The sequence below is a fragment of the Dipodomys spectabilis genome, unplaced genomic scaffold, assembly GCF_019054845.1.
Source record: "Dipodomys spectabilis isolate Male_0828 unplaced genomic scaffold, ASM1905484v1 ptg000187l, whole genome shotgun sequence".
NCBI lineage: Eukaryota > Metazoa > Chordata > Mammalia > Rodentia > Heteromyidae > Dipodomys > Dipodomys spectabilis.
The window spans coordinates 6,413,825-6,558,003 of NW_024870864.1; the positions used below are offsets into that span (position 1 = coordinate 6,413,825).

A 144,179-nucleotide genomic window follows, 5' to 3' on the forward strand; every position below is an offset into this window, starting at 1 on the left:
TGCCTGAAAAGCCAAAGTGTATGCTTTATGCTGAGGTTCTTTGTCAGTAAGGCAGTGCTGTCAATTGGTGATGCTGGGTGTGGAAGTTCTCCAGGTAGTGAAGAACGGCCTGCTGCCAGATGACCTTGAGCAGGTCATTCCTATTGGACACTCTCCTCCAGCACAGAACAATGGGAAAAAATGATTGAGGCATTATTTTGCATTAGCTGAATTTAATAAGGCATGTAGTGGTGTGGCTTGAACAGCCCCAGTGGTCCCCTCACCTCCAGCCTACCTCCTTTGCTTACACCTGTTAGTGCTTCCCACATCACAGACTGCAAGCCCACCAGAATGACTTATTCAGGCTTACGGTTTACTCTCTCTTCAAGCCCCTCTAACATGAGAACATGCATAGTCCAGCCTGCTGGAGGGTGTGGAAGCCACGTGAAGGGCAGTTTAGTTATTCCACTCAAAGCAATCCTGTACAAGCTAGCCCTCAGGTAACCTGTCAGTTCTATGACTGAGAAAGCCTGGTTGAGATTTGGCAAATCCAAGCACCTGTGGACCTGTGATGAATAAGGGCTGTTTGTCCTTAAGGATTGGTTTGTGATACTGTGATAGTAAACCAATCTACAGTACAAGCAGAAAACAATCTTTGTACCTGCTCCTGCACACTCTTTCTCCCTCCCTTTCCCTCTCCCTCTCTGTCTCCCTCCCTCCTCCCTCCCTCTCTCCTTCTCAAATTTCTGGGATTTTATATGGAAACTGGGAACCTGAGAAAACCCCCCACCCTTTATTCAGTGATATTTTTAAACATAACATATGCAGAAATAGTAAAATCAGCGAACATGAACATACTACACTGTCTACCCCCCAGACCAAGAACTAGAACCTCATGAGAATCCTTGTTGTACAGTTAATAGAGTTGCTGATTGGGTGTTCATTTTTGTGGTGCTGAGGCTCGAACCCCAGCACCTTGCACGTGCTAACCAGGCATTCTACCTCTGAGCGAAACCCTGGTCTCCTGATTAAATATTATCCCATTGTCTGTCTTGGTTAAAACATCTTTCCTCCATATGATGTTTTTGATATAGCCTGCTTATACCTCATCTCAGTGACCCCAAACCCAGCCTACCATTATAAAAACCTGCTGGTCAACATCAGAGTCACGTGAATGGCTTATGTTTTTCTTAAATTAGCCAGTCCATAACACGGTGAGGCAGTACATGGACTGCTGTCTGTAGGCCTCAATGGCAGCTCAGTACCACAGGCTCCATTTTGTCTCTCACTTGAGCTCTTTCTCTCCCTTTCCTTCTCTCCCTCCCTCCCTTCCTTCCTCCCTTCCTTCCTTCCTTCCTTCCTTCCTTCCTTCCTTCCTTCCTTCCTTCCTTCCTTCCTTCCTTCCTTCCTTCTTCCTTCCTTTCCTCCCCTTCCTCCTCTCCCTTCCCCTTCTCTCCTGTGTCCCCTCCTTCCCCTTCCTTTTGTTCTTTTTCTTATTTTAAGACAGGGTCTTTCTATGTAGTCCTCTATGTGTCCTGGTACTCATGACCCTCCTGTCTCAGCTTCTGAGTGCTGGGATTAAAATAGGCACAGCTAAAGACAAATAATTCTTAAATCATAGATGCATTTGGTCCCTAAGTTTCTTTAAAATTTCTAAGCATCTAGGGAAATTCATTTTGTAGGTGACAGTAACTAATTTTATATGTGATACTAAATGAAATTTAGCTCATTCCATATGTAATGTTAGGGCAATAAATCTCTGTTCTTTCCACTTATAGAAGAGATTATCTTTTTTGGGGGGGGGGAAGTTGGTCATGGGGCTTGAACTCTAGGCCTGGGCGCTGTCCCTCAGCTCTTCAGCTCAAGGTTAGCACTCTACCACTTGAGCCACACACCACTTCCAGATTTTCTGCTTATGTGGTGCTGAGGAATTGAACCCAGGGCCTCATGCATGCAAGGCAAGCACTCTACCACTGAGCCACCTTCCCAGCTCTAGAAAAGATGATCTTAAACATAAAAAAATTAAAATTTCTTTTAAATACCATAATAAGTTTCATTAAAAATGGAACTGGTGTAATAAGGATCTATTTTTAGTTTCCACATTTTTAGAGTTTTGCTTTAAAAGATAGAAATCAGAAGAGATTCAAAGCAGGACATCAACATTTGTTGTGGATGTCTTTTTTCCATTTAAACTTCTATTTCACTTTAAAACCAAGGTGGTGAACAATAGGTATTTAATGTGCCGGCAAGTAAGGATCACAGGGACATTGAACATTTCTCAGTTCCTTCCTCGCTGCTTCAGAAGATTTTTCTACAAATGTGATTTTCCCCCAGTCATTGTCAAGATGAAGAAAAATTAGCTTATATTCCTTAAACATTTTATCTGAAGACAACTATTTCCCCCCAAAGAGATTTCTCAAGTTCTCTTCAATTGCATCCCCAAATAGAAATAAATACCTGGAAAGATTCACAAGTAAAGTCACAGAGGCAAAAAACAGTTGTTTTCCAAATTAGTTTATAGTTTGATCAAAACAAACTCTTCAACAAAAAACCCCACTTCATTATATCTATTATATACACAAAATCTTTCATATTCATACAAAAGCGTTAGTATTTCATATGTTTTTAAGAATATAAGTCTGTTTCATTGTGTCTATTCCAATAAACCATCTTGCATATTGGCATTACTTCCTTGCAAATAGGTATTTTCGGAGCTTGGAGTAACATCAGATATATGGATCACAAATCTTTGTCCATCTCTTAAGGTGATGAGGGCTTCTTGCCCCACCGGAAGGCTGAGCTTAGCTATGGTCTCAGTGGTGCTGTCTCTCAACAATACTTGGATGAGCTGCCAGGAGAAAAGGTTTAAAAGAAAGAAAAAACCCAAACATTACATAGAATTCCTTGTGACAGGAAACTACCATTCAAAATTCATCTACTACATCCTTTTTTTTTTTTTCTGGTCCTGGGGCTTGAACTCGGGGCCTGGGTGCTGGCCCTGAGCTGCTTTTGCTCAAGGCTAGCATTCTACCACTTGAGCCACAGCACCACTTCCAGCCTTTTCTGTTTATGTGGTGCTGAGGAATCGAACCCAGGGCCTCATATATGCGATGTAAGCACTCTACCATGGAGCCACCTTCCCAGTCCTACTGCATCCTTTCTGCCACCCAGGGACCTAAACAGGAAGTTTGTCCATGAATCCCCATCAGCGGAGATCATAATTTCTCAGAGCAGTGCTCCAGTTCTAGTGAGGATCTCATGGGAGGACTCTCAATCCAGGGATTATGTGAGAAGAGAGGGAGTCGGGAATAGTAGGATCCCTTTAATAAAGGAAACTGGGGGCTGTGGCAGTCTTTATATAATAGAGTAAACCCTAACACTCCTACAGGCACAGCCGGGCACAGAGATTTGTGAGCATCAGGAAAAGCCTGTGAGCTGTCCTGTGAATGCAGTGGTCTTGTGTGGCTGCAATGCCTGTGATTGGCTTCCTTCCAGAAGGACACCAGTCCCTGCACTCTTGTTAGTCCTTGGAGCCAACATGGCCCACTCAAGACCCTCCCTCTACCACCCATCCCATAGACCCTTACATGAGACAGGCCTTGAAAACAGTCACCTGATACCAGTTGAATGAACACTAGGCTAGATCCTAATAGAGTCCAGAGTTTTGCCAGTTCTGATTTAGCTCAGGAGCCCCATGTCACTTAGCCTGCATGAACATGGTCTCCCATCAGAGGGGCAGGGATACTGTGTCATGCTTCCCTTAGTTCCAGGGGAATCTGGAAGATGTGCAAAGTTTTGCACATGATTACTTTAGAGCCGACAGAAATGAATTTTCTGCTAACATATTCTGACCAAGATGTGAATAATATTTGGATGCAAGATTCACTTAAAATATATGTTTGTCTTTCTCCAAATCCAACAACAACCAAACAAAGCTGTTTTCTCTTATTTCTGGAGGAGAATGATAGATGGAATGACATTGATCAAGATGCAGTCAGCATTTAAACTGACGTGTTGAATTGAAACCCCTTTGTGTAACAACTTAAAGATAATAATAAACATTTAAAAACCCATGGTTTTCACGTTAACCTAAGGGATGGAGTGTCTCTCAATGTTTCTCTGTCTCTGTATCTGTCTCTCATTGTCTGTCTCTTCCTTCCTTTTCCCCTCTTTTTTTCCTACCATCTCCTTTCTTTGCTCTAACCACCTTTCTTTGCCTTAACCCTGAGCACATGGCCTAAAGTAAAAGACATGCTGCCATCATTTTAAGGGAATATTCATTATTTAATATCATTAAAAAGTTATTTTAGTCAGCTGGGCATTGGTGGCTCAGGCCTGTAATCCTAGCTACTTTAATCTGAGAATTACAGTTCAAAGCCAGCCCAGGCAGGGAAGTCTGAGAGACCTGTATCTCCAATAAACTACCAAAGAGTTGGAAGTGGAGCCGTGGTTCATGTGGTAGAGTGCTACAGCACTCAGGCCTTGAGTTCAAGCCCCAGGACTGACAACACAATTTAAAAAAAATTAAAAATTAATTTAGCCTTAGATGTGTCTTGGCAGCTTTTTATTTTGAACGTTACACAAGTGACAGATGGAAGTGACAGTCTGGATGCTGATATGTGGTTGTTTTTCTAGGTGCAGGGTAATGCTAATTTGTTTCAAGAGTGAGGCTGGTACAGATATGCAGTGCATGGGGTGTTGACTCATGGCAGACAAATGCAGATGGGACACAGAGGGTGTGGTTTTGTTGCTGCTGCTGCTGAGCACACATGTTCAATAATGAAGGCAATGAAAATTAGACAAGCAGAACTTTTTGGTGTTAGCTTGTTTAAGTCATTATAGCTAATTCAGCAGGCGTGAAGGAACAGAAGTGGGCTTAATTAATCTCTAATGCATATTACCTTGGATAATCTGTCACTCCTCTGCGTATATTGCTTTATTATGTAGTTCAATTAAGCATTTAATATTTCCTCTATTGTTTTCACCAATTAAATATAGGGCAGCCCTTGTTGTAATGCACTTCAGAGGAGCTAAGGAACTGGGTGGAGAGTGGTAAGGGAAAATGCTGAGATTGGGAGCTTTTGTTGGAGAAAAATAAACATGACTAATGGTTTTTGGAGATTTTCTTTTTGGTTGGTTGTGGGGCTTGAACTCAGGGTCTGGGTGCTTTCTCTGAACTTCTTTGTGCTGAAAGCTAGCACTCTACCACGTGAGCTACAGCACCACTTCTGGTTTTCTGGTAGTTAATTGGAGATAAGAGTCTCTCAGACTTTCCTGCCCGGGCTGGCTTTGAACCGTGATCCTCAGATCTCAGCCTCCTGAGTAGCTAGGATTACAGGCATGCAGCACTGATGCCTGATGGTAAGAAATTTTCTGTGCATTTTACAACAATTTGTGTGTGTGTGTGTGTGTGTGTGTGTGTGTGTGTGTGTGTGTATGTGTGTGTGTGTGTGCTGGTTCTGGGGCTTGAACTCAGGAAGCTGTCCCTTAGCTTTTTTTGCTCAAGGCCAGTACTCTACCTCTTGAGCCACAGCTCCATTTCTGACTTTTTTGAAAGTTCATGGACTTTCCTCTCAGGGCTGAGTAGGCATGAGTACCAGAGCCAGCTCAATTAATTGACTTTAACCTCCAGTCCTATAGAATTAGGTAGCATTATTCCTATAACTTAAGCAACATAAGTGGAAGAGCTGGAATTTGAACCCAGCAATTTACCAAACTCAAAGATAGTTTTAATTGACTCTCCAGTCACTGGCTTTGGAATTAAAGCACATAATAGAATATTCTCTGGAAAGAGAGAAGACAGACTTGAAAGATTTATGGGGTGTGAATCAATGATCTTCTAGTTATGAAGGAGACCTTGGAAAATCCTCATAATCCCACTGTAAGTCTCAGTTCTGCCACCTGTGAAATGGGAGTGATGACATCCTCTTTCTCTCTCTGAGGTACATGGTGCATTTAAGTAGACTATACCTGCTCTCTAGCCCTCTTCTAACTATGGCTGAAAAGCTCAAGGTTTACTCCTGGCTGAAGGAGTGCACAAACATTGACAAAGATTCTGTGCTTAACCAAACTTGAGTCAGGCTTTGGAACCTTCTAGGCCCATCTGTGCACTTTCTTATAAAATCTGGTATTAGCAAAGAGCCCTGATGAGTTCAGTAAGAACCCCCTACGTTGGATGTCTAGTCACCATAGTTGATAACCAGTTCCTCAGTCCCCCAGTATAGCCCACCATCTCCAGGAGATGTTAGCCTGGCTTGTCTTTGGTGAGAATCTTGTCAGGCCAGTTTAACCAGAATTCTCCTGACTTTAACTCTTTGACCCCACTCTTGGTCTTATATAAAGTCTCCCTTAACTATTTTTTTTTTTTTAGCATACCAAGTCTGTGCTCTACTACTTAAACCACAGTTCTACTTCTGGCTCTCTCTCTCTCTCTTTCTCTCTCTCTCTCTCTCTCTCTCTCTCTCTCTCACGCTTTCTCTCTGCTCTTTTCTCTTTTATTTTGTTTTTAGGAGATAAGAGTCTTACAGACTTTTCTTCCTTGGGTTGGCTTTGAACCATCATTTCAGATCTCAGCCTCCTAAGTTGGTAGGAGTACAGGTGTGAACTACTGGTTCCCTCATTGCACTTTAACAGATGTCATTGAATGATTCTTTTTCTTTGGGGGGTCCGGTCGTGGGGCCTGAACTCTGGGCCTGGGCGCTGTCCCTCAGCTCTTCAGCTCAATACTAGCGCTCTACCACTTGAACCACAGCGCGGCTTTTTTTTCCTTTTTGCTTATGTGGTGCTGGGGAATTGAACCCAGGGCCTCATGCATTGCAAGGCAAGCGCTCTACCACTGAGCCATCTTCCCAGCCCCATGAAGCTGTTTTTTTTTGGGGGGGGGGCGGTTGTGGGGCCTGAACTCTGGGCTGGGCACTGTCCCTCAGCTCTTCAGCTCAAGGCTAGCGCTCTACCACTTGAGCCACAGCACCACTTCCAGCTTTTTTCTTTTTGTGATTCTTTTTCTTTAACAAATTGTTATGTGGTAGTCTATATTCCTGCCCCAGCCAGTGAGCTGAGGAAACTGTTCATGGGGAGCTGAGCATGATGGCCAAGCACTAAAGCAAAAGCAAGTCCTCTTCATTTCTCTCACCTGAAGACTCGGGTGAGCTGCCCCTAGCCAGTTCTTGAAGGGCTCTGTGCCAGGCCTGAGTCCATTCTCCAGTGTGACAGGAAGAAAGGACAATTGTTCTCCCAGCCCAGTCTGGACAAGAGTCCCTTCTTCCAACAACATTAAGCATCTTTCCTGCCCACAGCTCTGAGTACTGGTTCCCTGAGTCTCCCCAGCGATTTCCCCACTGGAGACCCAAGTCCCACCTGTACATGCAGTCCCTGACTTCCATGAATATTTCAGTAGTTGATTTTTCATGTCTGCCTCACATACCTACAGAAGGAGTGAGATCTCCTTCACAAATGCACAGGGCAACAGGATGCTCCTTTGGTGATTCCTTGGCAATATTACTACCTTTTCCCTTTCACAAGGGTTTTTATCCCTCCTCAGTCTAATTCCATCTACTTTTTGGTCTTGGCATTGTAATTCTAAAAAGAACCCCCCCTAAATGGGGCAGGTGTTAGCTGTTAAATTTGTCTTCAGGTAGAACAGATTCACAGAACCCAGAGCAGCTGGTGAACATCAGGAGATATAAAAACACTCCCTCATCTTTCATTCTTTGCATCAACAACACTGATGAGAGCTTTAACGTGAAGAAAAGCAATGTATGTTGAAAAAGCAACACAGGAGCTGGCCGCAGGAGGCTGAGGGCTACAGCAATATTCTGACAAAGATGAAAGAAAGCATATACTCTGGATGATAAAGACCCCACTCAGCACAGACTTCCTGACCGAATCCCCCTTTCCTTCCTATAAAATGCCCTCAGGTCCTCCAAGATGGAGCTTTGAGGGCAATAGCCTTCTGTCTTCTCAAGATGAATACATCTTGATCCCTTACCATCAACTCTCATTTCCTGAATATTGGCCCTTCACACAGTAAAGAGCCAGACTCCTTCCAGTAACCTCGCAATCTACTGCACAGAGGCCATTCCAAGATGGAAAAAAGCAAAGACCAAATACAGGCAGACAGAAGAGAATTTGCTAACCCAGTAGTACTTCCATATACTGTTTTTATATAGCAGGCTGTGTCCTCTGAGCAGTGTTCAACACTTTGCACAAGATCTCTGTGCTCTGGGGAACTCGAGATGAGGGTTTATTTGGGAAGAAAAGAGGCTGTAGGGTGTGAACTGTTTTAGCCTGAGACACATTTCCATGGCCAAGACCACTGAGCAATGCACTTGCGCAACTCATCTGTGAGGGTTAAAGGAAAAGGATATTTAGTGGCTGAACAGCTAAATGGGTATAGAAGTTTGAGAAATTATATCAAGTAAATTACTGTCACCATTTTTTTTTTGCCAGTCCTGGGGCTTGAACTCAGGGCCTGGACATTGGCCCTGAGATTTTGTTGTTGTTGTTCAAGGCTAGTGCTCTACCACTTGAGCCACAACTCTACTTCTTGCTCTTTGGTGATTAATTGGAGATAAGAATCTCATTGATTTTCCTGCCCTGGCTGGTTTCAAACTGTGATCCTCAGATCTCAGCCTCCTCAGTAGCTACAATTACAGGCATAAGCCACTGGCACCCAGATGTCTCCAGTTTATAAAAACAGCCTATGTCTCTACCCCTTACTGGAGAGGATTCAGTTGTTTCCATGCCAGTATAGCATTTCTTGCTGGCAATTGAGGGTCTATCTCTGACTGTAACTCATATCCTGCTCTTCTCAGAGCATAAACTGCTCGCCTCCAATCCAGCATTGTGTGCTAAGAATGGACTTGAGATCATACAGATCTATTCTCTGTGCCCACTTCCTTGCATTGGCTTGTGTGTTACTTTATGCAAATCACTTAAATTCTCTGGGCCCCAGTTTTCTCCTCTGTCACATGACTGTGATAAGAACAGGTACTCTATGGGGCAGATTTATAGAGGGCATTGAGGAGGTATCAGAGAAATAGCAACCCTTATTTTTATATCTTTTACAGGGTACCCCACTTCAATTTCTTCAAAATCCCTGCTATTTAATGTTCCTTTTGTTGAATGATAGTAGCATGTCTAGTATACAACACTCAGTTTAGGAGTAAGTGGCATTCTACTGCTCAATTAGTCTGGTCTTACCAGGTAAACTCTGGGAAGGTGACTCACCAACCAGCTTCTGTCCATGTATCATTGTAGTACATACTGTGTTGACTAGCGATGGACAGATTAGCTGCCATAAACACCTCTAGCAAAATGGCCTCGGGTAAAGAGGATGCTAGAATCCATTGTAGTTTGGGCCACAGGATCTTTCTGGGTTTTCAATCCTTTCTGTAGTTTTCTTATTCCCCTTGAAACATCTCTGTGTGCATCGTGGGGGACAAAAAGGAGCAGAGAGGGCCCTGGTGTCTCTACCTTATTTCCTGTGGCAGTGTCCACCAGGAAGCCCAGGACTTGGAGAACCATGCTGCTCATACCCACAGGACTGTGGCTAGGGCTCATGCATTTCAGTGTCACCCTGGGTGACTCCACATTTAGGCTTGTATACTCCTGAGTTGGTGGAGGATCTAGAAGGTGAAAAAAGGATTGGTCTGGCTGGACAAGAGATGGGTCATCTGACAGAAAGTCCTTCAGACTCCCCAATTCCTCCTCTTCCTCCTCTTCTTCATCCTCCTCCATGCAGGACTGGATGATGTGAATCACATATTCCAAAAACAGCAAGTGAAACAGATGCCAGGATCCTGTGTTTCAACAACAACCAGAAGTGAGTACATGTGAAGCAGACAAGAAGGCAATATAAAAGGTACTTGCTTTTTTTTTTTTTTTGCTGAAAAAGCACTGATTCCTTTGGCCTACCAATTAACTAAAAAGTAGAATGGAGGCTTTGCATCTCAGCCTCATCTTGTACTTATCTTTTCTCTAAGCCATTCTCTCTACAATCATTAAAAAAAGTTTGCAATCACCTTCGAATACTCGGAGGTCAGGATTTACCTAGAACAAGGAGGGATGGAGGAAACTGCTCCTAAGGAAAGGAACATCAAACCTTCTCAAGCCAGAGCACCCACCAGTCAGGCAACCAAGATTTGTTTATCCTGACCAGTGATGTCAGGGATTATTTACAACTTTTCTGGAACCTTCTTAAAACAAGGACAAAAATAATGATCAACCAGGCCATATTTTGACCAAGTCTGTTGAATCATTATGTATACCTCATGCTCTCTGCCAAAATTCTATGTCTATTTAAACCTAAAGCTCATGTCTATATTACAAAGATGACTGAAGATTCGATTAAGTGCTTCTTTGCTTCTTCCTCTGGGATGGCTGTTCCATGTAATAAATCTCCTTCCTCTGTCCTTCATCACTATCTACCTCTTTACCTGTGGTGTTGACCAAATGGCCAGACTTCACATGTAGAATCCCAGAGTATGGAGCTAAGACCTAAAACTCCAGTTGCACCAATATGTAAATCACTGTAAAACTAACTTTTCTGGGATGTTTTAAAAACTCCTTTGCACCAGACCTAAGGAGTGAGGTGGCTGAATGCTGGGTGACCATTGCTCCAGCAGATGCCCACACACTTGGAACTCCTGGTTATGTGAATAGCTTGTGAACAGAGATGACAGAGAGCTAATAGCCTGCATCTCAACAGAGAATTTACATTCCACCCAGTGGAAAATGGAGGAAAAGAAAACCTACAGAGAGCTCTTGTAGAAACAAGATCATCCTTAATGTTTGCCTGAGAATCAGGAATAGATTTAGGCAGAGAGAGAGAGAGGGAAAGAGAGAGAGAGACAGAGACAGAGAGAGACAGAGAGAGAAAGAGACAGAGAGACAGAGAGAGACAGAGAGAGAGAGAGAGAGAGAGAGAGAGAGAGAGAGAGAGAGAGAGAGAGAGAGAGAGTCTGTCTGTTCATTTGTCCTGGGCAAAAAAGCTCAGAGATGGTGCCCAGGTCCTAAGTTAAAGCTCCAGGACAGGCACCAAAAAAAAAAAGAAAGGACCAAAGGGAAAAATCAAGATGCTAAACACAGAGGCAATGAGTAAGGGTGATAGTACCTTACAAACATGCCAGTTACATCTATCCTTTGGGCAGTAAACAATTGTATCTACTGGACATAAGTAATTTGCATTTTTGTAAATGAGAATCATTTGTGTTGTTACTAGCTTGCTCTAATTTACAGCAGTAAGAGAACACAGACCAAGAAAGGTAGAGCATATCCAGAGCATGTACTCAAACCTTTTCAATGGAGATTTATAATAATAATTATTATTATATATTATATAATAATTACATTATTGTTGTTATTATTATTATTATTATTATTTTGCTGGGCTTGAACTTAGGACCTGAGTGCTATCCTTGAGTTGATTTTGCTCAAGGCTAGCATTCTACCACTTAAGCCACAGTGCCACGTCCCAATTTTTTCTGAGTGGTGTATTGGACTTTCCTGCCTAGGCAGGCTTCAAACTGCAATCCTCACATCTCAGCCTCCTGAGTAGCTAGGATTTCAGGCATGAGATACCAGTGCAGCTTCAACAGATTTTTATCTATTTCAAGTAATCTTTCTGTCCATTTGAAAGCTTTCATGATTTTCTCCTAGGCAATGTTTATTATTGCATGATGAATGGCCTGGTCTGGAGTATTCCTGATTAACAGTGCCTAGCCTATTTAACCTTGTGAAAACCACAGTCTTAAGGAAGAGGTATATCATTGTGCAACCTTTGACCACAGAAAGGAAAATGGGAAAGGCATAGACAGCAACAGGGCTGGATTTTCTTCTGTGATTCCTTGTGAACTTGACTCTATGCTCGGGAAGGGCATCAGCATCAAGCAAACTCAGTTTGGACTGAGTTAAAGGGGAGGACATCATTACAAATGGTGTCATTTATGTGGTTACTTCCAGTGGCAACCCTCAAAAGAGCTCCAACAAGTCTTGCCTTCTTCTTGCTCTGTTTAATAGCAGTGAGGGCATCTGGCAGCCTCCTGGGGCGAGGATGACTGGTTCTGACTAGTGTATAAACATGGGAGGGGAGACTGTCTTTCTGCTGCTATCTATCGAGTGCCCAGGAAGGTGCTGGGACATCATAGGGAAAAAGAAAACTATCTTCTGAATGCAAGGTTCATCTCAGGAAGTTGTAAATGTTTCCCTTCCTGGAACCCTTTTTATGCCATACCTTTGGCAAAGACATGACTTTCCCCCGTAGAAGAGGATCCATTGTTGACCACAACATTTGTGAAATGCAAAAGGTGGTGGTACTTTCCATCAGCTGCAAGCAAAGGCAACTTATCTTGGGAAGTTAAATATGCATCCTCCAAAGAATACATTTTTTTCCCTTCCACTTCTGTTGTCTGTCTTGGTGCTTTTTTGGAAAAGACACCATGCTTATAATTTCACAAGGGCAGGCTTCCTATAGGTCCAACTCCACTGGGATGAGAAAGTACCACATAGTCCATTTGTTGGGGACCATCTCCTTGCCATTAATATAAAGATGACTACAGTATTCTGTATCTAAGTTGCACCTTACATAAAAAAGGTTAAAAGAGGCTGGACATGGGTGGTTCACACCTTTAACTACCTATTCAGGAAGCTGTGATATGAGGAATTGTGGTTCAAAGCCCGCCTGGGCTGGAAAGTCTGTAAGACTCTTATCTCCAATTAATCATGCCCCAAAAAAGGCAGAAGTCAAGCTGTGGAGAAAGTGATAGAGCACTGATCTTTCGTGAAAAAGCTAAGGCACAGTGCCTAGGCCCTGAGTTCAAATCATAGTACAGATAAAAAAAAAAAAGCAAAAAAGATTAAAAACAAATCTTCAAAGCAATATCCCCAATACTTATGCTATACTAAGTTTATTTGTTATTTATTTACTTATTTAGGGGTGTTAGGGGTGGAATTCAGGCCTTGTGCATTCTAGGCAAGCATCCTACCCTGGTGTGACATCTCCCTCCTCTGCCCTTTAGTAACAGATTGAAAAGGTAGAACATTTAAAAATCTAGGTATTGTTTGACTTACCAAAACTATCTCTGTGACAGAGGGTCATGGCTTTGCTCACAGCAGTGAGAATGAAGTTCCATCTTAGCTGGAAGCCTGCAGCCAGTTTGATAAACTCCTCTTTGCTTCTGCTTGGCTATTATTTTTTTGTGAGGAAAAAAATACTAGGGTTTATTATAAGAATAGTGTGTTTCACCACTTTGGAAAGCAGTCTGGAGGTTCCTCAAAAGACTCCACTTAGAGCTCCCCTATGACCCAGCAATCCCACTTTTGGGTATTTACCCAAATGATAACAAACAAGACCATACTAAAGCTACCAGCACAACTATTTTTTTTTTATTGCAGCATTATTTACCATAGATAAGATATGGAACCAACCCAGATGCCCCTCAGTAGATGAATGGATCAAGAAAATGTGGTATATATACACAATGGAATTCTATGCTTCCATCAGAAAGAATGACATTGCCTCATTTGTTAGGAAATGGAAAGATTTGGAAAAATGATATTAAGTGAAGTAAGCCAGGCCCAAAGAAACATAGGTCCGATGGTTTCTCTTATTTGCAATAGCTAGTATATGTCTGAGACAAGCAGAAATGGTCAGATAAGTTGATGTTAGGCAAAATGACCCCCAAGATAAGAACACGAGTGTTTTTTTTTGTCTTGCTAATGTTTCTAACATATTTATAAGATGATTTCTTTGTTACTTTGTAAGTCCCTACCCCATGGTATAACCCCTGTTTTCACTGTATTTGATGTTGGTATAATTTGTGGAGGGGAAGGGGAAAAAACAAATTGTTTTAATAGGGATACAGGTGGACACATTGCAACAATGAGATGTACAAGCCATTATGTCGAAAAATGAACTTTACAACTTTGGCAAGGGGTGCAGGGGGGAGGGCAGCTATGGTAAGGGGAAACAAAGGAGGAGGCAACAATGCTTGATAAGAAATGTAATTGTAACCTTGCTCATGTAATTGTAACCCCTCTGCATGGTATTTTCACAATAAAAAAAACTTACTAATTTTTTTTTTAAAAAGTAGAGACTGCCCCCAAGTACAACTTTTATATCACTGTCAAAGTCCTACCTGACCAGTTCTGACACAGTGGTCACCCAGACCATGAATTGAAGAAGGCTAAATAATTCTGTATGTTCGCCTACTCCCAGCCCCTGTGTTCCTTCTCTATTATAATCATTACCTAAAAGACAGAGCTGAGGAGGCTAGTCCCCTTGCTTTTCTAGTATGGCTGCACTGATTCAGCTCCTAACCTGCTTTTCACCATTACCTTTTCTATTTAGCTTTTGGAGCAATTGTTCATACATGGTTTTTTGGGTGCCCTAGTCCCTTATGACTCAGGCAATGTGCTCATCCTCCTGTGGAGATGGTTTTAGTACAGAGACTTGAAGTATGTAGAGACAAGCAGGAAGATAGGAAATTGGCCTACCTTTTTTTCCCCCCTCCAATCCCCACACAACTTGTAAAGTGACCTCATTGTATTTAATACAATTTGTAAGAGGCTATTGATTTGGACTGATTTCCTGTATTGGATTCTAACAGACCAAAACAAAATAGAGCAACTCATGCTAAAATTTTATGTAGCCAAACTGAAACCATGGTGTTTAACTGGCCTTTTTTTTTTTTCAGGAGAAAGAGAGAGAGAGAGAGAGAGAGAGAGAGAGAGAGAGAGAGAGAGAGAGAGAGGTGCAGACAGAGAGACTGAGACAGAGACAAGAAACAAATACAGAAAGACACAAAGAGAGACAAAGAAAAAGAGAAAAAGGCACATAGAAAGGCATACAAACAGAGAAATACATGCAAAGACAGACAGACAGACAGACAGAAGAGATAAAGAGACAGAATGAATAGCCCCATCCCCAGGCTGGCCAGCTTATGATAGGATGATATAAAAGCCCTCTCTGATTCAGTCTTTATAAACAGTGTCTCCCCCACCCCCAAAGGCTTATGTATTGAAGGGTTGGTCACAGCATGTGGTGCTATTTTGGAAGGTTCTGGAAACTATAGTCCTTGCAGGTTGTATCTTGTCCCATGCTACTTTCTATCCCTTTTCATGGTTTCCTGTCTGCCATGAGAGAAGTAATCTCAGCCGCCTGTTCTTGCCACCAGGTTGCTCTGCCTCACTTTGGACTCAGAATCAATGAAACCAAGGACTATGGATAGAAACCTCTGAAACATGAAGCATCATGATCCTTCCTCCCTCTATGCATTTTGTTCCAGAATAAGGCAGCCTAGCATTCAGGCTGTGGCACCATTATGATGATCTTCTTTTACCAAGATGATACGAAGAACTGACAGCAAAAAGCAGAGCCGAAAGATGTGAAAAATTGCTGATCAGAAAAGAAACACGTTTAAAGTTGTGGACAAGGGGGGCTCTGGCGTCAAAGAGGGAGGCTTGCTTTTTGGCCAGTAGTGCTACTTGGAGTTTGAAGTTTGTTTGAAGTTGCTGGGATGGCATTCCACCACTTGAACCCTGCATCCAGTTTCAGCGTTTTTTTTTCTGTCTGCCCAGGCAGATCCTTAGATCTCAGCCTTCTGAGCAGCTAGGATTATAGTGTCCAGCTCCTCCCTTAAGGTGTATGTGTGAGTGTGTGTGTGTGTGTGTGTGTGTGTGTGTGTGTTTCCCAGATATTTTATTACAATAAGGAGAAAGGCTGTCATAAAGGAACTTTGAAATGACCAATATTTCCTATTTCTGCCTTCTCTTCATTTATCTCTGAACTATGGTTCAGCTAGGCACCAATGGTGGCTCATAATCCTGTAATCCTAGCTATTCAGGAGGCTGAGGCTGAGTATTGCAAGCCAAACTCAGCCCCCACAGAAAAGTCTGTGAGATTCTGATCTCTAATTAACCAACAAAAAGCCAGATATGGCACAAGTAGTAAAGTACCAGTCTTGAGAGAACAAGCTAAGGGATCTGAGTTCAAGCTCCAACACTCACCTTCTACCCAGCATACACAATTTGTTTTGAGGGTGACCAGTTCATTCATTGTTCTTGACTCAAAGAAACAAGGTTAAATTTATTTTCCTAGCAGGTTATCAAGTGCCACAGAGACACTATGGGAGCAGCTCCACTGCGAATTGGCAGTGTAGGTCAGAGGCATTTTAGACAAAGGGAAAAAGGGAATAGAATCCATAACACTGAGAAGACAAGAAGGTGAGATCTGAGGATCACGGTTCAAAGCCATCTTGGGCAAGAAAGTCCTTGACGCTCTTATCTCCAATTAACCACCAGAAAACCAGAAGTGCCACTGAGGCTCAAGTGGTAGAGAGCCTGCCTTGAGCTGAAGAGCTCAGGGACAGCACCCAGGCCCCGAGTTCAAGCCCCATGACCGACCAAAAAAAAAGAAATTCTGTTTGATGGAGAGCCACACTTGAAGTGATCTAAACAGAGTCATGTAAATTACAGATGCATATGTCCATAAGTCTCCCAAGGCCTCTTTCAAGTCCCAATCATATGCTATATGAGTACATTGTCTGGCTACCTCATGTCTTTGAGGAAGTGATGGAGAGGCTGGATAGAAAGGATGACATACCTTTCTAGTTATTGCTTTTATTCTCTTAGCCATAAAAGAAATGCAAATCAAAACAACATTGAGATACCACCTCACCCCAGTTAGAATGGGGTGAGAACTCTAACAACAACAGATGCTGGAGGGGATGTGGACAGAAAGGAACCTTACTTCATTGTTGGTGGGAGTGTAAACTTGTTCAACCACTTTGGAAAGCAGTATGGAGGTTCCTCAAAAGACTTCACATAGAACTCCCCTATGACCCAGCAATCCCACTTTTGGGCATTTACCCAAATGTTTACAAACAAGACCACACTAAAGCTACCAGCACAACTATGTTTATTGCAGCATTATTTTCCATAGCTAAGATATGGAACCAACCCAGATGCCCCTCAGTAGATGAATGGATCAAGAAAATGTGGTATATATACACAATGGAATTCTATGCCTCCATCAGAAAGAATGACATTGCCCCATTTGTTAGGAAATGAAAAGACTTGGAAAAAATTATATTAAGTGAAGTAAGCCAGGCCCAAAGAAACATAGGTCCCATGGTTTCCCTTATTTGCAATATCTAGTATAGGTATGAGTCAAGCGGAAAAGGTCAGATAATGTGATGTTAGGAAAACGAACCCTTAAATATGTATGTTAATGTTTTTTTTTTCATGCGTGTGTTTCTAATGCATTTATAAGATTATTTCTTTGTTGCTTTGTATGTCCCTCCCCCACAGTGTAACCCCCGCTTTCACTATATTTGATGTCAGTATAACTTGTGGAGGAGATGGGGACAAACAAGTCGTTTAAGGATTCAGGTGGACCTGTTGCAACAATGAGAAGTACAAAATGTCATGTCAAAAACGAGCTTTACAATGTCGGTGTGGGGGGGAGGGGGGGAAGGATTGGGTGGGGGGAGGGGGGAGGCTGGGAAGGGAGGTGAAGGGTAAACAAAGGAGGAGGCTGCAATGCTTGGTAAGAAATGTATGCATTATGCTTGGTAAGAAATGTATGCATTATCCTGCCCATGTAATTGTAACCCCTCTGTACAGTATGTTCTCAAATAAAATAAAATTAAATTAAAAAAAAAAAAAAAAAGAAATGTATGCATTATCCTGCCCATGTAATTGTAACCCCTCTGTACAGTATGTTCTCAAATAAAATAAAATTAAATTAAATTAAAAAAAAAGATCTAAAAATCACAACAAATCAAAGAAAAACTGGATAAATGGCATTGCATCAAACTGAAGAGTTTCTGAATGGAAAAGGACATAGCTAGCAAGATAAGTAGATAGCCCACAGAATGGGAGAAGATTTTTTACCAACTACACATCATCAGACAAGGACCTCATATTGAAAATATACTTAAAGCTCAAAAAATTAACCCGCCCAAATAAAACTTCAATGAAACAATAACCCAATTAATAAATGGGCTAAAGACTTAAAGAGAGACTTTTCAGAAGAAGAAATAAGAATGGCCAATAGATACATGAAGAAATACTCACCATCTCTGACCATAAAAGAAATGCAAATCAAAACAACATGGAGATTCCACTTCATCCCAGTTAGAATGGCCATTATCAAGAAAAATAACAGTAACAAATGATGGCAGGGATGTGACCAAAAGGGAACCCTGCTACACTGTTGGTAGAATGTAAACCAGTAATGATCAACCATTCTGGAAAGCAGTATGGAGGTTTCTCAAAAGAGCAAACATAAAGCTCCCCTATGATCCAGCAATTCCACTCATGGGCATTTATCCAGTAGACCACAAACAAGGCCACACTAAAGCTACCAACACAGCCATGTTCATTGCAGCAGTATTGTTTACCATAGCTAAGATACGGAATTAATCCAGATGCCCCTCAGTGGATGAATGGATTGAGAAAATGTGGCATATATACACAATGAAATTCTAATCATCCATCAAAAAAATATTGTACAATTTGTAAGGAAATGGAAAAATTATATTAAGCAAATTAAGCCAGACTCAAAGAAACATAGGTTGCATGTTTTCTCTCACTTGTGGTAGCTAAAATGTGCCTATAAATCTATAAGTAAACACACTGGATGGTAAAAAAAAAAATACATTGGGGACATGATACATTATACAGGTGTCTAAGCATTCACACATAATAATACCAAAGGATGATATTCTTATAAGAAGAACACAAAAAAAAAAAAAAAAGAAGAACACAAAGGCACAATACCTATGTGCATCTGATCATTAAAAAATGATATTTATCGAGATAAACTTCAGGAAATAGAAACAAGAGGTTTTTTTTTCCTTTGTTGCTGTTTTTGTTTTCTCTTACTTTTGTTTGCTCATTTTTCTGTTTTGGGTGGGGGTAAGGGAGGGAAATGGAGGGAAAAAGGGTGAACAAATGCAGCAGTGGTACTCGCTAGACACTATGTTGAAAATTAACTGTACAACTTGGGGACAGGAGGGAAAAACTGGGAGAGAGGGAGGGAAGGGGTGATATTATTAAAAAAAAGAAATGTACTCTTTCTCTGACTTATGTGACTGTATTTAAAATGCATAAAAAGAAAATATTTTCTAGCTCCTTCCTGAGGAATTTTCTGGTCCATTTCTAGGAGACTGAAGACCCCAAAGTCCTCTGCAGAATTTGTGAATACAGATGTTATTTCACCCTCTCTCCTTGATTGAGAGGTTGGGGATCTGGATGAGGTTAGGCTGTATGGGACAGAAACCCAGAAGTGTGCCCTGGGTCTTGGCACTGAGTGTGTGTTCCTCCTTTCCTAAATAGACACACCATTTCTTGTGTGCTGACTTCTGTGTATGCGTCTCTCCTGAATGCTGCGCTCCCTCTCTCAGCTCATGTTAGTCCTACTCATTCCAGTTCAAGGCTTTCCTTGGCCTTAGGGAGAATACTATCACAGGAGGCCCAACAGCCTGAGGTGTGTGTGCATCCCTGTGTGTGCAAGCCGCCTTGCTTCCACCTAAGCTTTCGTTCATAGTCCTGAGGTTCCAAGCCACTAGGGGCGCACTGGAGCAGGTTCTCTCAAGGCAGTCACAGCAAGTCAAGGTTGACTGTCATGCAGATGGTGAACAGCCAGGCAAACACATCCACATCCACAACCAAGTCATCTTTGACGGTTCTGTTTCATTTTTTTTCCCAGTCCCAGAGATCAGATACAGGGTCTCACACATGTTAGGCAAATTATTTCTACCACTGATCTATACAGCCCCAGCCCAAATTTGAGTTTTTGAACTCTTTATTGGGACATGTCTGTAAAATACCCAGATGGATGTTATTCTTCCAAACAACAAACAGTTCCCTCCTTTCTCATTGTCCCATACCTTCATCACAATATGCACACTATATACCACGTGATGGTATATATTATATATATATGTATATCATATACCAATATGGTACACACATATACACACACAGAGGTAAGATGTACCCCTCCCCTGTTCTCTGCTTTGTCAAAGAAGTGAGGCCACTTTCCTGTCCTCAAACCCACAGCAGCCTCAACACACTGCTGCTGATGGATCTTAAGAACGTCTTTCCCATGGCCCCCAATATGAGCAATAGCTCGGAGGGGCTCCTCAGGCCTGGCACTCATGGCACACACACAGAGTGAGCACCAAGGCTGGGTTTGCCACCTCTGCGGTCATCTGGTTCAGAGTCATGGGCACTTGAGTCAGGTCATAGACACCTGAGGCTATTATTCAGAACTATAATTTGGAATGATAAACGTCTACTTATTTTTTCTTGTTAAAAAAAAAACCAAACCAAACACACCACAGTTTTATACCTGGAAGACAAATGTCTGGAGACTTGAAGACACACAATTCAGGAACACACTGAGGTCTGTCGAGGTTCCCAGCAAAGAAATTAAACAGTTCAAACCTACAGACAAACGAAGAAAAGCAGATTGTGTGCACCCTTGCAGAATTTCTGCAGAGAAACCCCTGTCCTGCATAACCTCGGGGTGACACCCGCACAATAGTTCAAAGGGTTCTTCAGGGCCTCCCACTCATTTGGAAGACAAGAGACAAGCTGTCAGACTGCATGTGTCACTCTGCAGTCATCGAGCTTTGAGTCATTTGGTCATTCCTCTGCCACTTGTTGAAATGGGAAGAAATGGTTTGAAACCTAAGTCCACCTTGTAATTACACAGATCTTGTCTTCAGATGAGCTCATCGCAAAACGCAGACGTGACTTCACCTATCCTTGACATTTTTCACAAAAGGGCTGGTTTATTAATGCCATAGAGTGATGGGGACATCAAAGCAGTAAGGGCCCCTTGCCTGGGGTTGTACACCCAAGCCAGGTGGAGCCCAGTCATTGTGGGTGACGTCAGGTCTAGGGTCCTCCACCTGCATAGGTAGCATGGAGCAAGAGCAGAATGCCTTTGGCATTCCTACCTTTCTAAGTGCCCCTGCAAATCAAATAGTTCAGAAAAGCAGTAGGCAGCGGTGGCTCCAGCAAGGTTCACTGGACCTTGTTGGCAGGTGTCTGCCTGGTGCTAGCAGTGACTGTTATCTATGTGGGCCTTCCCGGCTGGATTCTGTGTCATCTCTGAGAGACACAGGCTGCCGGTCTCTGAGCCGTCTGGGGGGACATCCTGACAATTTGGGGGCATCCTAGGATTTCTGGGGGAGCCAGTGCCCTGGAAAGGGCATCTTCTGGGCATCTGTGACTCAAAACTGCTTCCTGGAGCTCTGAAGCCTATTGGGTTAGTGTTATCTTTTGTTTCAGAGATGGAAGGAAGAGGAGCACTGTAAGGGTGGACCTAAATTGAGGCAGGAGACATAAACAAAGCATGTAAATTGAAAGGTAGTTGGTAGGGAACCCAAAAGTACAGATTCGGTTCAGTAGTTTTTTTTTTGATAGTGTTGGGGTTTGAGCTCAGGCCCTTGAGCTCCCTCACACTTTTCTACTCTGTTGGCTTACTATCACTTGCACCGTGGTTTCAGCTCTGCTTTTTGCTGGGGATAGAGTCTAACAGATTCCCTGGGCTAGTTTTGGATTTCAATCTCCTGACTGTCCATGATTACAAGCCATGGGAATCTTGCTTTAGTATTTTGAATCACTGATACACTGTTACCATAGTCAACCCTGCTTCATGATAGAAGAGAATGGAGTTATGCTAGGGTGATGCTTCTGTGTGATGCTGTGCCCAGATGCTGTGCATCTGGTTATGAAAGACTCCTGTGCTGGGTGGCTCAAAATGAATACAGCAGACATGCTAAAGGAGCTCACAGGGACTGGGCAGGCAGCATTGCACACATGGAATGGGCTGGAAAAGGGTTACACTCATGGAGAGGAGTAGTCGGCAGACACAAATAGAGAGACTAACACCCAACACTTCCTATAACTGTTTTCAGAGAGCCTTGAGCTTGGTCCATGATAAAAAAAATATGGGGAGGAGTCAGAACCATTTACAGCTTCTATAATGTCCCAGGACACCCCCCACCCCAACCCAAACACACCTGAATCTGAAGAGTTCCTTTTCTAGCACCACTCTTGTACCAGTATATGAGAAACAACACACTGGCTGACAGCATTTTTGTCACCCAGTAATGCAAGCTCTTTACAGAAAGGATTTTCTTGCACAATAAATATCATCATCAGATAGGAAATGACAAGAATGTCCAGGTGCTTTACCAGGTTTGCTTTTAAAGTAGTGCAAAGTGGTAAAAAGCCCCATGGCGAGGCTATATGTTGTTGAAAATGAGGGCTGGGAAGATGGCTTAGTGGTAGAATGCTTGCCTTCCATGCATGAGGCCTTAGCACCACATAAACAGAAAAAGTCAGAAGTGGAGCTATGGTGCAAGTGGTAGAGCGCTAGCCTTAAGCTGAAGAGCTGAGGGACAGCACCCAGGCCCAGTGTTCAAGCCCCATGACCGACAAAAAAAAAAAAAAAAAGAAGAAGAAAGAAAGAAAATGATACTTGATGCTGCTAACAGAGGTTACAATGAAGAAGTGGAGCTGACACATTCAAATTTGGTCATGTTGGACGAGACACTTTGAACCATGCTGAACACTCAGTACTGAACACTCACCTGCCTATGTATTTGCTCAGCCAATGTATATTGGCCCTAATGCCCACTCTGACACTTGGGATGGCATGGAAATACACAGCCACAGGGTGTTCCCTAGAATGTCTAGTGCCCCCTTCAGGAAAACATATGAAAGAACATGTACATCAACACACGAGTTCAAAATTAAAAATCACTCAACACTCCCATAAAGCACACTCTACAAGAAGGTTACATTTCATCTCTGTGTAGCTCTCCAGGTCTCCCACATCGTTCTGGTCATCTGCCAGGACTTTCTTAGAAATATCCAAAGCACCTTGACTGATGACAGTGTACAGATCTGACTTCAAGATCCTGATCCTTCTGTTATTTTTCAACACCATACTCATGGTCTAAAGATAAAGAGAAGGCAAAAACCTTCATTAGATTGTGACATTTTACGTTCACCAAGGCTCCCTCCACATGACCAAGGTTTTGCTGTTGTGGAGGAAAAAAAAAAAACCCAGGAACTTGTATATTATCTTGTGAACTCTGAATCATGCATACTATTTTACATGGAATCTTCTTGTTTGCCTCCCACCTCCTGTACTCAACAAGTACTTGTATATAGGCTGTGCATCTTTCCATATACTTTAAAACATACTTAGATGACTTGTAACACCTAATACAATGTAAGCGCTATATGTATAGTTATACAATATTATCAGGAAAATGTCTGCACATGCTCAGAAGAGACACAACTTTGACAGGCCTTTATATATGCGGGGGGTGGGAGGTCCCAGGGGCTCATGCTCTCATTTGACTTCCTAGCTCATAGCTAGTGCTCTACTACTTGAGCCATGACACCAACCTAACCTTTTTTTTGGTAGTTAATTGGAGGTGAAATCTCTCAGACTTGTCTGCCTGGGTTGGCTTTGAATCCCAATTCTCCAGGTCTCAGCCTCATGAGTAGCTAAGATTACAAGGTGTGCAAAGACAGCCAAGGAAGTTGGAGCCTTTACATTCAGGGAAAAGGGGTCGGTTTCTCACTGAGCATCATGTGGCTCCTAAGTGCCAGTGGCTATATCGCCTTCCTGTCTGCCCTCTGCCATGCACGGTAGAAACTGCTACCTTCAGGTAGCAACCACTGCTCTCAGGGAGACCTGTGGCTTTTATTCTACACTCTAGCAAACTTCTTTCTTTCAACCTACCTTGGCCATGTTGGACAGGTAGGTCTTTCTTCGTAGTCTTTTCACAAACACAGTGACTTCTGTTAAGAACATACAGGACCATTATTGATGTCAGGTGCATGGGATCCTCCATAGCATAGAGGGGAAGGGGAAGAGAGAGGACAGGAGGGGAGGAGAGAAGTCCAGGGTTGAGCAGGACTCACACTACCTGAGCTCTGTCTCCATCTTCCCCTCTGCTGGCTCCCTCCCACAGGATGGTAATTTTTCCAGTAGCAACTTATGTATCCCCATGTGCCAGGAAGAGTGCAACCCCTGTACCAACAAAGTTTATGTCTCCCTCACTCCTGCCAGGCATCGAGCAATGATGGCCTTAGGAGGTGAGGCCTTGGTGGGGTAATTAGGTCGTGAGAGTGGGTCCCTCCTGCAGGGATTAGTGCCCTCTTGTCTTCTCCACTATGTGAGGGCAAAGCATAAAGACAGCTATCGATGCACTTGGAAGCAGCTCTCGGAGTCTGCCAGGGCCTTGATGTTGAGTTTCAGTCTCCAGAACTGTGAGAAGCAAGTGTCTTGTTTATAAGACAGCTAGCACGTGGTACTTTTGTTATAGCACTCTAAGATAAAAAAAAAAATCTGGGGCTCCCAGGAGATTAAGAATTTGCCCATCTCTTCAGAAAATGATCAAAGGAAAGGGTAAAAAGAGAAACCATCACGAGGCAGGGCCGTTCCTCTTGAATGCATTCATTTATTCCTTAAGGACTCTCACGTGGTGTTTGTTCAATAAATGTTCACTGATTTGATGATTAAAGGATAGCTACTATCTTCAATACCTTCAGCATTTGGAGGATGGGTTTTCCTATCCAAAAGGCTCCCCTTGAAACATGGGAGCATGGGGGGAAGAAGGTAGGGGTCTAAGAAAAGGAGATTTTTCCTGATTTTAGAAGGTACCCATCAGGGAAGGCTTCACTGAGGTGGTGATATTTAATCTGGGTCTTGATAGGAATTATTCAAGAAAATGGGAGAAGGGAAAAGCAGAACAGTACAAAGAGTAACAGAACAAGGACCTTTTGGGGCACTGCTGGTCTGGGTGTGGGTGTTGGGGAGCCCTCCTGGGTAATGAGGATGCCTAGGGAGATGGAGGCAGAGGATAAACAGTAAGAAAGTTTGACTGAAAATGAAAGAGTAGATCAGCTCAGTTGGGCATAGGGCCATGATCAGATTATACTTTTAGGATAACCACTAGGAAAGGAGGGGAATATGGCTGAGGGGCTTGGGAGACTGGAGGCAAGATAATTAAGTAGGAGGTAGGAGAGAGGGAGAGGGAAAGACAGGGAGAGAAAAAGGGAGGGGGGGAGGGTCTCAACTAGGTGTGAGAAGACATGAGAAGACAGGACAGGGCTTCTGCTCAGCCTCTTGTCTCTCTTGCTTTTCCTCCACTGTGATAGAGGACAAAGGCCCAGACTTCCCTCGTGGGTGAAGTGTGTTGAGGGTAATGACCCAGGATCCCATTCTGTACACACTCCCAAAAGACAGGACCTTAGGAAACAATGGCAAAGAAAGTGGGGCTCAGAAATGTGAGGAGAGGGTCAGCCAGAACTAGCCTAAGAAGAGCGAGCAGGCAGTGGGGAGGACCACAGGCAGTGTCGAGGAAAGGCGCCAGGGAGAAAGCGGGTACTTCTCATCAGCTGTACTTGAAGGCAGTAATGGGCTATGGAGTGAAGAGGGACAGGCCTATGGGGGGGGGGGGGTAGAGAGGTGGCCTTGAGGGAGCTGAACAGGTGTTTTCCTTATCCAAGAGCTTGGTACCAAGCATGTTTCAGATTCTAGTATCTTCAGATTTTGGAATATTTGCACATACATCCTGGGATATGTTGAGGATGTAATCCAGGAATAAATATGAAGTTCATGTATGTTTTATGTACACCTTAGACTCTGGCTCTGCTTGCTAACGCATGGCTGGTACTCTACTACTTGAGCCAAGCCTCCAGCCAAACTTTTTGCTAGACATGTGGGAGATGGAATCTCTTGGACTTTTCTGCCGAGGCTAGCCTGGAACCTCAATCCTCTGCATCTCAGACCCTTGAATAGCTAAGATTACAAGAGTGAACCACTGGCACCTGACCTGAAGATCATTTTTTGCTGCTTTTAAATTTATTTAATTTATTTTTTTTATAAATCTGCATGTCCACTGTGATTGCTCATGTGAGGTCAGAGTGGAATTTTCTACTTCTCCATTATTTAGGCACTCAGAGAATTTTGGATCTGGGTGCTTTTCAGATTTCAGGTTTTCTGACTAATGGTGCTCATCCCTGTATTCAGAAAGAAGCCAGAAGGAGATCAAGAGCTTTCTAAAACGTCAACAGGAGACAAATGATGTCAGGTGTGAGAGGTTGTAAGACGCCAAGGCAGAGCAGCAGCGGTGGCCCCCAAGGTGAGAAGGAAGGTAAGGGTGGAGAATTCTGGGGAAGAAGCCACATTCTTTGTATCCCAGCAAGAGGTGGAGAGGATGCGGGAGCTAGTGGTACCCACATGCTTGAGCTCTGGCCTGGGATAATGAAGGCTGGGGCCTTGGTGGCTCTTCTCTACTATAGCCCCTCTCCTTATCTCTGACCCCAGGGACCAGCCCAAACATCGTGGGTTACTCATTGGAGACCAGGTAGAAGGTCATTCAGGGACCAGAAGTTACCACAGTATGACAGGAAAGTCAGAACCCTGCCTTCCAGGCTGGTTTTGTGCCCAAGAGGCAAAAGGATCATCATCTATACAACACAGCTAGCTGCCACTGCTATTCTTCACCTTACTGAATTTGCTTTTGTTTTACTTGGATGCCTACCTTTGAGTTTGCAGATCTGTAAGAGGGCTGGAAATCCTTGCAACGCGTCAAGAAGCCATAGCTTTAATTTCTTACTAAATAACCGCACAGATTTCAGGTACTGAATAGAAACATCTTCCAGAAAGTCATGAAGGAGAATGTTTTCAATTCCCTGCAATGATAGTGTCAAAACTTTGTGACTGCCGGGCATCGGTGGCTCATGCCTATAATCCTAGCTACTCAGGAGGCTGAGATCTGAGGACTGAGGTTCAAAGCCAGCCCAAGCAGGAAAGTCTGTGAGACTCTTATCTCCAATAAATCACTAGAACACTGGAAGTGGCACTGTGGCTCAAGTGGTAGAGCACTTGCCTTGAGCTGGAGAGTGCAGGGACAGCGCCTAAGCCCAGAGTTCAAGCCCCACGACTGAAAAAAAAAAAAACACCCCAACAAAACAAAACAAAAAACCTTGTGGCTTCCTCCAGTGCAGAGGCCTTTACCAGGGACCGAACTCACCTGGACCCCTAGAAACAGGGCAGATCCTGAGAGGCTCTCAGGGACCACCCCACCCTACCTGAGGGGGTGGTCATTACCTCCTGGACAGGATGCCAAATCAGGCTGCTGTGGCCAGAACTTATTTCAGTTGGAGTATTGATAACTGATTCTTTTGGGGTGAAGTGCTGGGCCTGGCACCCTACCACTGCAGGGTATATCTCAATTCCCTGATCTAATTAGAAAAACAACAACTCCATGCTGGCCAATACTAGGTGGATCAAACCAGACATTTCAGCACAGACCCCACCCTCATTTTCCACTGCTGTGTTAAAAACTTAGAAGCACTAGCCAGGTGCAGCAGCTCACACTGGTGATCCTCTGATCAGGAGGATCACAGTTCTGGGTCAGCCTGAAATCTGGTGCTTGGAAGTGATGTTATTTTGGTGGTCCTAAGGTTTGAACTCAGGGCCTCATGCTCTTTAGGCAGGTGTTCTACGGCTGAGCTACTCTTCTATCCCTTGTTTTGTACTGGTTATTTTTGGCATAGGGTCTCACTTTTTTCCTGGGCATGCACCTGAACGGTGGGTCTTCTATTTTATGCTGGGTTGACAGGCATGTGCCACGATGTCCAGGTATTGGTGGAGAAAATGTCTCACAAACCTTTTAACTGGTTTGGCCTCTAAATAGAATCCTCTTGATCTCAACTTTGAGAATACTAAAGTGAGCTATTACAGATGTGGGCCACCACACCTGCCTTGGCTTTTTCTTTTCCCTTTTCTTTGTCAGTCATGGGGCTTGAATTCAGGGCTTGGTTGCTATCCCTGCCCTCTTTCTCTCGAGGCTAGTGCTCTACCACTTTGAAGCACAGCTCCACTTCTAGTTTTTGAGTGGATAATTGGTGATCAGAGTATCATGGACCTTTCTGCCTGGGCTAGCTTCAAACTGAGATCCTCAGATCTCCTGTAGCTAGAATTACAGGCTTGAGCCCTCAGCACCCAGCTTGGCTTTTTCTTTACAGGAGGAAATTCAGAAAGCAAGGCTAAGCTAGGCAGAGATGAAGAGGCTTACAGCTGCACTGCAGAGGTGGGGGATACAGTTCTAACACAAACACACCTACCACTTTCCACCAAGGATACAAGGCAGTGTCTTATATCTCTTCCTACCTTGTACAACTGCACATCATAACATCTTAAGAGCTGGCGCACATCAGGCAGTGTCATCAGCATGATTGTGTCTGGCCGCAGGGATTTCCAGAAGGATGTAAGCAAGCTCTCCACCTAATGCCAAAGAATACAACACTTGAGGCTCACTTTGTATCTTGTAAGACCACTTCCCCATATTGACTTCATTAGTCCCAAAGGATAATGGATCAATTTATTTAAAAATTTTTATTTTGTTTATGTGGTACCAAAGAATAGAACCCAGGGCCTTGTGCATGCTAGGCAAGCACTCTACCACTAAGCCAGTTCCCAGCCCAATGGATCAATTTCTTATTCTCCCAAAGACTAATGGGAAAAATAAGAAGTTTTGTTTTAGCTTTTCCAAGGTAAGTAAAATATCCTCCCTCCCTCCTTCCTAGTCTTCCTCCCTCCATCCCTCTCTCCCCCCTCCCTCCATTCCTTCCTTTTATGCCAGCCTTTAGGCTTGAATTCAGGGTCTGGGTGCTGTCTTTGAACTCTTTTTTTTTCAAGGCTAGTGCTCTACCCCTTCCGATTTTTGGTGACTAACTGTAGGTAAGAGTCTCATGGACTTTCTTGCCTGGGCTGGCATTTGTGATCATCAGATCTCAGCCTCCTGTGTAGCTAGAATTACAGGCATGAACCCACCTGTGCCTGCCTTCTTGCCTGCCTGCCTGCCTGCCTTCCTTCCTTCCTTCCTCCGTCCCTCCATCCCTCCCTCCCTCCCTTCCTTCCTTCCTTCCTGTCTGTCTGTCTGTCTTTCTTTCCTCTTCCATTCTTTCTGTGTCAGTACAGGGGCTTAAATCCAAGGCCTGGACACTGTCCCTTAGCTTTTTCTTTTCTTTCCTTTTTAAAATAATGTTTTCCAGTCCTGGGGTTTGAACTCAGGGCCTGGGCACTGTCTCTAACTCTTTTGCTCAAGTCTAGACTCTACCACTTGAGCCACAGCACCACTTCTGGCTTCTTCTGTGTATGTGGTGCTGAGGAATCGATCCCAGGGCTTCATGCATGCCAGGTAAGCACTCTATCACTAAGCCACATTCCCAGACCCCTTAGTTTTTCGTACAAGGCTGCCCTCTATCACTTAAACGGTTGTGTGATTCATGTGAGTCTCATGGACTTTCATGCCTGGGCTGGCTTTGAACATCAATTCTTTCTAATAATTCATCAAAGCCCACCTGCCAGTTAGTCCCGTGAGAGAACATAGAACATATTTTCTTCAGGCCATTTTCTATTTCTGACCACAGGGGGGCTCTAGTTGATTATAATAAGGATAAAAATTAGCCCGCAGGGGCCTACTCAAGAGTTGAGAGTGAATGTTCATTGACTGACTGCCTGACCACCTTGAACATAGGACACCTCAGGAAGTGGCATAACTGCATTTCATGTCATGCCCTCCACTGGACATCAGGTTGAAAGCCCCTAGGACTGTAGAACCAAAGGGGGCGGGGGTGGCACTCTGATGTTCAGGTGAGAGGCCAGTATATGCCTTGGCAGAGAGCCAAGTAGCCGCTTCCTTCCTTTCCTTCCTTTGTTTTCTGCCAGACTGTGCTCTTGAACCAGGTGGCCAATCTGAGATACCAGACCCACCAGTGGTGCTGGGCCAGGGCCGATCCTGTGCTTCGCATAATGAGGAAGTTAGATCAACTCCTGAGTCTTGTGAAAGCCCCTGGTTTGGGTTTCTGTGCTGGGATATTCATTCCAGATTTCTCCAAAAATACAACACAGGGCATATTCATTCTCTTACTTACAGGTGGGTGATGGATAGGAGCAGGGACAGCAACCACAGACTCAGCTCTGCTAGAATCCCCATTACCCACAGTGCTCCCAGCCCCCTGCAGGGCAGAACCCCCCCCCCCCCCCCCGCCCACCCCCTGTGCATGTGTCAGACCAGCTGCCTCAAAGCCTTGATTCTGTCTCACTTGGTGCACATCTATAAAACGCCTCTTTGGCAACAATGAAATCCTGAAATGAATATTACTACCCACAAGCTATGCAAGCTCAGCTGGAAGTAGGGTGTAAAACAAATGGGCCAAATTTGTATTTAAAATATCAGGTCAACCATATTAGTACACTGGAGACTTTGCAAGTGATTAAATTGAGTATCAACACCACCTTAAAGAACTTGCTAACTACCATATAGTTGCACTTCTGTGCAATGGATTAACATGTCCCTTAAAGTGGTTTAACCAAGTGTGATGGTGAGTAATTAGTCACAGAGGCTTGTGATCTGTAGATGGAAACCTACCCTCTCCAGTTCTTGATTCCTCACATTGTGCAAGATGTCTTGACAGTAGTTACAATACTCATCCGCAAGCAAGAGCATCTACGAAAGATATGGAAAATTAGGTCTGCTTTTAGCAACGACCAAGAATGTATTCATCCTCTAAGACCTTGCTACAAGCTATTCAGAGACCATTTGTGTTGCAATTTTTCTTTTTCTTTCTTTCTTTTTATTTTGGCGGGGGGGTCTGGTCGTGGGCCCCGAACTCTGGGCCTGGGTGCTGTCCCTCAGCTCTTTAGCTCAAGGCTAGCGCTCTACCACTTGAGCCACAGTGCCACTTCTGGCTTTTTCTTTTTGCTTATGTGGCGCTAAGAAATTGAACCCAGGGCCTCATGCATGCAAGGCAAGCACTCTACCACTGAGCCACCTTCCCAGCCCCTGTGTTGCAATTTTTCTACAATTATTTTATTATTTGTGCCAGTCCTGGGGCTTGAACTAAGGGCCTGGAATCTGTTCTTGAACTTTTTCACTCAAGGCTAGCATTCTACCACTAGAGCCACAGCTCCACTTCCAGCTTTTTTGGTAGTTAATTGGAGATAAAACGTCTCATGGACTTTCTTGCCCAGGCTGGCTTTGAACCATAATCTCCAGATCTCAGCCTCCTGAGTTGCTAGGATTACAGGTGTGACCCACTGGCTATTTTATTTAATTTTTGTGCTGGTACTGGGGTTTAAATTCAGGGCCTTACATTTTCCTCTGGCCTTTTTGCTCAGTGCTGGCATTCTACCACTTGAGCCACAATCTACTTCCAGCTTTTTTTGCTAGTTAACTGGAGATAAGAGTCTCATGGGCTGGGCACCAGTGGCTCATGCCTATAATCCTAGCTACTCAGGAGGCTGAGATCTGAGGATCATAGTTCAATGCCAGCCCTGGCAGGAAAGTCCATGAGACTCTCATCTCCAATAAACCACTAGAAAACTGGAAGTGCCACTGTTGCTCAAGCAGTAGAGCGCTTGCCTTGAGCTGAAGAGCATAAGGACAGCACCCAAGCCCAGAGTTCAAGCCTCCCAAACCACAGGAAAAAAAAAAAAGTCTCATGCCTAGGTTGGCTTTGACTGTAGTCCCCAGATCTCAGGGCCTTGAGTAGTTAGGATTATAACCATGAGCCACTAGCTCTTGGCAATTTTGATATAACAGTAGGTAGGCTCTTTACTTGGGCCTCGTTGGGTTTTAGTTCCACTCAGGAAGGCACAGCACATTGATGTATAGTTCATGTGGCTCTAATTTTGATGTCTTAACTTGTAAACTTACCAAGGCCATCAACTTTTGATACCTATCTTCCTAAACCTAATTCACCTACTATTATTTATTTCCCAGTCCCAGTTTCTAGAAAATCCACACCAAAGATGTGGAGCAGACCCAAAGTTCCTGATATTCACCAAGTTCCAGAAGGAACCATGGCTCTTGCAGCTCTGAGAAGATGCAAATATTACCCCCAGGAGACTCAAAATGACCACAGGCAAAACAAGCCTGCTATGTATACACCCAGCAAGGGACTGGAGAGCTGTTCCCCCACCCCACCCTGCCTCTGAGGGACGCGCCTACCACTGTATAGGAGTATTTCTTTGCCAGTTCTTGTTCCCAAAACGGACATCTTCTGAATTCCAGCTGAGGAGGCTCAACTGGACTTGTCTTTATTGGAGTATGATTTTCACACTAGAAATCATTTACACAATGGATGATTATTACTTACTTAATTATTTATTACTCAATTAATTATTACTTACTTAAACTGCATTTTCTAAACTAAGCCATAACCATGTGGCTACTATAAGTTAAAAGAGCATTTTCTTTTAACCACAGTTCTGAAGGCGTTATTGGTTCTATTCTGAAGCATTCCCTCATTCCATTCCAAAGGATGCTAACCTTTTGTATAATTCTATAAGCTATGGATACAGGAGACAGCATTTAATATAGTACCCAAATACATCACTCTAGGAGTCACACATTGGGATCAAGTGATATATAGCAATGTCCAAGAATATTATCTATGGCTAACCTAATGGCCCAGATATATTTGTACATTATCCATACGATTATTGCTCCTTAAAATAAAACTGTATCCTATTGGGATCATCGCACATTGATATAAAGATGGTTGGTTATATCAGAAACTCCAGGGACATAGCTAGCAAGCTAAACAAGGGGAACATGTTTTCCTTTACAGAAACAAATTACAGGATGACAAAGAAGGAAAAAGAGATTCTGCAGAGAACACATACACAACATTCCTTCCTGTGCATCCTCCTAGTGTCCTCTGAGCAAGGGGGAGGCAGGGCAGCTCCTGATTTGAAGGAAGGACATCAGTTTGACTTGAAATGATTTATCCAGGCACCTGTGTCTTGCACCTGTAATCCTAGCTACTTAGGAGGCTGAGAATCTTGAACAGAAAAGTACAGGGGATTCTTATTTCAAATTAACCAGCATTAAGCTGAAGTGGAACTGTGGCTCAAGTGGTAGAGTGCTAGCCTTGAGGGAGATAGCTCAAGGACAGCACCCAGGCCCTAAGTGCAAGTCCACTTAGTATGTGTGCATGTGCGCGCGCGCGTGCACACACACACACACACACACAGAGGAAAATAAGAACGAATGATTTCTTTGATATATTCCTGGGCTATGGAATAGTTGCTTTTACAATAGAGTGGGATGAAATAATTCCTCCAAATTGGACATTGAGATGCAAAGCCCACCATAATGAAGTGTGACTGCTGGTTCTCCAACTAGCTAGTCTGCTCTGTTCTGATGTGAGAACTCTTCTGACAGTCCAAGGTAAGAACCACATCCCTGGCTTTCCCAATTCTCACACACTCAGTGAAACTTAGCTACTCTTTCCTAGATGCACTCTGCTTTTGGGTTTCCATGTGTCTTGTCTGCAGGACTCTAGAGGGCAGGGCAGCTGCTCTCACAGCTGTGCTCACTGTCCTTGGGGAAAAGAGCCCATGTTGGTCACTACCGCACTATACCCCATACCAGTCTTACAATGGCCTCTTATGATCAACTGTATCACACTGAGACTCAGGGGTCCTGGGGATCATGCCCACCAATCTATACTTCTGAACACTTTAGGGTCCTGAACCCCACTGAGAGTGTGTTGCAAGCAACTGATCCTCTCACTGGAAAAATGCACATTATACATAGTATCATAGCAATGGCACACTGAAACCCCTCCAGGGGCTAATTTTGGAGTAAAGCAGGGATGTCCAGTCTGAATACACACTTAGGTAGAAGCATAGAGCATGGACGGTTCAAGGGCTCTTGACAAGGATGCCACCTGTGCCATCTTCAAAGACAGCGTGGCACACTGGCTTCATTGGGTGTTGTCTGGTGATGGTTCTTCTCTCTGGTACAGGGTGCAGACTACACATGGGCTGATCATCAGGAAGGAGGGGCTTGTTCCCCAGAGTTCACTGGCCTGTCCCTAAGTGCTTCTGTCATAAACTACCAACCCCATTGCTGCCATCTGGGGAAGTGGAGGGTAGGTACTACCATGACTCCTGGTTATCAGTGCTCTCTGCCTGCTGCTCTGTGTTCCCAAAGCCATGTCTCTTCATGCTTCAATAGTTTCTTAAGGACACAAATAGTCAGATGGTACAGAGTTCCTGCAGGAGGTGCTCAGCAGGAGAGGGTATTCTGGAAGCAACTGGAGTGCTTCCTGTGCTAGAGAAATAATTCAGCAAAGGGGCAAAGAAAGAAGTGAGAAATTCTGTTTAGAATTTCCGGGGATACTGGAGTTTGGGTCAATAGGTCAAAAAATGTATTTTTAAAAAAATTATCATTTATTCAATCGTTAGTAAGCTTGTGTGCTATAGATTGGGTGTTAATGTCTTACAAAACCCAGCTATTGGGACTGGGAAGGTGGCTCAGTGGTAGAGCACTTGCCTTGCATGCCTGAGGCCCTGGGTTCGATTCCTCAGCACCACATAAGCAAAAAGAAAAAAAAAGCCAGAAGTGGCGCTGTGGCTCAAGTGGTAGAGTGCTAGCCTTGAGCTGAAGAGCTGAGGGACAGCATCCAGGCCCAGAGTTCAGGTCCCACGACCAGACCCCAAAACCCAGCTATTAAAGGCTTGATTCCCCATCTGTGGCACGGTTGGGAGTGGTAGAATTTGAAGAGAAGGAGCTCAGTGGGAGATCTTTAGGTCACTGGAGGCCATACTACCAAGGGGAAGACACTGGTCTCTTCCTCTTCCTCTCTCTTTATTCATGTTGCAGTTATAAAGTGAACATGCTCCAGCACACACTCCCCACCATGCTATATGGCTCAATCACAGGCACCAAAGCAACAAAACCAATGGATCATGGACTAAATCCTCTCAAATGGTGATCCCAAACAAGCCTTTCCTCCTTATGAACTTTTTTTGTTTGTTTGTTTTTGATTGGTCCTGGGGCTTGAACTCAGGGCCTGGGTGCTTCCCCTGAGCTTTTCTGCTCAAGTTTAGCACTCAACTACTTGAAGCCACAGCTCCACTTCCAGTTTTCTGGTGGTTAATTGGAGATAGGAGATGCATGGATGTTTGGGCTGGCTTTGAACCCAATCCTCAGATCTCAGTCTCTTGAGTAGCAGATTCATAAGCCACCAGCATCCGGCTTATGGTAACCATTTTGATGCAGTTAAAAAGAAACTCAAATCCTGACTAACACAAGACATTATATATCAGTTCCTGAGGATAGCATGGGAGACAGCTTCCTACAGTCTCCCCTCCTCTAGCTACCATCTGTCCCTCCAGTGTTACTCCATCCATTATCCTGGATGTCCTGTTTTTTCTTTCTTTTTTTTCCTCCTCTCTCTCTCCTACAACACACTGCTTCTAGAATTATATCCCCTAAAGCAAATATACCCAGCCATTGTCCTTTGCAAAATACCTTGATGGTATCCAACAGTTCTTTTGGCTGAAATCCAAACTCCTCAGTCTGGTGTCAATAACCCTCCACCATCTGCACCTCAACCTCTTCTCTCCCCTCAGAGTCTGAAGCTTCCCACTTCCTCACACCTGGCTCTGCCCTGCCTCCACAGTATCAGCTCAGCTTGAACAGAAGTTACACCCCCACCCCAGATGAAAGAAGCCCAGTGGTGCCTTCCAGGATCATCTCAAGGACAGTACAACAGGCAGATTAATGGCCCCCAAAGGCATCTACCAAGGAATCCTTCCAGCCTGGAACTATGTTATCTTACATGGCCTAAGGGACTTTGCAGAAGGGAGTGAGTTAAGGCCCTTGAGATAGAGAGACAGAGGTCATGAAAAGCATGTGATCTTTCTCAGCCACAGAGAACCAGAAGGAAGGCAACATAAAAAGGACTCCTTCTGCATTTGCTGGCTTTGAAAATGGATGCCATGAGCCAAAGAGTGTGAGTGGCTTCTAGAAACGGAAGAGCAAGAAATAGACTCACCTCTACAGCCTGAAGACACCTTGAGCTTCAAGAACTGATGTGGGACTCAGAGCTCACAGAACTGCCAGAAATCAATTTGAATTTGTGTGTGTGCGTTTGTGTGCACGCGCGTGTGCGTGCACATACGCATGTGCCTGTATGTGTACTTGAACTCAAGGCCTTGTACTTTTGCTTAGCTTTTATTGCTCAAAACTGGTGCTTTACCAATTGATCCATATCTCCACTTCAAGCTTTTTGCTGGTCAAGGTTGGCTTCAGCCTCAGTCCTCGATCTTAGCCTCCTGAGTAGCTAGAATTACAGTCAGGAGCCACTGGTGCCCAGCAGTTTGTGTTATTTTAAGCCATTGAATTTGTACTAATTGTTATAGCAGTAGGAGGAAATGAATTCAGGCTGCCTCTTCTGTCAAGTTCTCACTAATGACTGGCCCACCACAGCCTCCCCACTGCTTCTGTATTTCCCAAATCATCCATCAATCCTGGCACGATGGTATCTGTAAAAGGTCAGGAGGGTGGAGTCCTTGTGAGTGGGATCAGTGCCCTTGTAAGGGGCAGCAGAGACCAGAGGAAGCTAGGAGGCCAGTCCACATGCTGCCACCTAAGGACACAACACCAGGTTAGCCATCTGCCACCCAGAAGAGGATCTCACCAGAACCTGACCAGCCTGACTTCCTGGCCTTGAGCTCCAGCCCCTAGAGCCATGAGGAACAAATCTGTTATCTAAGCTTATAGTAATTGGTCATATAGCATTTTGTTATAATATTTGTCATAGAATCCTGAACTAAGACAGTGTCTCAGTACTGTCATACTATCTTGGTCAATAAAGTAAAATCCATAGATTAGCTATTAATCACCCTAGTATCCTAATTCTAAGGGTAGTACAACATATATAATAAACACATAAAAGATTACATTTATATTACTCTTACTATATGTGGGTAACATATTGTAATATAGAGACACTTTTAGGCAAATTTATTGCTAACAACCTGCACATCTTTTTTTATGTATGTGCCAGACCCAGGTCTTGGACTCAGGACCTGGGCACTGTCCCTGAGTTGTTTTACTCCAGGCTAATGCTCTACTTACTTGAGCTATAGCTCTACTTCCTTCCTGCTTTTGGGTGTTGGAGATGAGTCACTTCAACTTTCCTGCCCTGGCTAGTTTTGAACCATGATTCTCAAATCTCAGCTCCCGAGTAGCTAGGTTTACAGGTTTAAGCTACCTGCACTGGCTTTCTTTTTCATTATAGCTCAAAAAACACAGTTAAGCAGCAATTGTGCAGCTAAGCAAGATGTTCCCAAGGAAAGGGGAAATAATCTGTCCCTGCACAGTGGTTGGCCATAGTGGAAATTCAACAAGACACACATAGAAAAATAGTGGCATCTACTTAAGGAATGATGGAATATTGCTAGGCTAATAATACCTCTGTTTTTCTCAATACTCACTGTTTCTTCTTGTTGGATAATACTGTTATAATCAGAAAAATTTTCAAAGGGAACCATGTCTCTGCTGTGGAAAAACAAATAGGAGAGCAGTGATTTTAGCAAGGCACCTATCTCTGAATATAAGTATGAAAATACTTCTGCAGCAAGACTATTTATTTGGGGTGTAATTGTCATATGCTTGATTATCATATGCTTGGGTTATTTTCTATTTTAAAACATTAATTAATTAATATAAAAGTGATGTACAGAGGGGTTAAAGTTACATGTCAGGTAATGAGCACATTTCTTTTTGAATAGTGTCCCTCCCCCCATTTTCTCCCAATTCCCTGCCCATCCCCTGCTCCATGTTATATAGTTTATTTTCAACATAGTGTCTAGTGATTATCTTTTTTTGGTCTGGGCTTAGGCACTGTCCCTCAGCGCTTCAGCTCAAGATTAGCACTCTACCACTTGAGCCATAGATCCACTTCCAGCATTTTCTGCTTATGTGGTGCTGAGGAATCGAACCCAGGGCCTCATGCATGCAAGGCAAGCCACTGAGCCACCTTCCCAGCTGCCTAGTGATTATCATTGCTGCATTTATTTACCCTTTGTCCCACCATTTCTGTGCTCCTTCTTACCCTTTCCCGAACAGATCATCTTACATACAAGACAAAAGGTACAGAAATAAAAAAACAGCAACAAAGGAGAAAAAACAACTAAAAAGCAAAAAGTGAAATAACAAAAGCATCATTTCTTTTCTTGGAGTTCATTTTGATAAGCAGCATTTTATATGATCATATGCACATAGCTACTGAGCCTTTGTGATCCTCTCCTAAGAATATCCTCCCTTGGTCTCACTGTGTGAATGTTTAGAGTACTGTTTAATTTATCATGTCCAAGTGTAATTTTTTTTTTTTTGGGTCCAGTTGTGGGGCCTGAACTCTGGGCCTGGGCGCTGTCCCTCAGCTCTTCAGCTCAAGGCTAGCGCTCTACCACTTGAGCCACAGCGCCACTTCTGGCTTTTTTCTTTTTGTTTATGTGGTGCTGAGGAATTGAACCCAGGGCCTCAGGCATGCAAGGCAAGCGCTCTACCACTGCGCCACCTTCCCAGCCCCACCAAGTGTAATTTTTTATCTTTTGCTGTCCATCGTGTTTACTTGTAGATTTATAGGCACATTCTAGTTACTACAAGTGAGAGAAATCATGGGACCTATGTTTCTTTGGGTCTGGCTTACTTCACTTAATATATTTTTTCCCAAATCTTTCCATTTCTTTACAAATGGGGACACATCATTCTTTATGATGGATGAGTAGAATTCCATTGTGTATATATGCCACATTTTCTTGATTCATTTGTCCACTGAGGGGCATCTGGATTGATTCCATATCTTGGCTATGGTAAACAATACTGCACAATGAACATGGTGTGCTGGTAGCTTTAGTATGGCCTTGTTTGCGGTCTACGGGATAAATGCCCAGAGTGGAATTGCTGGATCATAGGGAAGCTTTATGAGAAACTTCCATACTGCTTTCCAGAGTGGTTGATCAAGTTTACATTCCCACCAACAGTGTAGCAGCGTTCTGTTTTTGGTCACATCCCCACCATCATCTGTTACTGTTAGTTTTCTTGATAATGGCATTCTAACTGGGACGAAGTGGAATCTCAATGTTGTTTTGATTTGCATTTCTTCTATGGCCAGAGATGTTGAACATTTCTTCATGTGTCTATTGGCCATTCTTATTTCTTCTTCTGAGAAGTCTCTCTTTACATCTTTAGCCCATTTATGAATTGGGTTACTCTTTCCTTCCTTCCTTCCTTCCTTCCTTTCTTTCTTTCTTTCCTTCTTTCTTTCTTTCCTTCTTCCTTTTTTCTGTCAGTCTTGGGGCTTGAACTCTGAGCCTGGGTGCTGTCCCAGCTCTTCAACTCTTCAGCTCACGGTGCCACTTCTGGTTTTCTGATAGTTAATTGGAGCTGAGAGTCACATGGACTTTCCTGCCTGGCCTGGCTTTGAACCATGATCCTCAGATCTCAGCCTCCTGAGTAGCTAGGATTCTAAGTGTGAGGCACTGGTGCCTGGCTGGGTTACTATTTCTTTAAGGATTTGTTTTTTGGGGGGTTTAATTTTTTGAGAACATTTTAGATATAAGGCCCTTGTCTGATGTATAACCAGCAAAAATTTCTCATTCTGGGTGCTAGTTATCTTACTAGCCATGTTCTTTGCCATGTAGAAACTCTTCAGTTTGATACAATCACATTTACTCAGTCTTTCTTTGATAAATTTTGATTCTTAGGAAGTATCAGCCCGAGCCTAGGAGTCTTTGTGTTTCCCCTATCCCTTCCTATAATATTTTCATAGTGTTTAGCCTTACCTTGAGGTCTGATGCATTTGGAATTGAGTCTGGTGCAGAGTAATATATAGGATCTAGATTCAGTTTTCTGTATGTGTATAGTCAATTCTGCCAGCACCATTGTTGAAATGGCTGCTTTCTTCCATCCTGTGTTTTTGGCTCCCTTATCAAATATTAGGTGCCTATAGGTCTGCAGGTTCATTTCTGGGTCTTCAATTTTACTGGTCCTCAGGCTTATTCTTGTGCCAGTACCAAGCTGGTTTTTTTTTTGTTTTTTTTTTTTAAATTACTATAGCTTTGTAATACAGTTTGAAGTTTGGTATTGACATTCCTCTAGTACTGTTCTTTCTGCTAAGGACTGTTTTTGCTATTTGGGGTCTTCTATTATTCCATATGAATTTTTGGATTGTTTCCTCTATATCATTGAAGAATGTTGTTGGGATTTTGATGGGTATCACATTGAATTTGTAAACAGCTTTAGGCAGCATTGTCATTTTCTTTTTTCTTTTTTTTTTTTTTGAGGGGGGGGTCTGGTCATGGGCCTGAACTCTGGGCCTGGCCCTGGTCCTCAGCTCTTCAGCTCAAGGCTAGTGCTCTACCACTTGAGCCACAGCGCCACCTCTGGCTTTTTTTTCTGCTTATGTGGTGCTGAGGAATTGAACCCAGGGCCTCATGCATGCAAGGCAAGCGCTCTACCACTGAGCCACCTTCCCAGCTCCAGCATTGTCATTTTCACGATGTTAATCCTTCTAATGCAGGAGCATGGAAGGTTTTTCCACTTCCTTAAATCTACTTTAGTTTCTTTTCACAGATTTTCAAAGTTTTTTTGTTTTTGTTTTTAATCATAGAGGTCCTTTACATCTTTGGTTAATTCCTAGGTATTTTTTAAAGGCTACTACAAATGGAGTTGCTTTCTTGATTTCAGTCAGTCTTGTCATTGTTGGCATACAGAAAAGCTACTAATTTTTGTGGGTTAATTTTATACCCTGCTGCTTTACCAAAGTTTAGGATCAGCTCAAGTAAGTTGGGAGAGGAATCTATAGGGTTCTTTAAATACAGGATCATGTCATCTGCAAAGAAGGAGAGTTTTACTTCCTCTTTTCCTATTTGTATTTGGAATGTTTTCCTTTTTTGTTGTTGTTGGTCATGGGGCTTGAACTCTGGGTCTGAGTGCTGTCCCTCAGCTCTTAAGCTCAAGACTAGCACTCTACCACTTGAGCCATAGACCCACGTCTGGCTTTTTCTGCTTATGTGGTGCTGAGGAATCAAACCCAGGCCCTCATGCATGCAAGGCAAACACTCTACCACTGAGCTACCTTCCCATCCTTGGAATGTTTTTTTTTTGTTTTTTAACAAACAATTTTTATAACTGGGACAGCCCTGTATTTGCTTGATGGGTATCATGTCATCGTGGGTACAATATGTTCCAGTGAGAAAAGAAAAATTGTCATGAAAGTGAAAACTTACTGCTTCTTGATTTTAGAACTTTTCAAATATCAATCCAGAAATAAAAATACTCTCTGAGTCAATGGGTGTGGAAGAGCTCCTTCACAGAGCAAGAAAGTGGTAATTTAGCTGGGTACCAGTGGGTCACACCTGTAATTCTAGCTACTCAGGAGGCTGAGATCTGAGGATTACAGTTCAAAGCCAGCCCAGGCAGAAAAGTCCATGAGATTCTTTTCTCCAATTAACCACCAGAAAACCAGAAGTGGCGCTGTGGCTCAAGTGGTAGAACACTCGCCTGGAGCTGAGGGACAGTTCCCAGGCCCAGAGTTCAAGCCTCATAATCGACCAATACAAAAAAAAAAGAAATTGGTAATTAATCAATAATAGACATGGAAATGCACTTGTTATAATGGAAACATATGTAGGAGAGAATAGGTCCAATCCCGTTCATGTAGTGTGGTACATTTTTTCCTTTAATTAAGGCACATGAGAACCCAAGGCCTCCCACTCACACTAGGGGCCACATCTTCTCTGGGTACAAGACAGGTGGGTGTATTTCTTTCCAGTTTCTCAATAGCCTGGGCCTATGGTTGAGCTAAGGACAGGTGTATTTGTGTTCATCCCAAATCAACACATGTCCTTACAACTGGACATGCGAGCTCTACCTGAGCACAGAGAGAAGAAAACAGCAATTGACACTCTGCGCTGGACACTGAGCATCTATTGTCAGGACAAAGGGACTATGAGAGGAGGGAAATAAGAGGAAACATGGATGATAGCAGCCTTTGTTCCACACAAGAAGATCCTGTATCCCTGTCCACTAGTACACACTATACCATACACAGCTCTCTTTATCACTGTTTTTGTGTGTGTGCCCATACTAGGACTTGAATTCTGGGCTTGGGTGTTGTCCTTTAGGGTTTGCTCAGGGCTGGATGTCTACACTTGAGTGACAGTTTCACCTTTTCACTTTCTGGTTAATTGAAGATAAGTCTCCTGGACTTTCCTGCCTGGCCTGGCTCTGAACAGTGATCCTCAGATCTAAGTATATAGGATCACAGATGTGAACCACTGGCACCCAGCATGTACACACACACACACACACACACACACATACACACACACACACACACACACACACACACACGTGTATGTGTATGTATAGGCATGCGTGTGCACACGTGTGCCAGTCCTGGAGCTTGAATTCTGAAACTGGGTGCTATCCCTGAGCTTTTTCACTTAAGGTTAGCACTCTACCACTTGTACCATAGCTCTATTTCTGGCTTTTGGTGGTTAATTAGAATTAATAGTGTCATGGACATTCCTGACCAAGCTGGCTTGAACTACATTGTTCAGATCTCAGCCTCTTAAGTAGCTAATTACAGGCTTGAACTGCTAGTACCCTGTGGCTTCTTCATCTTTTGATACAACTTGTTATCAAAACATAAATTTTACTTTCTTTATCTTTAAGTGGTGGTACAAAGGGGTTTCTTTTTTTAAGTTTTATTGTAAATATGCTGTACAGAGGAGGTACAGTTACATGAGTAAGGTAATGAGTACATTTCTTGCCAAACATTGTTACTCCCTTCTTTGTTTTTTTTCTTCTACTATTCCTTCCCTCCCCCACCTCTCCTCTTCCCATCCCCCCCAAAGTTGTAAAGTTCATTTCCAACACAGTGTCTTATGAGTATCGTTGTTGCAATGGGTCAACCTGTATCCTTGTTTCAGCATTTTGTTATTCCCCTTCCCCTCCCCAAATTAGATAAATGTATATACAAGCTGCAGGGTACCAAAATAAAATACAGTGACAACAGGGGATATACCATAGGGGGAAGAACATACAAAAGAAACAAAAATTCCCTTATTTGCAATAACTAGTATATATGTCTGAGACAAACAGAAGCTGTCAGACAAGCTGATGTTAGGCAAAATGAATCCCAAGATAAGGATTCAAATGTTTTTTTTTTCTTTTTTTTCGATTGTTTCCAACATATTTATAAGATGATTTCTTTGTTGCTTTGTATGTACCTCCCCCATGGTATAAGCCCTGCTTTCACTGTATTTGATGTTAATATAATTTGTGGAGGGGAAGGGAAAAAATAAATTGTTTAAATAGAGTTACAGGTGGACCCATTGCAACAACGAGATGTACAAGACTTTTATGTTGAAAAACAAACTTTACAAATTTGGCGGGGGTGGGGGGGTGGGGGTGGGGAGTGGGGGGTGGGGGGTAGAGAGGGGAAGGGATGGTATGGGGAAACCAAGGATGAGGCAACAATGCTTGATAAGAAATGTACTCATTATCTTGCCCATGTAATTATAACCCCTCTGTATGATATTTTCACAATTAAAAAAAATCACATAGTACATTAAAAACAACAACAACAAAGAAAAACCTCTTATACCCATATCTTGAAGTTCATTTCACTTAGCATCATCTTATATGGTCATATGTACATAGCTTTTGAGCTTTTCTGTGCATCTGATAAGATTATCCTAGACATATACTAGTTACTGCAAATAAGAGAAACCATAGGACTTATATTTCTTTGGATCTGGCTTACTTCACTTAATAAGATTTGCTCCAAGTATTTCCATTTCCTAACAAATGGGGTGTGTCTACTTTCTGATGGAAGCATAGAATTCCATTATATATATATATATATATATATATATATATATATATATATATTCCATTATATATATATCACATTTTCTTGATCCATTCATCTACTGAGGGGCATCTGGGTTGGTTCCATATCTTAGTTATGGTGAATAATGCTGCAATAAACATAGTTGTGCTGGTAGCTTTAGTATGGCCTTATTTGTGATCATTTGGGTACATGCTCAGAAGTGGGATTGCTGGGTTATAGAAGAGCTCTATGCGTAGTCTGTACATAGGGGTTTCAATTCAACATATCAGTTTATGAATATAATCCATCTTGATCAATGTCACCCCTTCCATCATTCTCTTCAATTTTTCTAAACCCTATCTATACCCTCAAGCTATCTATGTACATTTAGTATTATGAATGTATTCACCCACCCTTCCTCTGTCCATTCATTTGCCTGAATTTTACATTCAGGCAATGTAAAGGGACTCACCCCAAGGGATGGCTGTAAAAATCCTGCATATAGGATGATGGACAGTACTTGAAGGTAACAAATTTGAAATGTTCTGGGAATTCTGTGATGTCATGTGTGGTGGACTGACTCATTCCTTCCTATCCCAGTTCATATGTTAAAACCCTCCCTCTAATATGACTGTTTGGAGACAGAATTTCTAAGGAGATAATTAAAATAGGTGAGGGCATAATTTCTAGTCTGAAGGCTAGGAGACCCTGGGGTGGAGGACTTGTTGAGACTGGTTGGATTTAAGACTGTCAAACAGCCTTAGGACCCCATTTGTGGAAGGACACACCAACCAGTGCCCTAACAGTTAGCTATTATTATAATAATCTCTAGAAAGAGAAAAAAAGCGACTCCTGAATCTCAGAAAAATCTCAACTCATTCCCATGAAAGACATAAATGTTCCTATCTTGCTTCTTATTTTTTTAAACCCTACATCTATGACCTTCCAACTCCCAATGAGTCAAGAAATTGAGTCAATCCCCAGTTTCTCTCATGTTTTTTTTTTCTTGAAGCAGGCTTTGACATAGGGCCTGGAGCTCTGGCTTGTTCAGGGCTGGTGCTCTACCACTTAAGCCATACTTTTAGCCCCAATTTTTGCTGGTTATTTACAGGTATTCTTTCCTGCCCAGGCTGGCTACAAACTTTGAACATCTAGGATTCAGCCTCCTAGCAGTTAGGATTATAAGAGTAATCCTAGTGCCCAGCCTAATTCTGTTATTCTTAATTGAAAAATGAAAGTGTCCTTTGCTGTTCAAAAAGAGCAAGGGGGTGCTTTAATCCAACAGGATCACCCTGCAATGCATGCACAGAGAAAAGCCATGTGAAGTCACAGGTCAGGTGTTGGTGGCTCATGCTTGTAATCCTAGCTTCAGGAGGCTGAGCTCTGAGGATTAAGGTTCAAAGTCAGTCCAGACAGAAAATTCTGTGGCTGCTATCTCCAATTAACCACCAAAAAGTTGGATGCAGAGCTGTGGTTCAAATAATAGGGCACTAGCCTTGAGAAATACAAGAAATACACTAGGCCCTAAGTTCAAGCTGCAAAAAAGAAGGCAAGGAAGGCAGATTTTATATGTAGCCACTTCTATAGGTTCTGGAACATTATATGAACACAAACAACAAACCATAAATGAATAGATGAGGAATTAAGCCTAGAATAAAATAAGACAGAAGAATATATCAGAAATGAAAATTCATTAAACAAAAGACTAAAAGGGAACTTAACCAGAAAAAAATGCTCATCTGCCTTTAGAGATGCCTTAAAACTCACTTATGAGATTTTCTTCAGCTAAATTGGAAAAAGAGCCATTTCTCTACAATTCCATTGTGTCAACAGGCTATTCTTAACATGTATTTCATGAAAAATGAATGCAAGACCATAGTAGGAATACACTCAGTGCCTTTTATCTGTTAATCCATTCATCTAGCCATCTATCCAAACATCCATCCATCCATCTGTCCAACCATCCACCCACCTATCCACCTAACCATTCATCTGTGCATCCATCTATGCATCCATATGTAATCAATTTACTTTTTTGCCTACCAATTTCTCAATTATTTACCTTCCTTTGTGTTAGCCTGATAGGATTGCATTTATCAGTACTACATACTTGGATAGAACTTATGAAACTTTTTTGATAATAACAATAATCTTCATGGGACATTTCTCTGGATACTCAGAACAAGAATCCTGAATTTTAGAAGTCTGATTCAGACTAAAGAGCCTTCAGCCCTATCACTTACCCCTCCTTTCCTCCCCCCCCCCACCCCCGCCACCCCCATCTCTCATAGCTCTAGAATGATGAGCAATGTTGGTTATGGCTGAGTAATGGTCTCAAGTATTCTGAGTTTTTATATGAAATCCCCAAATTCCTGCCATGTGATTAATAGTAATATATATGTGTTTAATCCATCAGCACTTGAGGGGGCGTGGAATATTACCTTCCATGGCTTTATAAGGAAGACTGAAGGTACTACTTGCTATATAGAGGTCCATGTGTGAAAGAAACCCTTACTGGGGAGCTACACTACCTTTTGATAATAAGTGGGTATTTTATTCATTGAAATAATTACAATGGGAAAAGGAACAACATTTCAATCACATGAAGAGTGATTAATTGCAGAGTCCACCTCTGTACCTGACCAGCAGACAGCTTGTTTGTCCAAAGGAATGGCTGTTATCTCTTCCTACTTCCCTACTTCAAGAGACTAGCTCAAGCTTGGTGCCAGTAGCTCATACCCTAGCTACTCAGGAGGAGGCTGAAATCTGATCATCATTGTTCAAAGCCAGCCCAGGCAGAAACATCTGTGAAACTCTTAACCAGCAGAAGTCAGATGGAGATATGGTAGATGCCAACCTTCTAAGCAAAAAAGCTAAGGGAGAGCGCTCTGGACCTTGAGTTCAAACCCCAGTACCAGCATGTACATGTGCGCACATGCACACTTGTACACATACACACACATACACACACACAGTGGATTTGGCCAAGTGAACACTACAGATATTGTGCTTGAACCTTGCAGACAAGGCTAGGATGGGCTAGAAAGTAAAGCTGTGCTGACTACACACATTTTCCCCCACACATTTCCCCCAGGGGGAGGCCTAGCAAGAGAGAGGGCAGAGCAGGCCTGAAGAGCAAACCTCCAGTCTGCCAGCCAGGACACTGGCATGTCTCTGGGCTCACTGCCTCAGAGTGGTTCTGATTCAGGCCTGATTCAGGACTCTTACTGGGCTGTGATCAGAAGCACAGTCATCGCAATGAAACCACACACAACGCCAGGCCTGGCGTTGCAGGGAAGGAAAAGCTCCAGTCCCAGAAGAGGTCTTCTCCTTCCTGCTTGCTGAAGGCCCCTCTGAGCATTTCCTGGTTTCCAGTCACTAAAGTAAAAAAACAAAAACAAAAAACAAGCAAACCCATGGCATGAGAGTGACCCCAAGGCAGATGTGTTCTGTGAGGTAGCCCGTGGTCTTGTGGGGTGCGCAGTAAGCCTGCAGTGGTTGTGTGGGAGGTTAGGATTCAGTAAGCACTGGGGGGTTAGAGAGGTCAGCTGGGGGCGGAGGGAGGAGACAGACAGTGAGGACAGAAGACTGAGAATTCCCCAGAGTAACAAAGCCATGTCGTTGTCTAGCTCCTTGAGCTGGGGGTAGGGTAGGGAGGTCCATTTTATTTTTTATTTCATTTTTTGTTCTGGTACTGGGACTTGAACTCAGAGCTTAGGTGCTGTCCCTTAGCTTTTTCATTCAAGGCTGACCTCTACTACTCAAGCCACTGCTTCATCTCCAGATTTATTCATTTATATTTATTTATTTGTGGTTAATTGGAGATCACTTTCCTGCCTGGGCTGCAATCCTTAGGTGCTCAGCTTCCTGAGTAGGTTAGCTAAGATCACAGGCATGAGCCACCAGCATGCCCAACTAAGAGCCTCCATTTTCCACCCCCTGTAAAGGGAAGGAATGGGATCGAATGACCTGAAGATCCTTTCCAGAACCTTCATTAATACAGGGCTCAGCCATGTATAACTCTGTCTGAGCCCCCACAGGAGTGCCCAGGAAAACCTGGCTTTTTTGCCACTGTGCAGCCTGTGTGAGAACCATGTTACTTTATTCAAAAACAATGTGGCTAGAACGGGTCATAAAGAAGACCGAGACACATTCTATCACATACAACTAATCTTAAAAAAAAAATTCCCACCAAGTCTCTTCACTATAGTGTTAGCTAAACACTCTTTTCGGCCTTTTGCTGTAGTCTAAGTACAATTCACATTCTCAAGTTTTGACATCACTGGCCATTAATCCAGACTTTCATTTACATCATTCTGGCATGGTAATCTACTCTCACAAATCACTCTAACGGCAAGCAGGGAAACAACTTGAAGCAATTACAAAGGTAAGAGGAGAAAAATGTAATAAACCCTAATTCATGTACCATACTTGTCCAGTGCGGGCTTCCCAAGCAGAGGCATTTGTCTCCCCATCCACGAGGGTCTATCCACACAGCCTTTTCAGAGCATAGGAAATAGCTGCTTACATTTTGATTAGAACATAAGTGAATGTGTGTGTGCGTGTGCGTGAGCGCACTTGCATGTGTGCATGCATGCATGCTGGGGCTTTAACTCAGAGTCTGGGTTCTATCCCTTAGCCTTTTCACTCAAGGCTGGTGTTCTACCACTTGATACACAATTCCTCTTTCAGCTTTTTGCTGGTTAATTGGAGACAATAGACTCATGGACTTTCCTGCATGAACCGGTTTCCAACCTGGATCCTCAGATCTCAGCCTCCTGAGTAGCCAGGATTACAGATGTGAGCTACTGGTGCCTGACATCTTCATAAATATTTTAATATATAAAGGTAAAATATATAAAGGTAAACATATATAATTCATTACAAAGACACATGATACGATACCATGATTACAAATTTTTATGTGATCTTGATTATACTAATAATATGAATCTCTAAAATATATCAAGCAACTTATTGCTGAGTATGGTGCTTCGTTTACTGGAATCCTCCAAGCAACCTGTATAGAAGGCAGATAAGATCTCTTTTTTTTGTTTGTTTGTTTGGGGTCTGGTCGTGGGGACTGAACTCTGGGCCTGGGCACTGTCCCTCAGCTCTTCAGCTCAAGGCTAGTGCTCTACCACTTGAGCCACAGCTCCACTTCTGCCTTTTTTCTTTTTCTTTTTGCATATGTAGTGCTGAGGAATTGAACCCGGGGCCTCAGGCATGCAAGGCAAGCGCTCTACCACTGAGCCACCTTCCCAGCCCCATGATCTCTTATCCCATTTTCAACATGAGAACAGAGTTAGAGACCCAGATCTCACTTTAGAGTTCAGTAGTACCTACCCTTATTCCTTAAGATGCACCTGGCATCCTTTCCTGCATCTGGCAGGAAAAAAAATCACACAGGGACTGGGAAGGAGCTCAGTGGTAGAGCACTGACGGAGCTTGCAGGAGGCCTCAGCAGTGCACATATACTTGTCTGTGTGCATGTGCTCATGTGCATGCACACACACATACACACAGCACACAATAAGACATACAGATTTTAAAACTCAAAACAGACAAGGACAGTGTTATTTTAAAATCTGGCATGCTGAGCCTCGTGACTGAGTCATTTCTGTATTGGGGGCAGGGAGGTGTTGTTCATCTGTCCCTTAACTGTTTCCTGACCCATTTGATTTTATGAACAACTTAATTGCAAAATGATGACGTGGGGGGAATCTCTGTGCATGTTAAGGAGAAACTCAGCTTCCAGGAGTGGGTGGGTGGTGGTGGTGGCAGTAAAGTTTCCCTGGAAGACAGTAAATGATACATTGCATTGGCAAGAGGCAAGTGAGCCTGCTCAGAGCAAATGCTTTTTGAGCTTGGGACCCTGCCGGGGCCTAGGAGTGGTGCCTGCCTTCAAAGCCTTTATACAACAAGGGCATAGCTGGGGAATAATTTGCAACATGTATGATTTTTCAAGCTGCTAGAGAACAAACAAGTGATGCATGTATATAGGTCCTGCAACAAGTTCTAACCAGCCTTAAAAACCATAGGGTGGACAAGGCCAAAAGCGGGTTGCAACTTGGACACCTCATTAGTACAGAAGAGCTAGGCCTCAGAGGCTCAACCCAGGCCTGGCCTAGAGGCCCCGGGGCCGCAGGTCCCAGGCAGGTTCTCAGGCCACTCCCAGCCCCTTCTGCTAGGCTGGCTGCTCAAACAGAGGAAGGGGCAAGGGATGCTCTGGAGGAACGCCTGGGGCCTGGCACCCTCAGGTTGTGGTGCTCAAAGTGCCAGATTGCTGGCTGGCTCTCCAGGAACCCACTTTTCCCAAGGGTGGTGCTGGAAGATTCCTATGCCTTTCCTGTTTGGTGCATTGCGCCAGCTGGGGACCTGTCTGCATTCCACAGGCTCAGGCCCATAGGAACAGATGCAGCCCGAGATCATGGGCTGGCAAAAGAACAAAGAGACAGAAGAACAAAGACTGGATGTGGAAGCACAGTGTTAGATGCTTTGTAAAGGCCTTTAATGTGCTAGGCTGTGTGTGTGTGTGTGTGTGTGTGTGTGTGTGTGTGTGTGTGTGTGTGTGTGTGTGTGTGTGTGTGTGTGTATGGGGGAGGAAAGTGGGGGGGAGAGCAAGAGTTAGTTTCTATATATCCTGAAGGAGACTTGAGACTGTATAAATGATATCAGAATTTATGTTAAGTAGGATAGGGATTCATCTAGCTGCAAACTGATTAAAAGAAGTTTTCCTTAAACGTGTTAACCGGAGATTTTTATGGTAGAAAAGGGTAAAGAACACAAATGAGTAGAGCTGTTTCTATACATGTCACACACACACACACACACATACACACACACACACACACACACACACAAAGGATTTTATAACTTGGCCTCAGCTTCTCAGTGACTTCTGGGTTTGGCAGTTATACCAGGTCCCAGTCTCCATCTGAATGCCAGTGAAAGAGGAGGGGATCTGGGTCCTTGGGAAGTCATGCTCAATCTGACAGGGGTAGTGGCAATGCAATCTGGACTTGGTGAGGGGTCTTTCTTGTACCATGCACCCTGCACATTTACAGTCATTCTCACTAACCCTGCCCCCCATGATATGCTTAACTTTCATTTGTTTGACGTTTGACAATAAAACCTGAGCCCCTCCTCTATCTAGAGCAGATGCTGCCCTTAGCAGTGTACAGTAAGACTCACCATGCCCTGCCAGTGACACTGGGAATGTGTGTGTGTGTGTGTGTGTGTGTGTATGTATATGCCCCCTAGGGATAACCACTTCCTGAGGTTAAGCAGATGGCAACAACCAGTCCTGATTCCTGGCCCATGGCCTTGAATGTTCTAAGAGTGAGATGTACCCCAGCCCAAGACATTTTGTTTGTAATCCTACATTCAAAAGTCCTATTCCCCCCTTAGGTAACCATTAGCAATCAAAGTCCTATTCCTCCCTTAGGTAACTATTAGCAAAAGGGTTTATGTAAGTGTATGTTCATTGCTGTACACATAGAGAAACTCCTGTGCCAGCAAGGTGAACAACTTTGGGGAATCTCCAAAATGTTCCAAAGTGGATGTGCCAAGCCTTGGCCAGAAAAATCCCTCTCTTCACCAGCAGGAGGGGGAGGGGGGGACAGAGAGACAGAGAGAGACTGAGAGACAGAGAGACAGAGACAGAGACAGAGACAGACAGACAGACAGAGACAGTCAGAGACAGAGAAACAGAGACACACACAGAGACACACACACAGACAGACAGACAGACACAGAGAAAGGAGAGGAAAAAGAGGGGGGAGGGGAGAGGGGGGAAGAGAAAGAGGTAGGGAGAGGGGGAGGGAGAGGGAAACGCTTAAGAGCCATTTTATAGAGAGATGATGACTTCCAGGTATGCAGTGCTAGCCTCTCAGTGGCTCCTCCATGGAGCCCTGCTGTGGATCTGCTAAAGATGGAGGAGAGCAACTGTACAGCCATTTCACCTCTCACCCATAAGTATGCAGAGGCCACCAAGGGAAAGGAAGATGGAACTCCAGCTGTGAGGAGAAGGAGCAGGCCTAGGCTTGCAGGTGTTCATAGAAAACACGAAGCCTCCTGGATGGCCATGAAAAGTGAGAAATGGGCTATAATACACCACGGGGTCTACCATGATTTTTTTCCCTAGGTTATAGAGTTAGGCTCCATAGTCTTCTTAATTGAAGTATTTTACTGAGGTCATTATAGATTTATACACTGTTGTAAGAAATAATTGAGAGCAGTCAATCCCTTTACACTCTACTCAGTTTCCCCCAGTGGTAACAGGTTGTAAAAAACGAAATCGAATTCTATGCCTCCATCAGAAAGAATGACATTGCTCCATTTGTTAGGAAATGGAAAGACTTAGAAAAAATTATAGTAAGTGAAGTAAGCCAGGCCCAAAGAAACATAGGTCCCACGGTTTCCCTTATTTGCAATAACTAGTATATGTCTGAAACAAACAGAAAAGGCCAGATAAGATGATGTTAGGTGAAATGAACCCCAAGATAAGGACACAAGTGGTTTTATCTTTCTTGCTATTGTTTCTAACATATTAATAAGGTGATTTTTTTGTTGCTTTGTATGTCTCTCCCCCACAGTTTAATCCCTGTTTTCACTGTATTTGGTGTTTGTATAATTTGGGGAGGGGAAGAGAAAGACAAATTGTTTAAATAAGGATACAGGTTGACCCATTGCAACAATGAGATGTACAAGATGCTATGTCAAAAAATGAACTTTACAACTTCGGTGGGAGGGGGTGTGTGTGTGGGGGTGTAGTTGTGGAGATGGGAGGGATGGTAGGGGAAAAACAAAGGAGGAGGCAACAATGCTTGATAAGAAATGTACTCATTACCTTGCTCATGTAATTGTAACCCCTCTGTACAGTATTTTCACAATTAAAAAAACTTTTAAAAAAACCAACAACAAAATCGAGTCACTCCTTGGTGTCCACAGTATACTGGCTGGCTCCAAGACTCTCCCTACCCAGAACTCCAAGTTCCTGATAGAAAATGCCATCATCTTTGCATAGAAACCACATGTATCTCTTACAGACTTAAGTGATCTCTAGATGACTTGAAATGCCTAATACAATGTAATGCTATGTGAAATGTTGCTGGGCCAAACTTTTAGGGAATAGTGATGAGAAATAGTGATCGTGGGATCTGAACTCTGGGCCTGGGCGCTGTCCCTCCGCTCTTCAGCTCAAGGCTAGCGCTCTACCACTTGAGCCACAGCACCACTTCTGGCTTGTTCTGCAAATTATGTGGTGCTGAGAAATCAAACCCAGGGCCTCATGCATGCAAGGCAAGCACTCTACCACTTAGCCACCTTCCCAGCCCCAGAAAAATGATTATGTTTAGTACAGACAGAATTATTTTCCCCCAACTATTTCCCACTCATGGCGGGTTGAATCAAAGGGTTCGGAACCTGTTGGTGCACAGGGCTGGCTGTGCACTATCACAAACATTAAGATGTGGATACAATCTATGATCTTACTCGAATTCCTAAGCTTTAAATTTGCATTTACATATGTCTCTCTCTGGGTGTTTATTTTTATTCCATTTTATTTCATTTTATTTTTTGTACCAGTCCTGGGGCTTAAACTCAGGGCCTGGGCACTGTCCTTGAGCTTTTGTGCGTATTTAACACTCTACCACTTGAGCCACAGATGGATTTCTATTTTGGTAGTTAAATTGGGGATAACAGTCTTAAGCCAAGCATTGTGGCTCACGTCTGTAATCCTAGCTACTCAGGAGGCTGAGATCTGAGGATCGAGGTCAAAATCAGCCCTGCTGTAGACTCTTATCTCCAATTAACCACCAGAAAACTGGAAGTGGTTGTGCAGCTTGAAGTGATAAAAGTACTAGCCTTAAGCAAAAGAGTTCAGGGACATCCTTCTTTCTTCTTCAGAGAAGCTTCTCTTTAAGTCTTTCGCCCACTTACTTATTGGGCAGTTGTTTCTTTGAGGATTTGTTGTTGGGTGGTTTAATTTTTTGAGTTCCAAGTATATTTTAGATATGAGACCCTTGTCCGGTGTATGGCTAGTAAAGATCTTCTCCCAATCCGTGGGCTTTCTATTGATCTTGCTAGCTATGTCATTTGCCCTGCAGAAGCTCTGCAACCTTATGCAATCCCATTTGTCCAACCTTTCTTTGATTTGTTGTGTTTCCGGGTCTCTATTCAGAAAATTTCGGCCTGAGCCAAGGAGACCCAGGGTTTCTCCTATTCCATCCTGTAATGTTTTCAGAGTGTCTGCTTTGAGTTCAGCAATCCCACTTTTGGGCATTTACCCTAATGTTTACAAAAAAGACCACACTAAAGCTACCAGCACAACTATGTTTATTGCAGCATTATTTACCATAGCTAAGATATGGAACCAACCCAGATGCCCCTCAGTAGATGAATGGATCAAGAAAATGTGGTATATATACACAATGGAATTCTATGCCTCCATCAGAAAGAATGACATTTCCCCATTTGTTAGGAAATGGAAAGGCTTGGAAAAAATTATATTAAGTGAAGTAAGCCAGGCCCAAAGAAACATAGGTCCCATGATTTCCCTTATTTGCAATATCTAGTATAGGTATGAGTCAAGCGGAAAAAGTCAGATAATGTGATGTTAGGAAAACGAACCCTCAAATATTTATTTTAATGTTTTTGTTTCTTTCATGCATGTGTTTCTAACACATTTATAAGATTATTTCTTTGTTGCTTTGTATGTCCCTCCCCCACAGTGTAACCCCCGCTTTCACTATATTTGATGTCAGTATAACATGTGGAGGAGATGGGGACAAACAAGTCGTTTAAGGATTCAGGTGGACCTGTTGCAACAATGAGAAGTACAAAATGTCATGTCAAAACCAGCTTTACAATGTCGGTGTGGGGGGGGGGGGAGGGGGTATGATTGGGTGGGGGGGAGGGGGGAGGCTGGGAAGGGAGGTGAAGGGTAAACAAAGGAGGAGGCTGCAATGCTTGGTAAGAAATGTATGCATTACCCTGCCCATGTAATTGTAACCCCTCTGTACAGTATGTTCTCAAATAAAATAAAATAAAATTAAAAAAAAAAAAAAAGAGTTCAGGGACAGTGCTCAGGCCCTGAGTTCAAGCCCCACAACTGAAAAAAAAAGTGTCTCAAGGGCTTTTCTGCCTCGTTTTGAACCCTGATTCTCACATCTCAGCTTCCTGAGTAGCTAGGATCACAGGTGTGAGCCACTGGTACCTGACTATGTTTATGCAATTTTATTTTATTTTATTTTATTTTTGTTGGTTGTAGTGCCTGAACTCTGGGCCTGGGCGCTGTCCCTCAGCGCTTCAGCTCAAGGCTAGTGCTCTACCACTTGAGCCACAGAGCCACTTCTGGCTTTTTTTCTGCATCTGTGGTGCTGAAGAATCGAACCCAGGGCCTCATGAATATGAGATAAGCACTCTACCACTGAGCCACCTTCCCAGCCCTTTTATGCTATTTTATACGCTCTGCTTCCACACTATAGATGAAGCCCTGCTCCAGGAAAACTCGTAGGATGAGGATGGAAGATGAGCAACAAGTGCAAAGAAAACGTGTGCAAACCACTCAGCCATCAAAGGACAAGTGGGAAGCATATAGATGAGACAATGCTTTAAATTCAGCAATGCAAACACGGGGATCCCTCAGGATGCACAAGACTCCTTTGTATAGTTCTTTTTTCACCATGCCCACCTCCAGATTCTCCCACTGTCAAGGCCCTAGCTTCCAGCAGTCACTCATCGATCCCTCATTTCAAACATTTTTATTACTATTCATGGTGGTTCATGCCTGTAATTCTAGTACATGGGGAGTGGAACTTTGAGAGTCTAGTGCCAACCTGGTCAGCCTGAGCTACATACTAAGATCCTAATCTCATAAAACAAACAAAATCCTGCCTCACCCTTAATTGGTTTTGTCATTTAATACTGTTTCATAAAAAAAATACTAGTGGAATCATATGGTGAATAATCTTTTGGGATTGAAGTTATTTTTTATTGCTGATAGTATTCTGTGGCTTGGATATACCAGTATTTGTTTACCTAACCTATCTGAAATAGTTTTTCCTTTTATAGATTTTTCATTTGGTGTCAAGTCTAAGAAATTTGTGCCTAGCCCTAGGGCCTGATAATTTGAATCTATTTCATTAAGTCTCTCTGTCTCTCTATCATGTATCTATCGAGTATCTCTCTATCATTTATTTGTAGAGGTCTTGCTATGTTTCCCAGGTTGTTCCTGAACTCTGGGACTTAGGCAAGCCTCCCATCGTAGCTTCTCAAGCAGCTGGACTACAGGTAAGCTGCACTTTAGTCCCAAATGACTTCATTCATCTTCAATGGAAGATTCTGGACTGTGAGATAATTTTCATATTAGTTTGAGTTAAAGTGAAGTTTTTTTGTGTATGTTTTTGTTTTGTTTTGCATAGGTCTGTAATTGGTCCAGTGTTCTTTGTTAAAAGGTCATCCTTCTCCCATTTGGTACCTTGAGTGTGTTTAATGGGATCCATTTCTAGATTCTCTTCTCTGTTTCATTGACCTGTGAGTCCATGCTGACACTGACACCATATGGTCTTGACAGCTGTAGCTGCACGGTGTACCTTAATGCCAGCCATTTTATTCTTCTTTAATATTGTTTGCTACTTTCTCAGCCCTCTTTTACTATCGTTATTTTTTCTGGAAAAGTTCTCAAATTTGTGTGTGTGTGTGTGTGTGTGTGTGTGTGTATGCTAGCCTTAAACTGTGATCCTCCTACTTATGACTCAAAGACTTTTTGGGTTGACCCTAAACTGTGATCTTCCAATTCATGCTTCCTACATAGCTAGGACCACACTTAGATTGTTCTGTTGAGAGATGGAAGTCTTACTTTTCGCCCAGCTAGCCTTGAACTATATCCTTCTGATCTCCACCTCTTGAAAGCTGGGATTATAGGTATGAGCCACCATGCTTCGACCCATATAGCTTTTAGAATAAGCTTTTCTGTCCCTTGAGATATTTTTTTAAACAACCTCAGTAAGAAAGAATTGAGATGCCATATAATTCATTGATTTAAGGAGATGATTCAGTGCTTTAAGTATATTTACAGGCTTATGCAAACCATGCAGGAAAGAGATAGGTGCAGCAGGCCTGAGACAGTTGTTGTCAGAAAGGCCTCCTGCAAGTTTATCTCTTGGCTGGTGTCTCAGTTAGCTTCTGGAGGTTTTCCAAGTGGTACAATGTGCCTAGACTCTGTGGAATCAGTTTGTGCTGGCTTGTGTTTTCCTTTTGGTGTCTATCATTTCGGCATGTGGTAGGCAGAGGTGCTATATGACAAGCTCCTGATAAGAACTCTGGCTGGCCTCTCTCTAAAGGGTTTCCTTGGGAGAATTGTCACTCACATGCCACTGCACTCTCTTGGGGACCCACATGTGAGGGAGAGAGCACAGGGAAGTCTTACATGGCTCTTTTAGAGTCTCCCTCAACTCCTCTTTCCCCTTATAATGTGACACAGTCATAAATCTCAGCCACAAGGACAAGTATATGCCAAATCCTGCGGTGGGGGAGGGGAGTGGTTTCCTACTGGATCTCCAAAGCTAGATGTGGTCTTAGGGGTATCCCCAAGTGGTCCAGTGGTAGCAGTGATAAGATTTGCTACAGTAGCCTCCAATTCATTAAAATAAGGCTGGAACATTATTTGGGAGGAAAAAGGAGAAGGAAGTAGGTTGTTAGGTCTGTACGCATTTAGAATGCATAGTAGTCTTTTATTATTCCAACTTTAAAGGAGGTAACATTTACTTTTGCTCACGGTTTCAGAAGTTTCAATCCCTGGTAACTTGGTCCCTTTTGTTTTGGGTTGCTTTGGGTCTGTGGAAGCTCAGTACATTATGACAGAAGCACATGGAAGATGCCTATTCATCTCACAGGTGGGTTAGAAACAGTTGTGCAAGAAACAGAGAGAAAGGAAGGGTCTAGTTTCCTATTAGCCCCTTCAAGGCCACGCCCCCAATGACCTAACTTCTCCCCACTAGGCCCTGCCCCTAAAGGTTCCATTAGCTCCCAATAGCTGCACAGGTGGTTAATCAAGCCTTTGGAATATGTGGCCTTTTGTGTATGGCTTTTTTTTTTTTTTTTTGGTACTGATTGTGTGTGTGTGTGTGTGTGTGTGTGTGTGTGTGTGTGTGTGTGTGTGTGTGTGTGTGTGGCCTGGGTGCTGTCCTTGAGCTTTTATGCTCAAGGCTAGTTTTCTACCACAGCTCCACTTTTGGCTTTTTTCATTTTTTGGTAGTTAACTGGAAATTAGAGTCTCACAGATATTCCTTCCTGGACTGGCTTCAAGCCATGGTCATCAGATCTCAGCCTCCTGAATACTTAGGATTACAGGCATGAGCCATCAGCCCTTGGATTTTTTTTTAACAATAATGTAATGTTTCCATTTGTCCCTGGTACCTTCCTTTCTTCTGAAGTCTATTTGATTAGATGTGAATGCAACCATCTCTGCCTTTCTGGAATAATAATTGCCTATATTTTCATTCCTTTATTTTTCGTCTGCCTATGTTATCAACTTCAAAGTGAGTTTCTGGTCAACAGTACATACTTGAGTAATTTTTCTTTCTTCTAAAATCTGCTCTGCTAATATTCCATTTAGATAAGTTGTATATACATACATAATTCACAATTAAGACCATTATTGGTAATTGAGCCATTTCCATGGGTTCTTATCTATCTGTTTTTGTTTTTGCCTCTTGAGAGTTACATAGCTTCTGGGATTCCACTTTGATTTAATTACAGTGTTTTTCTCTCTAATTTTTGTAGTGGTTGACTATTATAATCATCACACATAACTTATTACAGCCTGTTGTTACTGGAGTCTCACTTTTCCACCTTTGGGAAAGGTGGAAATCTTTTGGAATTTAGATCCCTTTACTTCTCTCATCTTAAAATATGCTTGTCTTGAGTATGGGATATTATGATTTTTGTTTCAATCATGAAATATGATTGATGAAGTTCATGAGGAAAAAGGAGTCTATGGTACATGTTCACATTTCTGTTCTTTTTGTTGTCTGTTCTTTTCTAATGCTCCAGGATCCCTTCTTTATCATTTCCTTTCTCTCTGAAGGACTTCTGTTAGACCATCTTTAAGGGTCATAGTCTTTACCTTTGCCTGCACCTGAGAATGACGCTGTTCTCCCTTCATTCTTCGCAGTTGTTGGTGCCACAAGATGTGGCTTACTAAGACGGTGTGGCTTTTTAATGGCAAAACCAGGCGACTGACAAACACACACAGTTGTTTCTGATCTTATCCACATGTAGTATGGCTACCTCTCTGTGAGAACGGAAGTATTTTATTAAGAAGTCCAACAGGCCATCTCTTCCAGAGCTTCAGCAAATTCCCCCTAATTCTCTTGTTTTTATTGCCTACTTCATTTTTCAATTCTAGTCTCTCCTACTCTCTGGCTCATCCACCAAGCTCCATCCTTACCTTTCTTGCTATTGTTTAAACTTATCTCTGCCTCAGGCCCTTTGCACATTCTTTCTGCTGCCTGGAATGCTTGTCTACAGATCTCAACCTGGTTGACTTTAATTCACATTTCTGCTTACCTGACATTGTCTCATGAATGGAAGCCTTTGCATGATTCCACTGAAGTGTTGTCAGCTCTAATCCTGCTGTGCTCCTTTCTTATTATCTTTCCTCATAGCTAAAGGTTCCTAGGATGAGAGGCCTTGTTTATCCTTTTCAAAGCTTTGCCACAGGTAGCTACAACAAGCTTGATTTACTGTAGGAACTCAAATATTAGTTGAATGAACAACTGAATGAGAGGATGAATTAGAGTTTTTGATCCTTGAAAACCACAGAGATGACCTTTTCATTTTGAGATATAATTTTTAAGAGGAATTTGTCAAATGGATCCTTAAATGAAATATAATAAAACAGATGGCAGGTGCCAGTGGCTCACGCCTGTAATCCTAGCTACTCAGGAGGCTGAGATCTGAGGATCACGGTTCAAAGCCAGCCAGGGCAGGAAAGTCCATGAGACTCTTATCTCCAATAAACCGCCAGAAAACCAGAAGTGGCGCTGTGGCTCAAGTGGTAACGTGTTCACCTTGAGCTGAAGAGCTGAGGGACAGTACCCAGGCCCAGAGTGCAAGCCCCACAACTGACAACCTGCCCCCCAACAAAACAGACAACATATTGATGAAAACATCAATATAGGTCATCATTGATTACCAACAACAGTTCACTATTGTATATATTTCTACCTTCTAAACTATACCTTACTCTTTCTTAAAATATGTGAGTTTGATGGAGAATAGCCCCTCAATATTAACATATTTAACACAATCTCTTATTCGGCCAAGACTTTAAAGCTTGTCCATTCTTAAGTGTTGGTTGTGTTTCGAGCACATGAGTAGGACCTGCTGCTGGCCAGATGTCTCTGCTGTCCTTCTCCCTTGCCCTTTAGTAGCCCTACTCCCTCACTGATGATAAAGCTCATTTTTGCTCCTCCACAAAGACCTGCCCCTAACTCATCTCCATGACATCTGAAAGCAGTCCAGAGTCCTTGTGCATTGATGGCCTATATCACGGAGGCTGCAGGATTCCCCAGAATGTCAGAGCTGACTGGACCTAAGCTCAGCTTTTTAGGAGTGACTACTCAGTAAGACAATTACAATAGGAACTGAAATAAAGCTTCCTAACTGCTCCTTTCCCAACTCCCCCCTCTTTTTTAATGTAACTTTTTTCATCTTTGTGACTAAGAGATAAATAAAGGGCCTAAGAGGAAGAGCTGATCTGAAGCAGAATGCTAAGACTTTGAGGTTGAGTTTGAAGTTCTGAAAGTCTGGCTGCATCAGAGAATCGGGAGCTTGCCTGTCCCAGGCTTGCTGCCCTCACTCTGCTGAATGACCGCAGGAACCCTGCATTGAGTGCCTTCTCCTCCCTCATCGATTCCTCTGAAACTCCAACTCCTCCTGTTCAGCTTTTCAGCCACCATTTCAGTACCTGCTCTTAGGGGGGGGACGATATCCTTACCAGTCCCCATAGCGATGACAAGGCTCCTAAGACAGAGTCATTCGTAACAAAACATCTTTATTTCTCACAGTTCTGGAGGCTGAGAGATACAAGACAGTGGTGGCAGACAATTTTGGTGTCTGGTGAGGACTGTGTCTGCTTCAGAGATGATACCTTGATTGTTAGGTCTTTCCATGGCGTAATGCAAAAGAGCAAAAGGACAAATACTGTGTCTTCACATGGGATGGGCTTCAGATGGGAGAGCTCCAGGGCTCTGTGAAGCCTGTTTTATTTATTCATTCATTTGCTTGCTTGCATGCTTAATTTGTGGTCCTAGGATTTGAAGTCAGTGCTTCACGTTTTCTAGGCAAGTGCTCTTACTCCTGAGTCATGACCCCAGTCCTGATTTTTGCTGGTTAGTTTTGAGGTAAAGTCTTGTGTTCTGACTATACACACACACACCTGTGTGTAATCTACCTGTGATGCCTCATATATAGCCAGAATAACAGGCATGTTTCACTGAATCCAACTCTCCATTGAGAAGGGGGAGGGGGGCTTTATGAACTTCTCTGCCTGGTCTGGTCTTGAACTGCCATCTTCCTAATTTCAGCTTCCAAAATAGGTAAGATTCCAGGTGTGAGCCACGGTGCATGGCTATTAAGGGCTTTAACACTGTTCAGTAGGTCTGCTCTTATGGAATTCATAAAGTTCCATCTTTTAACAGTGTTGTATTTGAGATCTAAACATTCAAACCACAGCTGGACCAGAACAAGCAAAGCTCCATGGTTTCTTAAAATCCATGGGGGATTTTAAGGTCACTACTCTGTTTCTCAAAGCAAGGTTCCAAAGGGCTTGAAGACAGCCCCACCTGTAGCATGGCGATCAGCTCACTGAGCCTGCCTTCCAGGGTCTTCCTTATGCAGAGATGCTGGTTGGGGATCGACAGTGAAGTGTGTGAAAAAGTAAGCCAACGAGGGTTTTCCCGGAGCTGGCACAGTTGGGGACAGTTCCATTCAGGATCCCAAGGAATGAATGGAGCTCCAGAAGATCTCTCAGGCAAAATGGTTGAATGTGGAATAGGAAGGAACTGGCTTTTAACACTAATCCGGGTGTGTGGGTTTTATCCCAGACGTAAGAGAAACAGGGGAGAGGCAGAGCAAATGCGGAATTTTAGGAACTTTAGTTTGGTGGCCTTGTTTTGAGTCGGGAGGAGCTGAGGAGAGGGAGGCCTTGTAGAATCCATGAGTACGGTGGTCTCTCAGTACCAACAGGGGATTGGATCCAAGACCAATGAGTCCAAGTTTCATTTAAAATTGTATTTGCATAGAACCTAAACTCCTCATATGCTATTTTATTTATTGTGTATGAGTACTGGGGTTTGAATTCTGGGTCTTCTATAGCCATGTAAGCCATCTTGCTTACAAATGACACTCTACATTTGAACCATGCCTCCAGTCTAGCATTTTGCAGATAAGTTGGAGATGGAGTCTTGTAGAATTTTCTGCCTGAGCTGGCAGAATCTTCTGGATCTCAGCCTCCTGAGTAACTAGGATTACAAATGTGAGCCACCAGTGCCCAACCTTCTCATATATTATAAGTCAATTCTAGATAACTTTATACTGCCTAATAATAACTACACTGATTAGCATAAGTCAATTCTAGATAACTTTATACTGCCTAATAATAACTACACTGATTAGCATAGGCTAATAGCATAGGTTTCCCTCATTTATAATAATTACTATATACCTAGGACATGCCTAGCAGAGGGTCATAATAGATCAATAACTATGTACATATGACCATATAAAATGATGCTAATCAAAAAGAACTCCAAGATATGGAAACAAGAGGTATTTGTTTTGTTTTGTTCTTAGTGTACTGCTTTTAGTTATTTCTTTTGGGACATGGTCCTGAACTAACATCTAAAATTAAAAACAAAAAAATAAAAGCATCCATAGAAATGAACTGGAAATGGATTTTTCTGTCTTTGATTTCAGTACCCATTGTCTTGTATATAAGTTTATCTGATTTGGGAAAGGGAAAGGGAACCACAGAAACCATGGGTGAAGCAATGCAACAGTGATACTCACTAAACCCTATGTTGGAAATGAACTATACAACTTGGGGGGATGGGAATTGGGGGAGGGAAAGGCAGGAGGAAATGAGGGAAGGGGTAACATTGTTCAAAAAGAAATGTACTCATTACTTATGTAACTCTAACCCCTCTGTACATCACCTTTACAATAAAATAATAATAATCATGCTAGTAGAAATGCGGTGATTGTAGGTCTAACTACCAAGCACACCATCTGAGGTTGTTCAATCTGTGGACATGAAACCCTCCAATACATTTGGCCAACTCTAATCTCAGTGTCATATGATGAACGCTTAAAGAAAATGCCAGGAACCCAAACTACATGGCTGGAGAACCAAAAGAATCAATAAGGCTGTGTCACCTAAGGGAATCAAAGGTAGCGTTAGATAATACTTTGTACAGATTCGTGTGTGTGTGTGTGTGTGTGTGTGTGTGTGTGTGTGTGTGTGTGTGTGTGCTGGTACTGGGACATGAACAGGACCTCATGTTCTCATTTTGCTTTTTCTCTCAAAGCTGGAGCTCTACCTCTTGAGCCACAGCTTCACTTCCAGCTTTTTACTGGTTAATTGGAGATAAGAATCTCGTGTACTTTTCTGCTCAATCTGACTTCAAACAGGGATCCTAAGATCTCAGTCTCCTGGGATGCTAAGATTATCTGCATGTGCCACTTGTACCCAGCTCGTTTCATACGGATTCTATCTGCCAGCATCCTAAGTAGAAGTAAGTCAAGAGGCAGAGGCAGTTTGGAGGAGGTTATAATTTATAAGTTGAGATTTCCCCAAACTTAGGGTGAGGTTCAGTGGGTCATGCAAATGGAATGTCCTGTGAAGAGTCAGAGAGGTATTCCTAGGGAGTGGGAGGGGAGAAGACCAGTGGGGGAGGCAATGGTGATAGAAAGCAGGAAGGTGCTAGAGCCAAGAGGTGGGCAGTAACGTGAATTACCAAGACAGACCTTGGGAAATGCCTGCACTAATGGGAAAGGAAGATGGGAAGCCACAAGGCGATATTATGTTGCACACCTATTATCCTAGTAACAACGAGAAGCCTAAAAGGTGAACTGTAGTTCAGGCATGATTCCTTGTCAAAAAATAAACAGAAAAAAGTAGGCCTGGAGATGTGGCTCAAGTGGCAGTGTGCCATCATATCTTGCAGGGACATGGCCCTGAACATCTAAAATTAAACAGAAAAACATCCATAGAAATGAACTGGAAATGGATTTTTCTGGCCAATAACATGGCCATAGACTGACAGAATGGGTTGATCAATGGTGCACTAATATGATGGGTGTGTTTTCATCCTTAAGAAAGGCTTGAAGTAGGGCACCAGTGACTCACACCTGTAATCCTAGCTACACAGGAGAATGAGAGCTGAGGATCACAGTTCAAAGCCAGTCTAGGCAGCAAAGTCTGTGAGACTCTTATCTCCAATTAACCACCAAAACGCCAGAAGTACAGATGTGGCTCAAATGGTAGAGCACCAGCTTTGAATGAAAAAGATAAGGGACAGCACCCAGGCCCTGAGTTCAAGTCCCAGTAACAGTTTGATTAAATAATTAATTAATTAAAGCCATTAAAAAAACACCTGCAGCCAGATGGATACGATAAAATATGAAGGACTCTCATGGTAACTAACTTTGTACCCAAGTGACAGACACTCACCTGTGACAGCCTTTTTTACCCAGTAGATAACAGTACTGGGTGTAGAAGAAAGAACTTTTCTTGATGTAGAGTCCATCATAATGATACCTGAAGATGGAAAGTATACTTTGACATTTTGTTCAACTACTTGCATGCCAAGTGGGAGGTATAGAGAAGCCAATGGATGAAGACCCAGCTTTCATCCTTGACCCAAGTTGTTAAGAAAGCCTGACCATGATGAGTTAGGTGAACAGTTTCCTGGTACAGACTACCCACAACTTGTGATGGCTCAACTTAGAATTTCTCCTCTTTGTAATGGTTTGACTTACCATGTTTCAATTTCATGATGTTATGAAAGTGGTATGTACTCAGAGGAAACTATGCTGTGAATTTGGTTATTTATTTATTTAGTCAGTCATGGGGCTTGAGCTTGGGACCTGGGGCACTGTCCCTGAACAATTTTACTCAAGGCTAGCACTTTGCCTATTTGATCTATAGCACTACTTCCGGTTTTCTAGTGGTTAATTGGAGATGAATCTCATGGAGTTCCTGCCATGATCCTCAGACCTCAGCCTCCTGAATAGCTAGGATTACAGGTATGAGCCACCAGCGCCTTGTTATTTTATCATCTTTGAGTAGCTGTATGAAAGGGTTTTATGCCAACCCGTGTTTATGAATACAATGTATTTTAATCCATGCCACCCTCTTCCATCATTCTCCCCCATCTCTCCTAGTCACACCCTTCCCTCAATTTTCCTAGTTTAATTTTCACATACATACACTGAATGCAAGGATTGTATTCTCTTGTCCCTTCTTCTCTCCATTTCTTTCCCTTGACCTCCATTTGTCCATCCTCCACTGGCATCTCAAGTTCCAACTTCCCGGTATTTCATTTTGTTAGATTGTAAATAAGTTGGTCAAAAAAGTTACACCATCAGAATTCTCCATGTGTATGCCATATTTTTGTTAACACACTTGTGTATATACATATCACACTGTAAATGTTTACACACATATATTTATAAATTAGAGAAAACAGGTGACTTTTGTTTCTCTGTACCTGCCTTACTACATTTGACATATTATTTTCCAGATCCATCTGTTTCTCATAACAATGTTTTGCCTAATGAATGAGTGAAATTCCAGTGTGTGTGTGTGTGTGTGTGTGTGTGTGTGTGTGTGTGTGTGTGTGTGTGTGTGTGTGTGTGAGAGAGAGAGAGAGAGAGAGACATTTTCTTGATCCATTTGTCCACTGAAGGACATCTGGGCTGTTTCCATAATTTGATAATGATGAATAGTGCAGCAATGAATGTGGTTGTGCAAGTGTCTTGACTGTACACGCTGTGGATTGTAAATCAGAGTCTATTACCAAACTAACAATGTGGGATTCATCACTCTTGCCATGCTAGGGACCAGCTATGGGCTGGAGCTCCAAGGCAGCCTATGATGGAGTAAAAGGAAACAGGATGCTCTACCTCCAGAAACAAGAGTTGGTGCAAGAGTATCCAGTGCATTTTAGGCTTGCTGTTTCTCAGGTCATACCCCAGCCAAAGGACTTCCTACATAGCTGGCAGCATTAGTTTGGAGGTCCCCCCTCTGCTTTCTTAGTCTCTGCACTGTCACCTTAGCAGGGCTACCACCACTTGAATCTGTGATTCTCTATTTCCTGCAGCCCAGGTCTCTGCAGACACCAGAAGACTTCAGGAACCTGTCCAGGCTCACAATAGAATGGTGATTTTTCAACTCCTTAACTGCCCTGGGTTACATTTGGTAAACTCACAAAGTTTACCAATCTTTTCTCAGGTTCCTTCTGAGGTGGCTGGCCCTTTCTCTAATTTTCCCCGATTTTCCATCTTGATTTGAAATAAACAACCAATGAAAGTAATAACTGAGTGACAATGATGATAACTATATGCCTGATAACGCTGGAATTTTATTTCTTGTGAAAACTGTAACTATAGGCCCTAGTCTCCTGAATGTAGTTCAGACTTGCTGAGTGGATCCTTACAAATTTTCATGCAAGGAATCTGTCATTCTGTGTACTTACTTAAACATGTCCATAATTAGATAGCCACATGTCCAAATATTTAAAGCACTGAACCCAAATATACATATATAAATGAATTATATATATGAAACATACACATATTATATAAGTTCCTAAATAATCAGAGATCAGTGTTTAAACCTAGTAGTGCCTAACTGGTTTTCAGCACGAAGACTTAACTTGAATTCTGAGCTCTATTTAGTAGAAGTTGCTATTTGTAGCTTGCCTTGTGCTGCATAATTTGTCACTTATTTTCTGACTTTCCAGATCCTCATTTTTTTAACCCCTAAAATAAAGGTAATGAGCTCACCTGGTACTTCCCCTGGTGCCCAGCCTCCGGGTGCCAAGATCAGGAAAAACCAAGTGCACCAGCTGAAAGAAGAAGTCAAATTTAAACATGTAACGGGAAAAGTAAGAAATAAAGGTTCAGTTTCTTAGCTTACCATGTGTAAATTGTATCTCCTCTCTACAGATGGTAAAGACAAATAAATGTAAGCAAAATTTGTAAAAAATAAAATAAAATCAGACCATTTTACAAAATGAAAGATGCCACAAAGAGAAAACTGCCATTTAAATCTCAACATCAGAGATAAGACCCTATTTTCAGTGCTCCAAGCCCGGGTTTGATCCCTAAGAACAAATATAAAACTAAAAAATTGTTGGGTGCTGGTGGCTCATGCCTATAATTGGCTATTATTTTGACTATTCAGGAGGTCCAGATCTAGAGGACTGAATTTTGAAGTCAATCCTGACAGGAAAGCTGCAAGACTCCATCTTCAATTAATCAGCAAAATACTGAAGATATGGCTCAAGTGGCTGAGCACCAGCCTAGAAAGCAAGTCAAATGAACCACAGTACTGGACGTACAATTGCCTCAACATCATTTCTTCTAGTAGTGTGTGTGTGTGTGTGTGTGTGTGTGTGTGTGTGTGTGTGTGAGAGAGAGAGAGAGAGAGAGAGAGAGAGAGAGAGAGAGAGAGAGAGGGTCCTGGGGCTTGAACTGTGGGCCTGGGCACTGTCCCTCAGCCCTTCAGCTCAAGGCTCTATCACTTGAGCCAGAGCCACAGCACAATTTCTGGTTTTCTGGTGGTTAATTGGAGATAAGAGTCTCACAGACTTTCCTGCTTGGGCTGGCTTTGAACCTCAGTCCTCAGATCTCAGCCTCTTCGGTAGGTAAGATTAAAGGCATGAGCCACCAGCACCCAGCACTTCTAGTATTTTTTAATGTCTCAATAATATGCATCCTGTGGCATTCTATAATTGGCATGCCTGTCACTCTGCAATGTACCATAACTATTTCCTCTGTCATTAAGAACTCCCTGGAAGCAGGTTAATAGTTGTATCACAATCCATGCCATCAGCTGCTGTAGTTTCACTGTTGTCTTCTTTTTTCCCTTGAGGTGATGGTCATTTTTGTTGTCATTATTTATTTATTTACTTATTGACTTAATTCTTATTACTACTTAGGTTTTATAAGTAAGTGCTGTTAAGGTGCTGAAATGCACAGCTCCTTCTGATTCAGCATCTCAGCTCCCAGTTACTTTGAGATGCCTTTTATTGGAGGGGACTGATACTATGTCTGAGGCCATAGAGTTCTGCCTGTTTACTTGTCAGAAGAGGTTAATGGCAGGCATGGATACAGACACACACTTGTTGGATGTGGAAACCCTGGATTACAGTGAAAATACACTTCAGATAAGGTGATGTTAAGGAAATGAACCCTAAGATATGTTTTTTTTTGTTTCATGCGATTGTTTCTAATGCATTTATAAGATTATTTCTTTGTTGCTTTGTATGTCCCTCCCCCACAGTATAACCCCTGCTTTCACTGTATTTGATGTCGGTATAATTTGTGGAGGGGAAGGGGAAAAACCTATCGTTTAACTAGGGATACAGGTGGACCCATTGTAAAAATGAGACGTACAAGTTGTTATGTTGAAAATAAACTTTACAACTTTGGTGGGGGGAGGAGGTTTGGGTGGGGAGGTGGGGGGAGGATGGGAAGGGATGGGAAGGGGAAACAAAGGAGGAGGCTATAATGCTTGATAAGAAATGTACTCATTATCTTGCCCATGTAATTGTAACCCCTCTGTACAGTATTTTCACAATAAAAAAAGAAAAAAATACATAATATATTTCACTTCAACCATTATACACTGAGATTTCACCTCACCTCAGTTAGATTGGCCATCAAGAAAACAAACAACAACGAATGCTGTTGAGGATGTAGCCAAATGAGAACTCATTTGGTGGGAATGTAAACTGTTGGTGGGAATGTAAACTTTTTCAGCTACTCTGGAAAGAAGTATGGAGATTCCTCAAAAATATAAACATATGGGGTGGGGTGGGGTGAGAGATGGGAAGGGATAGGAAGGGGAAACAAAGGAAGAGGCAATAATGCTTGATAAGAAATGTACTAAATACCTTGCCCATGTAATTGTAACCCCTCTGTATGGTATTTTCACAATAAAATTATATATATATATATATATAAATGTAGAGCATCCCAATGCCAGCACTCCCAACCCTGGGCATTTATCTAATAGCACATAAACAAGGTTTCAGTAAAGCCATCAACACAATCATGTTTATTGCAGCACTGTTCACCATAGCCAAGATATAGCATCAGCCTAGAAGCCCCTGGATGGACAAATGGATTAAGACAATATACACAATGGAATTTTACTCATCTATTAGAAAGAATTTTGTACCGTTTTTAAGGAAATGGAAAGACTTGGAAAAATTATATTAAATAAAATAAAGGCAAACCTAGAGAAACAAGGTTGTATGGTTTCTTTCACTTTGGTAGATAGAAGATACCAACAAATCTATACGTAAACATGTTGGGATAGGCTGTACTGTACACAAGTGGTTATAAACAGATTAACTGAAGTATAATAGATTCTAGGTCAAAGCCCAACAAAATCAACTAAAAGCCAAGAAATGGATACATCCAAGAGGGGGGTAGGGCCAAGGGGAAAGAGGTAGAGGAATGAAGAGGAGAAAGGGGGGAAAGGTAGTCAAGAATTCATTGTATATACCACAAAATGAAGACAAAAAGGGGTGGGCTAAAGGGGGGTGAGAATGTTGAAGGGGTTGACACTGATCAAAATGCGTTGTATTTATAAACTGCTTTGTTATGTGCTATCTCCTTTGTACAACTGACTATAAAGATAATTTTAAAAAATATAAAAAGGAAAATGCATAGTAGGAAAGCCATCATGTTAGCAGTGTCAAGAAATGAGTTTACATTTTCTTTCTTTCCTCCCTCCCTCCTTCCTCCCTTCCTTCCTCTTTCCTCCTTCCTTCCTTTCTTCCCTCCCTCCCTTCCTTCTTTCCTTCTATTTTTTCTCTCTCTTTCTCTCTCTCTCTCCTTCTTTCCTTTTGTGTGGGTATGTGTGATCAAACTCAGGGCCTTGGGCTCTTGCTTGGCTTTTTCACTCAAGGCTTACCCCTTAAACCACCTCTCTACTTCCAGATTTTTGTGGGTTAGAGATAAGAATGTTGAATTTGTCTCCCAGGCTCACTCTTGAATGATAATTCTCAGATCTCAGCCTCCTCAGTAGCTAGGATTATAGGTGTGAGCCACTAGCACCAGGCTGATTTTACATTTTCTGCATTACCACTCAGCACTGCTTTGATTTGATTTCATCTTCCATCCTTCCTTATTTTCCTAGAAGCCCCCGAGAGCAGGTTTGACAAAACATGAAATGTCCTGGCTTCTTCCTTAAGGAGGCCAACACAAGCTTATGTGTAGTGGAAGCAGATTGAAAGAGTCAGGTCGGCAAGTCTCACACAATTTAACTGTGCAGTCATGAGTGAAAACAGTGTCTTTCAGTGAGAGAGAACCAAAGATGAGAAATAAATGACAGAAAACAAAAGCCAGAGCCAGACAGGGATCAATGCGTGACTAAAAGCCAAAAAGCGACTATTTTTAACAAGGCCTTGTTAAATACCATCTCTTTTGACTTAAGTCTTCCTTTGTACCTACTTGCAAAATAAAATCAATATGCATATGATAAGAACCTCCAGAGATGACTAGAAATCAGGCAGCAGGCTCAGGGGAGGCCTGGGAAGTGGTCTGCTATTTTGAAAGGAGTAGCTCCTGTACATGGCCCGTTTGCCTGAATAAACTCAGGTCCTTGTATGTTTTTTGAGTTCATCTTAAGAGCAGGCACATCATAGTTTTTAACTAAAACAAAAACCCTCTCCAGGAGCTGGTGGCTCATGCTTATAATCATAGCTACCTGGGATGCTGAGACCCAGAAGACCATGGTTCAAGGGCAGACTAGAAAGAAAAGTCTAGGGATGGCCTGGGACTCCCATGGGTACTGGCCAGTGACTTTGGGGGCTGAGAAGAAGGCTCCCACTGGGATGGAACTAGCATACCCACAGTCTGTTTTAGCTAAGATCTGAGGACTGAGGTTCAAAGCCAGCCAGGACAGGCAAATCTGACTCTTATCTCCAGTTAACCATCAAAATGCCAGCAATGGAGCTGTAACTCAAGTGGTTATGTGCCAGTCTTGAGCAAAAATGCTAAGGGACAGCAAGTGCCCAGGTCCTAAGTTCAAGCCCCAGTACTGGCAAAAAATAAAAGGGAAAAAAGAAAGAATATAACATTAGTAAAAAAAATTCTGCAGTCTCTCTCATCTCCTTTTGCTTGGGGCTGGAGAATGTCCAACCAACACATGGCCTGCAGTGCAAGAAGAGGAAGGAACAAAGAATGATCTTTCCATGTGAGCTAGCTTTCTCTCACTGTGACTCTCACTGACATAAACAATGGAAGAGAGGGCTGGGAAGGAGGCTCAGTGGTAGAATGCTGGCCTTGCATGCATGAGGCCCTGGGTTTAATTCCTCAGTGCCACATAAGCAGAAAAAGCCAGAAGTGACTCAAGTGGTAGAGTGCTAGCCTTGAGCTGATGAGCTGAAGGACAGCACCCAGTTTCAGAGTTCAGGGCCCACGACCGGCAATAAAAAACCCCCAAACAAAGAAACAATGTAAGGGAGAGAGTTATTTTGGCTCCTGGCTTCAAAGGGTACTGTCCATGGACTATTAGCTCTAGGAGCTCCAGCAGTACATCATGGTGGCAGAGTCTAGGAGAAGGCAGCGTGTTTAGTTCATGGCAGATAGGAAACAGAGAGCAAGGAGAGGACTAGGAATTAGTATGACCTTCAAAGGCACACCCCAAATGACTTCCCCAACCAGTCTCCCATCTCCTGAATTTTCTAGAACCTTAACGTTAAATAGTGTCACAACACGAGGACTAAGCATCCAGCCCCACATGAATCTGTGAGGAACATTTCATACTCAAACCATAGTAAGTTCCCAAGCCTAGTTCTCTGTGGCCACCAAGCTGGAGGAGATGCAGAGAAGATGTCTACCTTTTTTGTTTATTTGGCAGTAATGGGGCTTGACCTCAGGCCTCATGCTTCCAGGCAGATTTTCTACCCCTTGAACCCACCCTCAGCCCTTTTGGTCTTACTTACTTTCCAGGTAGGGTGTTTTGTGTTTGCCCAGGGCCAGCATGGAACCTTGATCCTCCTACTTCTGTCTCCCACATAGCTAGGATTACAGGCAAGGGCCATTAGAGAAATGATGCACCTGGCTGGAAAACGAGTTCACCATAAATGGTGGTCATGGTTTTGATGTTATCTGGGACTGGATCAATCAGAGTGACATCACCCAATTAGACTTTGGGTAGGAGGTGGGGGACAGAGAGCCCTTTGAATAACCAGCAGGTCCAAAGCAACATGGGAAATGAAGGTGAAGTCTATGCTTACTCCCTGGCTGCCACAGCTCCCATGTGTATGCATGAATGTGCACGCACATATGTAAATGAACCACACACATATGGCTGTATCTTCCCCAGGGAGACTATAACCAGTATTAATTTTCTCCATAACACTCCTCTTCCTAGCATGAAGATGTACTCTTTTTCTAGTCAGAAAAGCATTAGTAAATGTCATTTTAACAGAGGAAATCCGCTCGGGAAACTCCATAACCCATGCAGTTTATCAACTGTTGTAAGGACTGAGCATCACTCATGCATGCCCAGTGCTGTCACAAAGAGCCCCCCCCCCCCCCCCGCTCCCCCTCCCCCCATCTGCACAGGAATTCCCAGTCAATCAGTGCCATTCCTGGGGGAGGAGGGAGGAAGTGGGAATTGGGCGCATTTTGTTGTTTCTCTTGTAAACATGCTTTAGGATCTCCACCAACCATTTCCCCTTCCCTTATCCACCCTAGTCACAAATCTAGCCCAGGGCACCTTCCCAGGATGAGTTCCACCAATTGGTCTGTTCTCTAGGCAAAACTTCCAGACAGAGCTTCAAGTTTGGACCTCTGTATCTTGAGAGTGGATTCCAATGGAAGAATTTAGATGAGCTATGAAATAAGTGTTGGCGTTTCATACTAGAGAGTCTCTCTGATTTTTCCCCCCTTAGGAATACTCTGCAATTTGAAACAACTTCATGGCAAGCTTTTCTTTTAGTGTAGGTATTAAACACATGGATTCCGTGTGCTTGGTACATACTCTACCCTCCGCCACCCCTCCCCCCCCCCCCCCCCAGCCTCAGATATGGGCTTCAGGAGTGAGATCACCTTATAATGAGATCTTGAAAAGATATGGGAGGAAAGCCTTTTGCCACATTAGGAAAGGAAGTTAAGGATCATCTTGGAGCCAAAACAAGTCCCTCTGAAATCATCCACTTCCCCCATAAGGCTAGCAGGTGGGTGGATAAGAAAAGGCTGTTGTTTCAGGCTACCCAGAGCTCAGCAAAACCTTTGATGAAGTTTTCTAAGATTCCAGGATGATGAAATAGCCACACGTGGGCAAGAGGGCACAGTGAAGAGTGGGGATGGGGAATTCCCTGCCGGCTGGAAACCTTACTGAGAGTCACCTTGCAAGATGAAGAGGTACAGACATCTGCTTCTACAGCTGTGAGATCACCAGGCTGAGACCAGATGACCTACCTGGGATTTCAAGAGATGGTGACAAGGACAACTACGGGTCAAATTCAAAGAGCTAGCTACTACTGGCTTAAGAATAGTTAATGACAACAACATTCTTCTCTATTTATACAGCTTTCACAGCTCATAGAGTCGTTTATAGCAAAGACCTGCTTTAATCAAAGTTTCTGTGAGAAAATATTTGAGCTGTTTTTGTTGACCACAAGCGTAAAGTGAAACCAATTGGATGACAGCAAAGGATAAAAGCCAATGGAAGGAAGGAAGGAAGGAAGGAGGGAGGGATGGAAGGAGGGAAGATAGAGAAAGAAAAAAAGAAAAGGAAAGGAAAGAAAGAAAAGAAAGAAAGAAAGAGAGAGAGAAAGAAAGAAAGAGAGAAAGAGAAAGAAAGAAAGAAAGAAAGAAAGAAAGAAAGAAAGAAAGAAAGAAAGAAAGAAAGAAAGAAAGAAAGAAAGAAAGAAAGGGAGTGAAAAATTAATCCTTATCCTTTGAGCATACCTGAAGCACTGGGCTGGTCCCTGGAGTTCAAGGGGAAAAATCAATGAATTGAAGTGTTAAGGAAGTGAGCAGGCAGGAAGTTGCCAGAGCCAAGAGTGTTTATGGGAAGGCAGAGAGATGAGTTGTTTCAAGTCTTTGGCCAGCTGACACATTAGAAGTATCCACTGCATATCCTATGGCTATCACAAGCACAGAACTTCCACCCATGATTAAAAGTTTGAAGAATGAGGATTTTGATTGGAAGAATGTATCTACGCTTTCAATATTTTGAAGTAAGTTTGGAGCCCACAGATTGCTGGTGGGAGGTAACTTGGAGCAACAATCTTGGGAAGGATTTGGTCTTGGCATTGCTGGCCACATACCCTCTGATTCTGCTAGTTCACTGACGTAGACATCCAAGAGAAAGCTGCCATATGCATACCTGAACCCAGGTACACGAGGGCTCGCAGTGGTAATATGAGGAAATAGCCCAAATACCCAGGCATGGGAGAGTGATGCATAAACTGTGAGATATTACATAACAGTCAAGTGACATTAGCACACTCAGAATATAATAGTAAGTCAATAAATGTTGCTCCAAAGATTGTGGACAATACAAAACTCGTTGTAGTAGAGGTAAAAAAACAAAAATTTAAAATAGGTCCTCATACCTGCAAATGCACTAAAACTTATTTTTAGGTTTTGTGCTTAGAATTGAAGCCAGGCTCAAGTGGTAGAGCGCTAGCCTTAAGCTGAAGAGCTGAGGGACAGCACCCAGGCCCAGAGTTCAGGCCCCACGACCGGACCTCTCCCCCCAAAAAAAGAATTGAAGCCAGGCCTCAAATATGCTGAGGACCCTGCCATTAAGCTCCACCCTTGGCTCGCTCAACTGTCTTCATAAGGCAAGACAATGATGATGACCAGGACGCAGCTCTTGCCAGTCAGGAGGCCAGGATGATAGGATGGGGTTCATATTAGGAGGTGTGATGTTTATCACATTAAAAAGAGCTTATCTAACCACTTATGTTTCTAATTAGTTCCTGGATAAGAAATATATGTATTTATTTATATTTGGCAGTACTGGGTTTGAACCGCTTGCTAAGCTGCCATCCTACCTTTAAAAAAAAAATATATATATTTATTTATTTATTTATTTATTGCAAAGATACTGTACAGAGGGGTTACAGTGATGTGAGTGAGGTAATAAATACACTTCCTATTGAGCATTGTTATCCCCTCCTTTATTTTTCCCCACAATCCCTTCCCTCCTCACCTCCCCAACTCCTCCCTCCCCCCACCCAGGTTATAAAGTTCATTTTTAACACAGTGTCTTGTACATCTCATTGTTACAGTGAGTCCACCTGTATCCTTATTTCAGCATTTTGTTATTTCCCTTCCCCTCCCCAAATTAGAAAAATGTGTATGCAAGATACAGGGCACCGTAATCAAATATAGTCAAAACGGGTTATACTGTGGGGGAAGAACATACAAAAGAAACAAAAAAAAAATCACAGAGTACATTATAAGTACATTAAAAACAACAACAACAAAGATAAAACCACTTGTGTCCCTATCTTGGGGTTCATTTTGCTTAGCATCACTTTTTTTTAATTGTGAAAATACCGTACAGAGGAAGTACATTTCTTATCAATCATTGTTGCCTCCTCCTTTGTTTCCCCTTCCCATCTCCCACTCCCCCCCCACTTAGCATAATTTTATATGATCATATGTACACAGCTTTTGACCTTTTCTGCTTGTCCTAGATGTATACTAGTTATTGCAAATAAGGGAAACCAACATCCTACCTTTTTGAGCCATATCTACAGCCTAGTTGATTTTTCAGGTTGAGTGGAGTTGGGCTAGGTAATTGAAGATGGAGTCTATTAAACTATTCTGTCTTGAACCTCAATCCTCCTGAGTAGCTTTCTGAGTAGCTAGTATTTTTTTTTTCCGTTGATCTGTTAGTTTTATTGAGCTTACTTGGAGAAAATGCTTTCATTGATGAAAACACCAGGCTACAATAAACCATGGAGTTGAACGCACCATTGTATGAATTTTGCAAAAAACAGTTAAGACTCAAAGACATATTTAAGTCTGTCTTGTTTGCTTAAATGCCACTACACATTCCCAATCTACAACCTCAGGATGGTTTTACTTCCTGTAGTCCACACTTGAAATGATTCTTTCGCCAAATGTATACAAACAACCTACTAAATATATTTGGGGTGATCATGAACCAAGGACTGATAGAAATATTAGACATAGTTTTCTTTATTTGAAAACTGAGTAAGGAAATCATCTAGCAAAGCAACATACAAACTGCATGATTATTCATAAAATCCAAGATCCTTCACAACAAATGCAAGAGCCTTCTTAAATGAGGAATGTGTCCCTAAGACAGTTCTCATGAAGGGATTGTCAATGCCAAGATAAACTACTTCATTATTCTTTTTTTGCAATTTTTTGATTGTGATAAAGTGATTACTTAAATTTCACAAATTTCACAATATTGTGGGATAGTGATACTTAGTTACAAACACATTCTAACCTTCATGGGGCAATTTGTCTATAAAGTTTATGAGTCCTATGAGCTTTGACAATACAGTTATTTCTTCCACATTGGGTGATATGTACATTTCTTTCCTTTTGCTTAGTGTCAGCTGTTCCCTCTTTCCCACTCATTTCCTCCTTCCCATTGCTGCCATTGAGTTGCTTAGTTTGTTTTGATCAATGTCCAGTGCAGCTGATGGGTCCTGCTGTTGTATGTTTTCCTGTTTCCCTCTGTTTCTGTGTCTTCCTCCTAGTTTCCCTCAGATGTGCACATATATGCCATATATGTGGTCAGCCGCATGGGGTCATTTAGTAATGATTTAACCAGATGAGTGGAGGTCCTTTGTTTCTCCAGTCTTGTTTACTTTGTCGTGTCCCTTACGTTTCGGATTTAACATCGGCTTATCAGGGAGAACATGTGCCATTTGTCTCTTTGCTCTTGGCTTACCTCACTCAGCATAATTTCTTCTAGTTCCCTATGAGTGCCATTATTTTGTCCTTTCTAATGGTTGCATAATATTCCATTGTATATATGTACCACAATTTTTGGATCCATTCATCTGTAGTGGGGCATCTGGGTTGTTTCCATATCCTAGCTATTGTGAACAGTGCTGCAATAAACATGGAGGTGCACGTGTCCTTGTATACAGGTTCCTGTTGTTCAGGATAGATGCCTAGGAGTGGTATGGCTGGGATATAGGAGAGGTCAATATTTAGCTTTCTGAGGACCCTCTAGTCTGCTTTCCAAAGTGGTTGTATAAGTGTACATTCCCACCAGCAGTGTAATAGGGTTCCTTTTTCTCTGCATCCCCTCCAGCATTTGTCGTTGGCTCACTTTAGGATGTGGGCTATTCTGACTGAGGTAAGGTGGTATCTCGGCGTTATCTTTATTTGCATTTCCTTTACAGCCAGGGATGATGAACACTTCCTCATGTGTTTCTTTGCCATTTTTATCTCTTTTTCTGAGAAGTCCCTCTTTAGTTCCCTTTCCCATTTAGTAATTAGTTTGTTGGGTTTGGGAGGGATTAGGTTCTTGAGTTCCCTGTATATACTGGATATTAATCCCTTGTCTGATATATTGTTGGTAAATATTTTTTCCCAGTTAGTTGGCTATGTCTTTTGGTTTTGTTGCTATGTCTTTAGCTGTGCAGAAACTTTTTGTTTTAAGGTAGTCCCATTTGTAGAGTCTCTCTCCAATTTGTTGTGATCCCAGACTGAGTAGCTAGTATTATAGTTGTGAGCCTATGCATGCACATTTGATTAAAGTGTGCTGTGAACCAACTCAATTCTGTCTACGGAAGATGCCTAAAAATTAGAGAAGGATGGAAGGAGAAAGTGAAAGATAAGGGAAGAAAAAGAGGGAAGACGGGAGGAAAGCAAACAGGCAGCTTTGTGACCTTGTGAGCAAACTCTTTGCAACACAAATTATTTCATCCCATGCCAGATGGGCACCAAAGCGATATAGATGTGCAGGTTGTAAAAATGTCACCAAGGCCTCCGATAAGGTGAACAGAGTTTCATAAACCTATTCCCTTCCTGCCAAGCTACGAATTCTGGTATGGACTGTTTACCTGGAGGACAAACCACACTCTCCTTTGTATAAATGTGCTGCTTCTCACTTGACTTTATGTCTTTGCAGTCTGGAGAGATGGGACCTTGTTTGCATATAAAGTTCACAGTGTGTGTGTGTGTGTGTGTGTGTGTGTGTGTGTGTGTGTGTGTGTGTGTGTGTGTGTGTGTGTGTGTTAGAGACCTAGTGAGCTCCATTGTCTTCATACATTAGACACTTAGTGGCATGGGGTTGGGGCCTTGATTCTAGCGGTAGGCTTGCCATCTGCATGCTGTGACTAGCTGGGGAACAGCACAAATGAGCTCTGTGGCTGTGAACAACTAGACTGCAAGTTCAATAAGGACTAGACTTTTAACTCTCTTGATTACTGCTCTCGTTTTAGCAGCTAAACAGGCACTGAGATACTGCTAAGTAAGCATCTGTTGAATGCAGAGTGTCTCTGATTATCCCTGTGCTAATGTTTTCTGGGGTCTTAAGTGAAGTTCTAGAATATAGGTCCCAAGCCTATATCCCAAAACATAGAATTACTTTGGGTAATCTTAATGATTTCCCTCCAAAGGAAATTGTTAAGAGCAAGTGAGTTCTTTAAATACAACTGAATTGTGGGAAACATCAGTTGTTGAGTACCACTAGAGTGGCTCAGAGCTTGTGTTGCACTGAGTTTCGAGTTTCTAACTAGGAGTGAGTGGCCCATCCAACCTGGCTCTTTAAGGAGTGTTTGGAGTTGCCATGGAAACACTTCCTTGGGTATAGTTCTTCATGTTTCCTGGCCTCTGCCAAAGGAAAGTGGCTTTTCAGTGGAGATGAAGGCTGTGGACCACTGGGTTGGCTTCCCACAGTGAAGTTACTGTACTTACTGATACCCCATTAGACTCCAGTACATTTCAAATACTTCCCAATCAGTCAGGCGCCACATGATAATGCTTCTGTCAGTCAACAATGGACCGCATATTCACAGTGATCCTGTGAGATTGTATCCTTAAGTCTGTGTGTGTGCACCGTAAGATGTTCAAAGATGATGAAACTGCCTAACAAGATCATATCTCCATCACTGACTGACACAGGACAGCACCTTGCTTTCCTTACTCAATGCATGGTATAGTGTGAATAAAGTGCTCATAGTGTTAACGTACCTTCCCAAATGTTGCTGGATTGACCTGGTCTTGAGCATTCTGCCCACAGGTCTCCATGTAAATCTCATACATGAGACAGCGAGGCACGCTGGACCCTTCACAAGTACAGAAATTGTCCATCAACCTTCAGAAAGAGAGAGGACCAGAAGAGGCAGTTGGCATATGTTTTTCTAAATTGAGGTATTTTGACAGCAATAATAATCAGAATTTGGCCCAGTGGCTCACACCTGTAATCCTAGCTACTCAGAAGGCTGAGATTGGAGAACCAAAGGACAAAGGTAGTTGGGGCAGTTAAGTCTACGAGACTTTTATCTCCAACAAGTCAGCAAAAAGCCCAAGTGGAGATGTGGGTCAGGTAGTAGAGTTCCTTCAGCCTTGAACCAAAAAGCCAAGCAGGGGGGCAAGGTCCTGAGTTCAAGCCCTAAGTACTAGTCCCAAGAAAAATTCATGATCAGCATCCAAATAACTAACTGAAATTTTCTTATTGAATAACATTAATTTTGAATGGAACTCTAGAGAACAGCTCATGACCAGCACTGATAATGTCCCCTGTCCCCTTTGGTCCTTGAGCCAGAAGTGTTTCTGATTTTGCATTTTTAAAAAGTACATATATGTAATGAGATGTCTTGGAGATTAAGTCTAAATGCAAAAATCATCATGTTAAGCTAGGTATTCCTCCTAAATTAAGTGGCTCATGTGTGTAAACCTAGCAACTCAGAAGGCTGAGAACTGAGAATCCTGGTTCCAAGCCAGCAGAATAGACAAATTGGAGAGACTTTTATCACTAATTAGCCAGTAAAAATCTGGAAGTGGCCAGGCACTGGGGGCTCATATCTGTAATTCTAGCAACTTGGGAGGTTGAAATCTAAGGATCATGGTTCGAAGCCAATCAGGCAGGAAAGTTCTTGAGGCTCTTATCTCCAATTAATCATCATCAAATAGAAAAAAAAGCCAGAAGTGGAGCTGCGGGTCTAGCAGTATAGCATTAACATGGAGCAAAAAAGTTCAAGGACAGTACCCGGGGCCCAGAGCAGCACACCCATACAAGAAAAAAAAAATAGAAGTGGGGTATGGCTTAGGTAGTAGTGCCAGCCTTGAGCAAAAATGAATATTGATTATTACTAGTAAGAATATTTATTATTGACTTTTAGCCATTGATATTGTAGAGCTTAGGTTTTGCTTATTTGCTTATCTAAACTGAAGTGACTGAATTCAGTAAACATGAGCTATAGTGAAGCTCTACATAACTTTGGAAACTTATTTGTGTGTGTGCGTGTGTGTGTGATACATCCCAGAGCCTTGCACATGTTAAACAAATGTATTACCAAGTGAAGAGGGCTGGGAATGTGGCTTAGTGGTGGAGTCATTGCTTAGCATGCATGAAGCCTTGGGTTTGATTCCTTAGTACCTCATACACAGAAAAAGCCAGAAGTGGTTCTGTGGCTCAAGTGGTAGATTGCTAGTCTTGAGCAAAAGAAGCTCAGGGATAGTGCCCAGGCCCTGAGTTCAAGCTCCAGGACTGGCAATATTAAAAAAAAAAAAAGACCAACTGAATTGATCCCAAGCTACACTTACTAGGTTTGTATAAGTCCTTTAGAGATGTTGTAAAGTACCCAGACGGATGTGTGTAAGTGATCTGCAAACACAATACCTTTTAATAGCAGACATTTGGACACTGTAGATTTTTGTGGCATTAGATTAAAAAAGAAAATCAATCCTTTGAGGATACTCAGGGTTCACACTAAAAAAAAAAAAGTCCAGCATATTTCTTTCTTCAAGCAAAGGGACATTTTAAACAGGGCACTTATAGACAATACATCATCTGTTTTCTCTTTAGTGAAATAGAGCTTAGTTTCTGAGATGAGGCATATTAAGGCCCACATTTAGTTTCCTGAAAAACTAAAAAGCACAATCACAATTGTAACCTAACTGGCTTCTAGGAAAAATGAACGTGAATGATCTCTTGCCCAATACTGGTCTCCTAGGGTAACAACACAGGCTGGGTGGCTTAAAACAAAGCAATTTATCCTCTTACAGTCAGTCTGGACACTACAGGTCTAAAATCTGTGTCAGTAGGTAGTTCCATGCAGAGGCTCAGAGAGAATCAGATCTTGCTTCTTTTTTTTTTTTTTTGGTCTGGTCATGGGGCCTGAACTCTGAGCCTGGGCACTGTCCCTCAGCTCTTCAGCTCAAGGCTAGCGCTCTACCATGAGCCACAGCGCCACTTTCGGCTTTTTTCTTTTTGCTTATGGGGTGCTGAGGAATCGAACACAGGGCCTCATGCATGCAAGGCAAGCGCTCTACCACTGAGCCACCTTCCCAGCCCCAGATCTTGCTTCTCTGGCTTCTAATGACTGCTGGAAATTTTCCATGTTCCCTGGTTTGTAGGTACATCACTCCTTCTCCATATCTTCCCTGATCTTGTGTCTCTGTGTCTCTATGTCTTTTCTTTTTTGTTATTTTTCTTTCATTTCTTTTGTGCCAGTACTGGGACTTGAACTCAGGGTCTGGGTTTTGTCCCTTTGCTTTTTAGCTCAAGGCTGGTATTCTATCATTTGGGCCACAGCTCCATTTCTGTGTCTATGATTGGAGATAAGAGTCTCATATCACGCTTTTCCGCTTAGACTGGCTTTGAACCTCAATCCAAAGATCTCAATTTCCTCTAGAATTACAAGCATGAACCACAGTTTAACATAGATGAATTTTGTGTTTTAGACTTTGGTCTCATCCCCAAGACATCTCATTTCATATATGCAAACATTTTTGTTGTTGTTGTTGGTTGTGAGGCTTGAACTCGGAACCTGGTGCTATCCTTGAGCTTTTTGCTCAAGACTAGTGCTCTACCACTTTGATCCACAGCACCACTGCTAGTTTTATGGTGGTTAGTTGGAGATAAGAGTCTCACAGACTTTCCTGCTTAGGGTGGCTGTGAATCATAATCCTCAGATCTCAGCCCTCTAAGAAGCTAGGATTATAGGCAGGAGCCTATAATCCTGCCTGGCTTTTGCAAACTTTTTATTTTTATCTATATGACTTTTATTTATCTGATTTTAAAGTGCATACTCACAGAGGAATCACAGGTATTTACTAAGCAATTACTATGTGTCTAATATTTTCTTTTTAAAAAATATTGTAAAGGTGATGTACAGAGGGGTTATAGTTACATAAGTAAGGCAATGAGTACATTTCTTTTTGAACAGTGTTACCCACTCCCTCATTTTCTCCCACATCCCCCCTCCAACTCTCCCCTCCCTAACAAGTTGTAAAGTTCATTTCCAATACAATGTTTAGTGAGTAACACTGTTACATTTGTTGACTGTTTCTATAATTCTTCTTCCCTTCCCCATATCAGATAAACTTATATAAAAGACAAAGAGTACAGAAGTCAAAACAGTGACAATAGGGATAAACCAAAGTGAAAAGAAAGAAAGAAAGAAAGAAAGAAAGAAAGAAAGAAAGAAAGAAAGAAAGAAAGAAAGAAAGAAAGAAAGAAAGAAAGAAAGAACTAAAAAACCTTGTTTTGAGCCAGGCACCTGTGGCCCACGCCTGTAATCCTAGCTACTCAGGAGGCTGAGATCTGAGCATCATGGTTCAAAGCCAGCCCGGGGAAGGAAATTCCATGGGACTCTTATCTCCAATAAACTACTAGAAAACCAGAAGTGGTGCCATGGCTCAAGCAGTAGAGCACTCGCCTTGAGCTGAAGAGCACAGGGACAGCACCCAGGCCCAGAGTTTAAGCCCCACGACCAACAAAAAACAACAACAACAACAACAAAAAACTTGTTTCCATTTCCTAGAGTTCATTTTGATAAGCATCATTTTATAAGGTCATATGCACATAGCTATTGAGTGTGATCCTTTGCTAAGAATATCCTAGACAAATTCTAGTTATTACAAACGAGGGAAACCATGCAGCCTGTGTTTCTTTGGGCTTGGCTTGCTTTGCTTAATATAATTTTTTCCAAGTCTTTTCATTTCCTTATGAATGTGATAATGTCATTCTTTCTGATGGAGGCATAGAATTCCATTGTGTAGATATTCCACATTTTCTTGATTCATTCATCTACTGAGGGACATCTGGATTGATTCTATATTTTAGCTATGGCAAGTAATGCTGCAATGAACATGGTTGTGCTGGTAGCTGTAGTGTGGTTTTGTTTGAAGTCTTTTGGGTAACTGCCCAGGAGTAGGATTGCTGGGTCATAAGGAAGCTCTGTGTTTAGTCTTTTGAGGAACCTTCATACTGCTTTCCAGAGTGGTTAAACAAGTTTACACTCCCACCAACAGTGTGGTCTTGTTCCCTTTTGGCCATATCCCTACCAGCATCTGTTATTGTTAGTTTTTTTTTTTTATAACAGCCATTCTAACTGGGATAAGGTGGAATCTCAATGTTGTTTTGATTTGTATTTCTTTCTCTTTTTTTTTGTCAGACATGGTGCTTGAACCCTGGGCCTGAACTCTGGGCCTAGGCGCTTTCCCTTAGCTCTTCAGCTCAAGGCTAGTGCTCTACCACTTGAGCCATAGTACCACTTTCGGTTTTCTGGTAGTTAATTGGAGATAAGAGTCTCAAGGTCTTTCCTGCCTGGGCTGGCTTTGAACCATGATCCTCAGGTCTCAGCCTCCTTAGTAGCTAGAATTATAGACATGAGCTACTGGTGCCCGGCTTGATTTGCAGAGATGTTCAACATTTCTTCATGTATCTGTTGGCCCTTCTTATTTCTTTTTTGAAGAAGCCTCTCTTTAAGTCTTTAGCCCACTTATTAATGGGGTAGTTGTTTCTTTGAAGATTTGTTTTTGGGGGTTTAAGCTTTTGAGCTCTAAGTATATTTTAGATATAAAGCCCTTGTCTGTTGTATAGCTAGTAAATATCTTTTTCCAATCTGTGAACTTCCTTTTTTGGGATTTAACAAATATAGATTTTTAATTTACTTTTCTTTCTTAATTTTTATTTATTTATGTAAATTTTTGATAAAAATACTGTACAGAGGGGTTACAGTTACATGAGTAAGGTAATGAGTACATTTCCTATAGAGCATTGTTACCTCCTCCTTTGTTTCTCTCCTACCATCCATTTCCGGACCTCCCCAACTCCTCCCTTCCCACCCCCCCAAAGTTGTAAAGTTCATTTTCAACATAGTGTCTTGTACATCTCATTGTTACAATGGATCAACCTGTATCCTTATTTTAGCATTTTGTTATTTCCCTTCCCCTCCCCAAATTAGAAAAATGTATATACTAGAAGCAGGACCCTAATCAAATACAGTCAAAACAGGGGTTATACTGTGGGGGAAGAACATACAAAGAAACAAAAAAATCATATAAAACATTATAAATACATTAAAAACACAGCAAGAAAGATAAAACTACTTGTGTCCCTATCTTGGGGTTCATGTCGCTTAGCATTGTCTTATATATATACATAGTTTTTGACCTTTTCTGCTTGTCCTAGACATATACTAGTTATTGCAAATAAGGGAAACCATGGGACCTATGTTTCTTTGGGCCTGGCTTACTTAATATAATTTTTTCCAAGTCTTCCCATTTCCTAACAAATGGAGTGGTGTCATTCTTTCTGATGGAGGCATAGAATTCCAATGTGTGGGCTGGGAAGGTGGCTCAGTGGTAGAGCACTTGCCTTGCATGCCTGAGACCCTGGGTTCAATTCCTCAGCACCACATAAGCAAAAAGAAAAAAGCTGGAAGTGGCGCTGTGGCTCAAGTGGTAGAGCGCTAGCCTTGAGCTGAAGAGCTGAGGGACAGCACCCAGGCCCAGAGTTCAGGCCCCATAACCAGATCCCCCCCCCCCCAAAAAAAAAGAATTCCTGTGTGTGTGTGGGTGTATAAAGTAGGACATATTAAATCTACTTTACTTTGGTTAATCCTCCTTCCATGGCCTTCTAGCATTTGCCTCATTAATGACAGTAAACATACTCCATAAATAACAAGTGCAGTAGAAATGTAATTAATGCTGAGCTATCTATTTCTGAATTTCTTTTTTTAAAATAAGTTTTTTTTATTGTGAGAATACTGTACAGAGGAGGGGTTACAGTTACATGAGCAAGGTAATGAGTACATTTCTTATCAAGCATTGTTGTCTCCTCCTTTGTTTTCCCCCTACCATCCCTTCCCTCTCATCTCCACAACTACACTCCCCGACCCCAGCCTAAATTGTAAATTTCATTTTTCGACATAGCAACTTGTACAACTCATTGTTGCAATGGGTCAACTTGTATCCCTGTTTAAACAATTTGTTTTTTTTCCCTTCCCCTCCCCAAATTATACCAACATCAAATACAGTGAAAACAGGAGTTGTACCAGGGGGGAGGGACATACAAAGCAACAAAAAAAATCATGTGGTACCTTATAAATACATTAGAATAATAGCAAGAAAGAAAAAACCACTTGTGTCCTTATCTTGGGGTTCATTTCACTTAATATCATCTTATCTGACCTTTTCTGCTTGTCTCAGACATATACTAGTTATTGCAAATAAGGGAAACCATGAGACCTATTTTCCTTTGGGCCTGGCTTACTTCACTTAATATAATTTTTTCCAAGTCTTTCCATTTCCTAACAAATGGGGCAATGCCATTCTTTCTGATGGAGGCATAGAATTCCACTATGTAGGGCTGGGAAGATGGCTCAGTGGTAGAGCACTTGCCTTGCATGCCTGAGACCCTGGGTTCAATTCCTCAGCACCACATAAGCAAAAAGAAAAAAGCCGGAAGTGGCGCTGTGGCTCAAGTGGTAGAGCGCTAGCCTTGAGCTGAAGAGCTGAGGGACAGCGCCCAGGCCCAGAGGACCTACGACCGGACCCAAAAAAAAAAAAAAAAAAGAATTCCACTATGTATATATACCACTTTTTCTTGATCCATTCATCTACTTAGGGGCATCTGGGTTGGTTCCATATCTTAACTATGGTAAATAATGTTGAGATAAACATAGCTGTGCTGGTAGCTTTAGTAGAGCCTTGTTTGTGATGGTTTGGGTAAGTGCCTAAAAGTGGGATTGCTGGGTCATGTGGGAGCTCTATGTGTAGTCTTTTGAGGAACCTCCAAAATGCTTTCCAAAGTGGTTGAACAAGTTTACACTCCCACCAACAATGCAGTAGGGTTCCCTTCTGGCCACATCCCCTCCAGCATCTGTTGTTATTAGAGTTCTTGATTATAGCCATTCTAACTGGGGTGAGGTGGAATCTCAATGCTGTCTTGATTTGCATTTCTTTTATGGCTAGAGAAGTTGAGTATTTCTTCATGTGTCTATTAGCCATTCTTATTTCCTCTTCAGAGAAGTTTTAAGTCTTTAGCCCACTTACTAATCTGGCAGTTCTTTCTTTGGGATTTGTTGTTGGGGGATTTATTTTTTTCAGCTCTAAGTATATTTTAGATATGAGACCCTTGTATGGCTGGTGAAGATCTTCTCCCAATCCATGGGCTTTCTATTGATCTTGCTAGCTATGTCTTTTGCCATGCAGAAACTCTGCAGTTTAATACAATTACATGCATCCAGACTTTCTTGGATTTGTTGTGTTTCTGGATCTTAATTTAGGAAGTTTCAACCTGTGCCAAGGAGCCCTAGTGTTTCCCCTATGCCTTCTGTAATATTTTTAGGTATCTGATCTTATTGAGGTCTTTGATCCATTTTGAATTGATTCTGATGAAGGGTGATATATAAGGATCTAATTTCAGTTTTCTACACATGTATATTCTGCGAGCATTTGTTGAACAGGCTGTCTTCCTTCTATCCTATATTTTGGCTCCCTTATCCAATATTATGTAACTATAGGTCTGTGAGTTCATTTATAGGTCTTCAGTTCTATTCAATTGGTCCTCAGGCCTATTCTTGTGCCTATACTAAGCTGTTTTTATAACTATGACTATATAATAGAGTTTGAAGTTTGGTATTGATATTCCTCCAGCACTGTTCCTCCTGCTAAGGACTGTTTTTGTTATTAGGGGTCTTCTATTATTTCATCTGAATTTTTGAATTGCTTCTTCTATTTCATTACAGAATGATGTTGGGATTTTGATGGGTATTGCACTGAATTTGTAGATAGCTTTTGGCAGTGTTGCCATTTTCACGATGTTAATCCTACCAATCCAGGAGCATGGGATTTTTTCCCCCCACTTTCTTAAGTCTGCTTTAAAATTTTTTCAGGCTTTAAAAGTGTTCATTATAGAGGTCCTTCACATCTTTGGTTAATTCCTAGTTTGTTTTTCTGAGCCTAATCCAGAAGGAGTTGCTTCCCTAATTTCAGCCTCACTCTTATCATGGTTGGCATACAAAAAAGCTAGTGATTTTTGTGGGTTAATTTTATACCCTGCTACTTTGCCAAAGTTTAGGATCATGCAAGTAACTTGGGGGAGAAGTCTATGGGGGTTCTTTAAACACAGGATTATGTCATCTGCAAAGAGGGAGAAGTTTACTTCTTTCCCTATTTAGATCCCCTTTATGTTTGTCTCTTGCCTTATTGCTCTAGCTAAGAATTCTAATACTATATTGAAGAGGAGTGGAGAGAGTAGACCTCCTTTTCTCATTCCTGATTCTAGAGGAAATGTTTTTAACTTTTTACCATTAAGTATAATGCTGGCTGTAGGGTTATCATATACAGCCTTTTTATGCAAAAATTTTTAAAAATTCAAATTCTAAAGCACTTCTGGTACATTTCTGAATAAGGGAAATCTGACTTGTATTAACCTATAGAAATCTCAAGCTGGCCAGGGTTCTATGGCCTACGCTGGCTTCCATTTCCAGTACCTTAAAAGGAAAACAAAACAAAAGTCTGTGGCCAAGTATCTTTTCTCTTTCCTTTCCTTGCTTCCCTCCTTCCTTCCTTCCTTTTTTTTGGGGGGTGAGGGGGGGTCCGGTCGTGGGGCCTGAACTCTGGGCCTGGGCGCTGTCCCTCAGCTCTTCAGCTCAAGGATAACGCTCTACCACTTGAGCCACAGCACCACTTCCGGCTTTTTTCTTTTTGCTTATGTGGTGCTGAGGAATCGAACCCAGGGCCTCATGCATGCAAGGCAAGTGCTCTACCACTGAGCCACCTTCCCAGGCCCCCTTTTTTCCTTTCTTCCTTTCTGTAGGTTGTGGGGCTTGAACTCAGGGCCTGGGTGCTGTCTCTGAGCTTTTGTGCTCAAGGGTAGCACTCTACCACTTTGAGTAACAGCTCTACTTCCAGTTTTCTGGTGGTTAATTAGAGATAAGAGTCTCATGGACTTTCTACCCAGGCTGGCTTTGAACTGCAATCCTCACATCTCAGCCTCCTGTGTAGCTAGGATTATAGGTATGAGAAACTCTTTTGTGCACCCCCACCCCCACCTGGCCCCCCACACACAGAGAATAAAGGTCCTATCTGGCATGAGAGAAGAAAAAAAAAATCTCTGCTTTTAATGTGAGTGCACAGGAAAGACAATCAGTCTTTGTTATTTTTTCCCAAGTCCTATGTTGCTGCTTGGAACCTGGCTGCTCCAAGTTATCCCTACTATACCCAAGTCCCTTTGGTTCATGTAATATCTGAGTTGCTATTCACTGGCAGAAAGTTCCTCCTATTTCTGGCCTCAGTCCCTCCTGCTGTTGGAAATGTACTCTCTCCCTGAACCCCCTTTTCCCTGGAAAAAGAATATTCATGGGAACAAAAATGTGAAATCAGAAAACAGAACAAGATTATTGATAAAGATCAAAACCTCTTGGTAAAGAAAAACCCCAGACAAAGGCTGTAGTCAGCCTTTGTCCCTTCTCCATCCTTACTAAAAAGCAAAAGAACATCTCTCCCTCACTCAAGTTTACCAAGCTGGCAGCTTTGAGGAAGGCTACTGACAACCTTTAGGCTTATCACCAGCTGCACTGAGTTGCTGTGTTAGTCAGGAGCTTATAATACAAATCATTTCTGTAATAGTGTCAATAGCATTGATAGTATCGGTCATGCTGACCAAGTCAAGATAGTTTTGCCTATGCTCCTGTGACTCAAGGCTATGTTTTTGCTATGTTTTGCTTCTGTAACCTTGCTGGCTTGCCTCAGTAACAAGGCCTTAAGCCCACCAATTAAAGACCACCACCATGTAGTCTCACTATGGGCGGCCTATTGAAAATTATTACATATGATATTTACCATAAAGGACAAATGAATTTAAAGGCCATATAACTATAACCAATGAAAATGTGCCAAACCTGCCTTGCATGGCTCATTCTATGTAACTCTATCTAACCTACCCCTATAAAAACCCATCCTACCCTAAGCTCAATGCCATTCTCCTACTTTCTCAGTGGTAGGCAGCGGTCCCCTTGTGGTGGTAATAAAGTTCCTAGCTCCTTTAATTGGGTGTCTTGGAGTCTCTTTTGGATCCAGGATATTATACTTCATTTCCCTAAAGGTCTCAGCCAAATCTCAAAGACTGGCTTGCAGTCAGCAGCCAGTGTGTGTGTGTGTGTGTGTGTGTGTGTGTGTGTGTGTGTGTGTGTGTGTGTGTGTGTGTGTGTGTGTGTGTGTGTGTGTGTGTGTGTGTGTGTGTGTGTGTGTGTGTGTGTGTGTGTGTGTGTGTGTGTGTGTATGTGTGTGTGTGTGTGTGTGTCCAAGATTTTCCTGTAAGAGGATCCCACTAGGGGTCCTGCTTTGACTTTAGCCTAAACGGTGCTTCAGGCATTAGTGTCTATAAGCTGGAGAAATCAGTCCTGAGAAAGGTATAAATTCTGCCTCTGTGCTTCCCTAGAGTAGTGAGATCAGAACGCAAGTAGGAAATGCCCAGCTAATCCCCTAGCTGGCACATAGAAGCTCTTATTAGTACTATAGGTTTTATGTCTCCCACCAACATGGAAGCCAGAAGCCAGCATGTTGTAGATGTTGGCAGGGTGACCTCTCTGAGCATGCACTGTACGTGAGTTTGGCATCCACTTCATTGGGCTCCCAGGAAGAGCTGAGTGGGAAGCGTGCAGGGAGAGCTGCTGCAGGTGATATTGGTTAAGGGTTTTATACAATGCCATTAGGATTTCACCCAAGGTTGGAAGCCAAGCCTCCCGTAGTGAGGCCTATGGAGTCTGCCCTCAGATTGTTGTTTTCCAATGTTCTGTTTCCTGAGGTCTAGCTGCTTCCCTCCCAGCTCTGCAGAATTTCCGGCCTGTGAGAGCTTTCTATCAATTCCATTCCTACCCTGGCCAGCTCCCCAGAAGGCTCTCCTGGGAGAATCTATCATGTGTATGCATGACAATGGCACTGATGTGTCTAGACAGGTGGAGACCTAATAGATGACTGACAGAAGACAAAACAATGAAGTAACACTAACTAAGGGGTACTCTGTCCACATCCACATGGCAACTGATGAGAGCCCTCTGTGGGAGGCCCAGGTACACTCCTGAGCTGTCTTCCTGGGTCCTGAGGCCTCAACTGACTTTGCCCACTATTCTTCCTCCCTCAGGGCAGCTGGTCTTACAGACATCCTGTAATATCCCTCAGGATTACAATGTTCTGGGCTACAAAGCATAGGAACTGTGTTTTGAATGCCAGTGTTAACACTACCAGTGCTAATGATCTGTGAAGTACCCATCTCACAGACCAAAGGGAGCCCCTCCCTCCTCCCATCACCCTCTACCTATCTGCCAGGAATCCAGGGCTCAGAGTCCTGTTGGGTTAGGAATTCAGGTCCTGGGACCTGAATTAAGGTTATTACTAACAAGGCCCACGTGCTGAATCACCTCAGGAAGTTAGTTATAAGTTAGCCTTATAGTTCAGAAGCCATCTGAGGAGGATGTTTTCCTCTTCTTCCTGTTCCCCTACTTCCCTTCTTCTCTCCCCGCCACCCTTTCTATTGCTGGTACTAGGATTTGAACTGCTCATCTCAACACTTGTTCAGCTGGCACTCTACCACTTGAGCCACAACACCGGCCTTACTTCTTACTGGTTACTTTAGAGTTGTTGTCTCTCAGAATTTTCTGCTCAGGCTGACTTTGAACCTCCTGCAGATCTCAGCCTCCTGACTAGCTAGGATTACAAGCATGACCCACGGATACCCAGCTTGTTGAGGTATTTTTTTTAACTCTCTAATCTTTCTTCCCAGTCTCTATAAAGTAGAATTCTAACCCCAGAAATTTGAATTTATCAAGTAGTGATGTGAAATAGACGATGAATGTATAGTCCCTGTCCTTTCTCTTAAGAAGGACCATGTGCAAGGTCTGGCTCATTGAGTGCAACAAGCCCTGATGTTGTCTATCACTGAAAACCATAGAGTTTCCATACCACTTCTGTAAGGTCTGCTCCTGGATGGCACGCAGACTCCACCCTCCTCACAGCCAAGTCTCCACCCAGTACCTGTGTTACCTAGGCAACTGGCACACCTGGAAGAGGTCACATCTGCATCCAGTGAGGTCACAGCTAGATTCGATGTGGCCACACCTTTCCCCGCCGCTACCCATGATAAGGCCTAGCCCAGGGCCAGACACTCTCTCTCCCAGCCACGTGGAGTGCCAATATGGCCTGGTGCCAGCCAGAACCATGAATAAACCTACCCCTTACCTAACCACATGCATGATATGGGTCTTACTCGGTACCTCTTCTTTAAAAGCCTAACAACTCCGATTGCGTTTTTTTCATGCAAGATAAGACACACCAAAAGTTTTCCTTTAGAAAGTGGTTGCCATTACATCTTTCTGGGTGATAATCACAAACATACCCTCCCCGCTTTTTCGATTCCTTTGGATGACTTTTTTTAGAAACTCTTCCCTGAGAAATAGTCCTGGAAAAACATCATGTGGTATATCATAGCTATTCACCTTATAGAATCCAGGTCCTAGGGCTGGCTTCAATTATTTTCCTCTTTATGAACAACTGCAAGTACATGAGTTCCCTAGCCTCATCTCTTAGGAGTATTTGTCTTTCCAGTTCTTTGCTTTGCTGTACTTTTCTCTCTTCTGTTCCCATTCCTTTTCCTTCCTTTCCTTTTCCTTCCTTCCTTCCCTCCCTCCTTCCTTCCTTCCTTCCTTCCTTCCTTCCTTCCTTCCTTCCTTCCTTCCTTCCTTCCTTCTTCCTTCCTTGCCTCCTTTCTTCCTTTTTTCCTTTCCTGTCTCTAAGTAGCCAGACATGAAGTTCACAAACAACTTGGAACTGCATGGTGGAAGCTAAAAATCACTTTGCTTTCAATTAAACATCTCATTCTGTACCTCATACTAAGAGACAACGTTCCCTTGCCTGGTCATGGCCCAGGGGAGTTGGGATGTGAACAGAAGCGGCAGCCCCATCTCCAAACCCTGGTGGAGCAAGTCCTGATTGCTCTGATTGTTTTCTGTGGGAAGTGTGATCCACAGGGAAACCACAGATGTACCCTTAAACAGTGTGTGTGCGTGTGTGTTCCCATCCCAATAGGTCAGACCAGCATTAAAAGGCCCTAGTCTTGGGGCGATGGCGGTGATGGGGAGCTGTTTTCTTTGACACCTGTCTCCGTGGAAACCAGCTGGTCCTTCCTCTGGCTGGGCTGGAGCCTGAGAGCTGCTGGGGTCAGCAGCTGCAGGCGCCCCGCCTCCCACCCCTGCCCCTGCCCCACCCGGCCACTCACCACTGGATGATGTCTCTGTGCACGCCCTGGCTGCCACCACCACCTGACGGGGAGGCCGACACCCCCTCGGCCATGGCAGGGACCCGGCCCGCAGCACTGGGCAGCGGGCAGCGCGGGCGGGGGCCGCACCCGTCCTCCCGCAGCCGCTCCTCCGTGTTTACTTTAGAGTGGGACTCGCGGGGGGGTGGGCACGTGCGGACGGGGCGCGGGGGCGCGGGAAGCCAGGGCTGCCCTGCAGCCCGCCAGCCCCAAGCCTTGGGGGGGGCGCCTGCACCCTGGACCCCGGGCACGGGTTAGAGTATACCCCTGCACCGAAGACGGAAAGAAGCTGGAGCTGGTGGCTCATGCCTATCATGCTATCTACTCAAGAGACTGAGAGCTGAGGATCAAGGGTGGAAGCCAACCCTGGGCAGCAACATCCATGAGACTCTTCCGTTCATCACCAAACAACCCGTAGTGGAGCTGTGGTTCAAGTGGCAAAACGCTAGCTTTGAGGGTTCAAGCTCTAGTCTAAAACGAACAGAAAGGAAAATGGCACACCACTCAGGGCCAGCAGCCTCTGCTCTGCTGCTCTTTTCTTGTCTTCTCAGCAGAGTATTCAGGTCTGTCTGCCTTAAAGAAGTCATATGGCACATCCTAAGTGACCTCACATCATCTACTCAGAGACCAGGGGTTGACAGAGACCTCCAGGACAGTCTTCCCCCGGCTCCCTCTGGGACAGGAGGCCAAGGATGTGGGTAAGCATCTAGTCGGGGAGCTGGTCTCAAGCAGAGCGGGGAGGTTGCTGGATTGCAGCCCGCTGAACCACAGCTGCAAGGAAGAACCAGCCCGAAGGAAGAAGAAGGAGGAGATGAAGGGCCAGGAAGGCCTCACCAAGCCTGTTTCTTCTCTGGCTGTATCTGCAAGCGGTAATAGGCGCTGGGTGTGTGCTTTCGCCCGCAGTGCTGTCCTGAGCCTCCTAACGTGGGTAGCACAGCCCTGCTCAGGGATCTGTGGGAGCCAGATATGGCTTCTCCCCATTTCTTAGGGTCCTGGTCCGGCTCCCTTCCATCCAGAGAATACCCGACTCGTGTCTCACCACGGGCAGAATGTGTTGCCATTTTAACCATGTTTGGTTTCATTTGCCCTGGGACAGAACTTGGAAATACAAGTAACAACATGACCCTCTCCTTCACTAGTAGCTTTGCTAGTTCCTGCATCAAATGTTAGAAACAAACGTCACTATACTTTGGCCTGCTGGTTAGAGGGCTCTAAAAAATCAAGGCCATGTGTGGATTTCACACCTTCCACTGAAGGACCTGTTAATTCCATCTGCTGCAGGTGCTGCTGATGTCCCTAATTTAACCCGCTATTTTATCAGTTCAGACTCTGAGTAGTTAAGTGCTAATACAATGACACTCATAGCAGATTTATTTGCAGCTTCTGCCTTCCTAATTTGCTAGCTGTACAAAGGACATTTACCTCTGCACGTGACTCTTTTACTGGCATCATAATTATAGCTTTCATTTGAGGTGAGCATAGAAGCACACAGATTATAAGTAGAATCATGTATAAAATCCATTTTTTTTTCAAAAGATGTGTAATCACTGCTCACAACCAAGCTTTGAAGTATTAAGCATCCTGACCTATGTGTATGGGTACCTGAAAAAGACCAGTTTCCATCTAATTCCAGGTTGAGAGTCCTTACTCTAATATTAAATACCATTACAAAGACAATAAACCTTAATATTTCTATCAAATAGAATTCCAGTGCCTTATTTTATGTCTTATGCATGCACACAAAGCCTTTTCTCTCTCAGCTGAAAAATCTTCTCTTTTAGCTAAACAGTAACTTCTTTTGCCTTCCTCCATCTAATTGGTTTCTAGATTTTCCAATTAGTCTCAATTCACCTTCTAAGAGGGCACCAGCTGTGTCTTATCATTGCACAAAACCATTGCAAGATGATCTGGGCAGCTTAATTTCACTCAATTCTTACAGTTATTCATATTCTGTGGATGGACCCAGGTGTCTTCAGGCAATCATTGTGTTTTTAAATAAAGCTAATGAGCATAGGCAATGCATTAGGTCAGAAATGCATAGCTGGCAGGTGCTCAGGCAGGGCTGGGCAAAGATCAATCAACTGTGGGATCCACCTGACCCAGGAAGAGACTTCAGCTCTACACCCCCAAGCTGTGGAGACTTTCAAATTATTTTCAAGCAAAATAATCTCAATGAAGAGATTGTAAATCCCTACTCTGTGTTGTAGTTTGCTTTGGTTTGCATTCAACTTGGAGTATCTCAGTCATTCCCTAGTTGAAATCAATAGGAACACAGCATTTATGAGAAGGTATGCAATAGGAAATCCTAACTGCATATAAAGCATCTTTCTGTCATTTATTTTCTTTTTTCCTTCCTCCCTCCCTCTCCCCTCTTTTCTTCCCCTCTCCTTTTCTCCTCTTTCTTCTTCTTTCCCTTTTGGACTCCGAGGTTTGCTTAGGTTGCCTAGGTTGGTCTTGAACTTTTGGACTGAAGTGATCTTCCCACCTCAGACTCCTAGATCTGACATCTATGATTTGGGCACCACAGAGATATTGCCCTGCAGTAGCACCTGTTTCCCTGCCCCAGCTATCCCCTCCCACTTCCAGTCTGCAGAGGTCACATGGGAAGCTGTTCACACTGCAGTAACAGCATTATTTTCAGAGGAACTGGGAGAATGTGTGGAATGAAAGGAACAGACTTCCCTGGTTACAAAGTACTTGCAAATTACAATGCAGACAGACATTTGGACTCTATTGTTAGTAGTGGGATTTTTTTTCTGGAAGTCAGATAGAAAACTAAGCAAAAACAAAGGGAAGTGTTCCCCCCCCCCCCCCCCCCCCCCCCCCGCATTGGGTTAGTAGCAAGTTAGCTGTCGTGCTCAGAAGGCAGACTATTGGGCACATTTCCAAATCATAATTACATGCAAAATCACTCAACTTCATTAAACAACTTTTCAAAAGTATAGAAAATGACACACTAACGTGACATCTTTGGGTTTGTAGAAATGTTATTTGAAAGCTTCTTACATGAAGGAAGGAATTTTTTACGTAGTTTTTAAATGGTAGCATTAGCTGCCTTTTGGGTATGACGAATCATCCTCATTCTTTATGCTTTATATTATTTTTTGGCTAAAAACATAGTCAAACAGCTGCTATTTCCTGCAGTTCTGCATGGAATTACTTTCTGATCGCCTACCCACCATGAAATGCATTTCACTAAAGTACAGGGCTTTTTATTAGTGTTTTGTACCAGTACTAGGGTTGAAACTCATGACCTGGACACTCTCCCTGAGCTTATTTGCTCAAGACTGGTGCTCTACCACTTGAGCCACAGCTCCACTTCTGTGTTTTAGTGGATAATTGGACATACAAGTCTCATGGACTTTCCTGTCTGGGCTGGATTCCAGCCTCCTGAATAGCTAGGATTACAGGCAGGAGCCACTAACATTAAAGGACAATAGCCCACCTTCTGTCTTTCCAACAGTCATGTGACTCTATTGCTAATTGCAGTTGGAATTCCCCAGCTGAGAAAAACAAGCAGGAAGTTGTCTGCCTGTGAGTTTTGCTGGAGATAAAACATAAACACAATCCAATGTCTAAATAAACACAGCCCAATGTCTAAAGACAAAGCTTGCTTTATAAGAAGCCCTAGTTGCCCGGCACAGTGGCTCACACCTGTAATCCTAACTACTCAGGAGGCTGAGATCTGAGGATCCCGGTTCAAAGCCAGCCCAGGCAGGAACATCTGTGAAACTCTTAACTCCAATACACCACTAGAAAACTGAAAGTGGCGCTGTGGCTCATGTGGCAGAGTGCCCACCTTGAGCTAAAGAGCTCAGGGACAGAGCCCAGGTCCAGAGTTCAAGCCCCACGACCGACAGAAATAAAAGAAAAAAAGAATCCCCAGTTAAGTCCCACAAACATGAAGACCCAACAAAGCCAGTCAAAGACGAAAATACAGGTTGAGCATCCATTAACTTAAATGCTTAGAACCATGCTTGAGATTTGGGAAATTTCACAGATATTATGAAATATCTTGGGGCTAGGAGTAAATCTAAACACAAAATTCATTCATGTTTCAAATACATAAATGAGTTCACACAACTTGAAGTTAATTTATACAATATTTTACATATTTTATGAATGGAGCAAGATGTCAAGATGTGAATTTTTGTGGCTCAGTGTCACAAAAATCCAATAAGTTTGGATTTTTATTTTTTAAATTTTAATTTTGTTTTTAATTTTTTTTTTTGGTTGTGAGGCTTGAGCTCAGGGCCTGGGTGCTGTCCCTATGCTTTTTGCTTCAGGCTAGGACTTTTCCACTTTGAGCCACAGCTCCACTTCTAGTTTCCTGGTGGTTATTTGGAGATAAGAGTCTAAGGGACTTTCCTGCCTGGGCTAGCTTCAAGCAGTGATCTGGAGTAGGTAGGATTATAGGCGAGAGTCACCAGCATCTAGCAAGTTTGGATCTTGAGGTGATTGAGATTTCAGAATTTTGTATTAAGAATCTTGACATATATTGCTAAGATTGTTTTTGCAGTTTTCTCATGTTATAGCTGTGCCAGAATCCTGCACTTTTGCCCAGGGCATTTCTAACAGACATACAGCTGGGCAGCTGGATTCTTTCTCTTCACCAGTCTCTGGTAGAAACAGGTTGGACACAGATCTCTGAACCTTGTACAAGAAGCAGAACCCAGAAAAGCTGGTGAGAAGCCATGAGAACCTAGAATGGGAAGGATGGGTGCCTGAGAGCCCGGGAGGGGCTCTGCTGTTCCTCCCGAGTTGAGGTCAATGGGATCTTTACCTACTGACAAACTACTTTTGTTTTGCATCTGGGCCATTTGAGCAACTGACCTTTCCTTATCACAGACGCTTACATTTCCAATGCTTTTGGTTTCTCTTCTCAGTGGGGATTCTGGGAGAAGGAGGCTGCTTCCAGGCCGACTTGGAGCTGACCCTGTTGAAGGACACTTGGTGTATCATGGCTAAGCAGTGTGGTGGGGAGCAGAAATCACTTACCAAAATACATGCCCGGGGTGGGGGGGCGACCTCAGTACAGACATGTTGCTATGGTCCCTCTCCTCATATCCATGCTAATCACTGTCTGTCACAAAGACACAAGAATGAAAATAGGTCTATCTCCAAAGCTCCTGAAGAATAGACACACATTCAATAATAGCTACAGGTTAAAGGGGTCACATGATGGAGGGCCAGATGAGAGTACATAGACAGACCCCAGGGGTCCATGAAGCCACAGGGGTAAGCAGAAATAAGTCCTGCAGTGGGTCTGAAGAGGACTGAGGTCCAATCACGCCCTGCCACTAGAGTAAACAGCACTCACAAGAACAAGGGGATATCTTTGGTAGGAAGAAAGGACAAGACCTGAAAAGGAAGTCATACAGGGTTGGGGAATTGTCAGAACAGTGCAAGGTATGCTTATACTCTCCTGCTATTCTTGCTAGATCTCTTTCCCACCCTAGCAGTCTCTGGCTTAACCACAAGTTACACATTAATCATCTATATCTAAGGAATCTCCAGCTATTGTAGATTCTATCAACTTCACATTGAAAAATAGTTGTATCAAAATAATAATAAAACAAGTTGGTCTCCGGTGGCTCATAGCTGTAATCCTAGCTACTCAGGAGGCTGAGATCTGAGGATCATGGTTTGAAGCCAGAGAGGGCAGGAAAGTTCTATCTTCAATTCAAAGCCAGAAGTGGAGCTCTGGTTCAAGTGGTAGAGCACTAGCCTTGAGCGACAAAGCTCAGGGAGAGTGAACTCAGGTCCTGAGTTCAGGCCCCAGGACCTGATAAATAAAAACAATAAATAAGTAAATAAATGAATGAATAAGCAGACAAATAAATGAAACAATAAATAAATAAACTAAATAAAATCAGCCAAAAATACAGAAAAACAACTATTCATGTAGCATTTACATTGTATTAAGAAAGAGAATTCAGGCTGAGATGATATGAAGTACATAAAGAGGTCATGGGCATCTGTGGATGATGGTGTATACAGGGTTCCTGGAATTGTCTTCCTGAACAGGAAGCCACTCTACTCCCTCATACGCTCTGGGGCCATCTAGCCCATGGAGGGAAATCAAACTGATAGAGCCTGCTTACCAAGCAGGCTGGGCATGCTTCAGAGGACTGAGTGGATCATGGCATTGGGCTAATGAGTAGATTAGAATTAAATTTAGCTCTTCTTACCCCCACCCCCACCCCAGAACACAGCACATGTGCAGACACATAACAAACCAGCACCACCTAAAATATCTCCTGTGAGTTTGTGAATCCACTAAAATAGACTCATTTTACAGGGAGGACAAGGAGACTTCAGGAGAATGGAAGACACTTGAAGAGATTTTGTAAGAAGTCATATTGCCAATAAGAGGCAGAGCACACCCGTGTGCTCACTATACTAGTTCACTATCGTCCAGGCTGGCCTAAGACCTCCTTCTTTTTTATTTTTTTTATACTGTACAGAGGGATTACTGTTACATGAGCAAGGACCTCCCTCTTAAACATGTAGAATATCCCAAATGGCATGTAACAAACAGTATAATTACCACTAGTGTTTTGCAACATAACACTTTTAGGACTATGGCAATTCGGTGTTCTGCCTTCTACACACCCTCAGAAATTCCCAAATATTTTATCTCTGGCTTGGTGATTCACAATGCATAATTACCTTAAAGGATCTGAGAAGTCTGTTTATTTTGCTTAGTGTTTCCAAGTTTAATTGTCTCTAGGATCCCTCACCATGTATTTTTCCATAGCACTAATGATCACTTATAAGTATGCTGAAGGGTACTACAATTCCACGGATCCTAGTTTAGGATCCGTTGGTATGAGCTGTATCACAGGAGAAATCAGATTTTGTAGGTTGTCATTAAAGAAGAAGAACACTTAGTACCTGATATGGCTTAAAGGTATCCACTCCAAAATGTCCCTACTATGGTAGTATTAAGAAATGAGGCCTTTGGGGAAGAGGGAAAGACACCTGAATGTAAATTAGTATCATATAAAGGACTGGAGAAACTAACTGAGGCCCCTTCTACCTGTGGTTCCTAGCTCTAAGGGTGAAAAGAAAGTCAATAAAGCTTTTTTTTTGGGGGGGGGTCCGGTCGTGGGGCCTGAACTCTAGGCCTGGGCACTATCCCTCAGCTCTTCAGCTCAAGGCTAGCACTCTACCACATGAGCCACAGTGCCACTTCTGGTTTTTTTCTTTCCAGCTTATGTGGTACTGAGGAATCGAAACCAGGGCCTCGTGCATGCAAGGCAAGCGCTCTACCACTAAGCCACCTTCCCAGCTCCTCAGTTATAAAGCTTTTAACACTATGTCACCTTCTGTCCCTTCTGTCTTCAAGCTGCTATATTAGAAGCCCAGACACAAAGCCTGCTAACTAATGCCTTGATGTTGGATTTACCAGCCTTAGAACCTCGAGAAACAAATAGATATTGTTTATAACTTACCCAATCTTGGGTCTTTTGTTATAGCAGCAATAGTAGACTTAGTTGTCTCATGCTTCCTGTCTCTGACTATGACTGCAGAAACATTGTGGCACTTGGCCCAACCTCCTTTTCCACAATTGTCAGATACAGATTGGTACTCTCCAGGGAGGGGTCATGTATAAAGTTAAAAACACATTATTTGTCGATGGTTTTACACATGGGGAATTCTGACATAATGGTTTTCCTTGGATGGTCAGGGCACTGAAAAATGTAGTGAAGTTGGTACATGATTGGCTATGCAGGATTTCCTTGCTCTGCGAGTTTTTGTTTCTTTTTTAAACAAAGAATCAAAAGCATGATGATAACCTTGCAATAAAGATGAGTGAAGCTGCTCAGGAAACATACTGAGTCATAAAATGTTGGCTCACAGACTCCTGCTTTTATTTATCCACCCATTACACAACCAGCCGCTCCTGTCTCTCGACCCTTGTGAAGCTCAGCAAAAGACCTCATCTTCCTCCTCACCTCTCAGGCCAGCTTTCCTGGGCCAGTGGTCCCCAGAGGCACTGAGATTCTGGAGTCCTCTTTCCCCTGCCTTACTTTCATTTTTCTCTACTTGTCTAATCTTTACTTCTATTCTTCATCATTCAGAGGTTGGAAGGAACTTCTTAAGCTTTGGGATAATGATGAAAATAAGTAGGATGTTAATGCAAACACTAGTGTTTCTTTACCATTATATCAGCTTTACTCATAAAACTCATCAACCATGGTCACTCAGCAGGTGTGAGGCCCTGGGTTCCATTCCCAGTACACACCAACCCAAAAAAACAACAAAAAACTCAAGCAGACGGACAAACCAACAGGAGCCAATCCAACAGTTTCATGTCTAGTACTCCATGAAGAAGTAGATATTTTTTGTTGATGTTGGTGGTTTTGAGATAGAGTTTTACTATGTAGCTCTAGCTGGTTTTATTTCTCCTGCTGGGATTATACTTGTGCACTACCATATCTGACTTGAAATATCTTGTTTTATAAACAGAATCCTGCAGAATTTCAGCATGGCTGGGTGCCAGTGGCTCACCTCTGTAATCCTAACTACTCAGGAGACCAAGATCTGAAGACCCTAATTCAAATCTAGCCTGGGTAGAAACATTAAAAAAATTCCAATGAACTAGCAAAAAGCTGGGAATGGAATTATGACTCAAGTGGTAGAGCACAGCTTTGAGCAAAAAAGTTAAGCAAGAGTGCAAGGCCCTGAGTTCAAGCCCAATAATTGTACACACACACACACACACACACACACACACACACACAATTTTAGCATTTCTCTGAAGATTCTGTAATTGCATTTTATTGCAACTAAATATGTGACTGCCCATTTCAATTTCTGGAATTTTCCGTACCTCTAGATGTTTAGTTTACCAAAAATGAAAATGGATGTGGCCATACGTCTGAAAGGTTCTTTTCTCTCAGGTATGGGCTTATAATTTCAAGAATTCATACAGAAATTATTTAGGTCTCAACAACTGCTTCTCTAGCCTCTGCTTCCTCTTCTCTGACCTCAAAACACACAGCTTTCCTTTCTGTCTGGAATCTTCCAGGCTTTTTTTTTTTTTTTTTTTTTGTCCGTTGTGGGGCTTGAACTCTGGGCCTGGGCGCTGTCCCTCAGCTCTTCAGCTCAAGGCAAGCACTCTACCACTTGAGCTACAGCGCCACTTCCGGTTTTCTGGTGGTTTATTGGAGATAGGAGTCTCACAGTCTCTCCTGCCTGGGCTGGCTTTGAACCGCGATCCTCAGATCTCAGCCTCCTGAGTAGCTAGGATTACAGGCGTGAGCCACCAGCGCCCGGCTTCTTCCAGGCTTTTCATCTTGTCCTGGACAACTGCTGTCCAGCCTATATTATTCTAACCACTCTGAATCCTTGAGCTCTCTTTCTCAGCCTGTGTTAGTGGAGGTTCCCAGTGCTCTTCCTTCCCCAACCTGGGGCTCACATCTGCCACAGCATTACTCAAACTTGTGCTTGATTGTCCTTCCTCCACAAAGTGAGTTCATCACTGGTGACAATACCTAGCATAGTGCTGCCTAAATAAATAAATAAATGCATCAATTAAGGTTTGTTGAATGACTGAAAAAAAATTAGAAAACTCATGGACAAAGGGGTAACAGAAACTGGAGTACTGTGTTTTTCAAAGGGGTAATTTCTTGTACCTTTTGCTTTAGCATATTGGTTCTGTTTTGAGAGACAGGGGGTGGGGATGGTGTTTGGATCCACTTAGGAACCATTGCTTGAACTTCCTGACTTTGTTGACTCTGTCCAGCCCCTTATAAAGAGGCCAGTGGCACTTGATTTCCTGTGTAAGGAAGAAAAACAAAACAAAACAAAAGCCTCAATTTATCACAATACCCAGCACAGGAAAACTTAAACAATGGCTCCCAAACTCAGCTCTCCTGTAGCTAAAAACTATTTGTTTTACATGAGGAGGATAGTTCCTCAAATCCAACAAAAGCCTTTCTTCATGCTGAAGAGATCAGCTTTGTCAGTAGTAAAGGAATGAGTGCCTCCACTAAGTCAAGTGGTCCAGTTGGCTTTTGTGGACCCACAGGCTCAGCGGGGGACAAGGGACTGGGAGGGTCCCACTGGGAGGGTGAATCCATTGCTTTTGGGACGTGGGATGAGACAATAACTGTGACTCACAGCATTGTTGAAACAATACACCTATTTGAAAACACACTGTGAAGTCATCCCATGTTTTGGAGGAAGCTGGGAGTGTGAGTCCCACAGACCATCCAATGGAACATGTGCCCCATTTTCATCTCTTGCCTTCCTCTGATAACTGCCAGTATGGAGCCCCTGCCTTAACTCCATTTATAGCAACCACCTCCATGCTGTCTGCTAGTCGTAGTAGTTCTTGGCTAGCCTCTGACTCATGAGAGACTTGGAAAGCTTGGCTTTCTCTTTTGCCTGCTTTTATATTAATATTACTTCATTCAATTAAAAAAATCCCTTAGTAGTATAGAAGCAATATCCATGCTTCCATGGTAAGAATTATTCTAGAGATTATAAATGTTTATTGTCTCAAAGTCTAACTTAATCAGTATATTTAGCTTATTCTTAGACAGTCAAGACCCTTAGAAATGCTGCATTCAACTTACCTTTCTACTCACTTATATGTGTCATTTATTCACATTTGGTTTTTTATTTGATTTTTTTTTTTTTTGCCAGTCCTGCAGCTTGAACTCAGGGACTGGGCACTGTCACTGAGCTTCTTTTGCTCAAGGCTACCTCTTGAGCCACAGCACCACTTCTGGCTTTTTCTGTTTATGTGGTACTGAGGAATCAAACTCAGGGCTTCATACATTCTAGGCAAGCATTCTACAACTAAGCCACATTGCCAGCCCTGTGTCATTTATTTTGATCCCATCATTTTGCTTGGTTCTGGAGTTTGAGCTCAGGGCCTGGGCATTGTACTGCTCTCCCACTTTGAACCATAGCTCCACTTCTGGTTTTCTGGTGATTAACTGGAGATAAGAGTCTCATGGACTTTTCTTCCTAGGCTAGCTTCAAACTGGGATTTTCATATCTCAACCTCCTGAGTAGCTTTTAGCTATTCAGATATCAGTCATGAGATTATAGTAATGAGATATCAGTGCCCAGCTTTGATCCTTCTTTTTATTCCAGTTCCAGTGTCAACAAAATCCATATTACATTTGACATAAATTCTCCATTTGCTTTCAATTTTTATTATTGTTCTTTTATCATATTCCATGTCACATAATTCTTTGGCCTGAAAATTAGAATTTTCTGCTTGACAATCTGCTCTCAAAAAACTCACTTTTTGTTTCTAAGCATGGCTTTAGTTTGTCCATTTTCTTGAAATATCTTGATGCCGGGCTGGGAAGGTGGCTCAGTGGTAGAGCGCTTGCCTTGCATGCCTAAGGTCCTGGGTTCCATTCCTCAGCATCAAATAAGCAAAAAAAAAAAAAGTCGGAAGTGGCACTGTGGCTCAAGTGGTAGAGCGCTAGCCTTGAGCTGAAGAGCTGAGGGACAGCACCCAGACCCAGAGTTCAGGCCCCACCACTGGAACCCCCCCTTCCAAAAAAAAAGTAAGCTAAAAAAGAACAACAAAGGAGAGGGTAACAATGTTCGATAAGAAATGTACTCATTACCTTATTCATGTAACTGTAACAACCCCTTTGTACTGCATCTTTACAATAAAACAAAAAATTAAAATAAAGAAATATCTTGATGCGAGTTTAAAAATTCTTAGTGGCATTTGTTGCCTTCAGCACATTGACAACCTTATACCACTGTCTTCTGTTTTCCATTGTTGTCACTGAATAGTCAGTTGTCAAGCCAGTTGTTCCTTTAAAGATAATCTCTTGGGCTTGCTAGGCAGATGTTCTACCACTTGAGCCATGATTTCTTGAACACAGAGTTTACAATGTTACATCTCTTATTAAAAATTCTCAGCCATTATCATCAAATATTTATTCTATCTCATCTTCTCTCTACTCAACTTTTAGAAATGTTATTAAATGATATTAGATTGTCACTCTACCTTTCAAGTTTTGAAATTTCTCTCCACGTATTTTTTCTTCTGTTTAATCCATTTTAGTCATTCTATTTTTTTCATTTCTACAAGTTCTACTTGGTTATTATCCATGTCTGCTATGTCACATTTTATTGTTTGTTCTTTATTTCCTACAGACATGAGTTTTATACCATCTTGGGTTTTTTCTTTTTATTAAAACATACAAACTATTGTTGTTTTATATTCTGTATCATTTAACTAATTACCTAAAGTGATTGTACCATTTCACTGGATCTTGAAAGGTGTCTAGTTACCTTGAATGTCTGTTTGTTTTGGCTATTTTGGTGGCCATTGTCCTTAAAAAGCTACCTTTGGAGTTATATTTATCTTACAATAAAGATATTTTCTGCTAGGAGGAATTTGTACTTATTTTCTCCAGCAGCCTTAGAATATTATTAATTTTAGGGAAGTTTGAACTAACTTTTAGGCTTGAGGGATTTTTTGACCACCCAAGAGATCTGGTTTTAGTATGAAAATCCACATAAATGAGGACTTATGCTTGTGGTCCTGTGTGGGAGATTTAATTTCCCATGTACCACTCAGCATTGATTCGATTTTCCTTAAAATCTTTTTGATGAAAATTTAGTTCAGGACTAGCCTTTCTTTGGTCCCAGCTTAGGGAGGGAGAGTTTTCCATAAAACCAACTCCACTCTGGTCATAATCTGAGAGTTGATGTTTTTGCCATTTTCCATGAGAAAAGAAAAATCCAAAGCTTAATCTTGGCCTGATTGACAGATGCCTCCAGGGTACAAGAATCAGAACTCCACTATTTAGGTTTCTATGTAGAATTTTAGCTTGCTAGTTCTTTATTGTTTTGTCACTTCTGTGATACTTTTAATACATTTTGAAAAATATATACTACATTATTTTTCATCAAGAGTGCCATTTGAGTAACATCATCTGCTGTATTACTAGAAATCGAAGAGACTCTTTCATTTTCCAAAGCAGATTTTTACTTACACAGGAACATACATTCAGACATATCAACTGTCACAGAGTATTTCCAGACGATGCCAGCCTTTCCTATGTGCACTTCCAAGTCCTGCATACATGGTCCCCAAGAGCTGCCCATAGTGCCACCAAAGCTTGTCTGCAAGGCATGTGCCATCATTGGACTTAAGACATTCTTTTCTAATCACTTTTTGTTTTCCTATGAAATATTAAGCAGCTCCAAAAGGTAGGTTGCATATAAAATATAGTTTTTTAACAAATGAGTGTAAAACAAGAGTTGGCAAACTTTTTCTAAATCATGGTAACTGTTACAGGCTTTGTGACTATCCAGTCTCTGGTATTCTAAAGAATTCTGTCACAAGCCGGGCTCTGGTGTCTCACGCCTGTAATCCTAGCTACTCAGGAGGCTGAGATCTGAGGACCGAGGTTCAAAGCTAGCCAGGGCAGGAAATGAAATTAAAGAAAGTAAGTAGTAATTTCTGGAATTGAGTAGTTGTTTCATTACTACGAGTAGGCCCAGCCTTGCTGGGAAGAAGTGTAAGATTCTCAGTGGTGAGATTAAGATGTGTTTGCAGATGCACTGCAAAGAGGTTATGCTAGTTTCAGTTTGCTAACAACATTGAATGATGCTTATCCAGAATATTCGATGTCACACTTTCCTGCCACGTCTCCCCCAGTGATATGGCAGACTAGCTCCTCTCCAAAAGCTTCATCAGCCTAGAAGCACCTCTGTTTCTTCTGCTATCTATCCCAAATGCCTGCCAGCATTTGGGCCTCTCAGTGGTAGAAATCTCGTATCTCCCTTTGATCTAAGATAACACACCAAGAAGAAAGGAGAATTACCTGTGTGGACCAGGTGCCATAGGGCACTCTAACTGGCATCAAGATTTAAAAAAAAAAAAAGGGAATCAAAGGTAATGATAAAAAATATTGACTCACAACCCTTTTCATGGATAATCCCAGATAACAAAAGAATTAACAATAGAACATTTGGAAATTAGCTTTCAAGTGTCATAAGTATCAAACAGGAAAGAATTAGGGAGATAAGCTCAGTGGGTGTTTTTATTTGGATTGTTTGAGCTGTGTTTTTGCTTACTGGAGACAGAGTCTCACTATGTAGCCAGGCTGGCTTCCAACTGGTAATCTTTCTGCCTCCATTTCTGGTGTGCTGGAAGAGCACTTACGTAGCATGTGTGAGAACATGGGTTAAAACTAGCACTGGAAAAAAAAGAGAATGTATTTAGTCAATTGGGTGTCAGTAGTTCACACCTATTAATACTAACTACTCAGGAGACTGATAACGGAGGATCAAGGTTTGAAGCCAACACAGGCAGAAAAGTCCAAGAGATTCTATCTCCAAAACAACTAGACAAAAGCTGGCTGAAGGTGTGATTTAAGTAGTAGAGTACCAGCTGAGTCAGCACAAGATCAAGGTAAGAGTACACACACACACACACACACACACACACACACACACACACACACACACACACACACACACACACCTCCCAACAAATTATAAAGAATCACAGGTTCAAATTAAACATGGCATTGTATAAAAGTGGATTTGAGAACTACTAATAATGGTCTCCATAGATAGATACATTTACCTTAACAAGAGCTCTTTTCATGCAAAAATGAACACATTTATTATAAATAATTCTATCTTTTGTGCCAGTAGATTCAGCTCAACCTGGCTCCTTACCACTTTCTTAGCTACTAACATTGTGCTGGCTTATTTTGGTCTTTTTTTTTTAATTATTTTTAGTTAACATTCATTTCTAATATGAGAGGATTTCATTGTGCTATTTCTACACATGCACATAGTGTATTTTGAACAAATTCATTCCCTCTACCATTTCTCCCTTCTTTCCTCCTCCATCTCTTTTCAAACAGCATTTGGTGGGATGTGTGATGTTGTATTCAGATATGTAAGGGTCATAGGTATAATACAAACAGTTCGTCTTTACCTTTTAAAATCATTTTCATGTGACCTGAAAGTTTGGCAGAAGTCCTCCAGAGCTCAGCCAATTATGTCAAATGCATGAAGTATTCTTACTTTTCTTGGTGGTATACAAAAGGAAAATATTCTTTTTAAAAAATAGCTTACAGGAATAGTACAAGGGGTTTGTTTCATTGCAATAATTCTATAGAAGTGTACCATGTAAGCCGGGCGCTGGTGGCTCACACCTGTAATCTTAACTACTCAGGAGGCTGAGATCTGAGGATCGCGGTTCAAAGCCAGCCCGGGCAGGAAAGTCCTTGAGACTCTTATCTCCAATAAACCACTAGAAAACCAGAAGTGGCGCTGTGGCCCAAGCGGTAGAGTGCTCGCCTTGAGCTGAAGAGTGCAGGGACAGCGCCCAAGCCCAGAGTTCAAACCCCATAACCGACAAAAAAAAAAAAAAAAAGAAGTATACCATGTACTTTGAGCAAGTTCATCCCTTCTATGTAAAGGGAAAATATTCTACCAGAGAACAATAAATAAAATTCTACAAAGTTCACTCCATAAGTGAGTTTTCTGAGTATGATTTGCTAGAAGTGAAATCACTGAGTTAAAGAGCACATTTCAATTTTTAACAGATATTGTCAAATTGTTCCATTCAAAGGCTATTCCAACTTTCTCTGCAGCACAGTTTTCAAATGTCTGCCCACAACATTAGGTCATTTGAGTTTTTTTGTTTTCTGTATGTATGTGTGCGTGCCTGTGTTTATACAGGTATTGGGACTTGAACTCAGGGCCTCATTTGCTCACTTGGTTTTTTTGTTTAAGACTAGTGCTCTACCATTTTATCCTCCCCTTCACTTCCAGCTTTTTGCTGGTCAATTGGAGACCACAGTCTCAAATATTTATCTGCCAGAGCTGGCTTCAAACTGTAACCCTCAGATCCCTCCAGAGTAGCTAGGATTATAGGTGTGAGCCTCCAGAGTCTGACTTGAGTTTGTTTTTAAAAAACACATTGGATGTTGCTAATCAGTGACATTTTCTTTCTGTTTTAGCTTTTATTTTTAGGATTCCGAGTAAAGTGATCTTTTTTACATGCTTCATGGCTTTCAAATTTTCTTTTTGTTAGGTTTTTTTTTAATCATTTTCCATTAGCATGTTTTCCCTTATTCATTCATAACAGCCTTTTCTATAGTATAGACTATAATTTGTACATTAGCCATTGCAGTTAGATATTTTGTAGCTATTTCCCCTTGCTTTATCTTTGATTGATTGTTTTACTTTATTTTTGGCTGAATTTTTGCTACATACAAGTCTCATATTTTATATACAGTTATGATTTCACATAAACTTTCTGATCCTAAAATCAGGCTAAATTATTTTAAAATAAGTATAAAATAGGAACCAATGTTTCATCCTTGTTTATATTCTGGAAATTGAACAATTATTCAACAGTAATAAATTTAGGTGTATAAAAGAAAATCAGTTACATAGTAATAATGTCTAGTAAGAATTTTTTTTTTAGCAGAGAAACAAAAGACCGAATAATTTCCAAAGAGATACTTCAAGGAAAAGTTTTAAAAAAATCTCTTGGGCTGGGAATGTGTCTTAGTGTTGGAGTGATTGCGTGCCAAGCATGAAGCCCTGGGTTCGACTCCTCAGTACTACATAAACAGAAAAGGCCAGAAGTGGCGTTTTGGCTCAAGTGGTAGAGTGCTAGCCTTGAGCAAAAGAAGCTCAGGGACAGTGCCTAGACCCTGAGTTCAAGCCCTAGGACTGGCAAAAAAAAAAAAAATCTCTATATGATGCAGTGGTTAATGAAAGTAACCTTAGTTCATTGTAGAATTTTCTGCAAATGTTACTAATCTTTAAAAAAAAATTCTGCTGGGTGCCAGTGGCATATGCTTAAAACTCTAGCTTCTCAGGAGACTGAGATTTGAGGATTGCAGTTCAAAGCCAGCCCAGGAAGGAAAGTCCATGAGACTCTTATCTCTAATTAATTACCAAAAAGGCAGAAGTGGAGATGTGGCTCAAGTGGTAAGGTACTAGCCTTGAACAAAAAGGCTCAAGGACAGCACCCAGCCACTGAGTTCAAGCCACAGAACAGAGGAGAAGAAGGAGGAGGAGGTGGGGGAGGGGGTACGTGGGAGAGATGAGGAAGAAGTTCTTGGAAAAAGAAAGGTTTTAGAAAGTAGGTTAATTTTGTTTTAAAAAAATGCATGAAGCTCTTTGCTAATGTGGCATGCTTGGGGGAATTCCAGGACATGAGATCCAACCAGAAGAAGAAAGCTAAAATATTTTGTCAGGAAGAGAAATGAAGTCTTTCAAGGGATCATTTCAGCAACTTACCCACTATTTTCCAAGAGATCACTTACAACCATAGGTCTGCAGCTGTGACCAGAAAGGATATGAGCTCCTTTAGCATGAGATGGAGAGACAAAGGCCATTACTGAGTTCACGCAAATCCAACTTTATAGCCAAGAATAATTGAAGAGATACTTCAGCTGTTAAAGTTTAGCAATCCAGCTCTAAAAAGAGTGTGAAATGGAGGTGAGTTGGTAGTCTCATTAAAAAGAAATTCAAACCGGTTACTAGTGGCTCACATCTATAATCCTAGCTAAGTCACAAGGCTGAAATCTGAGGACTGACGTTCAAAACCAGCCTAGGCAGAAAGGTCTGTGAGATTCTTATATCCAATTAACTACTGAAAAGCTGGAAATGGAGCTGTGATTCATGTAATATAGAGTGTCAGCCTGGAGTGAAACAGCTAAGGGAGAATTCTCTTTCCCTGAGTTCAAGCCCCAATACCAGCGTGAAACAAATTAAAATAAAAAAAAAAACAGAAGATATTAAAAAAAAACCGACATAGTCATTAACATTGTCATATTTTCCAAAAGCTGCTGGCATCTCAGATGACATGGCTTCTAGTGCTGTCTCCAACTCCTTTCCACCCATTCCAGCTCAGAAATTCAAGCTAGAAAACTTGGAGTTATCTTGGATTTCTCATCTTTCCTTGTCTTGTATCCAAACAATGGATAGATGATCTTTTTTTCTGAAGGCCTTTCTCAACCCTTGGTGAAAACCAGCTGTTCCTTGGACTATGATTCTCATAGAAAAGTGTTTTCCATGGTGTAAGCATAGGACTCTGATTTATATTTATTGGTCTGTTTCCATCACTGGCACATAATAGATTGTCACATTTTCTGGTGTTGAAGTGAAACTCAGGCAGGCCAGAGTATAGCAGAAATTAGTCTGGCTTCTATTTTATTATTGCTGTTCCTTAATCTTCAAAAATTCCATTGCTCCCATTTTTATGATGATGCTTCTCTAGCCCAAGATTCATGGAGCTTTTTGCAGCTGTTGTTTAACAGCCTATGAAATGCTAAAGTATGTCTCTTCAGTCTTGAATTAGCCTCTGTAAACGAGCAGGCCACAGAGACCACAATTTATTACCAAACCAAAAACCACTCCTGCTTACAGGCATTTTGTGATCTATGGGAGCCAGATTGCTGCAAACCATTCCCCATGCACCTGCAAGTGATGAAATGAAAATGTACACACTTTATGGAAAAATCAAACTGTTTTTTGAATGCTGGTACCAGGGGTTGAACTTGGGGCCTGGTGCTGTCCTTTAGCTTTTATCACTCAAGACTAGTGTTCTACCACTTGAACCACAGTTCTATTTCCATCTTTCTGCTGGTTAATTGGAGATGAGAATCTCACAGACTTTTCTGCCTGGGCTGGCTTTGAATGTGATCCTCAGATTGCAGACTCTGTAGTAGCTAGGATTACAGTTATTAGCCATGGGATAAATCTTTCAATTACCCACCATGTACTAGGGACATGGATCATTGTTGAGAGTGAGGTCTAAATAAGGAAGGAAAGAGAGTAAGAATTATAGAAAAGAACCTCCATTGGCCTCACCTTTGTTTATGATTTATTCATTATTCATGACTTAGGCAATGTTCACAAGAGACCACAGGCACTGTGGATCGACAGTCCTGGTGGAGTGGGAACAGGAGACAAGAAGCTTAGGTGGATGTAAGGATGGAGTAACCATGGGAGGAGTGCTTTGGGAAAGGAGTGTTTTATTAGGATTAAGGATGGAGTAACCATGGCAGGAGTGCTTTGGGAAAGGAGTGTTTTATTAGGATTAAACTTGCTAAGGGCAAAGCCTTTTGACAGAAAGCAAACAGATGCTATTTTTCCCTTAGTCTCTCCTCTAAGAAGAATTTGGCCTTTGCTCGTTCAGCTTCCAGGACTCTGCTTTGTCCCTTCTGCTTTAAGGAGAGAACTATCTTTTCCTGCCAGTGTCCAGGATTTCTGCAGCAAAAGTGAGAAGACAGGTAAGGGAGAAAATGGGGAAGACGCAGGATTCCCTTTATGGGTGGCCATTTGAGTGAGGAAAGCATTACCACTACCCCTTAAAAACAACAGAGGGGTGTGGAGAGCAAAGAGACCCAGAAACACCACCATGCTGTCTGATGGTGCTGTTGGTGGAAGCTTGGTGGGTCTCACAGTGAAAATCCCAGAGCAGGTTTGGGATGGGAGGGAATCAGAGCGGATAGAAGTCATGTGAAGAGAGAGTGTGTTGGCCAGTGGCTGTGTTGGGGTGTGAATGTCTCTGAGAGCCCAAGTGTTTTCACAGAAATGTGGAGCTGGTCCCTATGTCTCTCACCTTCATTCCCTCCCAGCTGTCTGTCTGGTGAAGTGCTCTGAAAGCCATGAAATGGGTTCTGTGACTCTGGCTCAGCACAGAAGCAGCTATGAGAATCCAGCTGTCTTCCATTAAGCCAGGCCCTGAACAGATTTGCAAATGTGTAAAACAATTCTACAATTCCTATTGTCTTTTTAATACAGCCTTCCCCGGTCCTCAACTCATAAAAGCATGTCCCTAATCTCAATGGATAGATTTAGTATTAACACGAATTAGCAAAGATAATTTTTTAAAATCCTCAGTTCTAAAGGACGAAATAGCAATAGGTAGAATGTACAAAAATATCAATAGGGATCATGACCAAACAGGTTCATAACTTTTTCATACATTTTGAATGATCCACATAAAAACTAGGCCAAATGAATTCTTTGGGATCAGCCATGGGAACTTCAAACTCCAAAATGTGTATGCGGCTGGGGAGAGAGAGGGTAGATATAGTATTATTTATTATTATTACTGCCATTTTTTTCTGAGCATTTTCTGCCATTACTGAGATAACCAACTAATGAAGAGGAAGTTGTTATTTTGGCTCATAGCTTCATAGGTTTTAGTCCATGACTGGGCTGAGCACATTGCTTTCAGCCTGTGGCAGCATGTCATGGCAGAAGTATGTAGAAGAGCAAAACTACTTCCTTCATAGCCAGGGAGTGAAAGACAAGGAGAGGTGCTAGAGTCCTACGGCCCCCAATGACCAGAAGACCTCTCATTAGACCCCACCTCTTCAGGTTTCTACCATCTCCCAATAACACCAAGCTGGGGACCAGGCCTTTAACAGATTGGCCTTTCGATCATTGTAGATTCAGATGATAGCATTTGGAGGTATGCAGGTTCCAGGATGCCCAAGGATATCAAAAGGTGCAAATCTTTATATAAAATGGTGTATTAGTCATAAATAATCTGTGCCATTCTCTCATATACATTAACACATCTCTAGAATATATTTATCTTACTGTACAATGTAAATGCTAGGTAAGTTGTTGTATTGTACTTCTTATGGACTAAAGATGAAGAAGATGTCTGTACATGTTCAGTACTAATGCAGTTTTTCCACGTTCTTCTTTATGTTTGTTTGGGTGACTTTGCACATATGGAGATTGTGAACACAATGAACTGATTGGATTCCTACTGGTATTAGAACATTGATCCCAAAGAAAACTATGCTTATCCTGGAAAAGCAAAGGTTTCAGTTACCATCCACATTTTTATATGTTACTAGAACAGGTTGCTACCATTGTTTCTAGAAGACCTAGAACTTAACTCTTTTGTTTTGTTGTATTGTTGTTGGTTTTTTTTTTTTTTTTTTGGTTGGTCATGGGGCTTGAACTCTGGGCCTGGGCGCTGTCCCTCAGCTTTTCAGCTCAAGGCGAGCCCACTTGAGCTACAGTGCCACTTCCAGTTTTCTGGTGGTTTATTGGAGATAGGAGTCTCACAGTCTTTCCTGCCCGGGCTGGCTTTGAACCGTGATCCTCAGATCTCAGCCTCCTGAGTAGCTAGGATTACAGGCCTGAGCCACCAGGGCCCGGCTTTTTGTTTTGTTTTTGAGCAGTACTGAGGTTTGAACTCAGGGCTCCCTGCTTGCTAGATAGGTGCTCTCTTACTTCTGTGATACCTCCAGTCCTTATTGCTTTAGTTATTTTGAGGTTGGGCTCTCACTTTTTGCCTGGGCTGGACTAGACTTCGATCCTCTCTCACTTTTTGCTTCCCAACATAGCAGAAATGAAAGGCATGTGCTACCATGCCCAGCTTCTTCAATTGAGAATGGGATCTTACGTACATCTCTGCCCCACCCCCACCCTGCCCCAGGCTGGCCTCAAATCTCATTCCTCCCATTTCTACCTTCTAAGTCTCTGGGATTACAAATAGAAGCCACTGGCACCTAGCCTATTACTTAAATTTGTCTTTTAAAAAAATGTATAATTTAAAAAATTATCTTTACATACAAAGAGGTTTCAATTCAGCATGTCAGTTTATGTCACTCCTTCCTTCATTCTCTCGTGTCTTTCCCAACCCTACTCATTCCCTCAAGTTAATGTTTACATTTTAACATGTGTACATCAAGTATTATTTATGACTGTATTCATCTGCCTTTTTTCTCTCTATGTATTTGTCCTCCTCACCAACACACATTCCAGCTTCTTAATTTTCATTTTGTTAAACTACAAGTCAAAGGCTCAGAGACAAAGAGCATGTGTTTCCTTTCATAGATCTAACATCATATACAGGGTAATATACATGTATACACAAACACATTGACTATTAATTTTTTTGTCAGTTGTGGGGTCTGAACTCTGGGCCTGGGCACTGTCCCTCAGCTCTTCAGCTCAAGGCTAGTGCTCTACCTTTTGAGCCACAGCACCACTTCTGGCTTTTTCTGCTTATGTGGTACTGAGGAATCGACCCCAGAGCCTCGTGCATGCAAGGCAAGCACTCTACCACTGAGCTACCTTCCCAGCCCCTATCCCTTAAATTTTAACAAAGCTTTTTTTTCAAAATAGAAGTCCTAGAATATAATTGGTTTTATAGATACGCTCTCCAAGAACCACTGGAGTCACAACCATAGAAAAAAATAAAGGACTGTCCCAGCAAGGTAAAATTAACTTCTGAGCAGAAGGGTGCCCCATCAGCCAAAAGTCTGGCAAGCAAGCACACAGAGTAAGCAGGCTGCTTCAGTATTTATTCCTAATGCAGCAGTCCCTACTTCTCTGCTCTGATTGGTTGGACTCAGGTTCACAATCTGCTAGTGATTGGCTAGTTTGAATAGGGTTAAATGTATTTGTATAAGGTGATTTTTGAAATAAGATGAACAGTTCATAAGAAATTTCGAAATATATCCATATGCTCTACTACTTCTTGAACAGTCTGGGGCATCTTGAAAAGAAACCAATTTAAGACAAAACCTTCCATTTTACAAATCCTTTCTTATATCAAAGCAGTTCCTCTTTTCCTTAACAAGAGCCGCACTGCCAGCCAACCAAAGCAGGAACTTTTAAGCAATACACACAGATAGAAAAGACAGTTTTTCCTCACAAGTCTCACAGACTCACAGGTTGATAGACCTGAGAAATACAGTTGTATACTGAATTGGTTATCTCTTAAGTTACATACAACTAACAAACCACTACAGTCCCTTGAAGATGAATTGTGACGTGAAGAGTGACCGCTAATGTGGTCACTATCACTGTGGCCATGTGCTGTGTGAGGCTTGACCAGCTGGCCCCAGACCCTTATGCCACTCTGGAGTTTGTCTGTGGCCTCTGAAGCAAGTATGACTTAGTGTGGCTGGTGATTTACTTAAAGGGAAACCCGTCAAGGAAGAATGAACTCAGAACTGGAAACATGTAGTATGAGATTGCCAAGGTCCTCTCCAGATGCACAGTACTAACTAAAATGGCACATCCTTCAAAAGGTCAGCCGTCTTCCCATGGGAAGGCGCTATGGTTGAATGTACCTCTACAACCTACAGCTCACACGTTGAGGCCCTAGTCCCCAACTGCATGGTATTACTAGGCCATGGGGTCAGTGTCCTCAGTAGAAGAGGAAGAGGCTCACTTTTTCCTCCAGGTAGGACACAGTAGGAAGACATCTGTCTCAGAGGCAGGAAGAGAAACTTCATAGGAACCAAATCAGCAGCACCTTGATCTTGGACTTCCAGACTCTAAAACTGTGAAACAAAAGCTTAGACATTTGGTCTGTGTAATTATGTGAGAGCAGATTCAGGCACGTGGCAACTTAGGCAGTTGTTTTGGTAGAAGTGCTATTAGGTCAATTAGATGATTGATTCAGACAAGACTTGGCAGCCTTTGCTGAGGATTGGGTTCTTGCTGGTTGCCTAAGTTTTACCAGAAACCTTGTAGAAGATTTGACACGATTTTTCCCTGCACACTTGCAGACTGACTCTAATAAAAGGCCACCCACTCAATGAGGTCTCTGTCTCCTTTCTCTCCTTTCATCTGCTTGATCTTCCCTAGAGTACCAACCTGAGCAAGAAAGCCAAGTGAGAGTTCTCAGGATGTCTAAGTTCAAGCCCTAGTACTGTAACACACACACACACACAGAGCACTTATTTCCTCTGTTGTACTGGAAATTTATTTCCTTTACTGTACTAGGTATTTATTTTATATTTTATGCTTTACTGTTATGATTATACCATGTTTAATAAAAGGAAATTTCACTATATTTTTGGGCTATCATCATCATTTGTTTCAGGAACTGAAAAACTTCTTGTTTACATGGGGTGAGAGTCAATAGTGGACCCCAATAGTGGGTCCATTCTGGATACCAAATATACTAGACATCAGCCATAATTTGGATATATAGTCTGTCCTCATTCATGGTTTTGTTCTCTGTGGTCTAGTACCCATGATCACCCACAGTAAAAATATTAATGGACAATTCAAGAAGTCAACATCCAATGAATTTCAAATTGTCTGCTGTTCTAATGAGCGTGAAGAAATCTGTCAAGTTGCTGCTCCATCCCCCCTAGGATGTGAATAAGCACATTGTCCACCATATCCACACTGTATATAGCACCTTCCTGTTAGTCCCTTAGTAGTCATCCATGCTCAGAATTGTTGCAGTACTTTAGTGCTTAGATAAAGAGTTTAATATTGCCTGTAGTTTTAAGCCTCCTCCTAGTATATTGGGACATAATCCTCATGGATAAGGAGGGACTATTACAATGTTTACAAAAGACAATACTTTCTATCTAAGTGGAATTGAGTGGAATAACTCAAGGGACTATGTTTGGTATTTCCTAGACATTGTCTCATTTCATCCTCACAAAACCATTAGCCACATATGAATCAGCATCTCAGCGAAAGGCTATGTTTGCAATGTAATTTTTTTCTATTGGTCTTGTCCCAGGGCAAGCAGTGTCAAGAGTCCCAGATACAACTCTTCAGCCAATGACAATAATGCACAGACACTTTGTCCTTATTGGAAGCTCTGTTTCAAAGTTAAGGCTGATCTATGGATGTTCAGATGGATGTTCAGTTTCCCTACTATCTCCCTATGACTGCCTTTTCCCTGGAGCATCCATATCCCAGAGGGACTGGGATTATAGAGTAGGCAAAACTTGCTTTGAATGTTTTTAAATATGCAGACCTAAGGCTCCCACCAGAATTCTTTCCCAGCATGGACTATGTATAGTTATTGTAACCAGCATCTCTCAGGGTCACTGGCACATGATGTTAAGTTGAAGAAATGTTTGTGGAACTTACCTGGCTTGCTATATGGAAATTGCTGGCTTAAGAGAGTGTTTGGGAATTATCTGGGCCTCTTGTTTAACAATATGCCTCTGATGTCCCATGAATGATGATCAGTTCCTTCCTCTGGCAGGAAGTAGTGGTTGGTTTCCTCAGCCAGAGAGAATCTTTTCTCCTGCAACTGTGGGCGGATTAACAAGGAAGTGGGCAGCAAAGTAGGGAGTCAGAAAGGACAGCCAAGGTCAGCTTGGCTGACTAACAGGTCTAAATGTGTTGTCCATTGAAGGAGGGACTGGTAGCCATGAAAGGCATCCCTGAATATTTTAGTTATCCTTTCCTTTTAGGAAAGGATTGTATTTCTCTGTACCATTGAAATGGATTGTATTTCTCTGTACCCACTGAAATGGCTGTGTAACTTGCTTTGGCCAATGGGATATGAGCCGAAGCTTTGGGAATTGGGATGCAATTTTCCATGTTGCTTTCTCTGTCTCAGTGATCATGCAGTTATGGGTGGAGAAGGAAATTCTATCGATCTGAGTTCCTCAATGTTTGTAGAAATTCCTGTACCAACCTATATTGAACAACTAAGACATAACCTCTTCCTGTGATAAGACACTCATTTGGAGTTACTGTTGCAGCACTTAGCTCTCCTATCACAGATTTAAGGAAGCTGGAGAGTTAGATAGAAAACATGAAGCAAAAGGTCAGGTGGGAAGGGGGAGGTGTGCTTGGACCTGCCACATTACAGCAGACCAGGCTCGCCCCTCTGAGTGCCCAGGACAAATGGTGGCAATCACAGGCTTTGAGTGACTCTAAGCTAAAGATGATTTTGTGGCATATGCTGTCACTCATGTCTGGCAGACAGAAAGGTAACAGGAAAAGGATCAGAAAGGATGTGTGTCATTCACTGGGGGCAGTTTGACCCCAGAGAGTGCTAACTCACCTCCCGGATGTATGAGTTATCCCTCCAACAGATTTCCTGTGAGAGGAGAGGGGCTGTGCTGTCAGTGAGCTATCCTCTGATCATTCCTGTCTTGAGATCTAGGCACTGGCTCCCAAGCCATTCCTACCACAGAGTTTCTGTCAGGATAGTGATGACTATTCATGCATTCATTCTGTAAATATTTGAGATCCTAGGCCCTGAGCCTGTCATAGTACATAGGAGAGTTTCCTGAACATATGGAGGCACATAACAAAATCATTAATAGCCATTTACAATCTGGATTATTATGTTTGCTGACACATATAAGTACAGGTTGTCCAGGAGAAGGGCATACAAACTAGCCCATGAGGTCTGCAGAAAATAGGTCTGATTGTAACTGAATTGGGATTAAGTATTTGCTTCTGTATGGCAGACATCCCCCACAATTACAGATAAACACCACCCTTCCTGACAAAGGCCAACAAGTGCAGGGCAATATAAAATATCCCAAGGATCTGAATCCAATATAAAAAGTTCTGAAAGTTAAAAGTCTTGGAATAGAATGTTCGTGAAATTGAGCCTTATGATTCATAGTTTTGAGTTCATTTTGTGGTCAAACCAAAGTTGGGGGGGTGTTAAGAAGAAGCCAGGTATCTGGAATGAATTAACTAACTCCTCCCCCCTCCTTTTCCTTTTGTTTTGAATTATGAGGACTAGAAATCAAGAGAATGCAATCAGCCCTTCATATGTGTAGGATCCACATCCATAGATTCAACCACGTAGGGATAAAAGATGTTTAAAAAAAACCTAAGTGCCTGTAATCCTAGCTATTCAGGAGGCTGAGATCTGAGGATCATGGTTTGAAACCAGCCCAGGCAGGAAAGTCTGTGAGACTCTTGTCACCAATGAACCACTAGAAAACCAGAAATGGAGTGAGGCTTAAAGTGGTAGAGTACTAGTCTTGAGGAGAAAAGCTCAGGGACAGTGTCCAAGCCTTGATTTCAAGCCCCATGACAAAAAATGAAAAATATTTGCTAATATCTGTATTGAACATGTAAAGATTTTTTTCTTGACCCTATGCAGAATAATTAATACTTGCATGGCATTTACATTGTATGAGGTATTCATAGAGATGACTTATAGCATTTAAGAGAATATACATAAAATAGCATATTTGCATATCATGGATCCCGTATCTGGGGGTGGGGGGGCGTGAATTCTGGACGGCTTTCCTCTAGGTCCTGAGGGAAGGCTGTATGAGGATGTCAGCATTTTACAGTGATAATGGTGCTGGTGACCATCTGAAATCAACTCTTACCTTTCTAAAGGGTCTTACCCAATCTTCCATTGGCTCAATCTGCCTACCCTTGAAGGCCTAATCGATACTCATCTCCTGGAATTACTACCAAGCAAACTCAACACAATGGTAACCCATCAGCCATAGGAGTCCAAGGGGTGGTGATCGTGAGCAGACTATGTACTTTTTGTTCTTTCAGTTTTTATAAGCACGTATTATCTTATTTAAATAAGACAAAAAATAAGCCCATGAGGAACAACAAATTCCACCTCTTCCATTGAGCTTTCTCTGATTCTCTGTCATACAGTGACATACTTCTCAAGTCTTTCAACTGCTACCATAACAAACTCTTCCTAGCTCAGTCTTTCCCTTCCTTTGGACTCTGGGTCCCAATTATAGTCTGTAGAAGAACCATCTGTGGAGTAAGCATATAGTTGCCTGTATGTCTCCTACAACTACAGAGTCAGCTAATAGTTGGTGAATAAAAAAACAGCCTCTAATATTGACATGTCAACTTACAGGAGATACAGGAGTTGAAGTAGCCTTCTGTGGCTTTAACTAAGTCTGCATTTCCAGGAAATGTGACTTGATAGCACACCTAGGAGTTGGAGAATCTGCAGCTTTTCTTCCAACAGAGACACTGGACTTCTGAAAGCCTGTCCATCTGTATGTGCCTGGGAACAGGCCCTTTTCCCATGTGGGCCCACTAGATGGCCTGCGACGAACACAGTGACTTCCAGGATGCTGGTTGGAAAAGGGAATGCTCCCTTGCTGTTTCTTCTACTGTTTGTTTCTCCTTCACCATTCATCCCTGGAAGTCCCTTAAAGTATCATTGACATTCAAAACAGTCCCAGGAAAGAATGGAAAAGGAGCTATGTCAGTATTGAAATTGTGGCCTTCAGGCAGAGATTTCTATCAATGGCAGAATCATTTCTATCAATGGCAGAATCTGAGGAGTGGCATTTTGCTCATTATTGCATAAACAGCAATGTAGAAAGAATTGAATTAACCTAAGGGCCTACCATGTATCTATTAAAGCAGTTTAAATAAGGAGAACTGATAAATCCTGAAAAAGAGCAAGCTCATTGGTACATGGTTGGCAGCCAGCATGGCATGGCCCTGTGTATAGTTAGTTTTTGCAAAGTATTGTGGCCTTAGTTATAAAAGTCATAAAGTAAGCTGGTAGCCAGCATGGCATGGCCCTGTGTATAGTTAGTTTTTGCAAAGTATTGTGGCCTTCGTTATAAAAGCCATAAAGTAACTCACACTTGTTAACCAAGAAACTGAAGAAAATTCTAAAAGCAAGAAAAAGCAATCGGTGATAAAACACTCACTGGTACCACATGTAATCATGAAAACTTGGAAAAAACTTCAAGAACCCAGCGATTATAGGGGAAGGATTTAGCACATCGGTATAAATGTGGGCATTAGAAATGATGGACACCGTGTGTATCTGGACACAGGAAGTCACGTGAAATGGATGCTATATCTGGTTAAACACTAATTTGCTACCTGAGGGGTGAGGTTAAGAGCAGGTTATTTTTGTCCACGTGAGTTCCTAAACAGACAATAAAGAGTTAGTAAAGAGCAGTTACATGTAAATTCACTATCTGCCTTCTACTAATCCCCACGGAGGAAGTGGACAGAAGCTAGGCCAGGGCAAATACACTGCAGATTTGTTGGGAGGAGAGCCGAGAGGGATATCTTAGTCTGCTTGGGTTGCTGGAGCAAAATATTTATACATGGGGTGGCCTGGATAAGAGAAATTTTATCTCTCATAATTCTTAATGCTGAGAAGTCTATGTTCAAGGTTCTGGTCAATTTGATTCCTGGTGAAGATTTTATCCGCACATCTAGACAGGCATCTCAATGTGTTCTCATGTGGTGAAGGGGCGGGATGGGTTCTGATCTCTTTTTCTCTTTCATAGACTTCACTGTACCCTCATGACTTCATCCAAACCTAATTGTTTTCCCCAAAGCCCTTTATAATCATCTGCTATGATTAGAAAAGTCATATAGTGGAAACGTCATCCCCAATGTGACCTAAGGGACCTATAAAGAAGTGCCAAGGTCACAAGGGCTGTGTGCTCAGAGTGAATCAGTTCACACCCCCACTACTTTATTTTTTATTATTATTGTTTAGCTTTTGTTATTTTTCAATAGGGTGTCATTTTTCCCCCTCTGGTTGGCCTAAATCACAATCATCAAATTTATATTTTGCACAACGGAAGATTGACAGACAGATGCCACTGTTTCTAGGTTTTTTTTTTAATTGGTTGATATGAAGTATCGTAAACTTTTTGCTAGGGTTGGCCTTGAACCTTGATCCTTCCCATTTCAGCCTTCTGAATAGCTTGAATGATAGGTATGAGCCACTGCACCTGGGTAAGGAATCTCTGTTTTGATCAACGATATAGTCTCAGGTATTCCGCTACAGCAGCACAATACAGACTAAGACACTATCTCATTAAGGATTAAGGTTTCAACATACAAGTGGAGGGGACAATGCAAGCACTCAAGGAGACATTGCCAACAACAGACGTGGGGCAGTGCATAAAATTAGCTTAAGTCAGGATAAAGACCAAGAAAGAGCTGCTTTCCCACCTGGGTGTAGTCTCCCTTTGATGGAGAAGACTAGGCACTTAGCGGCTGGCCCACACATGCACATCTAAATTACCATCTACTCAGATTGCATCACTAACAGTCAATCATACACTGTCAGCTCAGACCTAGCATTTCAATTTAAAATGAAACCACCACACTATTATATGTTGTGCCATCTTTTCTATAAATTACAGCCTCCTATTGAGTTGAACCCATTTAAGGGATGGTCTAGTGACCAAAGGGAACAAGTCATGTGATCAGGCAGCATTTAACTAGATGCTCAGGTCTCACAAAGAGGGATTTTCCCAGTTTCCCTCCCACTAGCCCCTGTCTACTAAGACAGAGGACCAAATTTCCCAGCATGCAAAGCTTTCGGGGACACACTCAAACCATTCCTCAACCATAGGCTGGCACTAATTATAGGTAACATCATTAATCATCCATTTTCATTCTGCATAGCCTAGTGGTAAAGACCCACACTTGCACAATTAATGTTGTTGTGATAACAGCTATGAAGGAGCGTATAGATTGAACATCCAAATAGGAATGTGGTGTGGGAGTAAGGAATCAGAAGTGATTGATTCAGATATAACTGTGATTTGCAGGAAGGCCTGAAGGATCAAAAGTGGCCATCTGAGTGTGTATGGGTGGTGTACTGAGAAGAGGGTGGGTAAAAGGAAGAAGCAACAAGTACAAAGGTCCAGGGGCAGGACTGAGGAAACACCCAATTGAATGGTAAGAATAGAAGCTGGAGAGAGAGATTTTGGAGGCCAAGTTAAGGATTTTACTCTATGCTAGAAGTAATGAAAAATCACTAGAGGATCTGAAGTGGGGAAGTGACCCAGGTAGGGACAAGAATAAATGAGGGCAAATAGGAGGCAGGGGCTTGTACTGCAGATGGTAGTTGTGGAGCTAGAGAATGCTACTGACCTGTGATATGTTTTGAATTTAGACTCAACAAGACTTAGGCATGGAAGTCTTGGGCATGGAAAGTAAAGAAGAAGGTGTTTTACTTTCAGTGTTTCACTTGAGGGGCTTCAGCTGTTGGCCATTTTCTGGGAAGGCTTTGGTGGAGGGGCATATTTTTTGGAGGAAGAATGGTAGGTTCAGTTTTGGATGTGTTCAGTGGGAGGTACCTCCATGATGGCTAAAGATGACATTGGTCAAAGAGGAGAGGTCTAAAATGGAGGTTCACATATGAGAAGCAAGGGAATAGGATCTGCCTGGAAGAGAATGTCAACTGGGGAATTCTGAAGAATGCTGGTATTGGGTTGAGAAAGAAAAGATGGGTGCAGTAAATGGGCCTGAGAAGTGGCTGGTGAAGTAGAATAGGATACTGTGGAGAATGGTGACAATAGCTGTGTTGGCCAGCTTCCTTTGCTATGGCAAAGTAACCTGAGATCAACAACTTGTAAGAAATAAGACTTTCAAGGTTCCAGTCTGTGGCTGCCTGGCTCTGTTGGCTTTGGGTCTGTGGCAAGGCAGAAAATCATGGTGGAAAGTACAAGACAGATCAATGCTGCTGACCTCATGGTGGCTGGAAGAGAAAGAGAGAGACAGAAACAGAGACAGAACAGAGAGAGAGAGAGAGAGAGAGAGAGAGAGAGAGAGAGAGAGAGAGAGAGAGAGAGAGAAAGAGAGAGAGAGAGAGATCAGAGTCCCAGTATTTACTTCAAGGCCATACTTCCAATGACCTAACTTCCTTCCGCTCAGCCCTACCTCTTAAAGGCTCCACTACATCATCATAGTAGCCTTTAGCATGTGTTTTTTTTTAATGACATTTAAGATCCAAATCATAACAGGAGTGTTACAAGAAGGTCAGGAGAGAAGGACTGAGATGATTTTTGTGTGTGTGTGTCTTTTATTTTTGGTACTGGGGATGGAACTCAGGATGTTGCACTTGCTAGGCAAGCACTTTGCCACTGAGCTACATCCCAGCCCCCCCCCTTTTTTTTGGTCAGTTGTGGGGCTTGAACTCTGGGTGCTCTCCCTCAGCTCTTCAGCTCAAGCAAGGCAAGTGCTCTACCACTTCTGAGCCATAGTACCACTTCTGATTTTCTGGTGGTTTATTGGAGATAAGGGTCTCACAGACTTTCCTATCCCAGCTGGCTTTGAACCGTGATCCTCAGATCTCAGCCTCCTGAGTAGCTAGGATTATAGGTGTGAGCCACCAGCACCTGGCTGATTCTATTTTTTTAAGCAAATTTTCATGTTCTTCCATGACTAAGACAGATTTTGTGGTGTTGTGGGGCAGAAGACAGTATGCAGTGTGTTGGGAAGTAAGTGGAAGGTGATGGTGAGAAAAAGTGAGGTGTGGGACTGGTGGCAGCGTATGGAATTGAGGGATGAATCCTAAAGGTGGAAGAGATAGGGTTTCTTTGCTAGTGAGAAAGATAATACTACTTAACAAGAACAGGTTCAAGTTCACCATCCTGGGAAAACCAAAGGGGATGGGTATGTAGCCTAGAAGGAGTACCTGTCTGAGCTCTTGGCTTGCCAAAGTAGTAAAGGAGGAGAAAGCTGAACATTCTGCAGAGGGGGAAGGGGGGAGGCTGGGAGTTCTTGATTATAAGCTTCTTAGCAGGGTGATCTGGCTAGGCATATGTTGGGGTAACCCTTAGATCACTTCCCTTGCCATCTGTTTATCCTGAGAAGCTTCCAGCATCTAGCCTAGAGGGTGATGACCTGCCTTCCTACACTGTAGGAGATGAGTGAACAGACTTTCAGCCCCTACCCTCAGGGTTTCCCAGTGGGCATAGTGTGTTTCACTCTCCCTGTGTCAGGAGGGCTGTGACTTGTGGTCTCAGCCCTTATACCGCATTTGCTTCTCCACAGATGGAATCTCCAGTCTCCTGAGAGTGTTGGGCAAGACAGACAACTGCTTCTTCAGCACTTTTCAGGTCCTCTCCAGTATCCTCACTCCCAGAGGTGCCAGGGCAACATTTCCTGATCCTTTTGGGTTGCTGTGATACAAATTGCTTTGAAATTCAGATTTCTGTGTTACTTTTTTTTCTTTTTTTCCTTTTCTTTTGCCAGTCCTGGGGCTTGAACTCAGGGCTTGGACGCTGTTCCTGAGCTTTTCTCACTCAAGACTACCGTTCTCCCACCTGAGCTACAACTCCACTTCTGGCTTTTTTTTGGGGGGGGGGGGGGGGAAGGAGTTAGTTGGAGGAAAGAGTCTCATGGACTTTCCTGCCTGGGCTCGCTTGGAATCATGATCAGATCTTAGCCTCCTGAGTAGCTAGGGTTACAGGCACAAGCCACTGGCACCTGGCCTATGTGACCAAATTTGGCTTTCTTCTGCTTTCCTGCTTCTAAATCTTTGTTGCTCCTCTTGTTACAAGAGCAAGGAAGAATTTCAGGGTAGGTATTCAATCCACCATCTAAGTCCAGAAATGATGCTGAGTCTGATACTGGCCTGTTATTAATGTACATTTGGCTTTTGGAAGGACAAAGGTCCCACCCTGTCTTGTCCCCTACCCCAAACAAACATGTCCATCTGCGTCAAACCAACCAAAACAATGACCACTCACAGATGGCAATAAGAGTCTGGAACTCTGGCAGTATATGTTTGGAATTACAGACAATTTTGGAGGACTAGTTGGTTACTCACTCCCAATTTCAGTATCCAAAATTTGAAGATGCTCAAGTTACTTATGTAAAACGATGCAGTCCTTGCGTATAACCTGTGAACACCTCCTGCACGCTTTGGCAAAGTCAAGTAAAAATGTAGAGAAGAATCTCCAGTAATGGAACTTTTACTTGGAAATAAAGAATAGAATTGCAATATGGGACACATGCATCAGCTGGAGAGGACCCTGGTGTGCCTGGAGAAGGAAGGAAAGGGGGATTTATGAGAACAAAGAAAGTTATTAAGGTTGTTCCTTTTGGAGTGACATTAAGAGTATTCACTCATAAATTGATATGTAGAATGGAAACCCCTTTGTACAACTACTTAAAGATTTAGAATAATAATGACGAAATAAAAAATAGTTCCTCCTTTTGGCTGTACAAGAGTTTGAACTCATGAATTTGTGTTTGTTAGGCAGACTCTCTTCCACTTGAATATTATCCCGAGCTCTAAAATTGCTCCTGTTTCTTATTGGTGTGGGGGATCTAGCAAGCTCTGACTAGCAGGCCTGGTGGTTACTATGTAAACCTAGCCTTCAGTTTGTGGTTGGCAGTTTTGTGGCCAGTGGCTAGAGGGAAAATAGTCTTGTAGATGGGAATAGGGGAAGGGGACAGTTTTCTGTATGGTCTGGTGAGGCATTTCTGAAATAATCACTGGGACCTAGCCTTTTTTCCTGGCCTCCTGGCTCACCTAGAGGGATATGATAAGAATATTTTTATTTCTCTGCTACATTTTTCACTTTAAATCCTTTCTAGATTACTGACAATATTTCAAGCCATGTAAGTCATTGCACATAGAGAATCAAATTAAACTAGTTGAGAACCAACAAAATTACATTGATTAGGGGCTAATTAGAATTGCAATCTGGGAAAAGACATACTCAAGCAGTCCTGAAAATGTGCACTGAGGTTTCACAAGATGGTATTGTATTTGTAGTTTATAATTATACCACTTGCTGGTCCGGAATTATGATTGGTGCTGGCAAAAGTCACGATGTCTTCTGCGAATGGGATTGAATTTGGTTTGTTTGGGGGTAGCTTAGGGGAAAGGAACCTTTGTATAGAAGGTCAACAAACAATGTTTTAGGAAAACTTTGGACTGTCAGCTCATAACACACATCGCCCTCCAGTTCAAAGGTTAAGTTATAGTCTTGTTTTCTCATACTTGATTTAACAATGGCCTCCTAGTGGGCAACAGGGCTCTTGCCTGTAATTCTAGTTACTCTGGAGGCTGAGAGCAGAAGGATTAGAGGGCAGCCTGATCAGAAAAGTTCCCAGGATCCTATATAGAAAATAACTAGTAAAAAACCATATCTGGACCTATGTGCAAGGCCCTGAGTTCAACCCCAGTATACACACACACACACACACACACACACACACACACACACAGCATATGTTTCTCAACTTTGTTTTAAGTGCCCTGAACCAATGTCCCTCCTTAACCTTGTTACACTACATCAAACAATACAATGACAAGACGGTATAACAATAGCAAGAGGGAAAAATGGTGATTTTTTTTTTTTTAGTATAGTGCTGGTGAGATTTAATAAATAAATAAATTTTACCCACCATTGGTCAAATCTGCGAATGAAGAAACCACAGGCCAGCGATGTATGGACCAAAAGCCTTCAGTCAAGTTGTCATAGCCACTGAAGACAAAAATAAGATGAATTTAGGAACAAGCATCATGAGTTGGGAAATGCCTTTTAAGTTCAGAGAAATGGCTTTATTTATTCATTTTTCCCCCCTGAAATCTCCAAAGGAACTTGTAAAGGAACTTCACAAAAAAAAATATTAGTGGGAATCCAAATAAAAGAGAAAAGGAAATTTACTGCAAACCTATCTGGCTTAATACATAAGTCTTGTTTCTTTTCCAAATTCCCAAAGTTCTCCCTAAGCCAGATTCCTAATTTTCAGAAAGTCTCTGCCAGTGTCAAACTTCTGTCTGTAGCAAAGTGGGCAGGCCCCCAAATGTTTTCAAAGCCTGAGAAGAGAATGAACTGCTTGAGGTCAGTAGCATGCAAACAATGCTTTCCTTGTCTCAAAAAAGGGTAGGAGTATTAATTATCTCCTCCTTTTAGCACCCTTCCACCAGGTGCAGAAGCAAATTAGGGAACCAAACACTACCCTAACAATGAATTGCAGGTTCTCTTAACCCGGCTTCAATCTTCCCCATCAATTTGCCACAAAGGGGCTGCCTGGCTTCTGAATTATGGCTGCCTCCTCTGCTTGCTCATTTCTAAGGCTTGGAAACTCACTACTGCTAGGCTCCAATAGAGTCAGCATATGATAAATTCACATGTCCTTTCTTTATATATTCATTTAAACTATTTCTGATCTGGGAGCATGGCCAATAGAGGCTGAGCTAGGTTGAGTACTGCAGTGGGATTTAGGGGATCCAGATATAGCTTGGGTTCCAGGCCAAGGCATGAATGAGCAGACAGGGCATGGAGAGAAAGCCTCACTGTTCATGGAACCCTGGGAGGTCCTGGCAGCTCTGTCTGTGTGCATGAGTCCTACACAGTCCCTCTCAATCAGCTGTTATGTCTCCTAGGGACATTCTGCTTTTGTACCTGCAGATCTATCCTTATTCAGAGCCAGATCCTACCCAAGTCTTGGCCATGGAACTCTTGAAAGGATTGCCCATTTAGAACATGGCAATCATGTATCTCTCTCTTTGGTGGATACTATATGAACTCTCCCTATTACCCACTCTATTTCCTAGAACACTTCCTTGTTCCTGTACCATCTGGAAAAACTAAAGATGACATTTCCCAGGCTTCCTTGTGACAAGGCCTCTGATCATAAATCAGGCCAGGAGGAAGAAGGGAGGGCCAGGCTCCGAGGCAGGACCTGTTTGGTCACCGCTGTCAGACAGGTGGATTTCTGCTGGGAATTGCTCTTGGAACCTTCATTTAATGTGTACTTCTCCAGTTCCTACAAGTGACTTTGTAAAGCTTGGAATACTCAGTCATGAGTCCTATTGTTGTTGCCAAGAAAATCCTTTAATGTATATTCAGACACTGGCTGCTATATATTTAAGATGCTAAAATTTAATAGCATTTCCTGTCAATGTCCTATGGCATTTCCAGTTACATTACATATAGTCAATGTATCTTTGGTTCTGCATCCTCAGTTTCAAACAATCGAATCAAAAACATTCAGAAAAAAGTATTATGTCTCTACAGAACAGGTACAGACTTTCTCCCTTGTCATTACTCTCTAAATAGCACGGCGTAACAAATGTTTAGATAGCACTTCCATTGTGTTAGGCAGTCAATCATCTAGAGATGATTTAATGTATATGGCAGGAGGAACATAGGATAGATGCAGATACTCTGCTACTATTGAAGTGGATTTTATCATCTGTGGGGACTTCAGGAAGACTCTAAGGGACAACTGTATGTGCACATGCAACATGAAAGAGGTGCTTGTCACTGGCCTGGTTCCACTTTGGCTCTATTTTACCTCTTTAACCTTCCTCCTGGATCTCTCTTAGATTCACTTTGAAATCCAAGAGTGACAGGACTAATCAATAAACATCTGTGACAAGAATCAAATCTACCTCCATCCCAGAGGGCAATGACTCTTATCACAAGGGCCAATCCTGAGATGATATCAGCCAGACTGTGTGTTGACAAAGACTGATTGCTTAAGCATGCTCTTGCCTCTTCCTCATCTAACCCGAGGCTCCTGCTAGTCCTTCCATCCTGGACCTGGGGTTCCCACCATGGGCACAGTGATTAAATCTCTTTGCTTAGGCACATGCCGCATAATCTTACTCAAATGTGAGATCTAGAAGTCTAGAGTAGAATGGTAGTTACAAAGAGCTGTAGGAGATAGGGAGAGATGGGTGATGTTGGACAAAAGACACTGAATTTCAGTAAACCATAATGAAATAATTTTAGTTTTGTACAACATGATTGCTAAAGTTAACAGTGCACTGCCTTTTGAAAATCATTAAGAGTAAATTTTTTCTCCCTCTCCCCCCACTTAAGAGTGAATTTTAAGTGTTCCCATGATCCAAAATGTGTAATATATATACATGTGTGTGTGTGTATAAATATATATTAGCTAAACTGAACAATTCTACTATATATATATATTTCAAAAACATTACATTGTACCTAATAAGAGTTTTAAATTTGTTAATTAAGAGGAACAAAGTATTTCTCCATGCAATGAAAAAGATAATCCCACAATGATGTACTTCCCATGGTTATGTCTTATGGTATAAATACCATAAGAAATAAGACAAAATTACAATAAACTGAAACCCACAGTTGATGGTAGAAAAAAAAAACTTTTTTTAAACCACTATTCATCTCTTTAGCTAGCATTTGGGGATACGTGGCTCAGTCTAGTCTCTTGAAGCTTGAGATGCTGCTCTAAAACTTTGGGAAAGGAAGCCTAGAGAAAATACATCCTTTAGGTATTACTCACTCATACATACCAAGCTGACCCTAGATGAAGAGGTTAGAAAAGAGAGTCCCATGTAGGTGCTAAAATTCACATTAATTTTGGGGTTCCTCCCCTTTATCTTTTATTGAGCCAGGTTTTGCTGCTTTTTTGCTGTTGTTTCGTGAGGCAGAGAAGTGAGTATTTGGATTCTGGGGCTTCTGAAGTCTGACCCTTGGTAAAATCTTCTATAATGCACCTCAGACTTGTGTTTTCTTTTCCTTCTCATTTGGGGTCTCCTTTGAGCCATTTGGGCTCATTTGAATAAAGTTGGGCTCATTATCTGACAGAGAAATTTGGATTCTATAGTCCAAAGGATGTCAAGTTCACAGAGAAACCGGGGTTTTTGAGGAGCTCCCTGTTGTGGTTTGCTGAGAATGAAAAGCACTAATTCTATCTTGGTGCTCTCTAGGGAAAATTCTAGCCAACTAGTCTAGCTATAAACTTCTGACTAAAAAAAGAACAAGAGGATTGTTTATCTAAGAGTTCACTCTGAATTAATGAAATCATTTTCAGATGCCATCGTATGTGTTGTTCTATTAGTCTGTGACTATGATGATAGACTTGATGGAGACTACAAGAGTCTACTAGAGACTTAGCCAAATGAGGGTCCTCAGAATCCAAAGAAAAGAGACAAATGTTCTATTGGCCGACTCTGGGTGTCTTCAGGTAACTAGGTTATTAAGTGCTGGGATGCCTGAATTTGGGAGATGTAGCAGGCTCATAAGAATCACATCAAAAGAACATAGCTATTCCAGAGTTGGAAGGGACCACAGCACCTCATCTGAAAGGGGTACCTAGAGCCACTCCACTCCCCTTGGTGTTGGAGCTTTCTGTCTGGATGCCAGTAACTCAGGCCTATAATAGCTGCTCAGGAGTCTGAGATCTGGAGAATCATGATTTGATGCCAACCCCGCCAGGCAAATCCAAGAGACTAGCTCCAGTTAGCCAGAAAAAAAAAAAAAAAATGACAGAAGGGGAGGTCTGATTCAAGTGGTAGAGCAGGAACCTTGAGCCAAAAAGCAAAGCAAGAGTGAGAAGACTTGTGTTCATGCTCTAGTACTGACACAAAGAATGTATGGGCAGGGAGATCTAGCCCACTGCTGACATTCTGGAAAGAATCTCCACTGAGCAGCACACCTCATTGGCTCAAAACGCTTCATAGCACTGACTGTTGCTTTAGTAACCAAGATGAGCCTCTAAGAAAATGAGTCCAAAGACAGCAACGGGCAAAATTTAACTAGCCCAGGAATTTCTGAAAAGAACTGGCTACTCATCTTATGGGCATCGAAGTTGATACCACTGGAATTTAATTTAAGATTGTGTGTGTGTGTGTGTGTGTGTGTGTGTGTGTGTGTGTGTTTGGTGTGATTTTTGGACTTCATTTTTATTATTAATATATAGAAGCTGTTGTCTTTATCTGTGTTTTATTTTCCTCTTCTATAAAAAGTCAATTAATGGGCTGGGAAGGCGGCTTAGTGGTAGAGGGCTTGCCTTGCATGCATGAGACCCTGGGTTCGATTCCTCAGCACCACATTAGCAGAAAATGCCACAGTGGCACTGTGGCTCAAGTGATAAAGCGCTAGCCTTGAGCTGAAGAGCTGAGGGACAGCGCCCAGGCCCAGAGTTCAAGCCTGATGACCCACAAAAAAAAAAAAAAAAAAAAGAAGAAGTCAATTTATTCAAAGTCCTTTCCCCTGCCAATCCTAGTGAATAAAAGCTTCTAAAACTTAATTCTCAAATTCAGGATGGAAGAACAAAAAAGGCTTAAAATCAAGCTATTGCTTTGGAGTTGCCTGACTAGTGCCTGCAAAAAGGGAATTTTTGTATAGCCATGTAGACAGGTGATCTTTTTTTTTTTTTTTTTAAATTTTATTTTATTTTATTTGAGAACATACTGTACAGAGGGGTTACAATTACATGGGCAGAAAAATGCATACATTTCTTACCAAGCATTGCAGCCTCCTCCTTTGTTTACCCTTCACCTCCCTTCCCAGCCTCCCCCCTCCCCCCCCACCCAATCATACCCCCCCCCCCACCGACATTGTAAAGCTGGTTTTGACATGACATTTTGTACTTCTCATTGTTGCAACAGGTCCACCTGAATCCTTAAACGACTTGTTTGTCCCCGTCTCCTCCACATGTTATACTGACATCAAATATAGTGAAAGCAGGGGTTACACTGTGGGGGAGGGACATACAAAGCAACAAAGAAATAATCTTATAAATGCGTTAGAAACACATGCATGAAAGAAACAAAAACATTAAAATACATATTTGAGGGTTCGTTTTCCTAACATCACATTCTCTGACTTTTTCAGCTTGACTCATACCTATACTAGATATTGCAAATAAGGGAAACCATGGGACCTATGTTTCTTTGGGCCTGGCTTACTTCACTTAATATAATTTTTTCCAAGCCTTTCCATTTCCTAACAAATGGGGCAATGTCATTCTTTCTGATGGAGGCATAGAATTCCATTGTGTATATATACCACATCTTCTTGATCCATTCATCTACTGAGGGGCATCTGGGTTGGTTCCATATCTTAGCTATGGTAAATAATGCTGCAATAAACATAGTTGTGCTGGTAGCTTTAGTGTGGCCTTGTTTGTGATCATTTGGGTAAATGCCCAAAAGTGGGATTGCTGGGTCATTGGGGGGCTCTATGTGGAGTCTTTTGAGGAACCTCCGTACTGCTTTCCAAAGTGGTTGAACAAGTTTACATTCCCACCAACAATGAAGTAAGGTTCCTTTCTGTCCACATCCCCTCCAGCATCTGTTGTTGTTAGAGTTCTTGATTTTTGCTGTTCTAACTGGAGTGAGGTGATATCTCAATGTTGTTTTGATTTGCATTTCTTTTATGGCTAGGGATGTTGAACATTTCTTCATGTGTCTATTGGCCATCCTTCTTTCTTCTTCAGAGAAGCTTCTCTTTAAGTCTTTCGCCCACTTATTTATTGGGCAGTTGTTTCTTTGAGGATTTGTTGTTGGGTGGTTTAATTTTTTGAGTTCCAAGTATATTTTAGATATGAGACCCTTGTCCGTTGTATGGCTAGTAAAGATCTTCTCCCAATCCGTGGGCTTTCTATTGATCTTGCTAGCTATGTCATTTGCCCTGCAGAAGCTCTGCAACCTTATGCAATCCCATTTGTCCAACCTTTCTTTGATTTGTTGTGTTTCCGGGTCTCTATTCAGAAAATTTCGGCCTGAGCCGAGGAGACCCAGGGTTTCTCCTATTCCATCCTGTAATGTTTTCAGAGTGTCTGCTTTGAGTTCAAGGTCTTTGATCCATTTGGAGTTGATTCTGGTGCAGGGTGATATATAAGGATCTAGCTTTAGTTTTCTACATGTAGTTAACCAGTTTTGCCAGCACCATTTACTGAAGAGGCTGTCTGTCTTCCATTCTATTGTTTTAGCTCCCTTATCGAAGATTAGATGGCTATAGGTCTGTAGGTTCATTTCTGGGTTTTCAATTCTATTCCATTGGTCCTGAGGTCTGTTCTTATGCCAATACCAAGCTGTTTTGATTACTATGGCTTTATAGTAGAGTTTGAAATTTGGTACTGATATTCCTCCAGCAGTGTTCTTTCCGTTGAGGAGCGTTTTTGCTATTCGGGGTCTTTTATTGTTCCATATGAATTTTTGGATTGCCTCTTCTATTTCCTTGAAGAATGAGGGTGGAATTTTGATAGGTATTGCGTTGAATTTGTAGATAGCCTTGGGAAGTATTGCCATTTTCACGATGTTAATCTTTCCAATCCAGGAGCATGGGAGGTTTTGCCATTTTTTAAGTTCTGTGTTGATTTCCTTTTTCAAGATTTTAAAGTTTTCATCATAGAGGTCCTTCACTTCTTTAGTTAATTCCTAGGTATTTTATTTTTTGTGGGGCTATTACAAATGGAGTTGCTTTCCTAATTTCAGCCACACTTTTCTCATTGTTGGCATACAGAAAAGCCATGGATTTTTGGGGGTTAATTTTATAACCTGCTACTTTGCCAAAGTTTTGAATCAGCTTGAGTAATTTGGGAGTGGAGTCTATGGGATTCTTTAAATACAAGATCATGTCATCTGCAAAGAGGGAGAGTTTTATTTCTTCTTTCCCTATTGGGATCCCCTTTATGTCTGCATCTTTAGACAGGTGATCTTAATCTGCTTCCTCTGTCATAAATAAAACTTGGATTGCAGTCCCTTTTACAAGATATGTTTGGGTCTACTAACAAATGTCTAAATAAATTGAAAACAAATGTTTTCATAAATTGTTAATATATAGAGAAAAAGTTTAAGATTGCTTTCTTCTTGAGTCTTAATTAACATATAACATTACTAAGTTATTTAATTAGGGAAAGGAAATAATTTTGTATGAATTCAAAAATTCTATTGAAGTTGTTTTAAAATGCCAATTCAAAATAAAAAAAAAGGACAAATGAGGTAGTAAGTAGGAGAAAGACAAAAAAGAAAGAATGGGAAACCATGTAACTCAAGGGGATGGGTGAGGTTGGGAAAAATGGGGAGAAGGATGAAAGGAATGATATTGACTAAGATACATTGCGTTATAAACTAACTTGGTGAATTGAAATCCCTTTGCACAATGACTTAAAGGTGTTTTTTTTTTTAAAAAGGAGAAGAAATATATATTTTTGGAGAAGAAGGTGAAAGAACAAAGGAAATGCTTTGCAATGAGGAAAGATCTTGTAAATAAGTTTTGTCCTAAAGTAAAGAATTGTTTTGTAAGGGAAAAAAAAAGAGGACAAAAACCAAAACCAAACCCTTAGAAGTCTCAAGAAAGTGGAGAGTGTGAGGTAGTTCTTAAACTTGGCTGGTTTTGGTGGGGGCGGGTGGCCAGAACACTTCATTGTTGTTGTTGTTGTTATTATTATTAGCCAGTCCTGGGTCTTGAACTCAGGGCCTGGGCATTGTACATACACTTCTTTTGTTCAAGGCCAGCACTTTACCACTTGAGCCACAGCACCACTTCTGGCTTTTGATGTGTATCTGGTACTGAGGAATCGAACGCAAGGTTTCATGCATGCGAGGTAAACACTCTACCATTAAGCCACATTCCCAGCCCCAACACTTCATTATTGATATGTTGCAAGTGAGCTATGTCAGAAACATGGGGAGACAAACTTCCATTTTTCCCCAATGTCAGAATTTTTTTTTTCTTTACTTTGCGAGTATTGAACTTGGGACCATATCCTCACCAGGCACCATTTAAACCACTACCACAACCACGCAGCCCTTTCTGCTTTAGTTATTTTTTAAACAGCTTTTATTCCCAGCTTGGACTATGATCTATTTATGCTTCCTGCATAACTAAGATTGTAGATATGGCCACCATGCCCAATTCATTGGTTGAGATAGGGCATCCCAAACTTTACCCTGTCTGTCCTTGAACTGTGACCCTTCTGATCTCTGCCTTGTGAGTAGCTTAGATTACAGACACAAATCACCACATCTAGCAAGCAATGTCAGAATTTGCTGAACAACAATAAATCCACAAATAAGGGATAAAAAGGAAGTTATCAAATATCTGAATAGTTCTTTAAAAGCACATAGAAGATAAGAGTTTGCAAAAGATTTATGTGTGTGATTCAGTTGGATATAGTTAATAAATTATTTAAAGATTTTTTTCTAGTATACTGATGTAAAACTAGAATCCAGTTTTCTATGACTAACACAACAAGGCTCACCTGTTTTTTTTTTCCTTTACATGGTACTGACATTTGAACTCAGGGCCTCAAGCTTGTTAGACAGGTACTCAACTATTTAAGTCAGACCTCCAGCCCTTTTTGTATTTATTATTTTTCAGATAGAGTCACTCTGTTTCTAGGCTAGTAGGAATATTATCCTCCTATTTATGCTTCATGCATAGTTGGAATGCAGGCACAGGCCACCAAATACAGCTTTTTTATTGGTTGAAAAGGAATCTCACAAACTTTATTCCTAGGCTGTTCTCAAACAGCAATGTTCCCAATCTCTTCCTCTGGAATAGTTAGAATTATAGACATGAGCCTGTGTGCCCTACTAAAGCAACAAGACTTGCTACAAAAAAAAGTTATTTTTTCCTGGCTGATACATTGCTCAGAGGATAACGCTTCCTACCTAGCAACTGTGAGTTTCTAAATTCAAATCTTAGTATTTCTCTCCTCCTCCTCCTCCTCTCCTCCTCCTCCTCTTCTTTTTCTCTCTCTTACACATACACACACACATAGAGGAACCAAAGAAACTGAGTCTTAATTAACAATGTCAAGATGATTATATTCGAATTGGTTTTTTTGTTTGTTTTTGTTGGTCGTGGAGCCTGAACTCTGGGCCTGGGCACTGTCCCTGAGCTCTTCAGCTTAAGGCTAGTGCTTCACCACTTGAGCCACAGTGCCACTTCTGGCTTTTTCTGCTTATGTGGTACTGAGGAATCGAACCCATACATGCAAGGCAAGCACTCTACCACTGAGCCACCTTCCCAGCCCTATATTCGAATTTTTAAAAACCATTTTAGCCTGGTGCCAGTGGCTCATGTCTTGTAATCCTAGTACTCAGGAGGTTGAGAATTGAGGATTGTGGTTTGAAGCCAGGAAAGTGTGAGGCTCTTATCTCTAATTAACTACCAAAAAGCTAAGAATGAAGCTGTGGCTCAGTGGTAAAGTACTAGCATTGAACAAGAAAAAAAGCTCAGGGGCAGTACCCAGGCCCTGAGTTTAAGCCCCGAGGCTGTCTCTCTCTCACACACACACACACACACACACACACACACACACACATATACACAAATATATATATATGTATATATGTATATATATATATATCACCAAAGAAGGGACTTTATAACCCCTGTTAAAGAAATAGCTATTGTTTTAGTTTATTTTTTATATGTCTGTGAAGAGAAATGTTAGAGCTATGTGTCTAAACTTTAAATATTATAGAGAAGTTTACAGTTGTTATATGCGAATTAGATTGTGAGATACCGAGAAGCCACATTTTCAGAGGTTGAATTGGTAGTCTTTATTAGAAAGCCAATGACTGTGAGTGAACACATGTCCCCTCAAAAACTTACAGCCTCAAATGCACTTAATACCGTTAGAAAACTGAGCAGAAAAACAATCTCAACAAACCAGATCAACTCTAATGGAGAATTAAAGAGAGATGCCTTGGTGACCTGAAGAGAGTCAGGAGAGCTGAGGCATAGCACAATAGTGACAGAGGTAGAGGGGCCTACACAGTGTCAGGATCAGGGGCCAGGATCACAGGGAGCTCCAGAGTTCTAAGAGTCTCAAGAGTTCATGGTACAGGTCTGGTAAGTCCAGAAACCTGTTGTCCAAGGCCCTGCTCATCTGCTTCTAGGCATGTAGGTGCCTACCTGGGGGTAGGGATAGGAAAGTGAATTTCACTCTAAGAGTCTTTGGAAAATCCCCATCATCCACCAAGATGCCAAGACGGTGTCAGTTAGACTCAGTATCCATATTTCAAGTTAAAGGTATGTAAACTTAATACATGCACAATTTTCTGTGCATGCTCTCTTTTATACAATATTCATTGCACTTGAACTTTCAATAAATAAAATGGGCAATAAAACTTATGGTCCTTTTACTAATTTGTAATTAGCACCACTCAGAAAGCCAAAAAGAAAAAGAAAAAACAACTCTGCCATTTGGGCATTTCTGCTATTTAAATATGTGATGTCCTTGATTGAAATTCATGGTAAATGTGTGGAAATTTCACAATGACCCTTCCCTTGTACAACTAATGCATGACAATTTTTAAAAAGAACCATATTGTTAACAGAAGTGAAATGGGATCTACATCTATTTGCCTTGATTAAGTGAATGTTTTGTTATTGTATATATGAGATTTGTATATACTGCAAGAAATAAGTCCATTTGTGTTCCTTAGCACTGTCCCTTAACTTTGTAGATCTAAGGCTTTGAGTTTTGTCAAGTGTTATAGAACTATTTTCCTCCTGACCCAGAGGTTCTAAACTTTGCTTGTTAAATAGCAACTGAATTAACACACAAAGGATTTGTGTACAGCTTTTATGCTCATATATTCTTTTATACACAAAATGTATGTCTGTTCCCCAAAACACAAAACATAGGAGAACACTTTACCACACCGCTGTTCTCCAAATTAAAACTTCCAGTAGTGCTATGCCTTCTCAGGCTTGTTCATGTGTTCCTAATTGTATCATGAACAATGGTCTTTAAGCAAAGATAATTAGACATGAATACACACTGTACACTCCAAAAGCACACTAAGCCATTCAACTGTGAAAAGGATAAGACTGGTCACCTAGAGAGCATCATGAGTTCAAGGCAACCTGGACTACACCATGACTTCCAAGGCCACCCTGGACGTCATAGTGAGACCCTGACATTTTTTTAAAAAAAAATAAAGTCAACTGTACTAAATGTTAGGTAAATTAAATTGGCAGCTGAGGAAAGAGGGCAGCATGTGGTATTCAGGCAAGGGAAAGGTTTATTTGCAGGCCACCCTTGGTCAAGTCGGAAGCCCATGCAGCAGGAATAAAAAGGCCATGACTTACAAGGCCAGGGGCAGAAGGTGTGGTCACTCCAGACTCAGATGTGACCTCATGGAGGGGGGAGGTGACTTCCTTGAAGTGGGTCAGTTGTGGAGACTTAACCAAGAGAAGGCAGGAGTCTGCTCTGCCTTCCCAGGGTGGACCCTACACTAATCTTAAAAGTAGCTAAAGCCAATAGGAATAAAGCAAAGGTTCTCATGCATAGTTCCAACACTAAAACCCTCCTACCAGGTATCTCAATCCAAGAGGCAAACTGATACCTTTGGAAGTCCTTCTATTTAAGGATAGATGAGAAAATGTAATATTTCTACTGATTCCAATTATTTCTTGGCAATCCATACTCATGCAGGTATCTCAATAAAAGTGGTTCTCCTAAATGATTTGTTTAATTGGTTGTTATCTAACTTTTGTTTCCCTTGCATTCTGCTTTATAATGGTGTTTTTACTGTTAAACAACTGTCTGATTTTGCTCATAATATTCCAGCCATTACAAGTTGTACCCTCTTTTCACTAATTTATCACCTTAACAGTCCACTTACAAAGCCAAATTGGCTGACACCCTAACTCCTTCAGGACTGAAAACTCTTGAAGCACAAGGGAGGAATCGAAACAGATATTTTGAAACTGCTTTTACTAAAAAGCATAGACTCCTTATGTAAACCCACAAGTGAACCAAAAAAACCATTAAATCTGCCAGCCTTGCCTTTATTTTGCATTTATTTCCTGTGTCATTATACTTTAGGTCAGTGTAAGGTCCGCTCCTGGATGGTGAGCAGACTCCACCCTCCTGACTGCAAAGTCTCTGCCCAGTGCCTGCGTTACCTAGGTAACTGGCACACCTGGAAGAAGTCACATCTGCATCTTCTGAGGTGACATCTGGATCCGATGGATGTGGCCACCCCTTTCCCCACCTCTACCCTAGATAAAGCCTAGCCCAGGGCCAGCTGCTCTCTTTCCCAGGCCTTTTCCAAGCCACATGGAGGGCCAACATGGCCAGGTGCCAACAGGAACGATGAATAAACTTACCCCTTACCTGAATACCACGTGTGTGGTGTGATTCTTACTCGGCAACCTCTTCCTTAAAAAACTAACGTAAAGGCCATCTCTTCTTTAAAAACCTAACAGTAAGATTCCTGCTTAACTCTGCCGATAGGTGTTTCAATAAGTCAAGGATAGCCTATCCCATCTTTTTTTGAGATTGAAGACATAGGAAGTAAAATTTTCTAACCTTCTCAAGGCTGTCCAACTCAAGCATCACCAAGCAGTTACAGAAGAAAATGACCTTCATCAAACACTCACCGTCACCCCAACAGAAATAGAATGATGACTTGACTGTAGGGATTTGAAAACTAGCATAGTCACTGGGCTGAAAACCCCCAATTCTGTCCCTTTCTGGTTCTGTTACTGACTCTTTAACATTTTCCTCCAGAATTTCTCGAAGTCACCTTGAATTCCGGGAATGACAGCAGAAATCAATACCATCTTGTGATAAGAGTCAAATTTAGCCCCCAGGCAACAAAGACTTCTTCAAAGGGACAAGGTCCTTCCAGAGCAATCCTGAGACTGTGATGAATCTCACTCCAGTTTGACCCATACTGGTTACCTATACATGCTCCTGGCTCTTTTCGCATATAACCTGGAAGGTCAGGTTGGTGCCTCTGATGGGCTCAGGGGCCTTTGAACCTCTTTATATTTCCCGATTCTATTAAATATCCTTTCCCTGTCCCACCCTGCCACAACCCCCCAAACAGCATTATTCTTGTTGGGAAAGTGGAGGAAAATGGAAAAGGAATAGGCCGGACTCAATCCTCAACAGGTGAGGACTGTTTATTGAGAACAGTGAGGGACAAGACTTTGCAGCGGGTTTGAAGGTTGTGGAAGGGACTGGGTTTGGGGGTGGGTTTATATAGGGATTAATAAGGAAGCAGAGAATAAAAAAATGGGCTGTGGTCTCTTTGGGATCCAGGACGATGTCCTTGGCCAGGCCTACAGTGAAATGCTGGGTGTGGGGAGGGGGGGGGCTATTGTCTCTTGGGGGCCAAGGTTGGAATGACCTGTCTGTGGACAAGCACATGAGCACAAACCTGGTGCTTTGCTTGACCCTGGGGTATAAGGCAGGACTCGATGCTCCAATTCTCATTTTGAAGATAAAGAAATTGAGGCGTAGAGCATTTTAACAATTTTTGCATGGCAAAAAAAAAAACGTACTAAATTTGGAGAAGGGGCTTGAACATTTGGATTATAATGCAGGACTTCCACTGTAAGGTCCATTCCAGGAAGGCGAAAAGACCTCACCCAGCACCTGTGTTACCTAGGCAACTGGGACACCTGGAAGAGGTCACATCTGCATCCGCTGAGGTCGCATCTTAATCTGATGTGGCCACAGCTTTCTCCCACCTGGTCCCACTTCCCTTCTCCTGGACACACCTTTCCCTGCCCCATACCCTAGATAAGACCTAGCCCAGGCCCAGACGCCCTTTCTCTGCTCTTTTCTAGCTCTTTTCTCTCTCTTTCCTCTCTCTTTCCCAGCTCTCTCTCTTTCCCAGGCCTTTCCCAGCCACGTGGAGTGCCAACCTTGCCTGGTCCCAGCAGGTCTACTGAAGAAACCTACCCCTTACCTGAATACCACGTGCGTGGTGCAGTTCTTACTCGGTTATCTCTTTTTAAAAACCTAACACCACATTACCAAGAAAAAGTGCGTTTTTCTTTTAATTTTCACTTAAAAAAATTTTTTTGTGCTGGTACTTGGGCTTGATCTCTGCACTTTGACTCTTTATTAGCTTTTTTTTTTTCAAGACTGATTCTCTTATTACTTGAGCCATAGATCTACTTCGATATTTAAAAAACATTTTTTTAAAAAATTTGTGCTATGGCTCGATCACAACTCAGGGCCTGGAGCTGTCCCTGTACTTTTGTTTTGCACTCAACCACTTGAGCCACAGCTCTGCTTCTGACTTTCAGCTTTTGGCTGGTTAATGAGAGGTCAGAGTTTTTAGGATTTGTGTGCCCAGCCTGGCTTTGAACTAGGATCTTTAGATCTCACCACTGTAAGTGGCTGAGATTACAGGTATGAGCTACCAGTGCCCTAGTCATTTTAGTCTAGCTATCTAGTCATTTTAGGTCAGACTTGTTTCAAGAAGATTTGTGGCTGTCATAAATGGTGCAAATTGCATCCTAAAGCACCTGACCTGTCCCGAAGTCCTTGCATACACACACATCCTTTAATCAGAGTTTTAGGAGTAACTTTCCTCCCAGTGCAGATGTCCATCCGCCCCCCACCCCAAGGTAAGTGGAAAGTAAGCACATCTAGTTCCACTCATTTACCAAGAGAAAGAAAAGATAAGATCACACATTCTTCTCTCTGGCTTCCCAGGAAGAAATTGCACAGAAGTGTGGGCCCCTTGGAGCCTGAGGTGAGCTCCAGTTCCTGGCTGCCACCTGCAAGGGCCCCACCCTCAGGCAGCCTAAGATGGGGGTGGGGAGCTGCCGCCATTGTTCCTTTCCTGGAACAGCTGTTTGTTAACTCTGGTTAGCTTGGTCAGCATTTCTATTGAAGCCCAGATTCAGGGCTTTACTGTTTTAAGTCAAGCATAAAAATGAGCCTTGAACTGAAACTGGGAAACCCAGCGATTAGCATATTTGAAAAGAATCCAAATATGGTCTTTTGTTATTTCGTGGAGCAGAAGGGGCTCTTCCTTGCTCTTTTAAAAGACAAAAGGGGTCTGTGTTTGGAACATTTCAAAATACACAGCAGGCAGTGGTTCAGGCTGTTTATACACAGAAGTTCAGGAGAATGCTGTCTCAGAACTGTTAGGATGGTGCCCAAGTCAGGGGGTGCAGGACCCCAACAATGCTTTCTCTGCAGACCAGAGAACTGATGCACTTTAACGTGAGAATGGAAGCCAAGGAACTTGGTTTAAAGAAGGACTGGTGCAAGCAGCCAAGTTCACTGCTGCCTTCCAGAATGCCCTTAGAGAACATGCCTCATGGCCAACTGGCAAGTTGCGCCCAGTGCTTTTCCCTGTGACACTCTAGTTAGCCAGAGAGATGGAAATGGGGTTGAGGTCACGAATGGAAAGAAATAGATCAGGTAGTGAAAGGAAAGAAATACGCAACCTGCCATCCATGGAGCGGAGGAGAGAGGGTCAGTCCTCTGGATTGAAAAAGACAATAAGCTAATAGATGCTTCTTAATAAAGAAGGACCTAGAAATCACACAGTACATTATAAATACATTAAAAACAACAACATGCCTGTAATCCTAGCTACTCAAGAGGCTGAGATCTGAGGATCACCATTTAAAGCCAGCCTGGACTATTATCTCCAATAAACCACTAGGAAACCAGGAGTGGCACTGTGACTCAAGCGGTAGAGTGCTTGCTTTGAGCTGAAGAACTGAGGGACAGTGCCCAAGCCCAGAGTTCAAGCCCCATGCCAAAAAAAATAAAATAAATGTACTATGTAATTTCTTTTGTTTCTTTCTTATGTTCTTCCCCCATGGTATAACCCCTGTTTTTGCTGTATTTGATTCCGGTACCCTGCATCTTATATATACATATTTCTAATTTGGGGAGGGGGAGGGGAAATAACAAAATGCTGAAACAAGGATACAGGCTGACCCATTGTAACAATGAAATGTACAAGACACTACTTGAAAAAAATGAACTCCACAACTTGGGGAGGGGTAGAGTTGGGGAGGTGGGAGGGAAGGGATGGCTGAGGAAAAACAAAGGAGGAGGTAACAATGCTCAAGAGGAAATGTACTCATTACCTTGCTCATGTAACTGTAACCCCTCTGTACAGTATTTTTACAATTAAAAAAAAAATATATATATATAGAGAGAGAGAGAGAAGTACCTAGAGCTGGTGTGGTGGCTCATACCTGTAATCCTAGCTACTCTGGAGGCTGAGATCTGAGAATCATGGTTCAAAAGCCAGGTGGGGCAGGGAAGTCCCTAAGAAACTCTTATCTCTTATTAGCCAGCAAAAAGCTGGAAATGGAGCTGTGGCTCAAGTGATAGAGCACCAGCCTTGAGTGAAAAAGCAAGGGATAGTGCCCTGACTCTGAGTGCAAGCTCCAGTACTGGCAGTGTGCCCCCCCCCCCACAC

At 42.3% G+C, this 144,179-nt stretch overlaps 1 protein-coding gene across 2 annotated transcripts; it reads right to left on the bottom strand.

The window, feature by feature from the left end:
- Positions 1–2,580: 2,580 nt before the first annotated feature.
- On the bottom strand, positions 2,581–79,284 carry Rfx8 (regulatory factor X8). Of its 2 annotated transcripts, XM_042695505.1 has the most exons (14): positions 79,198–79,284; positions 66,814–66,875; positions 64,478–64,564; positions 37,328–37,391; positions 32,043–32,153; positions 30,462–30,539; positions 28,199–28,312; positions 26,565–26,715; positions 23,756–23,814; positions 22,801–22,957; positions 20,336–20,430; positions 13,048–13,162; positions 9,454–9,779; positions 2,581–2,827 (listed from the first exon to the last, which is right to left on the bottom strand). In XM_042695505.1, the coding sequence occupies exons 1-14, from the start codon at positions 79,267–79,269 to the stop codon at positions 2,633–2,635; spliced, it is 1,686 nt and encodes a 561-aa protein (XP_042551439.1). In that variant the 5' UTR covers positions 79,270–79,284; the 3' UTR covers positions 2,581–2,632. The 2 variants fall into 2 exon arrangements, with proteins under 2 accessions (XP_042551439.1, XP_042551438.1); XM_042695504.1 differs by lacking the exons at positions 37,328–37,391; positions 64,478–64,564; positions 66,814–66,875 and having other exon boundaries at positions 30,486–30,539; positions 79,198–79,269.
- Between the last annotated feature and the right edge of the window lie 64,895 nt (positions 79,285–144,179).

Bases quoted from the DNA above. Each gene is read 5' to 3' on its own strand.
- Rfx8 (XM_042695505.1), bottom strand. From the start codon at position 79,269: ATGTATGAGATTTACATGGAGACCTGTGGGCAGAATGCTCAAGACCAG. The intron at 28,313-30,461 runs GTAGGTTTCCAT...CTTTGGCATTAG, and splicing joins GGAATCAAGAACTGGAGAGG to GTGGAGAGCTTGCTTACATC. The intron at 9,780-13,047 runs GTAAGTCAAACA...GTTGAAACACAG, and splicing joins CTGTCACAGAGATAGTTTTG to GATCCTGGCATCTGTTTCAC.